The following is a 143223-nucleotide window of genomic DNA, read 5'->3' on the forward strand; positions in this document are numbered from 1 at the left end:
CTAACTGATACATGTGGATCACATCGAATGACTATGATCCAAGGAATCTAGGGGGGAATTGTGATTGTATGGCCTATGGTTGAATAGTGAAGTGGGCTGTTCTGGCGCCATCATGAGGCCGATTGTGTGCGTGCATGTTTTCATGCTGATCGCTCCAGCAGTGCCGGAGATTGTATCATTGTCTCCGCCAAGCCGAAAGGCATGGCGAGAGAGTATGTTTTACCCCCTGTCCGTCCGTCCGTGTGTCCTTCCGTGTGTCCGTGTGTGTGTCTGTCCGTCCGTGAACAGCTAATTTCACGGCACCGTTGGCTTGATCGCAGCGAAACTGTGCACACACACTCCCTGGATGCCAATTCAAAACCTCTGCCCCAATTTTTTCACATGGGCCTATTATAGCGCCAGCAGGAGGCCGCTTTTTGCAAAACACATTTCTTCACAGTACTCCTACAGATTTTCTCGCAAATCGGTACACAGTATCTCTATAGTCATTAAACGAAACAGGTCTTTCAGATTTTTCATATTCCATCCTGATTGGCTAAAAATGGCTTCCAACGTTTGCAGGACTGCTCCGTTTTGAACAAAATGCCTCATATTATGAACACAGCATGCAATTTCCGTGAAACTTTGCACACACATTCCCACTAGGCCGAGGAAGAAATGCCACTTGACATTTTTCTAATCAGCCTCATGGTGGCGCTATAACAGGCCGATTCGTGTTTTTACCTACTAAAACTGCACCGATCTGTGTAAAACTTGGTATGCGCACTTCCTAAAGGTCAAGGAAAAACCTTTGCCCTGCATTTTTCACATCTGCCTTTTATAGGGCCACCAGGAGGCCGACTTGTGTAAAACATATTTATTTATATTACTCCTTCCAATTTTATCTAAATTTCACGCAAAACGGTACACATGATCTCTATAGTCATGTGATCAAGCCAGATCTGTTTCATTTTTCATATTCCATCCTGACTGGCTAAGATTCACATCTAAAGTTTGCAGTAGTGGCTTGTTTTGAACAAAATGCCGCAAATCATGAACGCAGCGTCCGATTGCAGTCAAACTTTGCACGCACATTCACACTATGTTGAGGAACAAATACCACCCTTTTACCATTGGCCTGTTATAGCGCCACCAGCAGGTCTAATTTAGCAAAACACATTTTTTGAACAAAATGCCTCAAATCATGAATGCAGTGTCCTATTGCCATGCAAGGCCTAAGAAGAAATGCCACCCTTTTAACATTGGCCTATTATAGCGCCACCAGGAGGCCACAATAATCTACCTGACCTGGCGGAGACCTGTGCTCCAAGGAGCACTTTTTCTAGTTTACGTAATGTGTGTGTGTGTGTGTGTGTGTGTGTGTGTGTGTGTGTGTGTGTGTGTGTGTGTGTGTGTGTGTGTGTGTGTGTGTATGTGTGTGTGTGTGTGTGTGTGTGTGTTTGTGTTTGTGTGTGTGTGTGTGTGTGTGTGTGTGTGTGTGTGTGTGTGTGTGTGAATCTCCTGTACCAATGGTCTGTGTATTTAACCAGTTAAATGCATTCATGTGTCAGCATCTGTTGCAAATCTATTACAAACAGGATGTTTCAAAATACCAGTAAGCTGATAATGTTCACGCCTTTCTGTACTATGTATACATAGGTTGTCGTGATTCTAGCCACATCTGATATGTAACACACTTTGAAGGTTAGAGCGCATGAAAACTACAACGAAGACATAAGGATATCTGTTCAAAAGCAAATTAAGTTTCCATTAAGGACCAGCTGTAAGGTAAATCTGAAAATCTATTCATGCTTATTGTGTACTCTAGTATTGTATTCTATGTTTTTCAATGGAAAAATAATGATTAATGATGATGAATTCTCATTTGTATTTTATTATTTCAGTGTCAAGAACACGATGAAGTTTATTCTGCTGACGATTTTCCTCATTAATTGCTGTGTGACTGTAAGTAGCATAATTCTGGACTTTGCCCTCTCTGAGGTCTCATCTAAATGTTATATGTCAGATTAGTAAAATGGTTGATTTCAGCTAAACAAGAATCCAATAGCCCTTTGGTTTTGTTGCAGAATTCTGCTCTACGTGTACGCAGAAGTCATTCCAGCAGTGATGAGGTGAAAATTACAAATACTAACAATCAAAACAAACGCTGTAAGTATAGACACAATGGAAAGATGTGTAAAAGTGTAACTTTTTTCTCTTGCCACAGAGCACAGGTTTCTACCGTCCCTTCTGGCCCTACTGGCCTCACTTTCCACAACCAGCACCACCACCACGACCAGTTCCGCCACCAGTAAACCCACCTGTTCCTGTTCCTGTTCCTACTCCAGCCCCGCCACAACCCACAGCTGCCCCCGTCACAGCTGCCCCCGTCACAGCTGCCCCCGCCACACCTGCCCCCGCCACACCTGCCCCTGCCACAGCTGCCCCCGTCACCGAGCCAAGAGGAGACAGCTTGAAACTGGAAAAGAAATGAGGATACACTGCTAGCCAATCAGCATCTCTGCTCCAACACTTGAGTATTCAATGAAAGTATTATTGTGTGTTTGACTGCATTCTATTAGTTTATAAACCAAATGGATGTTATATAGGTTAGATTTTTTTCATTTTGGACTGACCTTTGTTGAATTTTAACCAGGCTTTTATTTTTTATTTTTTTATGCCTGCTCTCTTTGTGCAAATCAGGGATCCAGTCCAAATTGTATTTTGTTTATGATTACTGATTTTATGTTGATCCTTTTCATTTTCATTTAATCATATAATGTGATATATTATTTATTTCATAAATTCCGGCTGCCTGTAGTACCTGTAGTACAAGTACTGTACAGATAAAAGTGGAACATTTGATGGATATCTAAAAACTGATGTCAAGCAATGAGACATTTATATCTTTTGTAAAAATTACAAATGTGTGCCCAGTCCTTGAAATGTATTAATAAATCAGTAACTGACTAAGAGCAAGTTTTATGTTAATGTCTTATTACATTTTGTCTCTGCTATAAAAAACACGTACAAGAGAATACTACTTGGATAGTAAAGTTGTTTTTGGGATGGGTATGTCCATATGAAACCATATAGGAACAGATAAGTGGATTTACCAGACTTAGAGGATTATCTCTAGAAATTAACCGTCCATAAAATGTACTGATTTAATAAAAATGGTGATCTCTCAATTTCTCTCTCTATCTTTCTCTGTCTTTCAATTCAATCCAGTTCAAAAGACTCGGCATGTTGGCATGAGTCAGACCATTTAGAGTTACACTGCTGCAGTCTTACAGTGTTGCCAACATTTGACAGTGAGTGCTCCTTTTTCTTTTTTGTACACACATATTATCAAAACAAATATCAGAAATAGCAAGTGAAACTCATGTTAAAGATGCGAGACATTGAATGAAGAGATGCCCAGACTTTTTCAAAATATGAGAGCGTGTCTCCAAAAGCTTGTAATATCACTGAGACAAATTTTTGTGGTAGGTTTCTTTTTTGTTCCAATGCATGAGAAGCAACTTTTATGAGACCGTAACATAGGAAATACTGCTGGGGTTTGGTTAACTGTATAAGGGCATGGTCACACCGCACTTTGATTCTACCTATGAGGGTGGATTCTGCCAATGCTTTTCAATGGGAATGACGTGGTTTGATGGTCCTGTGCATCTTTCTGTGTGTCACACATACCTTGCGTTTATGCGTTCTATACGCCTTGAGACAGACGCTGCTTTTCCCCCTCTGTCCAATCGGGTGAGTCGAAGGCGGACCGTCCCAAGACTCAGGAAGCGACATGATGCTCGGGCTACGGGGAGGGTCCTGAAAGTGAGTGACAGGTGTGTCACTGGTTATTGGGACAGAATGTGCTGCAAGCTACTCCGTTTTTTAGAATGTGCTGGCTGCAAAAAACTGTCGGCGCACACAACTTGAGTTTATCAGCCGGCACTCATAGTTTGGTGTGACGTGCCCTTATATCAGTATTTTTAAGCTTTATTTAACGAGGACAGACAGGCATCATTGACAATAAAATACATTTTCTATGGAGACCCGACAGGCAGTACAGGCAGTACTTAAAAACACAGTCAAAACTACAACACACAGGAGACAAAATAAAAATAAATCACATTTCAAAAGAGATTTCTACATTAGGGTACAGGGTTTGTCCATGGGCCCTTCCTTTTTCTCTCTACACTGAATCTCTTAGCTTAAAATGTCAGATCTAGAAACAGATCTACAAGTGTCAGGTATCACTGTGCAGTGAGATCGTCCTATTTTCTGCAAATATTTGCCTATTTTCACAGAATGTTCGCCTTTTATGCCCAGAATAGGGACGCTATAGGATTCAAGTAGTTAAAGAATCTGCCTCTAAATCTTTCATTTTGGATATAAAAGCATTTAGCTAAATTAATTTGTTTAGTTTCAAGTCATTCTGCAATATATTTCATGTCGAGGGTGCAGAACACACAAAACCCATTTTGACAAATTCTGGATTGGCATTTGGGACAAAGATGTCCTGAGGGCACAAAGTGTAATTGTCTGAAACTTTTCTGCATGTTAAAACACAAATAAATGTATGATATTTCACCTATATAAATTATAGTGTATAAAATGGAACTTCAGTCACATATGCTCATGTACATCATCAACTCGACATCAGTAGTTTCTGACGACATGGGGGATCCCCGCATCTCCATATTTTGACGGTCGGTCATGTGGTATAGCGCATTGGGAACTTTGAGAACTGATGCAATGGGTTCTGTTCTGACAACAAATGCAACAGGTACTGCATAAACAGGTGGGGCATGTATTCCCAACTAGCTTCGTTCCTGAGGGAAAAAGTTGGGAATACATGCCCCACCCGGCGTCTAGTAGCAGTCAACAGTCAAAACTTTAGACATTTCAATAGAGAGTGATGCACAATGTTGCTTCCTGTCAAGTGCAAAATTATTATTATTTACCATCCTTCAGTGCATGATGGTCTAAAACCTGACTGAGATGTTGATAAAATGTCATTGGAGTATCACAAGACCTTCAAGAACTTTAGCCAGGACTGACAAATTGGATATTGGCCTATACTGTATATGGATGTTTAAAATAGCCTTCTCACCCACTTTTACTGAACAGGAAGGCAGGTTTCCGTATTCTTTTTTAAATAGAGTGATAACATGCATGAGCAGCGTCCAGTCACCTGTGGTGTTTTTATTTTTCAGCCGGAAAAAAAAGCCTGGGTACCGAGGCTGTATACCTGTGCTGTGATACATGCTTTTGCTTGAGTGCATGCTGGTAATAAGCTGGGCATCATTATTGGTATACAATGTGTAATATCATGAGCATGTGCTCGCACACACACATCTACAGTATATGCTGTTTGTACAGCTTACATGCTCTGGACAGACAGCCGCAACTGTCTTGAATTGTTTTGAGATGACGGTGATACTCTTTTGCATCTTTGCAGTGCACACCCATATTATGTCAATGTAGATGGAGATTTTACAGCAATATTTCCACACTATTTTCTTTATTCAGACTTCTTAATTCTTCTTAATTGCTCTCTGTTACTCCATGAGACTTAATAAGCTATTGAAACCTGTATTTGTTTTGCAAGGTCACAGTTCCACCCAGACAACTCACTATATAACACTTTACATTGCAAAATATATGAACCCTATTCATTAGCCCTGTGATTGGCTGAAAGAGACTACACTATTGTATATATATCGTATGGAAAATGTGTCTTGCATTAACGACTATATCACAACAAGGACTCATTCAGAAACAGAGTTATACCACACCATTCAAGAAGGTATGATCACCCTTAAAATTACCAGTCATGAGAGAATCATTGCTTTTATTCATTAGAGTACTTTAATGTTTTATTGGTATTAATGAATGTATATCGTTGTTCTCAGATGGGAGCTTTTGGAGTGAAGGAGACTGTTGCCCTTGCTGCCGTACTGGCACTTCTCTCCAGCTGCTTGGTAGGACTTGTCCAATGCAATCAGACATTGCAATAAGGACATTTTGGAATTCATAACACAATGGTATTGTATTTATTTAACAACATCTTTGCTTTGCTTTTAAAGGCTGCTCCACACCCTGATCATGTTATCCAGAAGCGTTCAAGCAGTGAAGAGGTCAGTGTTTGGACTGTATGCATACAGAGGATCTTTGCACCACATGCAAAAGTTACTGTATACATTTATTGTTGTATTATATGTTGTTCTTGCTTTCCTTCTGTAGGGTTACGGTAACTACCTGCAAATGCTCTATCTCTGGAGTTTGTACCAGCGACTGTATCCAGCACCAGCCCCTGCCCCTGCCCCTGCACCAGCCCCTGCCCCTACACCACCGCCTACCGCAGCACCAGCCGCGGCAACTACCCCAGCACCAGCCGCGGCAACTACCCCAGCACCAGCCGCGGCAACTACCCCAGCACCAGCCGCGGCAACTACCCCAGCACCATCCGCGGCAACTACCCCAGCACCAGCCGCGGCAACTACCCCAGCACCAGCCGCAGCGCCTACCCCAGCACCAGCCCCGGCAACTACCCCAGCACCAGCCGCAGCAACTACCCCTGCAGCCAAATAATGTGTATAACATGATTTAATATCAGTATCAACTAATGAATATCAGTAAATATGTACAATTTAGAACATTTAAGCATACACTTTGTTGTCTGTCAGTTTGTTGGTATACTATACAGTACGATACATCCTCTTGTTGATAAAAGTGTAGAACATGGTAATAAAATGCAGTGTTAGCATAAAATTAGATAGGGTTACAATGATTTGTAGGTTTTTGAGGCTGCTGATCCAATTCTCCGGACCCATGATTCCAATTTTCGTTGATAGCAATAAATACACCAGTAAGTCACAAGACACATGACTGGTCATAGCATGCAACCATACACCAATGCTCTTAATGCTTTTTAACTCCTGCCTGTGGCTGAAAATGGATTAAAAAGCTACGTTGATACTTATCTGTCTGTTTTGCAAGGCCAGACTTACAGAAATACAATAACACATAAAATAATAAATGTGATTGGCCAAAAGACACTATATAAATGCTCTACATAATTGTGGACAAAACAAGACTTGCATTTTTTGAGTATACCACAACTCTGAATAGAAGGATTTTGCAAACAGATCAGAATACTACTTTAAAGAAGGTAAACTATAGAGACATTATTTTATCCTATATCATAATTTTCAGCGTTATTGCATTTTCAGGATCAGACTCCAGAGTGTTTATTGTTTATTATTAATTATGATCACATACAAGGAATCTCACTTGATGCATTAAAGTTACGTACAGCAAGATAAGAGAAAAGGTATATCAAATAAGAGAGAGCATAATATATTAGATATTGCACATAAAATTGCTGTCTAATATTAATAGATATAATACATGTACATATAGATATTTCACCTGAAATTGTGTCATTCTCCTTTTTAGATGCAGTCATTTGGAGTGAAGATTATTGCTCTTGTTGGCTTCCTCATACTTCTCTCCAGCTGTGTGGTAAGACTTACGGGACATCATAACAAGGACATTTGGAACTCTAAATATGTATTTACTGAGTTATTGAACACGCTTTTTGCTTGCTTTTAAAGGCTGATCGTGGCCATGGTCATATCATTGAGAAGCATTTGGGCCATGAGGTCAGTATTGTCTAATACTCTCTCTCTCTCTCTCTCTCTCTCTCTCTCTCTCTCTCTCTCTCTCTCTCTCTCTCTCTGTCGTCTGATATTGGTTATGACAAATTTATCCCACGTTGATACAATATGTTCACATGCTATACTGTACATACATACAGAAGTTTGAGAACCACTGTTCTAATGGATGTGTGCAGCGGATGATCGTATCACATTGTAACATTCTCTGCATGCTTTTAAAGGCTGATCGTGACCATGGTCATGTCATTGAGAAGCGTTCCGGTTACAAGGTCAGTATTTTCAAATGATTGTGTGCAGTCTGGTTATTGGTTTAAATATTTTGAAAGCTGCATCTTTTTTTTGTAGTCTGCTGTTACAAACGTGTGGCCTTTTCTTTTTTCTTCTAGCGCTACTATAGCTACCTACGAATGCTTTACTCCCTCCCATATCTCCAGGCGTGGGCCCCACCTCCTCCAGGACGATAAAGGAAACACAGCGTTATAAATGTACTTAATGCTAATAATAGGAGTCTCTCATATGAGTTTCTTTATCTGAATATAATAAAAAATTATGTGAAATGCATTTTGTTGTCTGTGTTTATTTTTGACATACTGACTTCTGACTATTCAAAGTTGGTATATTTCCTGAAGTTGAACGTTAGAAAGTGCTCAAAACTAAAATGCACCTTTTATTTCATTATAGATTGTGCAGCAATAACTATGGCCGCAGCTATTTCACAGACTTGTTCATGATCAACATTAAGACGTGTCTTGTACTGTAATGTATGCTTTTAATGCTTGTGGGCATTTGATGCAGGTGTTTGCACCCACATAATTCAAGTATAAGTTTGAGCAACATATCCACAACTATTTTTAAATGTTATCAGTCACATAAAGATATCACAACTGGTCATGGTATGCAACCCAACCATACACCAATGCTCTTAATACTGTTAAATGGTCATCTCTGTGGCTAAACATGGATTAATAAGTGTCTCTGAATCTTGTTTTGCAAAACCACAGCACTTAGACAATAAGCTATATACTGTACAATAGCAGACACAATTTCAAAATAATTAAACTTGATTTATAATATGAATTGTGATTGGCTGAAAGGCAATATATATGCTGGTCTTAATATTGGACATTGATGACTATACCCCAGACTGAAATCAAGGACTTAAGGGAGAGTTATACTGCGACGGTCAAGAAGGTATGGGTTTGGCTATAAATAATATATTTTTCATTACAAACTATCTTTTCGAGAGTTATTGCATTTTCTTTGATGATGTTTATTGTAAATTCAGATGCAGTCATCTGGAGTGAAGATGCTTGCTCTTGTTATCTTCCTCATACTTTTGTCCAGCTGTGTGGTAAGCCTTTTCCAATGTTCCAGACATCACAACAATGACATGTAGGCTACATGAACTGTAACTACAGTACTGACTTTCTTTTCTTAAACAATCTTTCTGCTGCTTTTAAAGGCTGATCGTGACACTGGTCCTGTCATTGTGAAGCGTTCAAGTTCAAGCGAGGTCAGTATTTACGGATGATTCACATTAACTCATTAAGTTATGAGCCTCATCTTTGCTGGAGTTCGCTGTCACAATCCCATCTTATTTTCTCTCCTCAGCAATCATTCCTTCGCCTGCTCATGTACAGTCGATTTTTTCCTCCGCCTCCTGCTCCACCACCTCCTGCACCACCTCCTGCACCACCTCCACCTCCTCCACCTCACCCCCCACCCCCACCACCACCACCACCACCTCCTGGTGGACGATAGAGGAGGAGCACAATGAAGTAATGACTTGTAAAACAATACTTGACTGTTTAACATCTGTGAATGTAATAAAGAGCATGTCAGATGCATTTAGATGTCTCTGTCTATTATTCATATGTGCTCTTGAAGGAACCCTGTTCATTTTACTCTGGGAGTTTTTTTTTATTGGTATTCATAAATATTTTTCATATTAAATGAACACTGAGGATTGTATTGTGTTGTTGCTAGTTCAATAGTACACAGTACATCCAAAACAAGATTATTGTCAACCGATTGCTTATTGGAGTGCCTGCATGTAATCCTGTACTTCTGAAAGTTTGTCTGTTTTGAAAATAAGCTTGTTAAAATGTTACATTGTTTTGTCATTACTTAAATGCTATAAAACTATAGCTCTATTGACTCATAACCGATTGCTGTGCCAGCCAGTCTATCTACAGTGCTGTAGTGTAGTATTTGTCAAGCCCACATACTGCAAAATCATTTTGTGAAGCTGTTAATGCTCAACACTGCAACCTGTAAAACTAGGTTCGTCATAGTCATATCTATCTTAACCTGCCAAATATTTTGCTACAGTACTTTCAAATGGTTTCTAAAATCAAAGTAGGACCTCTTACGGTACCTCATCTCTTGTGATCTATCATGTCATTGACATTTATTGTTCTACTTGAACAAGTAGAATCTCTACTTGTTATAACACATCTAGATTGTTGTTTTGTTGTTGTGGATTATTGCTGGTGCTTTTTGTATTAACAGAGCAAAAATATGGAATGTGAATTTAACTCTGAAAGTGTAAAAATTTAACTCAACTATAATTATTGACAGAATAGTCAAATTTCAGAGTAAAATTAATGTTGCTTTGAAATATTGTCTACCGACCCTTCACTACACTACATCAACAAAATAAATGAGACTTTAAATATAAGAGGAAGAATATTTTTTGATTGTCGTAGATACAAGTACTATCAAAGTACACAGGATGCTTACTTATAACTTGAAGGTGTTTGGAGGAATTATGAAAATATTGCTTTGCCAGGGGAAGTTAGGATTAAGTTAAGTGATACTGGAACAATACTGTTTATTCAGCTCCCACTGGTAGAATTTCCTCTCCAAATTCTACCCTGCAATTAACAAACACAAGTATATTGTGCGGTCTGTGTGTGTGTGTGTGTGTGTGTGTGTGTGTGTGTGTGTGTGTGTGCGTGCGTGCGTGCGTGCGTGCGTGCGTGCGTGCGTGTGTGTGTGTGTGTGTGTGTGCGTGCGTGTGTGTCTGTGTGTGTAAATCTCCTGTAACAAATGGTCTGTGTTAGTCATTTGTCAACATTCACACAACACACAGCATTCATACATGTGTCAGAATCTGTTGCAAATCTACTGGGATTACGATCAGGATATGTTTCAAAATACCACCATTAAACAGGATAACGTTCACACCTATCTGGATTATGTACACAGAGGTTGTCGTGAGTCTACCCACATCCGAGATGAAGTAACACACTTTGAAGAGCATGGAAACTACAATGAAGACATTCGGTAGCTGTTCAAAAGCAAATGGAGTTTTCATTAAGGATCAGCTGCAAGGTAAAGTACTGAAATGTTATTCATGCCCATACTGTGTTCTATGATTCTATTATGGTTACAGTTTTAATTGGAAGATTATGGTAATTTTAATCTAAAATTATTTGAATTTATTTTTCAGTTTCAAGAACATGAAGACGTTTATTCTGCTGCTGTTTTTTTTTATTGATTGCCATGTGACTGTAAGTAGCATAATTATTGACTTAGCTCTCTCTGAGATCTCATCTACATATGTTTACATGTGATTTCAGATAAAACAGAAAGCAATCAGCCCTTTGTTTTTATTGCAGAATTCTGGTCGACATGTGCGTAGCAGTAGTAGTTCTGACAGTGATGAGGTAAAACATTATAATAATAACAATAACACAAAACAAAAAGACAACAAAAACATCAAAAAATACACTGTATTTGTCAAGAAACTATAGTCAGAAATAGCAGAACGTTTAACTTTTTCTCTTGTCACAGAGATTGTACATCTACCCGATATTTCCTTTCCCCTACTGGCCTCCTGGTTTTTGGCCACAGCCAGCACCACGACCACTACCACCACCTATACCACGACCACTACCACCACCTATACCACGACCTGTTCCACCACCAGTACCACCACCCGTACCACCACCAGTACCTGTTCCACCTCCAGTCACTCCAGCCCCGCGGCCACCACCCACAGTTGCCCCCGTCACAGAGAGGAGAGGAGATAACTGAATAATCAAGTCAAACAGCAACTCAGCTCCAACACTTGGGTATTCAATGAAAATATATGTACAATGTAAATGGTGTGTTTGACTGCACTGAGTGGGTGTTATCTAGGTGTCAAGTTTCACTTTTCGCATGTTGGACTAAAATTTTTACCAGTGTTCTTTTTGTATAACTGCTCTCATAGCGCAAGTCAGGGATCGAAATTGTCTTGTGTTTGTGATGATTTATTGTGTTGATCTCGTTTTCCCCCCTTAATTTTCTTTCTCGTTGATTATAATGTGATGTATTATTTATTATCTGATATAAAATCCAAAGAATGTACAACATGATACTGCAAAGAAGTAATAAACATTGAGTCAGAACTTAATTATAGGTTTAACCTGTCCTCTGTTAGTCTAGTGAGGGCGGTGGTGACACCTGTGGGAATGTGCTGACGACACCCCAGGATAATATCCACCCAGTGGGCTTGCACACCACTATCACTGGATGAACACAGATTAGGAAAAGGATCAGTGCTGATCCCATAATACCTGGGTTTATGGTTCACCAGCAACCCTTGCTGTATTGCACAGTTACCCTGACTCAGCTGCCAGACATCTATCCCTAGCTCTGGGAGACAGGAGGAGACTCTTCTGAGTTGACTTGTGATAGAACATTAATTCCACTGTCTTAATATGCCAATATCAAACAATGATGTTGTCATGTGCCGATATCAAACCACTCAACTGGTTACAACCAGCTGATATTAAAGAATGTATTGTTTTCTAATTTGTGGTGTCATTGTTACTTTGGAAATGCTTGTTTATAAATTAAAACTCAAAAGTAAAACACCCCCTCTAAATCCCTCATGTGCACTTTTGAAAAACATGTTGCTATTTAGAGAGCTGGAATTGATGATCACCATATCGTATAGAACAAGGACCCTCCACTAATCATATTTGTTTATTTTATTTTCCTTTTTTTAAATACTTTCTTTTTTGTATCATATCCAGTATTATTATTGTTCTGTTGCTGTTAGCACAGTTTTGTCTTGACCTTACCACACTAGCATTTCGCTGCTTTTGTACCTGTAGTTGTGACAAATAAACCCTCTTGATTCATGAGATTCTCATAAAAATCGCAGCAGTCTGAATTACCTCTGACATATTAGCCAACAGTGCCACCACCCAATGAGCAATCTTGATTGATGGGATACAGCACCAGCTGTAAATATGTATCTAGCTTACGTCTGCCACCTAGTGCATTGGTATATAATTTCTGCATGATCAAGTTAAACACACATAAGGCGGGTGTGACCCAACCCAGCAATAGTACTGCTAGGTGACAAGGTCATCACTTTGCCCTAACCTGTGCATCTGGGTTGGAACTTCAAACCCTCAGACATTTAAGCCTGATTTATAGGGGTGTGCGCCGGTGTCTGGCACTGAAAATAACTGATCTACAAACTCACAACACGTCGCAGCACAACACGTGAGCTTGTAGATCTGCTGTTTCCCGTACACGATACAGCGCGCATCAAACTATAAATCATGCCTTACACTGCACGTCTGACATTGTGCAAGTGTGGGCATGTGTGTGTGTCGACCTGTTCCCTCTCACACATATCCACATGCATAAGCACGCACCTTTTAAGTCAAATTAAAGGCCTCATTTTTGAAAGATGTCACACATTCCCTATAATTGAAATGGGTTTGTTGTTGACTGCTTTGTGCAGTGCACACATTTAATTATCTTCATGGCTAAATCCTATCAGATTAAGCAAGGCAACCAAATCCACTGCTCTTATCTGATATCTTATCACTTTGTTGTCTACTACAGTACCTTCCTTCATAAAAGACACAGTTCCTGTTCTATATTTGTTCAAAACTGCCACTGACTCTTCTCAGATGGAGAAGCCTCCAAATCTACTTCTCTTTAGGTTTGTGCTTTTTTCTTGCATTTTTGATGATTTCTTTTTTGCTGGTTCACTGTGCAGCGCACACATTTGGGTTCACCATAATTACAGTAGTGAGACAATGACACATCAGCCACAGGTGATGTATTCTCGATAATAGGAAAACCACTAGCCCAGGCCTTTCTAGACATTACTCCATTACCAAAGGAAAACAGACAATTTAGGGTAATCAGTGGATTGTCTATGAACCAAATGACATGACTTTGTCTATGTCAAGCAGATGAGTCTAATTTGACGTGTTTTGCTGTTGCGTGATTGGTTGCTTTAGTCCATGTGCAGTTCATAAGGCACTGTCCACTTGCACACTGTTTCATTTGATTGAAGTGTTTCCAGGGTCTATGTTTTGAAGTCTTGACATTCACATTGTTCTAACAAATTCAAAACATTTCAATTTCGAGAAGGTTTCGGAGATGATTGTGACAGTCATATTGACATGTCTTGCTATGACAGTGTCTACAATACCGGTATGTAGCCATATTTATTCTCTAAACCAGTATTCAATATGTTTTTCTTTGTTTCTTAACCTCATACATGTGTGATTTAAAAATGTGTGCACCGTAAAATCCAAAGAATTAATTTAATGTGAGAGTGAGAGTGTGAAAATGGGCCTATAAGGGTCTTCCGGGTCCATTTTGCTGTTTGGATACTACTGTGATCTACTTGAATAACACCTACATGGGTCAATTTATGTCAGGTAACTCCAGATACAGGTCTTACACAGCAAACACACATCCCAGCTCAAAACCTTCCACTTGTGGAGGCCTCAAGCCAGAAACCTGCACCCCAAATCCTGGTCCAGATTCAGCCTAATGTGCAGCAACTCCAGCCTGGAGTAATTCAACAGCAGGGTCCTCAAGGTGGACCACAATACCTGCTACCGATGCCACACCAACCCTGGGTTCCCCAACACGGAGTTCAGCTGATGATGCCCTACCAACCAAACATCCAGGGACCTCAACATGCAAACATGCCAACACAGCAGCAGCTGCAGCAGCAGCAGCAGCAGCAGCAGCAGCAGCAGCAGCAACTGCAGCTGCAGCAACAACAGCAGCAGCAGCAGCAGCAACAGCAACAGCAGCATCCTCTGGTATGAGATAGGCCGATAATAATCATATCATAATTTAATACTAATAATAAGAATAATCAGCATCATCAATCAACAATCATAATTAACAATTGTCTTCCACTTTTTAAATAATATACTTAATATAAGTTGTAATTCTCATTATTACCATTTGTATAAGAATAAGAAGGAACTTATTTTGTGATATACATCTTTTTTCCCCACAGATGTATTCTCCTTATGGATATTACCCTGTGTTCTCACCACCACAAGGGAATCAGTTGGTGAGAAACGATTGACAGCTTTTTTATGGTCTAATAAAAAGCTGCATGCAGTAAAACAGATCGTTAAGTAAATAATACTGAAACATGTAAAAGTGGTTTTCACCTAAGGGCGCGCTCCCACCACACTTTTATTTTACCTCTGGAAGCGCGCCCTAAAGCCTCAAGTGAACCTAATAAACTGTGAGAGCTTGCCTGAGGGCCTCTCTAATTTTTTCTATAGTTTTCTTTTGTCCATTTAGAATGTGCTGGCAGCATTTAACAAACAGAAATGATCTGTTTGCTAACTCTTGGCAGGGCTTTCATAACAGTTGCTTATTTGTTGGGACGGGGGACTTTTGACATCAAAACTGTTCCAAGTACTTTGTTTACATCAGATATGCTTTGATTTATGACTCTGAGATCGAGACTCACAGATCGTTTATAACAAGTTGTCTGGAAAATGATTTAGTGCCACATATACAACATATGAAGTAATTTACTTCCATGCCCTGAATTTTCTCATGTTGCAAAGAGGAACATTCAAGAATTAAAAGAACATGCTAGGAAATGTTTAGTTTAGTTTAGTTTAGTTTAGTTTAGTTTAGTTTAGTTTAGTTTAGTTTAGTTTAGTTTAGTTTAGTTTTATTTGATATGGTTAAATTTCAAAAGAGAAAATAAAACAAAAATGTGTTTCTCTTCAGTACAACCCATATGGATTCCCAATGATTTTCCAGTCACCCCAAGTCCCCCAAAGTCCACCAAGTCAACCAGCAGTCAGTCCAGTGGCACCTGCAGAAACACCCTCAGGACCGGGTGGACCGGGTGCTGCAGCAAACACACATCAACCACAACAGGTATGTTTAGGTTTATAAACCTCACCCTGCCACTACTGCTCATCAAGTGAAGAGAAAATATAGTCTACTGGTCCGAATGATCTTTGGCTAAATAATCGTCAACATCATTACATTACAAATGTACATTACAAAATAATTACATTGTATTCATGTCTATTTTTCATCCACAGAATCATCATCAAATCTTATACATGTTTCAGCAACCAATGGTAAATACAACGTCAGTATATTATCATATGTAGTAAGTAAGTAAGTAAGTAAGAAACTTGTTACAGTATGTCCACTTTACTTTTCAGGAATTTGAAAAAATAAAAGAAAAAATAAACTTTGTTCCAATGGATCCATTGTAGTTATTACGTAGTCACAAGCTCTTGTTAATACTTTTAATTGGTTAAATATTCATAAATCCCACAGACAGATCACTTTCAACCATCCCTATCCAGGGCATATCATTTTACAGTAGGTCAAAATATGTCAACAATAAAATGTTCATATGTTTTATTTTGTAAATAAGCTATTTTCACTACTATTGCCCAACAATATGACAATAAGTCATATGATAGTGCTGCCTGATAGTGATGACAGCAACAGCTGCCCAACAGTGACGATACATACAATTATTTAAGTTATAATTCAAGTTACAATTTATAATTTAGGCCTTTAGCAGACACTCTTTTCCAGAGTGTCTTATAAAAGTAGAAGCTACAGTATATATTATAAAACAACCAAATGGAAAGTGGCTATACACTAGGTGGATAATTTTTTACTCTCTGAGTTAGATTAACAGCAGATTTTACACTGCAGTGCACAAACATGCTATAGCAACTGATTTGAAGACATCTAGCAAGCTGTTTATCTATTTCTGCTATTTCTGGCTGAAGATGTTTCTTTTGTTTTTGTCAATTAGACTTCGCAATTTGGCGGTCTCAGCTCAGAGGAACTTGAGGTAACACACCCAAGATCTTTATCTACTGTGTTGTTGAAACAATGAACTCACTGAACTGAATAAACTCAACGACCAGCACTTGAATGAACTCATGTACCTCTCCGTTACAGGTGGCAGCTAGATTGAGCCAGATGGGCATGTTTTTGCCAAGTGCACCGGTGAATGTGCCTGTAAATGCTGCCAACCTACCCAACTCAGGACGGCCTAGCTTAAGTCTACCCGCAGCAGGCCTGCTGCCCTCTATGGGTGGCACCTCCCAGCCAGCACAACCAATCCCAGGAATGCTCCCAGATGGTAATGCAGCCCCTGTTGGCCTGGAAAGCTCTGGGCAGAACCCAGCCTCTATCCCAGCTTCAGTCCAACCCAACCACCAAGCAAATGGTCGTAGCACCTTATTTGAAGCCACTCCTCCTCCACTCACCAACTCCCTCCCTAGGACAACAAGCACAGCCATGGAGATAAACGATATCTATCATCCCTGAAAAGATGCCCCAAAACTTTATGAAAAGGGCTTGTCCAAATACTGAAAATCAGGGGTGGGCAACCTTTTAAGGCACATGGTCACTTAACTGTTTTCCAAGGCTGGCGTGATCGCGCAGTGCCAGACAGTGAAAACCACTATTGCTTTTATGTCTAATTATAAGCTTCTAATTAGAATAATATAAGCATAGAAGTCAATAATGTTATAATAAAACCTAACAAATAATGATTCAATGGTTTTAGATGAATAATATAGGTAAGATAAGTTCTGACTATCGGGGGAGAGCAGTTTTATGCAAACTATAATGCTTGTTTTTGATCAACTCAATTGATCACCTCAATATCCCAATGTGATCACCTGTAGTGTAGATCAAGGTGGTTGCCCAAATCTGCTGTAAATGAACTGTTTTAAAGGATACAGAAACACTAATGATACTGTATTTGTCTTCTATTAGGTAACCATTTTGTTTAGCTACCATCACAATGTATTTAACAAAATGATTTATAATAATGAAATAGTGAATAAAGTTGTGATTGAACTATGACCTTGTGTAATAATTTGTCTCTCCATTACATTATTTTCACATTACTGTATAATGTATAATTCTCTACTCTATGGTTTTGCCTAAGGGTTTTCATATCAGTTAGTACTCTACCTATAATATATTCAGTTTCTGTATCACCCTCACCATCTCCCGGTCCCACTGAACGAGAAGCAAAAGGTGTCAATACAGAGTGTGTAGGGCAGGCCCTATATCATTTTCATGGCAGTTACTGCTAGCTTCAGTCATTTGGCTTTCCTTGCTTTTCCTCTTGTGTGTATGCGGTTGAAGTCTGGTTGGCTTTTGTTGTTCCTGTGAAATCTCCCTATGTGCTTTCCCAGTGTAGTGAACCCTTCAGATGAGTGTCAACCAGTTAATGCAGGGGTTCCCAAACATTTCCATGCCAAGGACCCACAAATAGCCATAGCCTCTAGCTGCCCCCCCCCCTCCCCCATGGCAAATGCACCATGTCCTGTCTCTCTCTCCCCCTTTGACACAGATAAAATATAAATGAAATAAAAAGGTGAATGAGTGTTCAAAATGATTTTACTGTATAGTCAGGCAGTCAGCTCTTAACAGGCCACTTGCATGGTTATTAAAATAGAAACATTTACAACTGTAGGGTTAGGGTTCTGTGTGAAGTTTAAGCCTCTTCTTCACAATATTTCACATTTTCATGTTTTGGAAAAATCCTACTACTCCAGACTCCATTCATAACTGTGGTGCAGTCAGGTTTGAAACCAATCATTTATCTTTCTCTCTCTATACTATTCATCACATATGCATATAGCCACGAGTGATATCATTACCTCTTTAGATTTTTTAAAGGGATACCAGACAAGAGGCAGGATGGGAAGACCAACCATAATTCATGTACAGTACATCTCAAGCCAAATGCATCTGTTGAGATTCCTCAGGGAGATATGAAGTAGCTGCTACAGCATGCTCTGAGTGATAAAAGACAGTTGCTTGGCTGATCACCAATACCTGTCAAAAGTTTAATGGACCTTTGTTTTGGAGGCAAATAAAAAGGAGCTGCTCTCTCCCCAGTCACCATTCTGCAACGATCTTTGTCAGTACTTGCACGGTGCTAGAAAAAAGGTAATGTATGATCAATGAAATCAATATTTTAATGTTTTTAGGGAAACTTTTAGATATTTCATAATTTTTTTGTTTGTTTTATTTTGATAATATAATATAATGTTTTATTAGGATTGAAAATATTTTTTGTGTTATTGGTGAGGTCATTTGTACTACATTATATTTAACTCATAACTCTGTTTGACAGATTCATTCAAAATGAAAGTCTTCCTGCTGTTCACCTGTGTCCTCGGGACTGCCTTCTGTGCTCCTGTAAGGAAATTTTATTATTTTCTAATACACTTCTGAATTATTATTAGTTTTTTATTTAGTTTCTAAATACCAACCTCAGACATTTAGTTTCAGCACTACTTAAATACTGTAATAATGTATTATTAATTACAATTGAGGCATTTAGCAGATGCTCTTATCCAGAGCGACTTACAAAAAAAAAAAAGAAAAAAAGTACTACACTAAATTGTATTTCATTTCATTTTCCCTTGCAGCAAAATTACATGGAGTTTGACTTCTATCATGCCTCAGCTCAGGTAAGAGAAGCACCTGAGACCTCAAGATGAACACATTTTAAACCAGTGGTTCTCAAAGTGGAGTCTGGTGACCCCCAGGGGTCCTTGAAGGAGTTCCAGGCGGCCCCCAGCAAAATGAGTTAATAATATACAGTAGCATCGAAATAATTTAAACCACTTTAACCCTACTGTACATACATTGGCATCGCAACGAGTTGTGAGCTTGTAGTTTCAATAAATAAATAAAATATATATTTTTGAAACATTATAACAACACAAATCTTGTATGGGGGTCCCTGGCACAAAATAATTTCAGATGGGGGTGTTTGGCTTGATAGATGTCAATTTGGGGGTCCTTGACATGAAAGAATATTGAGAACCGCTGTTTTAAACCACAATTACAGCCTAACAAAGGGGACAACATTCCTCAATAGTTCTTAATTGTATGGTATAAACTGCAAAATCCTGACTTAAATGAACACTCAGGAATGTGCTATGTATATTCATTTATTATGGCGTTCACATTTCATTGACAAGTAAGTAACAGTTGCACAAGATGGAAATTTCTCAGTGGATTCATACTTTCATAAAAACAAAATGTCTATATACTGTATGCATTATGAATTAATTGTATGAACGTGTTCTTTAAAGGCTGTTCAGGCTGCCCCAGCTGGAGTGCCAGTTAGAAATCTGGAATTGGTAAGGGTCACATTTTGCAGATTTCCTTTGGATAGGAAATCTAGTTTTAAAACCACTCTTTTACTTTATCATCGTAACAAGTTATTGACTGTCAAATTGCGTTTGTGTTGTGTTTCTTTATTATAGATCCTCCCAGTCGATGCCCTGGGACGGCCTGTTGTAGGAGCTGTGAGTTGTGAAATGATTCTGTTCTAGCCAGCTGTTCTGGTTATATTGCATGCAATGCAATGTATGTGTATATGACACATGGTGGTTTACTAAATCCATGGTAAACTACAGTATAAAGTATGAAACCTGACATGCATAAATGAAGTATATGTATTAGTATGGTAGTTAAAAAACATTTGGGCTTGAGTGTCTGTCTGTCTGTGAGCGTCTGTGCGTTTGCTTGCATGTAGTCATGCACATGTGTGTTCATCAACAGACCAGCGGCTTTGTCAAGCAGAAAATTTACCAGGGACCGGGAAAAGAGAGCCTTGAAATTGTGAGTGACACCAGCTTTCCATTCATCAGATTGGAGTCACAACACCATTAATTACGGTACATCAACAGTGTGAGCTCATTGTCTATTTTCCAAATCTTTCACATTTTCCAAAGCTCCATCCCTTCGGTTTCGCCCCGCCTGCACCAGTTGTTCCTGCTGCCCCCCTTGTCCCTGTTGCTGTTGTGCCCGTCGTCCCTGCTGCCCCTGTCGTAGCAGTTGCAGTTGCCCCGGTAAGACTGACTGTTGCATTGTGGATTCTTTGGATACGTTTTCCTTTTCCAATGAATAACTTAGGCTTTTTTGCTGTATAAATATCAGCATGTAGGCCTATTGAAAGGTATACAGTATGTATAAGTACCATATGATTATGAATGGTATAGGATCAAGTATGTTTATGATTATGAATGGTATAGGATCAAGTATGTTTATGATTATGAATGGTATAGGATCAAGTATGATTATGATTATGAATGGTGTAGGATCAAGTATGTTTATGATTATGAATGGTATAGGATCAAGTATGATTATGATTATGAATGGTGTAGGATCAAGTATGATTATGATTATGAATGGTATAGGATCAAGTAAGTGCAACAGATCCATTTCCAACAATGAGAAAGGAGGGAGTCGTCGTACACTTTGAGGTTTGGATTTGTAACAGATAACCATGTGAAATGTGCGAAATTGTTATTATTACTGGTTGAAACCCATACTTATTTCAGGCTCGCAAGCGCAAGACTGATGATGATGATGAAGAAGAAGAAGAGTAAAAATGTGAGTAAGCACAGCCTATTTGCACACTCACCCCCCCCCCCCTCACACATGCACACTCTAAAGTGACTTACAGCAAATGTCAACTTTTAGATAATATCTTTAAAATATCCTTCCAATTGTTTCTCAACACATTTATTGAACTTGTTTTGTGTGTGTGTGTGTGTGTGTGTGTGTGTGTGTGTGTGTGTGTGTGTGTGTGTGTGTGTGTGTGTGTGTGTGTGTGTGTGTGTGTGTGTGTGTGTGTGTGTGGGGGGGGGGGGGAGGGGGGTTAAGACCGATGTTTTACTGATCATTGTGCTATTTCTCCTCCTATTCAGATGCCCAATGCCACAGCTTGACCATACACGTGAAAGATGTCCCGCCATCGCATGCCTTTATCTACCCAAAGTAACATTTGGTGCAAACTATGATGCCCTTTTTCAATACAGCTTTTGAAGATGTTTTTTTTTCTTTTGCTACTGTATTCTGTCAAATCTGTTAGCAAGGTGCTTGATAATAAAAATGATCAACTCATCTGTTGTATTTAATTTGTATTTTACTGTACATGAATACGTTTCAGTGGCATTGAGGAAACAGCCCCAACCCACCACGAGTGTCTCTGTACAAAATAATGTAAAGAAACATTCTGTTTCCACCGGATTAGTCAAATTTAGCAGAATATTGAGATTTTGCTAGTACTTTAGGATCACTATCATCCATTTGTTCTAGATAGCAATAGTCAAATAAGTTAACATATTGGGTAAAATATATACATATGTAATCTTATTACAAATTCATTACCAATATACGGTTAATATAACTTTTTGTACTGTAATCATTACTGCAATTTCATTACATGTAATCTGTAACTGTCTATCCTTGCAATTTGAGCACTTCACTGTAAATACTCATTTCATAAGCTTTATTGTGTATGCCAAACACACAGGCAGACCAACACAGTCATTGAATGGCTTCATGAAGATCTTAATTCACTTTTTAACTGCTAAGGTTTTGCATTCATTTACCATGAACCTGTCGACACACCTAATTATTCTGATATATTTTCCTCATACTACTGTAATAGACATACTACTAATACTCAGGTGAATGAATGACATGTTTGTTCTGCTCCACTAGGTGGTGGTAGTAGGCTGTCATGTTTTCTAAGGATTGCGTTGCCATCCAGGAAAAGACAAAACAACTAAAATTGGGCCAGATACTATTCTTTCTGGTTAATGTGTCAAAATACCACAGTGGTGCAGCCACAGTACAATAAATATCCATGGTATAAATACAGTATGCCACAATTTCCGGAATAAGGAGTAAATTATGCTGAGGCGTTCACCCTACTAGACAGTATAATCAACCAAAGGCTGCTATTACACAAAATGTGGATTTGACCACTGGTCATTTACTAAAGCACAAGACTAGACACCCATAACTAGTCATTGGGTAACGTCACAACCATTTGTTCTGATTGGCTCTGAGATGAACGGACAACCTTTAAAAGCCAGAATATCTCAGTGGAGAATATGAAGGACTGACTTTCATCCCCATCTGTACCCTCATCCTCACTACTTTTATTGCAGAAGGTGAGATATCAACAACTTCAAAATAAGTAAATGACATTGTATGCCGTTATGAAGGGAAATAATATCCATGCATTTGGTTTTTATTGCTTTACATTTTTTTTATATATATATTTTCATGTAACTGATTGTGAATTCTATCTGCAGCTCTTGCAGAATTCAGTAAAAATGAAACTTGCCATCTTGTGCCTTTGTCTGGCCAGCACAGCCTCTGCTGCACCAGTAAGTTAAAGAGATAGACATTCACTTTCATGAATTTGCCTCAATAGAGGCGGGAAATGTAATGTAAATTAACCACATTGTCTTTGGGCAAATATTTCTCCCTCCACCATAGTTCCTACATTACCTACCTCATTTTGGTGGCCCCAGACAAGGACCACCCACACAGGTAATGCACATTCTGTTCAGCGTTTTATTCTTTCTGTACTCCAATCTTCATTCATGTAGGTAATTTTGCGACTTACGTGAATAATGCAGAAAGATTGCTCTGTTGAATACATTTCTTTGTGATGCTTGCATATGATACTTTTTGCAGTCTATAATTTATGGCTTCATTTCCTCTCAGGTTAATAATGGTGCCTATATGCCTCAAACATCACCTGGAATGGCTCCCATCAGCATGGAAATAGTATGTTTCTCACCTGTTTCTCTGTCATATACCCAGTTCGTTATTGACTCTAAGGACTGGAAATGGGATAATATCTCATATATGTTTACACTTTCAGAGTGAACCCCTCAAACCCAGGCATCCCTATTCTGGGAATTTTATAATAGGTGAACGAACATCTGGTTAAAATAGGCGGACATTTGGCAAAAATAGAAGATCTACAAGCTCATCAACATGTCACATGTGAGCGTGTAGATTGGCTATTTTAGCTATTGATGTGATATAGATGTACTATTGATGTAGTAGATGGGGTTTAAGTGGTTAAATTATCGCTCCAGATGTTGCTGTGCACATGATTGATGTGTTTCATATTGTTCTTGAAGAGGCAGTAAATAAAATCTTTCATTGATCTGTAGCAGTGTATGATGCTGTCACACATGTCACGATCTCAATTATTTGCTCTTTTAAAGGTGTTCCCACGCAGATTTGGTGGAGGCCCCTCAATCCCTGGACAGGTTAACATGGCATAAAAGATCTCCCTGAACACACATGACTTTGACAAATGAGAATTTAAAAGCTTCCCCTAATTACTCCCCCCATTCATTCATTTTCAACTTGTGTCATCTTTCTTTCTTTCTGTAGTCCTTTCCCTCTCAGGCATTCATCAAGTACTCCATACCCCAGGCACCAGGAAGACAGAGTGTGGAAATTGTAAGTGTTGGTTTACCCCCTGAGATTACAGAGATTACAGGCATTATTGTACCTGAAAAGCACAATTTCTTTCAATTATTGCTCAAGGATACGTGATATGCCCAATTTAGAACCTGTTGAATCATGATTTATCACTGACTGCGCACATGGACTTCACAAAATTATACTTCTGCAAATGTCTGTTATTGACTAAATGTATATCAACTACTATAATGTCTTAGTTTTGCATAGATCATATCAGTTCACTGCTTCAAATTAGAAATTCCTCTGTGGTGAATGTATCTGAGGAAACATGTTTTACTCAGTTTTCCTGCCTTTCATTTATGCACTCCTATCCTTTCTTTTTTCAAGTACTACCCCTATGACTTCAACAAGCATCAGGTAAACGTTTCACCTGAGCAGATAAAAATATTCACTCACTTCTGCAGTGTCTTAGATACCATGTTCAAGCTATTGACTTTTTTTTTCAGATCATACCAAACCTCCCACCAATGCCACAGCTTCCAAATGTAAGACACAACCCTCTCCAGATTCATACAGTATGTGACTCCTTTGAACCTTAGAATTAGAAGTGTTTCATTCACATATCTGTAATTGTGTTTTTACAGATCTTCCCATTTGAATATCCTCAACAAACTGTACCTCAGCAAACCCCTAATGTGAGTAAAGACATGGTTTAATTTGAGGCCAGAGGTGAGATTAGATTATTGCACTACGTGTTTTAAGTGCTCTCTTCTGAACCCACTGTCTTTGTTTTTCCAGGTTGCTACTTTTGCTGATGCTAATCCACCTCAGTCCCAGGCTCCTTTACAACCAGTTCCACAGGACCAGCCTGTGCAGGCAAGCCAGGTAAGCATCCAGTCCTATTCATTTAAATGTATGTGTTCTTCTAACTATACATTGTCATACAGACAGCAATCATACTGTGTTTCACCCAAAAATCCCAGTTACAGTGAATAATACACTGTATGAAAGTATGCAAATTGTCCTTTTCTTTTAAGATTAGCTCTTCAGTGTAATGCCTTTTTGTTAATAGTATATTTCTTTGAAATATTTGTCTCTGCAGGCTCCAGCCAACCAATAAAACATGGACACACAGGATGCAAGACTATTCCACCAAGGTTAACATTTTGACAACTGCAATGAAATAAATGCTGTTTATTCACAGGCAGATTGAGATGGTTTTATATTTATTTTTGCCTGTATGCAGGCAATTGTTAAATCTATGCTAGCAAAGGCTCAAACAAGTACCCTGCATCTGTAGACTGCCACTGAGATTAATCTGCATTATAAACCATTACAAGATCACATAGCATGAAGCTTTTGTCTGAAGAAGCCCAAATAATTGCCAGCTTCCTCCATTAGTCTCAATAGATGAAAGCAAACCCGCTGCGGACCTTTTGACTCCTTTATGTCATAGATAAATGCAGCACTGTATAATGTACATTATATCAGAAAGAAAGAACCTCTGCATACTTTGTCCATTTTGAATGTCTCTCTCAAATGTACTTTTCTTAGAGAATTAAAATCTACGTTTTCAAGCAACATTTCAGCCTTTATTTTCATATTGTCTATCATTGATACATAAATTAACCAGATGTCCTTTGATGAAATGAGCGCATAATTGACACTTGCTCAAGGAAAGCTTCCACGCTGTGAGATGTGACATTGTAGCAGATACCGTAGGGTACCTCAAACAGACTGCTGGTTTAATCATTCTTCTCCTCATCCTCTGCCCTGAGGGTTGGGGCCAGTAACAACAGATCTTTCCATCTGCACTCTCACACTTGTCTCTCAAAAGATAGACTGATAGACAGGCGCCATCTTTAAAACTATTTATGACTGTCTCCCCTTCACAGGCTCTCTTGCCTTGAGCTTTGTATCACATACATTTCTCACTTCTATTACCTGCAGGTAGTAGCAGTTGTCAGCACAGGTTTGAAAAGGCCTAATTTCACTTGTCATGTGCTATGATGGTCATAGTCCTGCACACATGCAGGCAAACGTGTGCGTGTGTCATTAAATCATTTGTTTTTTAATGACAATGGCGTGTGTGTGCGTGTCTGTGTGTCTGTGTGTCTGTGTGTGTGTGTGTGTGTGTGTGTGTGTGTGTGTGTGTGTGTGTGTGTGTGTGTGTGTGTGTGTGTGTGTGTGTGGGGGGGGGGGGGGGGGGGGGGGGTAGTCAGTGGAATTTCTGTAAACCTCACAAGTTTCAAGAAGGGGAAAGAGTACTCATTGCTCTGTGTGTTTGTTCAGTAACAGGGGTCTCCATGTCTCTCCAGGTCTTTATTAAACAGACAATGCCTTTTCAGGACGGTATACAGTACCAATTTGTCCAATCATCAATTCAAACTTTATTTCAGACCCAGGGAGATCCATATCACAATTATACAACACAACACAATAAAGTAACAGAATACATACAAAAAAACATTGGCGCACAAACATGTGTGCCAATGGTTCCATAGAGGAGAACCTGACAGAACTGCGTGTAGGGTCCGTTATGACATGGGTTCCCAAACTTTTCAGCCCGCGACCCCAAAATAATGCGGCCATTGACTCGCGACCCACCTAACACTGGAGGTAACTTATGCACATAAACTTGCACCTTCGGTGCGCATTTGTAATGTGTTAAAATGGTAAAATGAACTATTTGTAATCATTTTGAGATGTATTTCATCCATTCTGTTGAATAAAAATGTTATGACCCAAAATAATTTCGCGACCCCACCGTTAGTGTCCCGCGACCCCAAGTGGGGTCACGGCCCCAACTTTGGGAACCCCTGCGTTATGACAGCGATTATGTCATTTACTGACTCACATAAACCTGTACATAAGGTTACGTAGCACAGAAGAGCAAGTGGGTACCCCAACACGAACAAACATCTGGCTTGCACTGGTCCTTCTTGGAGGTCTCAGCAGGAGCCTCATGCAGTCAATATAGGCCACTGTGAGTCGTCTGATGCTGCCTTGCCTGTAGCGACACCAAAGGTGGACAGTATACAGTGGTGTACATCTAATGAGAGATCTTCACAGGTACCGAGCACATGCTAAATTTACGACACAGTATGTTCGCTTGGGCATACAGCTTCTGCCGCTGTCTATAGATGTCCTTGTCATCTGAAAGGTCTTTGGAGATAATATGGCCCAAATAGGTAATCTCACTGCACACACTAAGGGCAGTGCCAGCCAGATAGAAGTCAGGAAAGGTGGATTGTCTGTCTTCTGTCTCCTACTTCGGACAATCATCATCTTACTCTTTATAGCATTGTATTTTATATTAAAATCAAAACCATGTCAGCATATCCTCAGTAGCATATCGTAGTCTTGCACGCACACGCACACGCACACGCACACGCACACGCACACGCACACGCACACGCACACGCACACACCCACACACACACATATACGTATATTCCTCAATCAAAATGTTTGCCACGGACAAATTGAGTGGTGAATAATATTACCAGAAACACATACATTTTTAGATCTAACCCTAAATGTATGCTAGTCCAGTAGACAGGATGGAGAACACATGCTGCGTTTTTAAAAAGGGAGCCCTTTGTACTGCGTAGATGGAGCAATTTGTAACCCGTGTTTCAAAAATTGTTTTAAAAGTAAAATGTGTTATTATTATTTCCATAGCCATCTCTGTACTTTTGTACTTCGCCTTCTTCTTTCTAAATTGAACTGATAGCTTTGAACTTTTCAAAGCATTAAAGACATCAGAGACAGTGAAAATAATTGTCATATTGACATCATCCTTTGATGGGTGTACTGTCTGGCACCCTAGGCAAGCGGATCTCAAAGTGGGGTCTGGGGACCCCCAGGGGTCTTTGAGGGGGTTCCAGGGGGTCCCTCGCCAGAAAAACTGCTTAATAGCATCAGAATCTGTTTAACCACTTTAAACATTTTTTATGCATCAGCAGACAACAATGGACAGCAGGCATCTTGTCTTGATCAGAGTGCCTGTTGTGAATATGAACAGTCTGGATAATCCAATATCATGATGATGAGAGACTTTTGTATTCTGATTTGATTCGAGTAACGAGGTGTCCTATGATAAGGTAGTAGAGTAAAATAATATTTTCTTATTTTAAATGTATTGAAGTAAAAGTGAAAGTTGTGATGAATGGGCTATAAACTCAAGTATAGAAGTATTGCAACAAGTACTTGTACTTTGTTACTTTACACCACTATCTCTGCATTCATCAAATCAGTGTCCTACCTATTCTGAAGAAAACCTAGAGATGGGCCCGCAGACATGGCCAAGTCTTGCCACTGACACCTTTGTCCGTGTATGGACCCCTGGGCCAGAAGTTAGGGCCAAACCTCACCTAACCCGAGGCTTCTCCACTATGGCATTGGGGAATTGATCATGTGTCTGCCATCCCTTACACGTACACCTTGACTGTCGAGGTGTAGGTCCCTACACCCCACACTGTGAGGAAGAACTGTCTGGAGGGCTTTTTTCCAACCCCCTCACCTAAGCCACCTAGTGTGCAATTGTGTTCTGTAGAGAATTGTTTGAACCCTCAACCCTTTTCTCTCTCCTCCTCCCTACGGTCTAACTGTGGCTCATACCAGCCTCAGCCTGTGCTGGTGTGCAAGGGTATTTTATGTGTTATAGTAGGCTTTTTCAACAATGTAGATTGTAATTAATAAACAGCTTAATTTAAAAGTAATTTCAATTTGATCTGTGACTTTGGCTGATCCTAATGTTTTAATCCAGTTTAAAATAAATATTGGTCATCTTGACCTTTCTTTACAATTACAAACCTGTGTTGTCATTCAGATTGGTTACCTTAGAACTTTTAATGGATTCCTTGGGTGAAACTCCCAAGGTGGCGTAGTATTGCAAACAATTAATTTGATTCTGCTATTCAGCTCTACAGTGTCAAAATGTCATTCAGTATAACTGTCTGGGCAGAAATCAGAAAAAAAATATTTTCAAATTGTATGTTAAATAAATGAACACCCATGGCATAATTGTGCCAGTGTTTACAACAACAAAAGGTTATTATGATATATTCTATCTAAAAGTATTTAAAAACTTGAATAACTTTTGTCCGGAATTTGTACTTTTGTCAATCAGTGCAACACAGGTAAAAAAAAAGCCATTTTAAAGCATATTACATTATGTTAACCATGTGACTGTGTCATAACAAAGGACCTACTGAAGTCCTTCTATCAATGTGTTGATTGATTAACACGTTGAGATTGGTTAAATCTCGATTAAATAAACGTATTTCATAGTTTCTTACTCTAAGAGCAAATTCCATACAAGAGCCTTTGGAATCCTGGAAGTTAGATATATGTAAGCCTACTCCATAGATGCATAAGAAAAATCTACATTAGTGTTGTAAACAACCTAGTCTCCTTAATCTTTTCCCTTCCAGAAGGTCAATTTTTCTCTAAAGTATGCTCAGTCCTGATAAACTGCCTCATCTAGGAAAGAAGATGAACAATGACATCCCTCTTCATTTATCCAAGACCGTGCACAAAAGCAATCTAGTGAGGTGCATATGGCAACATAGAACCATACATCAGCAATTCAAGCTAAAGCCTGACTTATACTCTGTCATATGACGGTGTCGCTGGCTGACACAAGCACATCTACAAGCAGTGGTGGTAAAAGTACTAAATCTTTTTACTTAAATAAAGGTATCAATACTGCAATGTAGAAATACTCTGTTACAATTAAAAGTCCAAATTTACTTGAGTAAAAGTACAAAAGTATTAGCGTCAAAATATACTTAAGTACTAAAAGTAAAAGTACTCATTAGGATGCGGTCGGTCATAGCATTTCACATGTTTCCAAATAAAAAAATAGCCTTGGCTGAAGTGGTTAATATGTTTTACCAGTTTATGTAGTAACTTGTAACTAAAGTTTTCAAATACTTGTAGAGGAGTAAAAGTACAATATTTGCCTCTGAGGTGCAGTGGAGTAGAAGTCAAAGTATTGACAATTGGATATACTGCAGTAAAGTAAAAAATACTTCATCGTACAGTACATGTACTTAGTTACTTTCCACCACTGTCTAAAGCTCACAAATGAACTTGTAGATCAGCTCTTGCTAAGTGCTACAGTCATCTTTAGCATAATCTCATTTTTAATGCCTACACAGACATACAGTCATCACTGTCAGCAGATGAAGGAGCATAATGAAATGACCATGGCTCATGTTGTCATTATGTTGGATTATGGTCTTTTCTTAACTAAACAATGAATCAAGAATCCATGCAGGATTCTTCAACTAACAACTTTATTATAGGCCTAGTGTTAAAGTGCACGCATGCACATTTCATTCCACAAATAAAACGCATGTCTAGGCCCTTAAACAACGTATCACAATGGACTCCCAGCACTTCCAACAAAGATAATGCACTGGGAGCAAGTTAATCATGCAAAAAGACGTGCATGATTGGGGGAAAAAATGGTTCATGAATAGGAGCGAAGATCAGAGATTGATAAACAGACAGGCAGATACTTGCTTTTTGTGGTTGTTTTTTCGTGGTTGTAAGTTGAACTTTTGGCCCCAATTCCACTCTCCCCATTAAAGTATTGTAGAGATATGAACAAAGGAAGGGAGGGAGAGAGAAATTGAGAGAGAGAGTGAGACAGACAGACAGAGAGACAGAGTTAATTTACAAATGATCAGTGTTACCGCACCTTATGTCTATCCTCATGTACACACCTGCTACTATTTATGCTATACGTATACTGTATATGAAGCATATATTACTCTTAAATAATAAATGTACGAGTACACCACCTTGATGATGTTATAGCAAGGAAAATAATGAAGAATTTCTATAAATTGGGTTCCCCAAAAAACACAGATAAGACAATGAGACTTAGACGTTGAGTTTCCCCCAAACACATATAGAACACAGAAGTTTGAACATATACACTGGAATAAAATCTTATTGTATTAACTAATTAAAATCACACCTTGCATTCAACAGTTCATAAGAACCACAGTTTGCTACAGCCACAAGGTAATCAAACAGTTCTTTACGATAAATCCCTACAGGTAACCAGACCAGCAAAAATAAACCAAAACAGAGTCAGCAGGCCAGTATTGGGGGGAACAAACACAAGACAAAACATGAATTAATACAAACAATAATAATAAGAAATAGCTCAAAATAAAATCAAACAGCAACAGTGGTGATATCTAAAAGGAGATTACAAACATTTAGTACACTATACAACCAAATAAAGTATATCTCAACAAGTTGTGTTTGCGTATACCTTCAGTTCTCTGTATGTTCTCATACCCTCTCACACTTGGCATATGAAATCAGTAAGGCATGTCAACCTGAGTGATCACAACAGATAAAGCCATAATATAAATATAAGGAACATTATTACAGCATCCATACAAAACGTTACTCACCCTGGCACAAGAATACATTAACACACAGCAACAGACCCAGGTCGCAAGAGCCAGGGCCAGCAACCACCAAACAGCTTATGTTTGGTAGGCTAGATATCAGCAGAGGATATCAGGGCATCTTAAAGGAGCTACACCATGAATTTAAAAAAAAATAATAATATTTAATATCATATTGTTTATGTCCCTCAAACGTTTTTCAAAAGGTTTGAGCCTAAATCAAGCCTCAGATACTCATTCCAACTAACTTCTCTCTGGCTTATAAAGCACTTTCACATGCAATACCACATTGTCCTGTTTGGCACGGGCCGCTATTGAGCCAGTTTGTATGCATGTTATGTCCTGGTTCTGTGTGGAAAAAGTAAAAAAAAAAAATAAGATTTAAAAAAAAAAACTTTCTTTTTTTTTTTGATTTTTTTTTTTTTGGTTAGAACTAAAAAACGGGAGGAATTGTTCCCAGACGTGACGTAGGCAGGGGGAACAAATCTGACGGACTGTTTTCAGACCAATTTACATAAAAAACACAGATAGCCTATGAAAGCCTGCATGCTCCAAATTTGTTGGAACAGAAGAGAGGTGGGGGAGACCAAAAACACACAAAAATGAAGAAAAAGTTAAAATTCATGGTGTAGACCCTTTAATAGTCACACTGATTGCGAATGAGGAAGTGGAAGTGCAGCCATTCTACGGTGGCCCCTGAGGCTCAACTCTGACTGGCTACATGTTCATTATTTTTGCTGCATGTGTCCTTTTCCTGTGATAAACCGGACCTGCCTTAGCCTGGTTTGAGGGGCGGTGGAACTCCCTTTCTTACTTTTTAACTAATGTTGCCATTTTCATCTTTCAAAATGAATTCAAATTAACGTTAAAGGCATTGTAGGGAACATTAAGCCTAAATTTAAAAAATATGTATATATATATTTTTTGCATTTTCTCCCCTCTATCAGCCACTATATAATGATGCTGGGGTGTTTTCCTTCATTGAAACACAGTCCTCTGTCTGAAATCCGTATTTTCCCTTCTGTTTATGTTCATGTTGTTTATGTCCGGGTCGTAAATTAACGCACGCATGTGCGTGTCCGTGCGCGTCCGTGCCCGTATCAACTTTTTACTTTCGGTTTTAAAACGCTCTCAAACTTCTTTTTTGAGGCACATAATTTACTTTTAAAAAATCGTTTGGATAGAATTTAGTTGTTTAGCTTCATATATGTGGTCAATTTATCATGAAAGAGCCTATTTAAAAATATAAATTCAGAGAACCGTAGGGTCGGGCATTTCCGCGAATTGTATCCGCATAAGGCAACCTATTTTGGGCATGACTCATTTAAAAAGTCCACCCTGCGTCACCCCCTGGTGGTCGGGGAAAAGAACTGCTGGAGGGGCGGTGTTTGACAACAGTTTTTTTCTTTGATTATGTCTGAACTCCCTACAATGCCTTTAAAGGAGAGAGCCAGACAAAATACATTGTATCTGCCTATAATCAGTCACCAACATACCTGATGCAGTTGACTTTTTTCATAGAAGCCCCTGTTCTCCATTCCGAATCTGCAGGCCCCTCCCACAGCTAGAATGGAGCCTGGAGCATATCGCTAATTCGGCTATTTGTCTGGCTCTCTCCTTTAATTCATCACATGAATAAATAGGATTATTACCTGTTTTGTTACACGTAGATGCATGTTGAATACTATAAGAGTACCAAACAAGCTGTAACCATTGCATTTTGCAATGACTTTCTACACCATTGCTCAGACGCTCTGACAGCCCGGCTTTTCACACAGTGTGAGAATGGTGTGGTCAAATTTGTGGTTTAGCACAGTGACTTGCAACACCTACAGTAGGTATTTAAAAAGGGAGTGACAAGTGATTATCTGCTGGCAGCCTCACAACATCAAGAGAAAAAGGGTGAGCAAATAGCACTGTGCCGTCAACCTGTCAGTCAAAGTCTTCTTATAAATGCTTAAGGACATGCCCATCCTTATCATGAAAGGGGCTTCTCATTGGGTCAGTCATCTCAATGCATTCCATTAACTTTACTGTACTAGAGGAAGCATGAAGCTGTGAGATGCAGCGCTCACCAGTCCACATTTGCATAAAATACACTTGAACTCAACTTTATGCAAATTAATCAATCCACCTGGCTCACGAAACTCATAACATAACATAACATAACTGTCATGGCATGGTAGACGAAATATATATCTAGATTCACTACAGTACTACACTGCCCTTTTCACACCATTTACATTTTCGGCTGAGAAGGTTTATGACAAGCCTGCTAGGTTTTTCCTGCCTGAAAACATGATGACGAAACGAAGGACCACTCAACTTGCATGTTCTATTCAGGTGGTAATAAATAAATGAATAAAAAAATAGAGAATGACCCATGAACCAGAGTTCGGCACGTACCAATGTAGGCCCCTACCACAGGTAGTATAGTGAGATAAAACCTGTGCTTTTTGTAAACATGAAGTCTGTGCTTTCGGTATATTCATTGCACTTAGAAGGTGATGTGCCAACAATGTCAAAAGGATTTTAATCCAATGGAATTACTTTAACAATCATTATTATTATACGTTATTGTCTCCGCCAGGCCGAAGGCATGGCGAGAGAGTATGTTTTACCTCTTGTTGGAACATTATTTATTGTCACTCATTTACTCATGTTAGTACAGTAAATGAGGACTAGACTCATAACTATATGATAACTATAGTTCCCTTTTCCAGAAGGTGGAATATACCCATTTCCTGTTAACAAATACTTAACGAGACAAATCCTTGTATTTGTTTGAATGTATATATATATATATATATATATATATATATATATATATATATATATATATATATATATTAAATTAATATACAGTATAGACTTTGGCCTCTACATTTACAAAAGAATTAGGGCACAGGACATAATATTACTTTTAATGAGATGAAACAAATATACTGTAAAGACTAAGACATTTTGTGATAAGACTATAGAGCGTGCCAAAAATCCTGAAGGGGGCGTCAACAAGTGTCTTTTGGTAGCGGCGGACATCTTTGAGGGGTAAAAACCAGATTGACTTAACATTGCCCCCCCTCAAGTATGTCTGCAGCTACTATGCCACGCCCCCCGTGGTGACGAGTCGTTGGCACGCTCTATAGGGCATATAGCAACAGTTCAGGTGGTGCACACACATCCAATAATTGTGACGGGTGCTGGACAAAAAGTGGCACATGTGGTGGAGAGACAAGTCTTACTTAAACGCTCCCAAAAATGTATAAGCGGCAGACAGCACATATAGGACATCATTACTCTACGCAAGGGCGCCGATATTTATAAACACATGCGGGTGCCCAACATGCCATACATGCACGCGCGCGCAGCGCGCGTGCATGTGGGGCCCGTTCGCGCATGCGCGAAGCGCGTGCGCGAAAAATTTTGCGGGTTTGGGTCGGATAATTAACTTTTTTGGGGGGGTTTTGTAACTTTATTTCGGTTAATTCGGTTTATTCAGTACACAAAATGTACTCTGAACTGAGTATGTTTAAACTCCCCCGCCCCCCCACCCGCGGCCGAAAGAAAAGGCATTATTTTTCTTTGGGTACTTTATTAACAGTTTGCCAATAGTACAGTGGTACTGGTATGATTTTACAACAATGAATGTCAACTCAGACTCACTCATGACTTTACCGACCACGACCACCATCAGCAGCGGAGCTGGCTGTGCTATCCTCCGCTTCCTCCTCCTCCTCCTCCTCACTCTGACTGTGCTGTTCGCCTCGGCGGGTTTGAAGAAATTTAGTTTCTGCTGGGTGAATCTCTTCTTTGCTGAAGGTGCTGGTGGCTTCATCTTGCTATTAGTGCAGTAAAGGCAAGCCTCTCTCTTAGTTTGTGAACTTTGTGTTAATTTACCTGCTAGGTGAAGACTGTCTAGAGCCGGCAAAACGTAAACAAATGGGAGCGCGCTGCAAGTACGAGCGGCTGCGCGTTGACTGCGAGTATGAGCGCGTGCACCCCCCCCTCCTCATACTCGCGCGCGGCGCCCCCCCCACCAATGAGTGGATCTCCGAGTTAGACAGCTAGTAGCTACTGTAATGGTTATGGTACTGTAAATCCGGGCACCCACCACTACTGATTTTGAAAAAATAAAATAAAAAAAAAATAAAAATATATTTTTTTTTTTTTTTTTTTTTTTTTGGGACCAGCACCCAGTGGGTGCTCCTCATTTCAGGTGGGTGCTTCAGCCCCGAAGCACCCACGGTATCGGCGCCCTTGACTCTACGTTTGAACTCATGTTGTGCATATTTACCACTTATCTTATTTTTTATGTGGAAAATAGAAATTATAATTGTACACTATTCTATGTACAGTAATACATATTAATTGTGTTGTATTGTTCTATAAATAGTGCAGAAATATGTGTATATAGTTTTAGATTTTATAATGAAGAAAATGCTGAAACGTGAATGGCTCATTGCTGCTCTGGCTACAGCAAACCTCTTCTCCTCCGCAGATGAAGGTGATAATGATAACTGTGATAACTGTGTAATGAAAATTATTTTCCTGATGCTATAAGTTGAGGTTCGGAACACTAAACGAGTGAGTGATTTTATGATGTTGTGATGGTAGATGGTATTCTGTACCCCCCCCCCCCCCCCCCCCCCCCCCCCCGTTTTTACAGACGAAAGCAAAATGAAGATTGGTGCCCAAGATAATGGGAAAATTACAAGTTTTCCATAACTAATAATGAAGTTCCTGTCTTATCTGTTTTGGGTTGTGTTAACTCAGCATACCAAAAGGCAAATGCACAAACCAAAGAATGTCTCACTCATTATCTGATTTGGAACGACAGTACCAACATAGCAAACCACCAATACTCAAAATCACCAAGGGGCATTAAACCAAGCAAGCTCAAACAAACGAAACCCAGACAAGACACAGCAGTGTCTGTGTGTAGTGTCTCTTAACATTGGAAGAAAAGCATTGTCAAGTATGCATAGAACCTGGTTGTCATCATAGTCTTAATTAAAATGTGAAGCTATGAAATAAATGGGCTCCCAATGTTTTGTCAGACCTACTGACTTTCTCTTTCCATCTTGTTCAACCTTTTCTTTCTGTTATCTCTCTCTCTCCCTCTCTCTCCCCCCCCCCCCCCCCCCCCCCCCCCCCCCCTCTCTCTCTCTCTCTCTCTCTCTCTCTCTCTCCCTTAATTGTTTTGGAGAGTGATGCTGTTATCTGGCCTTCAAGTCAATGTGATGTCAGGTGATATCGTCTCAGTTCCCAGAGTTTTGGTTTAGTGCAATTAAGGAGGTATGTTTGCTAAGCATATTTGGACAGTGTGTAATTAAACATAAGTGAGACATGAAACCTACATGTCTTGCTGCTGCATCAGTTTTGAAATGGAAGGAGATTTCTTCAAGCATCAAAGGTCTGCATGTTTGCTGGATGTGATTGGCTGTCAGTGGTTGTTAAGGGCTATAAATGGCATCCATCTCAGAAGAAGTACAGTAGATGACTTTCATTTCCTCTGAAGGACACACCTTGAGCTGCTCTTTGCTGGAAAAAGGGTGAGATGAAACATTTCATTCATTCATTCGTTCGTTCCAAAATGTCATTTTGTAACAGATACAAATTCATACATTATGTTAGAAATGTAGAACCTGTGTAATTATAGTGTATCTGTGCATGTATTATCCTGGCATGTTGTTAAACCAACCAGTAGTTTTCGATCATTTATTTCTGTGGACCATTTTGCATGAAATGTGCTGATTACATTTTGTGCCTAATGTGGGTGCCTAATAGGAGAGAACCCGCTGTTTACAGTAGCAACATACCTCAAAACACATTGTGCTCAGCAAATTAGGAGCCTACCAAAGGGGGGGGGGGGGGCTGTTGTGGTTGTATGGGCATAAAGAAAGCAGTACACTTGGATACTAAGGCTTAAAAAATATAGAGATGATGTTTTTTTGCGGACTCCCTGGACACATTTCAAAGACCTCCAGGACAACCAGTTTGAGAATCCCAGGTTTATGTTGTATTTAACCTCTCTCTCTCTCTCTCTCTCTCTCTCTCTCTCTCTCTCTCTCTCTCTCTCTCTCTCTCTCTCTCTCTCTCTCCTCTTCTCTTGACCATTGTCCTGCAGGATAATCATGATGAAGCCAGTGGTGTTTTTGATGTGCCTGCTGAGCACAACTCTGGCTGCCCCTGTAAGTCTACATTATGTTTTATCTTTTAAATACCACAATGTTGTCCCAAGACTGTTTTTAAAGTTATTTTAAGATATGCAACATTAATGGCATTGCCTCTTAATTACTTTCCCCACTTGGTTTTTGCAGGCCCCAGAGAGTGGAAGCAATGAGGTAAGTGCATGGAGTTTTGTTTTGCCATGCTTTACTACCCTATGGCATGTTATATCATGTTTTAGTCATGTCATCAAGTGCATGATATGTTCGTGTGAAAGAGACGAAGATTAGCTTAATTACATGTCTGGAGTTAATGTTGTCTGGTATTTCTCCAGCAGATTGCAGCACATGCTAATGAAGCCCTGAGGTGGATGGAGTTGTACAGACTGTATCAGCAGCAGCAGGTCAATGAGCGGTTTTCAATAATATACATGCATGGTGAACAGAAGTGGCATATAACAACATTGTCTGACTACTAAGTACAAACAATGTAATGATAATATAGCACAGACATTTGTATGTAACACATATTCTGGGATCATATTTGGTTGTAATTTATTCAGGGAGCAGCTGGCAACCCTTTCCTCCCTGCAGCTGCAGCTGGCGCAGTGGTGAGTTTCTGTTTCCCTCCCTTGTTAAAACGCTGATTAACACAAATGGTCCAAAAGGAATCAAATCTAGTAGATCATTTAAACGGAATATGGTAATTACCTCTGTGAATCTATTATTCATTCACTGGCTGTTATTTGTCCCCAGGGTGCACCAGCCGCTTCACCAATGGTAAATATTAAAATATTATTATAAATACTACTATTTGCAATATATTATCATATTTACCAGTCCAGTCATATTATCATATTTAAAATATGTGAGAATGATAAACAGGTAAACAACAAGTTTCCACATAAAGATATCCTTCAATGCTCTTGGGTTAAAGTATGTATTTTGCATATAGGTAAACCTCCCCCCTCCTCCTCCTCCTCCACCTATGCCTGCTGGAGATGGATCTGATGAAGAGGCGGTGGTGAGTTGCATTTCATTATTTCCGTTACAATCCCTTCAGCTATTAACAACTGTTAGCCCCTACTAGCCTACTGGACAAGGAAAGCAGAAACATGCATGAGAAGTTGCTATGCTGTGAACATGAACAAATCCCTTGTAAGTAAATACTGAGCAGCACAGTAGCAGGTAGAGATCAGGGTTGTCCTTATGAAAAAAAAATACCATACAAAATGTAGTCTACTGTACAGCCTTTGAAGATTGGATTGAAATCATCATTTATAGACAGCCATATAGATTACTGGATATCATGCATGGCAGTAACATCCACTCTGACTCATCCTCGTTATGTTTTTTGTACAACAGCCTGGATTCTATGGTAACCTCGCACCTGCTGCCCCCCTAAACTCTGACGAGGTCGGTGAGGATGCCGCAGGAGCGGAGGCTGAGGCCGAGGCCGAGGCTGAGGCCGAACCAGCTGCAGTCGAAGAAGCAGAGGCAGCAGCTGACCCAGCAGCTGACCCAGCAGCTGAACCCGCAGCTGAACCCGCAGCTGACCCTGAGGCTGCTGTTGAGCCTGCTGTAGCTGAGGTCTCGGTCGATGTGGCTGCTGTCGATGTGGCCGCTGCTGATGTGGCCCCTGCTGATGTGGCCCCAGAGGTCTCCGTTGATGTCGCTGTCCCTGCTGCTGCTGACATCCCAGCTGCACCAGTGGCCGTTGAGATCGACGCCACCATTGTGGATGTGGCCGCAGAGGCTGCTGCTCCATAGTGGTTGACACCATGGTCATTTCAACCTGGTCTGATTGTTCCTCCCTCCAGAAGTCTTATAGCAACAGATGGAAACAGCAGTAAGTGTTCAGGACAAATGGATGGAAAGGACAGATATGTTGTTTTTTGAACAGGGACTGGAATGTTTCAATTGCTTTAATACAATGAAATGGTTTCTGTGATACTCTTCGAGAGAATAAACCAGTAACTGCTTTGTGCAATCAAAATGTTTTTTTTTCTCTGTATACGCTTTTCTATCTTTAATAAAAAAAATGAATAAAAATAAAGCCTGTCATAAAGCTTCCTTTCTTTGATTGATCATAAATCCATGTCATCTACATTAAGAATTAAAAATATGTATATTTGGGGAAGAATTAATGATAATGATAATCATTCTCCAATACCTAGACAAGATAGTTAAGGCTAATCTATGCTTCAGCAAAACAAATATTGTACAATCACCTATTTTCAACTGGAAACGTGTAGACACGAGTCGCACAACTCTTTTTCATCAAAGCATAGATGTGCCTATACACCACAGTATACTGTGCTATATTATTCAGTTCAAACAAAGGCAATGGCCCATTCTCTGCTGTACAAAGTCGAATCACAGCCAATAGGGAGAGCCACTGATCCAATGGATGTCAAGAGTACCTTGCTACTGTGTATACTGTACAGTATAGGACTCACCACTAAAGACTGACACTGGTTCAGATTTCTTTTCATTCTCTAGATGATTAGTTATTCTAGGAAACATGTCCGCTCGATCTCAGATCAGTAGTGAAAGTGGTATCGCCCAGCTGGTTATCTCTAATAGGATCAGAAGTGGATGATACAGAGTGCTGAGTGAGCAGGATGGTACTGGGGGGGGTAGCAGTAAAGCTGGGTTGCAAGTCTACTAAATCTTTTACTGTCCTACAAATGCCCAGGAGGTATATCTTATTTATGCTTATGCTAAAACAGTAATAGTGAAGAAAAATAAACGAATAATTATTCATAGGAACGGGTCAACCATAAGTTAATTCATTTTGTGGTGGCATTTTGAGATAGCTCATTAGCAATTAAATACAAATTCATTCGTTTTTACGCATTACTAGGTCTGCTATCATTTAAAATACATTAAACCTTTACTGAATGATTAATCAGTGAAACAGGCACGCACCTAATGTACAGTATGTACTGTTGCCCATTATGAGTGAGTAGACCTACTGTATAAGGAGGATGAGTGACACTCTCTCCCTCTTTCAATGTTCTCTAATCCACAAATCCTTTTCAGGGTCACCAAGGCTCTGTATTGCTACCAACAATAGGCTCAATGCGTCCATTTTACTTCATGTAGCGGCATTTTAATACAATTTTAGAATTAGAATAAGATATTTGAACATGGAAAATAGACACATGTAGTCATAGCCAAATATCCAGGCTTCCGAAGGCTTAATGAATAAGGATTATTATGGACTGTGCGTTAAATTAACCTGGGGTGACGGTAAGTTTGATTAGATAAGCCTGAATGCATTCTGCTTCACTGGTTCACTATTAGAGAAATGTTCATGCTTATTGATTGTATTAATTAAAAAAATGACACATACTGTACAGTATGTGTACATTTCATGCTCTCATAACACCGTCTGAGGTACATTTTGTACTATACTTATGTTGCTATATTGTTTGATAGGCTATTCTGCTGTTCTGCTGCCATGGCGTCTGCAAGGCGCCTTCCTCGCCTTACTGTCCCACCACGAATTGCACCACAATTGGCCCCAGACACTGAAGACATGTGAGCAATGATTTATTGACCTAGGCCAGTGGTTCCCAAATGGTGTGTCGAGGCACACTGGTGTGCCCTGAGACCAGGTGTGCCAATTGGGATTTTGTGACAATTTATTGACACATTATTGCAATATATATATATAATTATCCATATTTCTTTTTACTAATCAGTACTTTGTGTGCACTTACTTCCCAAAACGGACAAACATTCTATAGCACCATAATTTCAAACACTTTCAGTCTGGCATTCCTGTTTTTGGGCATGTCACCATAGGAGAAATGTATTCATTTTATTTTGTGATCACAAGCGATCATGAGCTTTTAGAATGGCTATTTTTGTTATAAATACAGCTGTGCCTTGAGATTTAGAAATGTCCATTTGTGTGCCTTGGTCACAAAAAGTTTGAAAACCACTGAGCTAGGCAACCTGCTAGATTCTATGTAACAATGTAATAGAAGGAACAGAATGTACCAAATAATGATCCTAAAGTGTATGCATTGTGTTTGTTTCAGAAATCAACCTGTCCTTTATCCTGTCCACTGTTTCAATGTGAACAACAGTAATAATAATGAAGAGTAAGTACAACTAGAAACTAGAAAAAATATGTTTTTTTATGAAATATTACATTCCCCGTCAGATATGAACGACCATTACACACTACACATTAAATGAACCTGAAATCTTTTCTCTTTCTAGTGAGAAAAAGGAAGAAGAAATAAAGGAGAATAAAGATGAGGAGGAAAAAGGGTAATTTAAAATGTTATGTTAAAGATCATTAAACAAATAAATAATATGTGTATGCATTAAGGCTTCTCCATTTAGATGTATTGATATATGTGTTTCAGGGAGGAGAAGGATAAAGAAGAGACGGAAAAGGTAGAAGAAGGAGAAAAGGAGGAGGAAGCAGAAAGGGAAAAGGGGGAGGAAGAAGAAAAGGACGACAAAGAAAAAAGGGAGAAGGAGGAGGAAGAAGAAAAGGAAAAGGAGGAGAGAGAACAAAAGGAAAAGGAGGAGAAAGAGAAAAAAGAAAAGGAGGAGAAAGAGAAAAAAGAAAAGGAGGAGAAAGAGAAGAATAAGTAAGTTATACATGCAACTTTATAATTTAATTTGTTATTTTATTGTTTCCACTATTGTCAGATGACTTTTTGGTGCAGACATTTTCGGTACTGAATGCATGCATATAAACGTCTGTCTCTTCCTACAGGCCAAAAGAATTATTTGTCATACACCCAGATGGGGGTTTGTACTACAACTGGCTGTTCTGCATTACATGTCCAGTCATGTACAACTGGATCATGATCGTTGCCAGGTGACCAAATGATAATCATTCTTCATTCTCTCTTTGTTGCCCTCTCTTTACATCCAACCCAACTAATGTTTTGGTCAGTACACTACTACTAATCTCCTTCAAAAAACAACCTGTTGACAGTCATCCTCCTCATCCTTTTTAGCCTAGGGCTCTAAAAATATGGACAGTCTGTCCGTTTGTTCATTGGTCCACCACTTTGAACCCAAATAACTTAACTACTTACTTACTTACTACTCTTAAACTACTGTCTGGATAAGCATGGAATTTGCGGTGCACCTTCATGCTCTCAAGAGGATGAACCCTAGTGATTGCGTTGACCTAAATAGGCCAAAATGTAATGGGTAGATTGCCATGAAGCTTGCTGAGCGCATTCATACTCTAAATAAAAAATAATCCTAAACATTGAGTGAACCATGACCGTTTGTAGGGCCACCCACAGTCCAAAGTACCACCTTTGAACAAAGTATCTATGATAGTCTTATTTGGCAGATTGAAGGATGAAACTTTCTTACTTTGGTAACCCCATGGCCTTTCGTTTAGAGCCACTCACTAGCCAAAAAGTTCCTGTTGGGTGTAAGGAGCAGCACAGCCTCTCTAAGGGCTGTTAGTCAGGCTTATTTTTGTTTCTTTTCAAATAGTTTTGGTAACTGGTCGAATGCCCCCGGATAATATTTCAATCTATTGCTTGGCAGGACAGAACAATTGGGCCCCATTCAGAAGCGATATAAGAACCCATTTTCTCTTATATTTGTTCTTAACCAGCATTTTTGTCTCCGCCAGGCCGATAGGCATGGCGAGAGAGTATGTTTTACCCTCCGTCCGTCCGTCCGTGTGTGTGTGTGCGTGTGTGTGTGTGTGTGTCCGTCCGTCCTTCTGTCTGCGACCAGCTAATCTCCGCCACCATTGGCCCGGTCGCTGTGAAACTGCACACACACATTCCCTGGATGCCACAGCAGAACCTCTGCCCCACATTTTTCAGATCAGCCTGTTATAGCGCCACCATGAGGCCGACTTTTGCAAAACACATTTTTTAATGTTACTCCTACAGATTTTCTCCAAATAACACACAAATCTGTACACAGTATCTCTATAGCCATGTGATCAACACGGATCTGTCCGATTTTCCATATTCCATCCTGATTGGCTAAGATTGGCTTCCAAAGTTAGCAGGATTGGTTCATTTTGAACAAAATGCCTCAAATCATGAACGCAGCATGCACTTTCCGTGCAATTTTCCACGTACATTCCCACTTGGCCCAGGAAGAAATGTCACTTGAAAACTTTCAAATCAGCCTCATGGTGGCGCTATAACAGGCCGATTCACGTTTTTAGCTATAACTGCACCGATCTGCGTGCAACTTTGCATGCACACTCCTTAGAGGCCAAGGAAAACCCTCTGCCGTGCATTTTTCACATATGCCGTTTAGAGCGCCACCAGGAGGCTGAGTTTTGAAAAACACATTTTTTTCTCTTACTCCTTCAGATTCTGTTCAAATATCACGCAAATCGGTACACAGTCTCTCTATAGTCATGTGATCAAGATGGATGTGTCTGATACTTCATATTCTATCCTACTTGGCTAACTTTGGCTTCTAAAGTTTGCAGGATAGGTCCGTTTTGAACAAAATTCCTCAAATCATGAACGCAGTGTGCGATTTCTGTGAAATTGTGCACACACATTCCCACTAGGCCGAGGAAGAAATGCCACCCTTTTCACATTGGCCTGTTATAGCGCCACCAGCTGGTCTGATTTAGCAAACCACATTTTTGGAACAAAATGCCTCAACTCATGAATGCAGTGTCCGATTGCCGTGCAAGGCCTAAAAAGAAATGTTACCCTTTTCACATTGGCCTATTATAGCGCCACCAGGAGGCCATAATAATCTAGCTGACCTGGCGGAGACTTGTGCTCCGAGGAGCACTTTTTCTAGTTTCTTATTGTGTTCTTACCTGGGATTCAGCAAAGTTTTCTTATTTTTGCTTTTCTCTTATGTAAGAACACATTTTAAGAGTGGTCAAGAGCACTCTTACTGAGATACAAGAAAACACAGTCATTTAGTCTGTCCAATGCTAGAAAACATACATTTTAAATTTGAGAAAAATAGAATAAAATGTAATGTGTTTGTCAATGTGTTTTACATTATGTTGTATTGCTTCCATCTTTGATGTTGTACAGTAGAAGTATCTGAGCTTGGCACCAAATACACATCTATTACCTACATATAATCTTAAGTCAAGTCAAGGGAAATTGTCCTTCGAATAATGTGTGCTGTATGATGGGCATCAGGCCTACACTAGAAAATATGAAATACCTGTATTTGTATCAAATTAGAAAATGCACTAATTTCTTGCCCATGTGTCTTCTATTTTAAACGCTGACATGCAGGGCCACTTTTGAGGAGCTTCAGCATGACTACATCATTTACTGGGTGATTTTGGACTACTGTGCAGACCTCATGTACATAGCTGACATGGTCTTCAGGACCAGAACAGGTGAAATTAATTTTTGTTCATTTATATTTATCGTGGGCCGCAAATATAATAATCTCTGGAAATAATAGAATAACAGCTTTTTAATTTCAATCTGTCTGTTATAAATCTCTCCACACAGGCTACCTGTTGCAAGGTCTATTAGTGAATGATAAGAAGATGTTACAGGACCGCTACGTGAATAGCACCCAGTTCATTTTGGATGCTGTGTCCATGTTGCCTACTGACATCTTCTATATTGTCGTTGGCCTTGACTACCCTGAGATACGCATGAACAAGCTATTGAGGGTTGGCCGCATGTTTGAGTTCTTCAAAAAGACAGAGACTAAAACGAACTACCCAAATCTCTTCCGCATTGGCAACCTGATCCTGTATATCATCATTATCATCCATTGGAATGCCTGTTGGTATTTCTCCTTCTCCAAGTGGGTCGGTTTTGGTGCAGATGATTGGGTATACCCTGCACTAGATGACCCTGAAGAGCCTGCGTTTGGAACTCTAATGAGGAAGTATTCTTTCTGCCTTTACTGGTCCACAATGACCCTAACAACTGTCGGAGAGATGCCACCTCCAAAAAGGGACATAGAGTTCCTATTTCATTCTACGGATTTCCTGATTGGGGTTCTGGTCTTTGCCACCATTGTGGGAAACATTGCCACAATGATTTCTAACATGAATGCTGCCCAGGCACAGTTTCAGTCTCGCATTGACAACATCAAGCAATACATGCATGTAAGTATATTTTCTCCGCTAAAATTGTGAGGTTGGGCTTGGGGGTCATATTTTCTAATTATATTCTGAAAGTTATGTTTCCTTTCCATTGTAGGTGAGGGGAGTAAGTTTGGAAATTGAAGATCGTGTTATCAATTATTATGGCTATCTATGGAATACCGGAAAATCCCAGGATGAGAAGGAGGTGCTGAGGTATCTGCCAGACAAGCTAAAGGCTGAAATTGCTATCCAAGTGCACATGGACACTCTGAAGAAGGTTCGTATTTTCGCTGAATGTGAAGAAGGCCTGCTGATTATTCTGGTGCTAAAGCTTCGACCACAGGTTTTCAGCCCCGGTGACTACATCTGTAAGAAGGGCGACATTGGCCGTGAGATGTACATCATCAAAGATGGCAAACTTGCAGTTGTTGCTGAAGATGGGGTTACACAGTTTATTGTCCTGGGCAGTGGCAGCTACTTCGGTGATCTTAGCATCCTTGGCATCAAAGGCAGCAAAGCGGGCAACCGGAGGACAGCCAATATCCGTAGTGTTGGATACTCTGACCTCTTCTGTCTGTCCAAGGATGACCTGATGGAATCCCTTACAGAGTACCCGGATGCCAAAGCTATGCTGGAGGAAAAAGGCCGGGAGATCCTGCTGAAGGATAATCTCATAGAACTGGACCCGTCTAAAATCATACCAGAGACCACAGAATTGTTGGCAAAAGTGAACTCCCTGTACAGCAACGTGGAATTGCTGCAGTCCAAGTTAAAAAGGATCCTGGGAAAGAACAAGAACGCACGGCGGACCCTCAAAGGGCGTATTGCAGAGCTAGAGCACCTGACAGGAGAGGAGGTGGAAGATGACGATGATGATGATGAAGAAGAGAAAAAGGTAGTGCAGGTAGTCGTAGAGGAGAAAGAGGAAGAGAAAAAAGAGGAGGAAGAGAAAAAAGAGGAAGAGGCAAAGGAGGAGGAGGAGGGGGAGGAGGCAAAAGATGGGGAAATAATTAAGGAGGGGGAGAAAGAAGAGGAAGAGGAAAAGGAGGGGGAGAAAGAAGAGGAAGAGGAAAAGGAGGAGGAGAAAAAAGACACATAAGTTAAAGAGGCAGACAAAAATAGATTTTCTATCTAGCTTGGACTTGCTAGTATATACAGAAATGAATGACAACAGCAAAAGACCTGTTAAAATAATCACTAGACTCTTGCTGAAATATTAAGTCCTCTCATTAAATATCTCTTTAATTGCACATTTTCAAGAATGGAATTTCAATATAATGTCTGTATTCAGATAAACGTTTGACATGTAGGCTACGACATTTATATTAGTTGTGCTGCAAAGTGATTGTGTAATGAGGGTGTCTGTGTGTACAGTATGTACAGTATGTTACTCTGTCTGCAATGACTCAATAACACTGCATCATCAAATTACAACACAAAGCCATGAAAGAAATCTTATTTTAGATCTAAATCAACATCTGATGCATGGTGTAATTTGGCAGTCAAAGGTCAAGATTAGCGATGAGCCACACATCTCTATATACACCTCTAGGTATCCCTTGTTTCATTCATTGGAACTGACATTTCCTTATAATACTTTATACATTATTTATAATAATCTCTGGTTTGTAACCTACATCATGATCATTTTCATGTTGGCAGCATACATTCATTTCAACATGGCAAGGAAGTAAATAGCAAGGAATTGCAGATGAGTACATGAAGGTGTTAAACCATAAATATTTGTCATGTAAGAGAAAAATCACTGGGACTACTCCCTTTGATCAATAGAAGATGGACAAAGGTGAACAAAACTATAGACAGTAACATTAAAGAAGTATTGTCATGAATAATACCTGACATGTTGTAATCACCAGTCTTATTTCAGGTCCAGCCAACAGTGTGATATGTCTGTCTATATGTAAAATATTGTGTCACATGGTGTGTTAATGAGCCCTGAAATAATCTTTCTTTGCTCGTATGTAATACTCTTTCCACTTTCCATTAGTTATTTCCATCTCTAATTAAATGTTTTTTGATTATGGACACCGTTTTATAGGTTTGTGCACTGACACATATTAATTACATTGGTCCAGCATTTGGCTATATGAATAAAAGGTATTTGGTCTTTGTGTGGTAAATCCCTTTAGGGTTAGGGTTAGGTGTGTGTGTGTGTGTGTGTGTGTGTGTGTGTGTGTGTGTGTGTGTGTGTGTGTGTGTGTGTGTGTGTGTGTGTGTGTGTGTGTGTGTGTGTGTGTGTGTGTGTGTGTGTGTGTGTGTGTGTGTGTGGCAATGGTTCCCAATTTGTCTTTATTTCAAGGAAAAGGACCCCCAGTTAGGTATGCACCCCCATAACTCTCTGAGTTACAGACCAGGGTTCATTTGGTTCCTAAATATAAATCACTTTGCTGGGCCTCACCTGTGATGCTATCAGTCTTTTTATGTGCAAAGTCAGAATTCAGAGGGAATAAGACGGATGGAAACTCCTATCTCTCAGTTCTAGTTACGGGCTTGAGAGCAGTGGAGCATGTGATACCGTTTGTCTCTCAACACTGATGTCTCATAGAGACTCAGTGTTTATGCACCAATCAAGCTGCTGATGTCCTATAATAGAGTGTGCAAAGCAGCCAGTTTGAAACATGGTTTCAAGATTGAGGCAGAGCTGTATTGATTTTTTTGTTCATTGGCGAGGTACTTTTGTTTAAGAGTGGATTTGAGATCCTATACGTCCTAGACCTAGAGTATTGCATTTAATGGCATGATTTGTGTGACAGAATTTTAAATAATAATAATAGCAATAATAATAATAATAATAACAATAAATTAATAAATACATAAATAAATACAATTCTTTTGAAAAATAAATTGTATTTATTTTTAATGTAATTTGAATAATTTGGGAAATCTGTCCAAAATATGGATGCCACGGTTAACGTGGTTAATGTTAACAGATGGTGAAAACATGGTGAGGACATGCTGTGAACATTACATTTCTAATAGACAACTGCAGAGGGCTGAATACGCTATATACGTAATTCATTGTTCATCAAATGTATCACTTGAACTCAACCAAAACACAAGAGTGGATGTCATAAACTCTTATTTTTAATGTCATAATTGATTTAGTCTAAAACTGTGTGTCACACCGTGTGACTCTTAAGAAAAAGAAACATTCCACCACACTGACACCCCTACACCGGCTAGATGTTGGAAGCAATCTCTATAGGGCTTAGGGCACGACTGCACCATGACAGTAAGTCCTTTAGCTAATTCAGTGCAACATTATCATATGGACTGGGTAAATTGCAACCTATAGAAGAGATTTCCCATGGGAGAATTGTCACTGTGGGATTGACCACAAGGGTTTCTCAATATAAATGGTAAATAAGTAAATGGTGCATTTATATAGCGCCTTTTATCCAAGCCGCTTTACAATGTGCATTACATTCACAAACACATTCACTCACCGATGGCGGAGGAAACCATGCAGGGCACCAACCTGCTCATCTGAGGAAATTAGAGGTTCAGAGTCTTGCACAGGGACACTTCCGCACGAGCTCTGGGGGAGCCGGCGGAACAAACTGATCCTCATCATAGCTTGACACGTAGGCTATACTATAACTTAGAAATCCCGCAACTCATTGAGTTTTCCCAGTACGCCCTATAACTCTATGAGTACGCCAAGGACAGCACAGAGTGCCCTTACCCGATAATAAATGAGACATAGATAAAAAAGGAGACAAGAGTGATGAGGTCACAGGTTCTTGTGCTGATACAGAAATACAGAAACATGAAATGCACATATACCAACTTGGTTTGCAATAAAGCAATATACAAAAACTGATGAACTCTATCTATCAGCCTCTGTTTTGTTTTATTTGTTCTCTTCCTTTAATATTGTTATTGTCTCCGCCAGGCCGAAAGGCATGGCGAGAGAGTATGTTCATGTGATCAAGACATATCTGTTTATTTTTCGTATTCCATCCTGATTGGCTAAGATTGACATCTTAAGTTTGCAGGAGTGGCCCGTTTTGAACAAAATGCGCAAATCATGAACGCAGTGTCTGATTGCAGTGAAACTTTGCCCCTACATTCGCAGTCGCACTATGTTGAGGAACAAATGTCACCCTTTTAACATTGCCCTCTTATAGTGCCACCAGGAGGCCAATTTTTGCAACACTTTTCTTTTTTATATTAGGCCTACTCCTGCAAATTTTGTCCAAACATCATGCAAATCGATACACATTATCTCTATAGTCAAGTGATCAAGATGGTTCCGTCCGATTTTTCATATTCCATCCTGATTGGCGAATTCCGAACATTGCTGGCCCACAATAACCTACCTGACCTGGCGGAGACCTGTGCTCCGAGGAGCACTTTTTCTAGTTTGTTTTGTTTTTGTTAAGCGTCTTTGAGTAGGAAGGGCTATATAAGTCTGATGTATTATTATTATTAATATTATTATTACATGTATTGCTATTACTATTATTATTATTATCATCATCATCATCATCATCATCATCATCATCAAGAAATTCAGAAAACATTCTGCTTCTCAACATTATTGTGTTAATATCCCATATTAAAATTTGCTAATTGGCTTTGACTACCCTAGATATGCATGAACAAACTATTGAGGGTTGGCCACATGTTTGAGTTCTTCAAAAAGACAGACTAAAACGAATTACCCAAATATCTAGTAAATATCTTCCGCATTGGCAACCTGATCCTGTATATCATCATTATCATCCATTGGAATGCCTGTTGGTATTTCGCTTTCTCCAAGTACATTGGTTTTGGTGCAGATGATTGGGTATACCCTGCACTGGATGACCCTGAAGAGCCTGCGTTTGGAACTCTAATGAGGAAGTATTCTTTCTGCCTTTATTGGTCCACAATGAATGACCCCAACAACTGACAGAGAGATGCCACCTTAAAAAAAGGACATAGAGTTCCTCTTTCATTCTACGGATTTCCTGATTGGGGTTCTGGTCTTTGCTACCATTGTGGGAAAGACCACTAGACAGCTGGCGGACCATTGCCCTGTCACTATGACTCCGACATAACCTGTCCCCATTCATTTTTCTCATGTCTGAGCAAGGTAGGCAATGGATTTTTGTTTTTGCTTTAGAACTGTTTGTTTAGACCATTGTGTTTATTTGGAATGGTCCTGTGTACTTCAGGCGCCCTCCTCTTTATGCATCAGTGTTGAGGATCAAATGCCAATAGGCTGTTTTTAGGCCAGATATTAGGGCCAACCAGTAACTTGAGGTATGGGCTGTAATGTTGCCTTTGTAACTATGTAGGCTACTATGTGTGGTGGTTCTAACTCTGCTCTGCCGCGCACAAACTGTTTTTCGGATCTGTTCGATTTTTCATATTCCATTCTGAAAGGCTATCTAGATTCACATCTAAAGTTTGGAGGAGTGGCCCGTTTTGAACAAAATGACACAAATCATAAACGCAGCGTCTGATTGATTCAAGAGTGCACTCTTAAGGGGAATGGTCAGTTGTAATGTCAATTAACTACAGTATAGACCAATTATTTGTTTACTAACATTGAGACTGGACGCATAGGTGATTGTTTCACGCAATCAATTCACAACCTGTTGTTTCGGGGTGCGCTGGTTTCTGCACACCCCAACCCCCTCTTGTGTGTTGAGGCGCGTCCTAGCGAGACCTGATAGAATGGGTTTCATTGCGCGCATACTGGTTGCACACATACTGGTTCCTATCAGTGTGACGTCGTCTGTTAACGGGTCTATAGGCTACTGTCAGTCATAACACATGAGAGAGACTTAACATACATTAGCCACCAGTATCATCATCTATTCGTGCACGTACTGAAACCATATGACCTTAAAATCCTTGTCACCTGTTGAATAGGTGTCTACAGTAGATGCATACCAAATCATAGTAATGACCCAAGGCAGATTAATTCTACACAGGAAATCATAATTATTCCTGTCATATGCCCCCCTTCCCTCCTCTCTCTCGCCAAATTAACCTCCAGATAAGCGAGGTCAAACTGTTCTTGCATTTACCAGTGCCAGATGCAGAAAGTCTGCTTGTGTGACACTAGCATCAAATTGTCAGATATGCCTAATTACTTGCAATCAAGACTGAGTTGAGGTGTTGCATTGCCTTGTAGCATTAAGATAAGATTGTATCCCAAAGGGACACTAGATGGCGTAATATGCATATACTGCCCATTTTGTTTAAAGGATATTGTCCATAGAAATCGAAGTAAAGCACTAGCACACTTGTTCTGTAGCCTAATGTATGCATACTGCTTTTTATTACAGATGACCAGGTGTGGCTTGCATTAATGTTCTGTGATGTTTCAGGAAAGTGTCTCATGAGAGAGGTGATTAGCTACATTAGGAAACTGAAAGGAAACCCTCTGATGCTGAAAGCGCAAGAAAGGAGAAAATGTATTGAGGATTTAGTCAATCTGAATTCTTGAGTATCAAGATTGTTTATCAAGTATAATGGAGTAGAACATTTTGTTTTGAAATATATTGGGGGCATGTCTTAACTCAAGTTAAAAAAAAAGCCTACAGATACTTCAGTTAAAGGTTTGTTCAGTAAAAGGAGTCTCCCATGTCTCTCCAGCTCCTTATTAAACAGAAAAAGCATTTTCAGTGCTCTCTCCTGATTGGCTTAAATGTTGTCACCTACAGTACCTGAAAATGTACTATATTCTGTTTACAAAAGAGCTGGAGAGACCCTTGTGACCGAACAAACGCTCAATGATTACTATCAAAATATTGTACTTTAACCTTTTTAACAAAAACAAAAAAACAAAAAAAGTAGGCTACAGTAAGCACAGTACAGTAACAATGTAATTGTGTTTTGTTAGTCTGCCTGCTGCTATAACAGCTGCTTGTCTACTGTTGTTTGTTTTGGCCACAAACTGTACTGTTATAAAGTTTGATGTGGCACATATATAGTATACTTGGCAGTGGTTTCTTTGTGAAATCACAATGTGCAGCGATACGATGCGTTGTGAGCTTGAACATTTGCTATTTTAGCAAATGTTCAAAAACAATTGGGATGCTAGGGTGCATGTGGTTAATAAAAATGCTTATAGCAGCACTTGAACTGCCCACCTGCTGGATTAATTTAACAGTTAATGCATATTAGGGGCTATAGCACCTATTATGACAGGTTCCTGTCATAATGGATGATGCATAGTTTTATAATGTTTTTTGCTCTGGATCAATCTTCCAAATACTGAGTGCAAGGCTAAAGACAAACAGAGCTATCCACAACCCCATCACACTTTTAATACTGCAAAGGTCAAACACATGAATACAATCCAACAGGAAATGTGATGTGATGAATGTGATGGTGAGAAAAGGAGATAATGAGATGTGACTATAATAAAATGGTTTGGGGTGAAAAAAAAATACAATGTCATTTTGAATAAAGGAATCTCATTCGTTTTGTAGCCTAATTGCAGCGCTCAGAATTCACACACAGGTTCCTCGTGAAAAGTAGCAAATCTTTATTGATGGCCATGACAGTTGACAAGTATAGTAACATTGGTGGCCATTGCGAACATCACTTATTTCGTTCACAGCTACTGTTGCAGCCGATGCATTCTAGTCTTTTCAAAAGCTTTACACTAATAATGGACATTTAAGGTTTATTGTCTCCTCCAGGCCGAAACGCATATTGTTTTACCCCCTGTCCGTCCGTCCGTGTGTCCGTCCGTGTGTCCTGTCCGTGTGCGACCAGCAAATCTCCGGCACCGTTGGCCCAGTCGCTGCGAAACTGTGCACACACACTCCCTCGATGCCAATTCAGAACCTCTGCCCCAACTTTTTCACATGGGCCTGTTATAGCGCCACCAGGAGGCCGATTTGTGCAAAACCCATTTTTTTTATATTACTCCTACAGATTTTATCCAAACGTCATGCAAATCGGCATGATTTGGCATGTCATGATGGAATGTAGGACTTAAAAGGTATGTAAATGTCTCTGCTAACAGGGTTTACTGTGAGGCAATCAGGGCCATGCAGCTGAAAGAGGCTTTTAAGCTTCACACTCCATCGTACAATGGTGTTGCTCTGTGTCGCTTGTAGATCTGCTCTTGTCCGTAAGCGACACATGTCCTATTCTGGAGTATAACAGGCTTTGTTCATGGTGAATAGTTCAATGTCTGGAGGGGGACCACAGTCTCTCAGATTTGACGGTAGTCTGACAGAAAAGGAAAACCTTACAGCCAGTAGGGTACCACCACAGTAGGGTTACCACCAATATACTGTACATCACATTTTTTATTCTTGTGAGTCCCCCAGAGCCACCCTACAATTGTGATTCATACAAGACTGTGTAGACTATATAGATACCTGTATAAAATACATATCGGCCTACATAATTTGGTCTTTGACATAATGTAGTTTTATGTAACAGACAATGTCAGTATTTATATTTCTGTTTTCACTTGTATACATCAATTTGATGACAGATGGCAAGGCTGCTGGACTTAGCCCCGCAGGCCCTTTTGTCTTTGGTAATTATTGATATTATCGGAGTTGAGAGGAACTGGGTGGGTGAGCAATGCACTGTGGCACTATGCCAAAATAGATACATACTATATGATTGCTTGAGACAAAACTCATGAGTTAAATACTGGGCAAAAATGTTCGATGTTGATTGATTGATTGAATTCTTTACTAGCAGTAAAAAAAAAAAACTTGCTAAAAGGATGAGACCAAAAGCCCTGGGCGTGTTTCCATTGTGGTCCCTTGTACTCAATTCATCATCATGACAGACAATTCATTACAAATCAACAACACTAAAAGCAATAGCAGAAATATTTGAGCACTAAAATACTAATCACCAAATTCCAGAGAGAGAAACCTTGCCTGAATGGGTTTGTAAATGCACCTTTTATGCAAGACATAGACCAGGGGTAGGCAACCTTAGGCACGGGTGCCAACATTGGCACAGGGGAGGGTAACCACTGGCACACTGGCATAAGTGTGAGAGAGAGGATTAGTTTTGTTTATATAAAAATCTGTATGCAAGTTACATACTGGGGAGGGGGTCTGGTAGATAGGTGTGGGGTTAATGTTCAGAGTCTAATGATCATTAAAATGTCCTGATCATTTCAAAATAAAAATAAAATAAATGATGTGCTGTATACTGTATGGACAATCAAAATCTGTTGGAAATATTTTATTTCGATGTGGTGTTAAAATCAAACATATTGTTTATGGCACACTGACTATCTAGAAAATAAAAAGAAGGCACTTCATGTCAACAAGGTCAGCAACCTTGTTGACATGAATTGCCTTCTTTTTACCCCTGCTGTAGACATTCTGAGCATGTCATAATAGGTAAACATTGAGAGAAAATAAGCGAACATTCACAGAAAATGGAACATCTGCAAGTTCACACATTGTGAGCCTTTTGGCAAAGAGATTTAGAGGGAGAGGGGCTAGGATAGACGCTGGGGGACCCTGGCCAACAAAGTATATAGGGTTAGATGTGGTTAAGCCAAATGTAGCCAATTGGCTAGCTGGCTTAGTTCAAAAGAGGATGTGATGAGACAGAGCTGGACTAAATTAGCTTTGGTTATGAAGTCCTATCTGGTGTTGACATTTCAAATCACATATGTAGATTATTGTGGGATCGCTAAAGCGATCAGTGATCACACTAATGTTATTGCCACTCTTTATTATATACTATACCATATTCTGCCCGTTTTTTGGACCCTAACTAGTCCTTCATACTTTTAGCTACAAACTCCGTTCCATTTTTGAAATAATTTGTACTTTTAGAGATATTTCACTTTTTACTGCAAAAAAAATCCCATTCATTTCAATGGGGAAATTCATACTTTTAGCTTGAAACTCCGTTCCAACTCTATAACGTTCAGCCTACTTAGGACATATTGGCTACCTTTTGAATTTTTGAAATAATTTGTACTTTTAGAGATATTTCACTTTTTACTGCTAAATAAATCCCATTAATTTCAATGGGGAAATCCTATTTAGCTACAGTGGAGCCTAGCAACTGCTTATCAGACCCTAGCAACACCATATTAGACCATAGCAACCACCTATCATACCCTAGCAACTACCGATTAGACCCTAGCAACCACCATTTTACCCTAGCAACCACCTGTTTTACCACAGTAACCGCATTTTAGACCATATAGACGGCATATTAGACCTTAGCAACCCCCTATTGGACCCCAGCAACCACTTATTAGACCCTAGCAACCACCTGTTTTACCCTAGCAACCACCTGTTTTACCCTAGCAACCACCAATTAGACCCTAGCAACCACCTATTAGAACCTAGCAACGGCTATCAGACCCTAGCAACCACAGTTCTACCCTAAAAAAAATACATTTTACACTATTCAACACCGACAAACCTTTAGAACCGTAGACCTTTAAAACCTTTAGAACCTTTCAAACCTTTAGAACCTTTCAAACCTTTAGAACCTTTCAAACCTTTCAAACCTTTAGAACCTTTCAAACCTTTCAAACCTTTAACACTACTAACACTATCAATACTCAATACCATCAACATTCTTAGCGATCCCACACTGTTTCTTCAGGAACAGTACTTTCTAGTTATGATTATTATTATGATTATGTCAAGCCATTGGGGCCTATTTCCTTGGAAGGAGCGAATTGTACAAAATGCTTAGGCAGTTAATGGTGCTTAGGCAGTAGATTATTATACTGTATAGAAAATGCTATTGAAGATTAACAAATGTATTATTTTAACTTATACCCTATTCACTGACTAGTGTCACCTAATGATCTATTCTTGGTCCACTCTTTTTTACCCTTTGCCGAAAATATCTGATCTAGCCTCACAATGGGTGATCTTGTGTTCTAGTTCTAGTAGAACACAAGATTCAGATCGCTGAATGTTCACTTATGTATTAGGACATGCCCAGAATAAGGATGATGGGGTTCATGTGGTTAAACTCACAACCCACTACTTTACTTCGATCTACTCCAGGTTATGTCATTAACACCTGAAAGGGAACTCAGGAGCACTAATACATGCCACCTTTCTCTCTGGCTGGGGCATGGTATGACAATGTTTCTGGGTTTTGTGAAAAGGCTTAGGGGGCTTTCAGCTCACCTGGTAAGAGTGTATATAGGCTACCACATAAATAATAGTCCTTCCTTTAGCTGGCCCAGGTTAAAACCGACCTGATGCTCTTTATTGCATGTCATTCCCCCTCTTTATCCAACCTTTCCTGTCCTGTTTTCTGTCTCTATCAATAATAAATAGAAATGCAGATTTTTTTGGGGGGGGAAGGGATTGCATCTGTAACTGTCAGTGACACTTGGTCATTTTAACTTCAATTATTTATTTATTTGAAGTTATTTGTTTTTGTTGTTTATTTGATTACCTTTTATTTTGACACTTTCTGTCACTTTATTTTGTAACATCCTGTTGCTGCCCCTGAGCCCTTATATCTGAGGCCTGCTAGCTTAACAGAGCAGCTCAGTCATACATTGAAAGCCAGAGTGAGAGGTGGAGAGACAGACAGCATGTGTTTGTTTGAGGAGCAGCAAGGTATGAAATGTTTGTTTGTTGTATGCAACATTCACTCAAATGATTAAGTCATGTTAAAAGGTCTTCAGTTTGAGTGAAACGGTTTGTTGTCCACAGTTTCTGCTGTCGCATGCTGTGCCTGTTTGTTTGGTAAACCCAGTTGAAGTCTAAAGTTCCAAGGTGGCTTGCAACCTAGCACCCCCGGTTAGCGGAGTGAGGTACAGCATTGTTTATTTGTTTGGGTTTGTTTGATTTAGTGAGTTTAGTACTGTCTTTGGTTATGGTGCTTTTGCTTTGTTCTTTTGTTTGCTTTGGGTTTTGTTTGTTTGCAGTTTAAATGAATTAACTATTGAATCACTGCATTATAATTGAACGTTTTATTGTTGAATTGAATAAGTTGAGCTGAATTTAATTGGAAAGTGATTGGTTGAAATGCACAGATTTTATTGTTTGATGTGAAACTATGAAATGATGAATTATTGTATTTGTAGTAATATTTATTGTATTTATTCTCCATTTTATAGTTTTCACGGTGTTCGACAATGCTTCTACAAGTGAAGTGCGAAGTGATAATAAAAACACCCGTTGAGACCATCCATCTTCGTCATTATTCATAAACCGAGGGCAGCTACAGCATCATTACATCATTACGGTACAACCAGAGTAGACAGGTTGTATGGAGAATCTTTGGACAGTGAACACATTGAAAAGTAGTGTGGTATGGCAAACTTAATGTTACAGCCCCCCCCCCCCCTAAAACATAATCATCAGGTATTATGGTTATACTAAGAGGAAGATTTTTTTCAGAAAAGTGTACAGAAAGTGTTAAAATTATGTTTTTATGTGAGCACGCCTCCAGTTCATTAAGTATACCTGGTTCTCACCTTAGCACCTCCTCCACCACCTTAGCACCACCCACCTGTCCTAGTCCCTCCTCCTCCTCCTCATGCCCACACCTGTTGTGTTATGATTATGAGGGGGAGGGTATAATCTTACTGTGTCATTAAAGTGCTGTTTTTCTATTGGCGCGTTTGACCCTCAAGGTTTCAGCCTCCAGGAAGAAACTCAAAATAGTCAGAGAAGACATAAAACACCATAAAAACACCACCAGGGGGCTTAATGAAGTTCTATCAACCTCATAGACACATGAAAAAGTGCAAAACCATGGCACCACCTCTTTAATACATTGCAATGTGTGTGCATTACCCAACCAGCTATAATGCTGGAAAGTGGTTAATTTCTTGTGTTGTTTGCATCACCAGTCATGAATCAAAGGTTGTGATTTTAAGTGTGGAGGTTTCTCTGCCCCACATACTGTATGCTTTATGAGTCTTTTGTGAGATAAATGAAGCTCTGTGTTGTAATGTCATTTACATATACAGATAAGTTGACAGTCAGCTGGAAAATGATAAGTAATGGCAAGTAGTAGGATGAGATGTAAAGCTGCATCTTAATGGTGGCAGACCATGCCAGCATAGTTTCAGAAAAGAAACATTAGTTCTGTGTGCGTGTGTGTGTGCATGCGTGTACGTTTTGTGTGTGTGTGACACTCTATAGGGATGTCCCAATCAAATCACCCAAAAGTTAAAATGTAGTTGTATACAACGTAGGTTCAGGAGTGGAGACCACCTTCTGCTTATCACAGCCACTCCCCGTCCTCTATCGCTTCCCTGTCTACCACACTACCTTCACTCATTAGCCACTCCCCATTCATAATCACCCCTATCCACTACACCTGCCTCCACTCGCCCCAGCCAATCCCTGTTGCAATCACCACAGTATAAATACACCTGCGATCTCTCAACTCCTGTTTGTTCTGCTCCACAACAGACCAAACATGGGTCGTGAGTACTGCGCTTGTAGATCGGCTCTTTCTGCCTTTCATCGCTTTCAAGATCGTCCTCCTCCACCCCAACCTCCTCCTTCCCCCTCGATTCTCGCTCTTCTCCCTTCTGTCTCTACTTCTCTAGGAATCCAGGGGGGACAGTGACGGAGCCTAGACGACCGACCGCTCCCCGAGTAGAGCAACGATGGCGGTCAGCTCCCGAGACACTCCCCAACTTGCACTCTGCGTCACCCCACCTTGGGTTCCTCATCCAGTTCCACGTCAATCTCATTTCGTTTCAATAAATCGTTAAACTTAAGCAGAGGCATGGTCTCTTACTAGTGAAATATGTAATTTTCAAGTCCAGAATGCTCGCTCAGCAGCCGTACATGCTGTGATTTCAAGACAGTGCTATATTAGACTATTTTTGTTTTGATGCATGTGATGGCGAATGCTGCATGGCAGTCTCTGTCAAAGGAGCTAAAGACTGATTTAAGACAGATCGGACTGAGTTGATTGTGTAAGCCTAATTTGGGTGGTTTGCGGTATAGGTTGTCATGTTGATGCATGTAAATTGATGTTAATCTAAAGTCGACTTGTGCTGGCACGTCGCTTGTAGGTATAGTTTAGATTGGGGCGTCATGTAAGCCAAAATTCTGAGGTGGCACAATTAGAGCATCCTCCTCCATTTGATTGCTCAAGGACACTTCGACACTAACTCCAGGGGAGCGCCCAAGTGTTGGAGACTGTGTGGTAGCCAGGATGCTAATCACTGGCTCATATTCTGGGACTGCCCGGTAATAAGACATTTCTGGTCAGAGATACACAAGACACTGGAAGTTATATTCAAAGTGAAAATACCTTTTTAGTTTGATATTTTCTTTCTAGGGAAAACTAATTTTCATACAGGGCACTTCAATGATAATTGATATTGGCATCTAAAAATAACTTGCATTTACATTTTTTTAAAAACATCCTCAGGCATTGGTTGCTCACTGACCCTCTTACAATACAGAATTGGGCAGATAGTTAATGAAATTTACATAGAGGAACTTTTTCACTTTGCCTACAAATATTACTAGTCAAACTGGGTTGCATATAAGTCAGACAAGGTTTTGCTTTAGGGAGATGGTATATAAATGGATTTATTGTTTGTATAGAGTATTCAGCTCTGGATTGTGTTTGTTTTACTTTTTCCATCATGTGATTGTCTTTCCTTCAATATACCCAGCTTTAGAGTTAGTGGAAAGCCTCTTAACTATAAGGATTTTTTTTTTTGTATTGTGATCTTATGGTTTGGATTGTCTTCTGGTACACTAGGGTGCATTATTGTGTATTCATTGTACATCCCTGCTCTGCTCTCAGATGTAGTTATTTTTTCTTCATTTTTTTCTTCTTTTGTCTGTCCTAAAGGAGGCATGCGTGTGCGTGTGCGTGTGCGTGTGCGTGTGCGTGTGTGTGTGTGCGTGCGTGCGTGCGTGCGAGAGAGCGCAAACGCAAGCTGAGCGAAAAGGAGAAAAAAGGAGAATAATTTGGGAAGGGTTTTTGTTGTTGTTGTTTATGAGCATTCTGTAAATAATGAGGTGATACAGTACACACACACACACACACACAGTCATGAACCGGTGAGCTCCTGTCACATAAGCTCCTGAGACATAAGGAATCACTTGCTCCTGCTTTGAGAATGTTCTACATTTACAACCAGTAAACGTTCACATTTAAAATATAAAGTAGGCTACTGACTTCACGACCACAAATGTAACAAGTTAAAGCGCCTGGGTCTAAGTATTGTCCGTATTGTTCAATAAAAAAGTATTTTAATCCGATCGTTGGCCACGTGCCCCTATTGGTTAGGAGAAGTATTGCACTTTGATACATTATACAAAAGAAAAAAGAAAAAAAAGAAAATACTTTTTATTGAACAATAGGAAAGATACGGGTACTTAGACCCGAGCGCTTTAACTTGTTACATCTGTGGCCGTGGGGTCAGCACTTTATATTTCAAATCTAACGTTTATGTAGATGTAACGGTTCTAAATGTAAAACATTCTCAAACCAGGAACAAGTGGTTCCATGACGCTTGTGACAGACGAGCGTCATTTGAACCATAGCTATGCCTATTAGGTGCGTTCTTCACACACTTGCGCTTGGTCTTGGGTTATGTTGTCACTGTATAGGCATTGGAAGGAATGTAGTGCAGAGTGTGAACTCTCAAAGGCGTACTGCATGATTGTTATGATATCGCAGGCTACCAATTCCGCCCATTTGTTTTTCACCGAGTTCAAAAGCAACAGTCGGAAGAATCGATCACTCACACCACTTGTGGCACGACTTGTGCGTCATAACGGCGGGTGCGCGTTCAGCTCTGCCTGTTGCTGCTGGAGGAGAAGCTGCGCTTCACCGCATTCAACAGGCATTGAAGTATCCGACTTGCTGCACAGAGAAAGAGAATTAAACATTTCTTCCACCGTTTCATCTGGTTGGGAAATAGCTCTTTGTGATCTGGGAAAATAGCCTATTTTGTACAGCGTCGTTAGGACTGACTGCCTGGTGATGTTGGTGTTGCGCACAATGGTGCCTCATATTGGAAACCACTCTTCTACATTTACAACAGGCTAATTCCCCTGTCTCCAAACACGCTGTATTATTAATACTAATTAATCATGGATAACAATAGCTTAATACTAAAGGCAGTCCCGCAAAACGGGTCGAACTTCACTGCGAATTACACCAACCAGTTCGTCCAGCCGCCGTGGCGCATTGCTCTGTGGTCCGTCGCCTACAGCTTCGTTCTGGCGGTGGCCGTCTTCGGAAACTTGATAGTGATGTGGATTATTCTGGCACACAAACGCATGCGGACGGTGACTAACTACTTCCTTCTGAATTTGGCTTTCTCTGACGCGTCCATGGCCGCGTTTAATACTTTGATAAACTTTATCTACGCTGCCCACGGGGAGTGGTACTTCGGCGAAGCCTACTGCAAATTCCACAATTTCTTCCCAGTGACGTCGGTATTCGCGAGTATCTATTCCATGACAGCCATAGCTGTTGACAGGTAAGATCTCGAGGTTGTTGGAATGCCAAAAACGAAATGTCTGAATGATATCAATATATCGGTGGTTTTCAACCCTTTTCATATCAAGGTCCATCATTTATTCGGCATTTGAGCCACGGACCACCATTTGATGAGATGTAACCTCGCAGACCCAAAACCTAAATATTTTTGTTATTGTTGGATCATATTTTGTCCACAATTCTGTATTGATGTGGATTGATGAGGAGAGATAATAGGCAAACGTTGATCAAAATAACAATTTTTAATGACTTTAATTAAGTAGCATTACTTAATTAATGGTTAACAATAATGTAACTCTTGAGAGCTAAAATGAAACCAAATGGACCCGTTATTTTACACTCAACAGTTAAAGATCTATAAGGGTCCATTTGGTTACCAACTCTACATCATTTAGCTGGGGACCTCCCTTCAAGGACCACTGGTGGTCCCAGGACCCCGGACCACTAGTTGAGAACCACTGAACAGATTGATTGATTGATGATTAACTGTTTCCCCCTCTCCTTCTCTCTCTACTCTCTGTCCCTCTCTTCAGAATGGGCAACAGGCTAAGGCTACAGTTTGATAATGTATTCTGAATATTTATGACCAGAAAAAAACTCCAATACAACATGTCCTTAAAGATGCAGACTGTGTCTCTATACAGTAAATATAATAAGATGTACATATATGCTGGCTATAACCAGAATGGATAGAAAATAATGTATTCATGAAAACTATATATTTCAGGCATGCTTTTGGTTTGAGAAAGGATAGGGGCCTATACAAAGTTATACAAGGCAGCTGTTGGGCAATTAAAGTCATTTGACAAATGTTCTCATGGCCACTGCGCACATTAAGGCAGTAATAATTTATTTATAGCTTCCCCGCGGGTATCACCAAAGAAGTAGCCTACATTCATTCTCTTGATGGAAGCCATTGTAGGTGCTTATAGGACCAAATGGTATTGTGCAACTAATTCACAATAGTTCACCAGAATAATGGCACAGTGTGTGAGTGTTGATATCCCTGCTGTTCATGTATCCAGTACAGTAGGGGGCCTATACATTCATTTCATTACTCATTGAACCCCTTTATTATTGATTGAGGTGGTTATGTTGTTACATTGGTATGATGCAGTTACACTACAGGGTGTCTAACATCTCATGACACTCACCACATGCCTATCCAGCCAATGTGATTCTACACTATCCTCCTCAAGGGATACATCAAATGTCTCAAAGGTCTGCATTGCCTCCCTTTGTGCCACAATCTCTCTGTCACCCTCTTTCTCACGTGACAGTGTGTGTAGCTATATACTAGAGGCTATGCGGACCTCACACCTACGTTGCACCGCCCACCAGACCGATATGATGCCGTATCAGGGCCCGCAGGGGACACATGTTGCAAATCTGTGTTGTTTCACGATGGTTTAAGTTGTGTGAACTTGTGTCTGACATCAGTGCACATTGTGTTAGACATGCCCCCTTCCTATAAACCGATCATTGTATCTTCAAAGTCCATTTTAACCATGTTAGATTCATTAAAAACCCTGTTTCTGGTGACTGATATTGTCGTTCTAATGCTTGAGCACTTTTTTCATAATATGAAAAATAAATATTTAGAAAATATATATTTAACAATATATATATATATTTTTTTTTTCTTTTCTTTTTTACATTGTAAGGACGTATAAGGGTAGCCTGGTAAACCCCTCCCTCCGGATATCTCAATTCCATTTAAATGCAAATGATATTTCCGGAAGGGGGGGTTTACCAGGCTAGTATAAGGGGCCCCCCATGCGCAAATTGGTGTTGTTAGGTAACGGTTTCTGTATGTGTCTGTGCATGTTGTCCACCCACCGATCACCGGGGTTCACTCCATACTATATGGAGAACCTTGATGTCATCAATATGACATAATAGAACTGACATAGTCTGGCCTGGACTCCATACTTGGGCATGGCTAACACAGAACTCCATATGGGCATAAAAGGGACACAGTGCGCCTCAACATCGGCCGGCGTTGTTATGCAACGGTTTCTGTTATGTTTGTGACGTCCTCAGTCCACCGACCGACCGACGCAACCCTCTAGTGCAAATCTGCGTTGTTAGGCAAAGGTTCTGTTTGTGTCTTACATCAGTGCATATGTTGTCCACCGGCCGGCCCATCCACCCACCCACCCATTAGGCAATTTTGATATAGAGAGACACTCAATTATGTATGCATAAAGGGAGCAGAGCAGCGTGTCACCTCAGGCCCTGCTCAGTTTTGCTCTGTGGATGCAACCAGTTCCTTCTATCTGTATCTTTGGTCTGGAGTGTCCATTCGAATTAATCAGCTCTGTGTTGATACAGAGAACAGTGGTTTGCCCTATATGCTGAAGATGTAACCTCCAGTCTTGTGGGGGTGTGCCCATCTGTGATATCAGCCCTCCTTTTTATGTACTTCCAGTACGTATAGCCACAAGCAGTGAAGCAAATCACTGCAGCAAGCAGGTTGGGTGATAAGTGTCTGGCAACATTAGGTTTATCATAGCACTGGCGCAGTTCTAATGATTGCTGTCGGTCGGTCCAACACTTTACTCCCAAACAAGATGTCTCAAAAACTACTGGCTGGGTAGCCAAGCATTTTCTGTGGGTACCATGCCATTACTTGTTCCAAAGTACCATTGGTCCATTGCCGCACCTTACCCCTAACCTCACGCTAAGCTAACATTTGTCGGACGTCGGAATATTTTTACGTTTGTTTGAACATTTTGTTTAACGGACATCGGAATAATGGCCCGTGGGACAAATGGGCTGAACTCTACTCATTTGGATAAGCCCATGGCCTTTTCTCTAGCACTACCATTAGATTAGGCCAAAATACCATGGTCCCTGAGGGAAGAACCCCAAATATTTGAGTGACCCCAATTCCCCCTTTCCTCTTCAGGCTAAAATATCTATTTATCTCGTAATATAATAGGCATATTGCACGATGAAACCTACTGATTTTGGTGACATAGCCATTTACTAGCAACATTTGTGTAAGGAGCAGCACAGCAGAGGTTTTAGACTCTAGTCTTTGTTCATGTGGCTGGGTATATCTGTCCATTACTCCCAGCTATTCTTCCACTGTGGCTGCAGACATTAACATGGATTGTTGCATCAATGTTGTCAGTTAGGAGACATGGAGCACACAACATTGATATGTCATCAGTGGTCACTAACAATTGTAGGTGGTCAACCTTAAAGTAATACTAGGTAACTTTTTCAACAAAACTAAAGTTAAATTGTATATATTTTGTGAGAGGCATATGTTTCACAACACCCACTCCATGAATTTCACCCCCGAAAGCCTTTTCTATTATATTTTCTATTGAAAGGGGCTAGTACTGTGAGTGTGATGTGGCCTGCCCTGGTCGCTTCTTTTGGGTTTGTTTTCGTAGACCTGCAGGCTGCTTGTTTCTCTTGCAATATCTGGTAACACTGGTGAATGGCTAGGCAGAGTATGCAGGCACATGTAGCAGATGGGGGAGATGGGACATGGAGCACAAGGAAGAGCAAAACTACATGTTCAAATATGGATTATACATGTTTAATGGCAGCACCGATCAACACATGTGTCCACAGGACCCTAGTGCAGTTATGAGTATCATTGAAATCTCTCTGCAACACTCTCTGCGATTTTGACGAGTCACAATCTAGGAGTGCAGATTTCCAAAATACATTTCGGATGAATGCGCTTCAGAAGTTGCGAATTACGGCATTTTGAAGTTAAACCGGACCTTCCCGACTGGCGTCGAAAGGAGTATGGACCGGTCAGAGTTTGTCAGAGTTTAGCGCGAATAATAAAGTTTGACTGTGATCCTGACGTTTTCTTGAGTTATATTAATAATAGAGAAACAATACACAACCAAAGCAGTGCACTGACGGCCTTTGAAACATAGCTGCGTAGTCAACTTAACGGAAAGATTTCAAACAACGCAACTTAACGTCAACAATTGTCGCATGAATATGACATCAGCGACGCATCCTTGGTATCTTATAAACAGCTTTGGGTGTGCGTATGCCATCGAGTGCATGGTGTCACATAACAGTGACGTCACCCACTAATCCTTGGTATCTTTATCCTAGTCCAATCGCCATGGGTGGAGCGGAACTCCGCAACTAAGGCCAACCCCCTCACGTGACCTTGCATAAGTGACGTGATTGATTAAGAAATTGATTACAAAATGTTGTCTACTCGGTCTGTGTCTCAGAGGAGAACTGTGGACAGTCAGAAACCCGCCTACCAGTGATGCAGAGATGCTCGTAGGCCTGCGTCCTGCGTCGCTGACGCACCATATTGCGAAAGGACGCATTCATGACAACTCTAGTGCGTCCATGGGACGCAGCTCCGATTAGCTCCGATAATATATAATATTTGTCAGCTGTGATCTACATGTACTCTCTCGGTTAGGCACCGTTGGTGGAGAAGTATAACTCTCCGGTTAGACACCGTTGTACTGGAGAAGTATAACTCGGTTAAACAGCGTTGTGTGGCAGAAGCAGCAGCACAGCCCCTCGCTGTTAGTCTACGCTACACACACACAGAGAGAGAGAGAGAGACGGCATGAGGACCTGCTCTTAAACGTGTTAAAACGTCTTGGATAGACCACTGTCTGGAATAATAACTGATCATCATACATACAGGTCTACTACTAATCTTTGTTGCTGTTGTCATCTTAAATTGACCAGCCAAAGTAAAATCCCCGATTTTAGAGTGTTCTCCCACTTGCTTGGAGATCAGAGTGATGGTGGATTAACGCATGTTGCCAATCAGCTGTGTAACATTAGCAGGTTAACGATGGCTCGTTGATCCTATGCATTTGACCCTGATTTGACCACAAAGGCAAACAGAAGCACTAATTAATGGCAGCTGTAAGTAACCGGTTGTCTATCGTCTGTGTCTTGTGTATGTTTAATAGGCAACTGGATGTTTTCTGTAGCTTAGAGATATCATAACAATTAATTCCCTGAAGAGGGTAGACCCTCTCCCTCATGCTAAACTTAAAGTGACTTATAAGGTTCCACTTCTCCTCAAAAAGACAACTTTATTTTCCTTTCTCAATGACAAGCCTAATAGTATTATTGCATGTTGACTATGTGCAATAACTGCAAGCCAATGTTCATAGGCATTGTCAGTATTTGTCTTCATTATTTCTTGAATTCCTATTTCTTTATTTGCCAATACTTCCACTGTAAGCCAGTGTTTTCAGTCTACACAATAAATAGTAAAAATAAATTCTACATTCATAAATAATACAAAATAAAATAATAATGATTAAAAGGTTCTATGATTAAATGTATTCTATTGGTCAAAGGTATGTTAAATCCACCTGTTGCCCACTACTAGTATTTCTTACCATAAGGTGTGCTAATACTACAGAATCATATACATTTGAAAAAATATATTTATGATTTTTTAATATATGTATATATATCGGTATCGGTCTTGAAAAGCAGGAACGGGTCGCACTGATCTAGATCTGCTATTTTCACAATATGTATCTGTGGAACTGAATCAAACTAAATTAAGTGCCTCAACTCCTAATTCCTCAGGGTGGGGGGTCCCCAGTTAAAATATGATTATTTTGGGGGGTCGCTGCCTGAAAAGGTTGAGATCCACTGCATCAGGATATAATGTACACAGTCACACACGCATAGAAGATATGGAGATTGGAGATCAAAGAAAACGATAGGGGGGGGACGTGTAATTGGGGACCCATAAAATGTCCCTGGGACCCATCTAAAAGACCACCCTTGCATCCCAGGACCCATTACATTGAAAACCTAGCAACATCACTGGTGATGGGGAATCCCATCACTGGTAGGTGATGGGGAATCCAAGCTAATAGAAATGGCAGACTTTCTATTCCTGGAAAGTTTACATGCTATAATGGAAGCCATTGTTCTTGCGGTAATACAAAAACATGAAATCTTGTTGGAGAAAAAAAACCTACCCAATGATGATGTCACTAGTGGGCGGGTTTCTGCCCTGTAGAAAAACAAATGGTACCCTATTATAATGAGAATTAGGGAGGACCAATTATCTAAAGATAGGTTGAAAATAAGTGAAGTGGTCCTTTAATTCAAAAGTACCAGAAGGACTTTGGCGTGCCAGAGTCTTCTTTATTTGACTGGACTGAGTGTGCTTGTTTTTGTTTCTACTATAGTCTCTCTTGACAGTGTGTAAGGCATGAAAGAATCCCAAGAGCAAAGACATGCTGCGAATTACAATAAGTCTTCTGACTGCTGCTGTGTTGTCCCTGCAGAGCCCAAACCCATTATGTTGATGGACACAGTAAAGTCCTTAGTATGCTTTGATATGTATGAGTCATTGTGGAAGAGAATGGTGTGTGTATAAAACATAATTAGTGTAATTATGTTTTAAATTAGCTTAAACAGCTAATTAGCTTAAACAGGGACCCGAATGATTCAGGGCGGAACAGATCTGGACAGGGGCTCTGGCAGGAACATACCTGATATACCAGGCTAAAATACTCATTCTCGGTCGTGAAGCTCGGCGACTGCAAGACTACCTGTCCACACACATTCTATCTACTTTTTCCTTGAATGCATTGGTGATTTTGTAGTATTTTAAAGGTACAATGTGCATGTACTGCTGTTGTATCCTACTGGACCACCTTAGCCTGGCATGGCCGGACTAATATCACTGCGTAGATATTAGTCTGGAATCTCTGTGTGGAACCTGCATTTCCGAGGGGCAAATTAAAAAAATGCGTCTGGTGATAAACCCGCCCCATATTTACATACTGGGCTCTGATTGGTCCATCACAACTTCGGAGGGAGAGAACTAAAATCTCTATTGAGAGGGGCCAGACCTAATCTGCCAAGGGCAATTTCAGAATCAGAATCAGAATCAGGTTTATTGTCACATCACAGGTTTACAAGGTAAAAAAGTGGGTGAAATTCGTTTTTGTACATCATTCCCATCGCAACGTTAGTTCCATAGAAAGAAGAGTGGGGATAGAGAAGAAGAAGAGGGGAGGGGGGCAAGTGGGAAGGAGATCGAACAAGAGAACAATAGAAGGCCAAACAAGTTATCTACATATTTACAAAGTACCTGAGATAAAGACACAAACTAAGGTGCCTGAGCATAGCAGCAATGTATGTATACTGTGCATGATATACTTATAGACGTTAAGGTGCTTAGAGAGGGAAAAAAAGCGCAATAAAAAAGAAAAAAAAAGACAAAGTTTTTGCATTATACATGGGATTAAGGTGCAAAAGGTCAACGCGTGTCCACCTGAGGGTGGGACTGACCCTGGTATAATCCGCAAGTAGCTCCATGAGGGAGAGCAACAATTGTTTTTGCAATGGCAGATTTGTCTGGAACCAGGCTAGGACCACCTGACAGTGAGGAGCCCCCACCGCCCCAGCTCGTAGGAGTATGTGCAATGACAAATATAACCCTCCCCGCCTGGCTTCACTCCCCCGAACACGGATCAATTATCTTCGTATAGACGCTCAACAAAGCTGTATGCACCACGGTGGACCCCACCCTAGCGCCTCGGAACACGTTTTTGTCCTCAGTGGGTTGAGCAATTGATCTGAACTTGCACACGGGCATGTGATCATTACCATGTGCAGACACTTGCAAACGATAATCTTCACTTTTCCCAAATTCAAGCTATTTATTGGTGTTTTTGTACTCTGTGTAACTCTACGGCCGCAGTTTTGCCGTTACTGCGCATGTGCGGCCATGTACACATGCATGCGCAGCCTGCACGGCCACAGCGCTACCGGCCACGTGTGCAATGGACACCTGAAGCGCTCTGTTTTGTTGTCTGTTCAGTAAACCACCAGCCACGGACAGGAGGACATCAGTTTCAATCACAGCGACATCTCTGTTAACCTTTTATACTACTTTAAGGCACCCCTCTACCTCAAATGATCATCACTCACCTTTTGGACACGCAATGACAAGCTTGAGCGCAGCTTCGTCGCGGTTACGGTCCCCTAGGCTATGGGATGTACTCTGTTGTCATGGTCCCAACCAGTGGGAAGTCCCCGGGTAGACTTATCTACGGGCTGTCAGCTCTTGGGGTTTACAGCGTCAGCCTGTTGTTCACCCAATGATACAACGGGGCAGAGCGTTGGCGTGTGTGAGAAAGCACTTTTTTTTTTTTTTTCACGTTGAGAAATGAGGCTGCAGGACAAAAACTCTCTCTCTCTATGTGAATGAGAGCCAACGTGGAGCTCAGCCGTGTGTGTTTAACTGAGCTAGGCAGAGTAGAGATCGAGTCACAGGAACACGCGGCTGTCTGTCGTCTTATTAGCACAAATAGCTTAGCTCCGAAAAGCATTCGCTGGGGGTCCGTGGCATAGCCGAGGGAAGTAAGGGTGCTGAGGGTGCCGCAGCACCCCCTAGGGATCAGGGTTGAAAATGTTTTGTATGGGAATTATAAATGACCATTTTACTGTAAGTCAACACATTAAAACCTTTTTGTATTATGTGTCTGTTGTTGTTGGTTTAATATGGTTTGTTTAGGGATGATTTAGTGTAATATGAATAATGTAATCATTTAACCCAGTGCATGTCGCTGGATCAGGTGCATTACCTGTTTACATCAGCATTGGCAAGTTGGTAACTCGGCTCCAAAGTTGGTGCTCATGGCACGCGAGCGCAAATGTGCTCAATTCCATCAGTTAATCATCAGTTATCTGAGCGGACCTTTTCTGATTTGCGTCGCCTGAAAACTACTTCACTGACACACGATCACCTGTCCCTGATGCATGTCCACAGTGACATGCTGAACTTATTGGACATACTGTTACATGACAATGAGCGCTTTCATCCCCAGACCACAAGGCCATGCTTGGTTTATTATGATTGAACAACTAGCTCCGCAGCACCTCAAGGTACAGTAATAGTTAATGATGCTGCCGTTGAGCAGATAAATATTCGTCTATAGTCGTCCTAATCACACTGATTTTTAGAACTGTGACTTGTTATGTCTATTTGAAAATTTGGATCATTGTGCGCAAAGGTGCAATAAATTGTTTGCCATAATGTATCCTAAATCCTTTGGCTTTGTTGTGGTGTTATCATATTATCATAACACTCTTGGCTTCATGCCACGATTTTGAAACCCTTTTTCACCCATCGCCAATTGTCTAAGTAATCCTGGGCGCTACACTACCCCTGCTAGCCTAGGGAGCCCAGAGCCGAGCTCATGCCTCCTTCAATGCATGAGAGCCAACTAGCCTTCTTATCACCTGACAGGGGGAGTTTCCCCGATAGGACGTAGCGCGTGGAAGGAACACGTTATTCCAACCAGTTCCTTTCCCTTCCATCAGGCGCCCCGGCTATCAAGGGGGAGGCGGTATAGCGACCAGGATTACTGGATGTTTTTGTGAGGGTACCTACCCTAGGAGAGTGGAGACACAGGGAGAACATGCAAACTCCACACAGAAAGGCCCTTTCTTTAAAACTAAAAGTTTTAAAGAAGCTCAGACAGCAGCAACTGGTCTCTGCTGCTTTTGATAGATTTTTCTACTCACATGGGTGATTTAAGAACAGTGCTGTCCACGGTGCCTGTGTGCAGTAATTTATTTAGGGAGTGCAGTGATCCCCCCCAATACAAAAACATATACCTCCTACTACAAGAACCCTAACTTGGGCACGGTGGCGCTGTCGCCTCACAGCTAGAAGGTCCTGAGTTTGATTCCCGCCGGGGACGCTGTGGGTGCTGGGGGCGTGTCTTCTCCTCCGCGTCATCAGCGCCCATACCCTAGGTGGGGTTGGCAAAAGGGCCTACTCTGTGTGGAGTTTGCATGTTCTCCCCGTGTCTCTCAGGGTAGGGTAGTTAATATCCTCACAAAAACATGTAGTAATCCTGGTCGCTATAACGCCTCCCCCATGACAGCCGGGGCGCCTCCTGCCTAGGGCACCAAATTGCTCCGGCCGGCACAATGAATTTCAGGAGAGGTGATTCTTACATTACTAAATATTCCTGTGTTAATCTTGTACTCAAACTGTTCATCTGTAAAATGCTTTTCCTCTGAAGTGAATCTATTGAGTCCTTTCACCCTAAGCTTACAGCCATGTCCACACATTTCAGTGTCGGCCCTATGGGGGGGCATTGGGGGGCAATGCCCCCCCAGATTAGACTTTGTGCCCCCCCAGTTCAGATTGGCCAGATGTTTTTATTTTTTTATTTTTTGTCAAGCAGCGCAGCGCAGCGCAGCGCAGCGCAGCGCAGTATAGCCTGCCTTTTTTTTCTCCCGCTGTGGAGTCTGTGCCTGTGGAGATGCAATGCCGACATTACATTAAAGACATTATAGGCCTAATGCTGTAATTGTATTTGTTGTTGGTGCATATAGGGGCAAGGTAAATGAACCGAATTAACCGAAATAGAGTTACAAAACACCCCAAAAAAGTAAAATATCCATCCAATAACCGAAAAAAATCGCGCGCCGGCGCTTCGCGCCGGCGCGCACGGGTCCCTCACGCACGCGGGGACAGGCAGGTGCCCCCCCTAGAATAATTAATGCCCCCCTGCTTATTACTGTCTGCAGCCGGCACTGACACATTTTGCCACCATATGTCATCTTCAAGGTGAAAAGACTGATGAAAAAACATCCAAAATGTGTGATTAGCACTGTTGACAATCATTTCCTGCCATGACCCTACAGTTTGAAGTTTGAAACATATAAAACAAAGAAAAAAGAAGAAATTAAACACAATAGGAGCTCTGACTATGAGTCAATTGATAATCTATGAAAACCATTGCTCTAGAGCACTTGTTTGGTCTGTATTAATGTTTTAAATGAGTGCTCTCTGTTGTTTAGGTACATGGCCATCATCTACCCTCTGAAGCCCCGTCTGTCAGCGACAGCCACCAAGGTGGTCATTGTATGTATCTGGAGCCTGGCCGTGGTGCTGGCCTTCCCTCTCTGCTACTTCTCCACTGTCCGCATATTACCCCGAAGGACCGTCTGCTTTGTGGCCTGGCCTCAACCTGTGGACAATCCCTTCATGTGAGAGATGTTTTTGATGATAGTTTCATTTAAGATTTCTTGAGCAGCTCCTTCAAATAGAACTGCCCAATGTGCCCATATTGGTTGTAGAATGTAGAATGAGTATATCCATTCGATTACTGTTAATATCCCCATCTTAACCATCTGAACCCCAGCATGCCTATTCTGAGGGGAACCTTCGCCAAAAATAGCCCTGAGCTTGTAAATCGGCAATTTCTGGCAAAGAGATTTGGTCTAGAGAAGACTAGAGGTTTTAAGTGGTTAGAATTCATGTAGTTCAATGTTTTGCCTTATTTGCTCTTATAGGTATCACATCATAGTGACAATGCTGGTCTACGTGCTGCCTTTAGCGGTGATGGCCGTCACCTACACCATTGTGGGGGTGACGCTGTGGGGAGGAGAGATCCCAGGGGACTCATCTGATAATTATCATGGACAGCTTCAAGCCAAAAGGAAGGTAGGCATGTGTCAAAGACAGCCTACTACCATGCAGTTTTGTGATTGTATATCATCTATCTATCTATTGATGTATTGCAGCGTGTAGGGTTTGAGTTGCAATTATACGTTTTCTTTTTATTCTTGCGAAATAGAAGAGGAAAAAAAGACTGAAGAAATTCTGAAAACCAATTTTCACCCACAATGACATGCACAAAATAGATACACCCCCCCCCCAACAAAAAATATATAGTCACTTGTAACTTTTTGTGCAGAAACACCTTAAGTGGTTGACATGGTACTCGTATAAGTGGTGTCACCAGGGCACGAAAGCTTGTTTTCTCACTTGAAGTAAGTGGGCACACCCCTGAGGCTCCTTTTCCCTTCTGCGTTAGTCGTACTTGTTGATTTTCCTCCTGAGCAATTGCTGATGCCTTGAAAAGGATAGGATGTGGGGGTTGGCGAAAGGGCCTATACTCTGTGTGGAGTTTGCATGTTCTCCCCGTGTCTCCTAGGGTAGTTAATACCCTCACAAAAACATGTAGTAATCCTGGTCGCTATAACGCCTCCCCCATGACAGCCTGATGGAGGGGAAGGGAAATGGTTGGAATAACGTGTTCCTTCCACTCGCTACATCCTACCGGGGAAACTGCCCCCTCTCAGGTGACAAGAAGGTCAGTTGGTTCTCATGCATTGAAGGAGGCATGAGCTCGGCCCTGGGCTCCATAGGCTGGTAGGGGAGTGTAGCGCCCAGGATCATGGGATACTTTTTTTAAGAAAAGGATAGGATATATTTTGTGTAGAGGCTACAGTAATTGCTACAGCAATTGCTATACAATAAACATCTTTGTAAGCCTCACTTGAAAAGGAATTCAAATTGCATTTCTATTCTAACAAGTACAGTTCTTATTATGTTTACAATTTTTTTAAAGCAACACCCAAAGCCAAATAATAAAGATTCATGCAAATTCCCTCATTTCTGGCAAATAATTTAAATTAAAGGGGTGTTTCATTCATCCATTCATTCATTCAGGAAGACAAATGATATTGACATTACAAGTGTTACACTGAGCACTCATCTAGGCAACAATGAGTTGAACCTTTCCTATTTGAGTACTCTTCAAAATGTCCTTGATGTCTGCATTAAATAAACAGACAGGCCACATGACAGTCATAATTCACCCCCAAAAAGACTTTTTATCCATCAATTACTCACCATGAAGTAGTGATGTGTGGGTCGAACCGTAGCCTGCGTGACCCGTGTAGCGCCCCGGGGGGTTCAGGTTCAGGCGGGTTCAGGTAAGCTTCAGACGTGTGGTTGGTTGCTTTTCTGTCTGTCTGTCTGTCTGTCTGTCTGTCTGTCTCTCTCTCTCTCTCTCTCTCTCTCTCTCTCTCTCTCTCTCTCTCTTCTCTCTCACTTGCTGTCTCTTGCTCCCTCCTATTCTCCTGTCTCTACTCCTCTTCTGTCTGTCTATGTCCTCCTGGAATCAATTTCACTTGTGTTCAATGTGTTGCTTATTTTAACAAGTTAGGTGTACTGTATCTGCGTCTGCCACTATCCTCTCGCTGTACACAGCCTTTTCAACTTCATCTTTATACATCTATTAAGGATTAGAGTTTAAAGAAAAATGTGTACATCGCAAGATTTTTCTCTCTGCATGAAAACACCTGCTAAGTAGCTCAATTGATTGTAAAGTCTCTCTCTCTCTCTCTCTCTCTCTCTCTCTCTGTCTGGAAAGCAATTGAATGGACTTGCTTGAACCTTTGTTTAGAATTACGTGCATATGTGCTGCCTTGTTGTATAGGGTATATTTTATTGGTACTAGTGGGGACTCGGTAAACACAAATGGTCATTATTTTTTGTTTCTTCAGGCTCCTACCCAGATTGTGGTCCATTGAGTAAATGTGTAAATGTGACCATCACTCTTCCTGTCCCTGCATGCCTGTTTTGCCTGGAACAATGTTTGTCTTCTGTACAAATGTCACACATTGTCCGGCAAGCCAGAAAGTGTTAGGAGGAAAAAAACAGAAAATAAAAGAAACAACAGTGTTTGGCGCCACTGTCAAACATTCTAAAAGCAGCCCCAACGGCTTATGTTGTAACTGTGACCCTGTTATACTGTACATTTCAACTCGGCTGTGAGTGCAGTTTTCACAATAAAGGTCCTTACACACCGGGAGCGTTTATTTTGTGCGATCAATTCGCATCTTATAATACAGTAAATGCACGGAATCTTTGTACGTACGTCTGTAGCTCACGTATCTTGAGAATCGAGAAGATAGGCTGTGGCCAGAGCCTTTTGTACAATTCTCCACACATTCTCCACAGACGTTTACCATTGCACAAGGACTTTTCCAGGTGGGCACAAAAGGGACAGACAGACAGAACGGGTACTCTGACAACGGGTATAACGGGTGTTGCATAACAGGGTGTGGCATGCATCGTTCCAAACTAGCATTGCTCCCGAGTTAATCTGAGTTCCCAGAAGTTTTCGCCAGCTATGGCGAGGAACTTCTGGGCCACAGCCCTGGTATTTGTGGGCGGGATGTACATCACGCTCTGAATCTGAGCGGACACGCCTCTTACCGGTCTGAGAGCTGTGCAACTCGTCTAAAAAGTCCGACGAGAGGCAAACAGCAGTACACAACAATGGCGGCCGAAATTTCTCAAGGGGAAATTGCTTCCCGTCGATCCTATTTAGATGCATCACCCACTGCATGTGGATCCCGCCCCCTTTTCTTCATTGGCTGTTGATTTGAATCACAACGCAGTGGCCGCGCCCCTGCTGTCCAAGCTCCGACGCTAACCCTCCCAGACTACTCCCGAGTAGGCCGCGGTACCCAATGGGCACCGGTCTAGTTAATTTAACCCATTAAAACCGGCTATTAAAAAATAGCAGATATACAAGCTCAGAGCGCGCCACTTTGCGCCGCGCTGCGAGCTTGTACATCTGCTATTTTTGAACATTTTTGAAAAATCTTGAAAGTGTTTGAGAACTACTGATTTAGAAGGCATTTGGAGAATCCGCTTCAGGTCTTAATGGTTTGAACGGCTGTTTGTGTCATGTGTATATATCAACATACGTGAATATTACGTGGTGATAAAGTGATGTTTTTGTTTGTTTATTTGTTTCAAAATGGGGGGTGATTTTTCACAGCATCATAATAAAAACATCAATCTGCATTAAATGAGGCATTTGATGTGAGACATTCACCCACCCACGCATTTTCGGATTGTTTATCCGTCACGTTCCCGGTGACTCCGCTCCTACATTGATCTCACCTATAAATGAAATGAGTTAAAGTATTAGTATTTTAATTAATGCAGTCACCTGAACATAATCAGTTTGTGTCAAACCACTGTTTCATTTATCTTAGCTGGCTGCAATGAAATCAAAAACATTTAAGGTGTGTGAATTATACAAATTGAAACAGTGAATCAACTGTACCATTGATGGACTCACTGATGGGTAACATGTGTGGATTAACAAGCAATGTTCAGTAACATGGTGCTGAACAGATGCCTATTTGCCTTTGTGATATAGAATATTTCTCTGTCTCATTAATAAAGGAACCATTCACATTGATGGAATAGTGAATGACTATTTTCATACAGGCTGAATTTGGGGCCAATGTAAGGGCTAGTATGATATCGTTGCTGTCAGGCAGAAACCTTGTATCTCCATATTTCATTAATCTTTTTGTGTTTTCTTTTCTTTCATAAATTAATGTCCTATTTTATGTCATCACATGACGTGCAAGTAGTGAAAATAACCAATTTACAAGCTCACAATCCATCATTATTCAACAGAATGTGAGCTTATGTATATCAGTTATTTTCACTATCATGTGCAAAACAGGGATGCCAGGTTGATGTGTGTTTAATCAATGAAAATGATTAACAAGAGCTTGTGAATAATAACTACAGTGGATCCATTGGAACAAAGGTTCTTTTTTACATTTCCAGAAAAGTAATGGTTTTGGACATACAAGGTTTCCGTGTCATAGATAGACATGAGTGTGTGGCTCTCTAGTGCTAGTGTAAAGGGTCTCCAATCGTCTTTGTTCAACTTAAGATTCAACAATCAATAGTTTTTAGTTACAAAGTAGTTACAAAATCTCCACAATCAGGCTCTCTTTTCCTGTCTGTCTATTCTAGTGGTTCTCAAACTTTTCAAGGACCCCCAAAATTCAAAACATTCTTGATGAAGGTTCAGAGGGACTGAAATGTCAATGCTTGAATCAAATTTATTTAACCAGTAAAATCACATTGAGACCATAGTCTCTTTTACGAGTGTGCACTGGCCAAGAGAAGAGGCAAATATATGTTACAAAGCTCTGCCAGTAACAACAAATACATGACATGACAAAGACAAACAAATAACATCCGTAATACCAAGAAAAACCTACTACCAGGGAGGCTCAGAGAGAATCTAAATAGCTAACCATTAACACTGCCCTGCCAAGGTAAAGTGCAGTAACTACGTTTTTGGACACACCGACTTATTTGTGTATGCCAAAGGTCAAATTAGCCTTTGTGATTTTGGGGGATAAACAATTGCCTCAAGAACAGATGTAAAATTAGTGTAATATCACTTATATGCCGATATCTCATTTGGCTGACCAGTTGAATCACTTTTAAACCCATTTTTCAGTGATTTTTCTTTTCGTAGTTACTGCACTTTACCTTGGCAGGGCAATAAAAAACTAATAAGAACAATATATCATGAAACTACTAAGCTAATATAAACTAAGATCACAGCGTTTGCTACTCGTCAAAGCAGGAGCAATGGCTGGAGAGTGTGTGCCCATGGCAATCCTCTTAAAAGTCACTAGGGGGATCAAAGAAGCCAATGTAGGTCATTCCACGACCAGGGCCCAAAAAATGCAAGGCTTTTTTTCCCTGCCTCAGATTTGGTATTGGGTACGACGTAGCGCATCCAAGCATTTGATCTGAGGTTAAGCGAATTTTGGACTAGTTCAAATTTTGAACAAATATAAGAAGGGAGATTACCAAGAATGGCTTTGTAGATAAAAGTGTACCAATGTAGCAACCTGCGAGATTCTAAGGAGGACCACCCTACTAAGGAGTACAGAATACAATGGTGTGTCATGTAGGTAGAGCTGGTAATAAACCTCAATGCAGCATGAAAAAGGGGATCAAGTCTGCCCAATGTTGAGGAACAGGCGAATCGGTACACAACATCGCCATAATCAAGTTGCGACATAAAAAGTCTAGTGACCAGCCTTTTCCTTGAGGCAGAAGAAAAACAGGACTTAATTTGATAGAAGCAGCTCAGTGTGAACTTTAACTTCTTTGCCAAGGCATCAATGTGGTGATTGAAGTTTAGCTTGTTATCCAACCAAATCCCAAGGTACTTGTAAAGCGCCACCCATTCGATGGTTACTCCAATACTCCATCCAAAGTGGTGATGTTTGGGGGGCTAATGACAGTACTATTTGGAGCAAATAGCATGGCCTTGGTTTTTTGTCCGTTTAGTAGCAATTTGCTGTTCACCAATTCATGCTGCAGAGAGACAAAATCTGAGGCCAAGTTTGACACGGGAGGCATGCGTTAATCCGACAGACCTTTTCTCCGACTATGTGGCATCCGCGTGCGGTTAGGGTTAGGGTGCGGGTTTGGTTCGGGTTTAGTATTGGAAACGTCGGAGCGCTGCGCTGTCGGAGGAATGCGCTGTCGGACTAACGTACTGCACCCGTTTGACACTGCCACGTCAAGTGAAGGGGCACAAGAATACAGAACTGTGTCATCAGCATACATGTGATACTTACAATGCTTAGATTGACTGCAAATATGATTGACATACAACAGAAAAAGCAATGGACCAAGAATGGAACCTTGAGGGACTCCCTTCTCAAGGGTGATGGAATCGGAAACAGTATCGCCAAATTTAACACACTGTGTGCGGCCAACTAAATAGTTTTTGAACCAGCCTAGCACATTGTGACAGAAACCAGCATTAGAAAGGACCTTGAGCAATACATGAGGATCCACGGTGTGAAAGGCCTTGCTCAAGTCAATGAATAAGGCAGCACAAAAAGATTTTTTACCCAAGGCTGCCCTGATGTCATCAATAACATTAAGGCACGCCGTTACAGTACTATGTTTTGCTCTAAAACCTGACTGCATGGGATTTAAGATCGAGTGCGAATCAAGAAAACCTTTTACCTGTTTTGATACTTGACCTTCTAGGATCTTTGTCAAGGCAGAGAGGTTAGAGATAGGTCTATAATTGTTTACGTCACAAGGGTCACCAGCCTTGAGAAGAGGGGAAACATTTGCTTGTTTCCACGCTTCAGGTAAACTTTGAGTGGATAGAGAGATGTTGAACAAATCAGTAACAGGTTGAGCAATGACAGCCGATGATAATTTTAAGAAGAAAGTGTCAAGGCCATCTTGGCCAGCAGACTTTTTAGGGTCTAGGGTGGACAGGGCATGCACAACATCCGAAACCAGGATGGGAGAGAAGTCAAAATTAAATCTGAAACAACAGATGAACATTTTTCTCATCAAAAATGTGTCCCGCCCTTTTAAAATGCAAGTTAAAAGCATTAGACATACATTTTTTGTCGGAAATGAAGGAATCACCAACCCGAATCTTAGGCGGTGGGCCTGCTGCTCCTTTCTGTTGAAGGGTTTTAACTACTCTCCAGAATTTACAATGATTACTGGAGGTGTCAGTAGTGAGAGATAAATAATGTTCCGATCTCAACTTCCTGGTGAGGACCGTACATTTATTTCTCAATACACGAAATAGAAGCCAATCGTGAGCCGATTTTGACTTTCTTGCAAGTGACCATTGCCTATTTCTTTCATGTATCAGATCAGCCAGGTTCCTTGAAAACCAGGGACTTGCTCGGTTCTTAATTCTGATTTTTTTGAGAGGTGCATGTTTATTCATCAGATGGAGAAACTGTTCGTGAAAGAACCGAAAGGCCTCATCCATTGATGGGATTAAGGACATGCGAAACCAGTCAACGGCAGCCAAATCATGAAGGAAGGCTTGTTCCGAGAAGTGTTTAAAGCAGCGCCTGATAACAGCAGATAATGGTCAAAGGAGAGTTAGCCACCACTATCTGGACGGCTAAAAATTCAAACTGCCTAGGTATGGTTACAGAATGTAGAACAGACCCAGCTGTGCGCTGTGTAGCGCCCAGGATTACCAGACAATTGGGGTGTCACTGGGTGAAAAATGGGTTACAAAATCGTGGGATAAAACAAAAATAATAATTCAATAAAATAATTTAAAAAAAGAATAACAAAAAAAGTGAGTAGGCTATACGCAATATGGGCAACATGGCTGACCCCTTATGCACCATACACATTACATTACATTTACATAGCGATTCTTTTATAATTTAGAAATGTAAAATATATTATCCAAATTCAAATTATATTATCCTAATGGGCTATAAAGGTGAACAAAAACGACAGGTGAAGATGTGATGTGAATCAATGTAGAGTAGGCATCTCCTCTGGAGATACCTCAGTCAGATGGATGGATAAGGGACAGACATGGTCTGGAGCCAGGCTAGGACAGACAGCCAGCACATATATTTTAAATCCTCGCCCCATAATAATAGTTTACAGTATAGCCTATTCTAGGCTGCTAGATGTGAGGGCCAGGCCAGGCAATGTGAGGGCTGCGTAGCGGCCTGAACCTCTAGTCTATTCAAAAACCCTTAAGCCCATTTGGACAATGACACATTGTGAGCGTGTAGATCTGCTATTTCCTATGCACGACACAATGTGCGATAAAAATCAGGCATTATGTGTCGATGCATACAGAAATGTAATATATTAGTCCAACTACACATTGATTTGTCCAAATTGTAGACAATCATAGTCTGTCTAGTGATTAGAGCACTAGACAGTGAGGAAGTGAGCCATTGATTCCCTATTCCTGCAGGAGATCACATTTGTATGTGTGTGTACATGCGTGCGTGTGTGTGTGTGTGTGTCTAATTGTATTTCTATACTTGTTAGGGCCACTGAATATAATATATAAGACAACTCACATTTTATTCTCATCCAATTGAAAGATGCTCTGTATTAACCCGCAAACAAGTGTACTGTACTTCTCCCTCCCACTCAAATTATTTACTGTCTCCCTTATTAAATCAAAGACTGGGTTCCATCCTCTCGATGCACTGATGTTAGCATTATATTCCAATGTCTTGGTGCTACTGATTTCAGTTTCAACCGTATACTAATGAGTAGTCATTTACTGGATTAATGAACAAACATAAATCTCCTGATGTGGGCATGCCACAGGACTAGTCTGTTACAAACTAACGCAATATCCATTGTACACATTAAAATGCTCATTAGCATTTGATATTCATTAAACTTCCATTTTCAGCTCCAAATACTGTATGCACTGAAATAATGTTTTACCGCTTGCCTATTATCTACTTCTGTCTGAAGAATAGGCGTAGGCGTAATACTAGATAGTGGAAATCGTGAACAGTAAACGATTTTATGGATTTCATTAGTTTCAGATTTGTTATCTAGTTTTATGGACTATGTTCCTTCGAACAAACCAAAATAATCATTTAAAAGCTACACATCAAGCAAACACATTTTTTGCCTTGAGATACTGAAAATGTGTTAACACAATCTTTAATGCAAGGTAATGCAAGGGAATATATACCAAACATGGTGTGTACACAGTAAAATCCTCCATTGTTATTATCAATGTTATTATTAAATGGATCTATTTGTATAACTCAGAGTGTGCAAATGTGACCAAAACCTTACAGGTAAATTTGGTTACATTTTGTGCCCTACCCAGGGCCCTGAGAGTGTACAGCACAAAGCGACGCTAATGGGTGCTCTTAAAATGGGAAAAAATGCTCCCTGCACAAAGAGCCATGAACTTCAGGTAAAAAACACCACTAGTAGGCTGATGTAGCCTACTGTATCCCTGTCTTGAAGTTCAAGTGGGGCCCACAGGAGGTGCCAGGGCGGCCAACTGAAAAGTAGAGGAAAATGAAATACTACTGATAATACTACTACTAATGATAATGATAATGATAATAAGATTAATAAATGCATAATTATTTTTTAAGCAGTTTTGCAATAGGTCACAGCCAGAAGCTATGGTTATTTGCCTGTCCTTGGCATTGAAAGGTTTGGGAACCCTGACTCTAGATTGCTCTTCAGGGATGGTGTAGCTACTTTTATTCCAGCTACTGTAAGCTCTTCAGATGTAATAATCTGCTGTAATGTCACTAGCTGACAACCCATAGGGTGACCATACAGCAGCATTTCCCTCTCTTGCCTTTCACAGGTTTCAGATGATTCTTCTGATCCATGGCAATGAAGGCAGAGCATTATTCCTGTTAATCATTTTACATTGTAGTTGCTATCTTTTCAAACCCTATACAGTCTGTCCATGTTTGCCTTTATTCCAAAATAGCAATATTTCATTTTTATTATAGATTTCCTTTGGACAAATGTGAGTAGCGTATTCCTATTCATTTTTTAGATTAAATGTTGATTGATTCCATCCATCTGATTAGACACACTCGGAAAACTGCAGTCACATTTGATCAGTTGATTTAAAAGATAGCAGGATGAAACCATGCATAATAGGTTGCAGTGTTCCCATGACGTAGGTTATTATGTTTAATTTAAGGTGCAGTCTGTCTAGGAAATTGGGACAAGGGAATCCTAATTTAAACATATTGTAGACTAGAGTAGTTGAGATGTGCAACGTAAGCTATGCCATGGCAAAGGATTTGATGTGATATTGGCAAGCCGGTTCTAACAGTTAGATTTGGTTTCGGTGTAGAGATCATTATCATTATTGATTTTTAATAAAATGTTTAGAATTGACATTACATTCACTACAAACACAATCCGTCCTTTTTTCCCTCTACAACAAATCACTAGTCGCAAACAGCAAATCTATAGGCTCACACCGCAAGAATGTAGATCTGCTATTTCCGCTATATGACTTGCCCAGAATAGGGACACTATAGGTTTCATTTGTTTAAAAATGTGTTAAAAACTCAGGGAGTTTGAACTTGCTCTGCCTCCACTCGTCTGCATTTGGTTCAATTTGGTCCCTACTTGCCTTGCACTTAGTGTAATGGGATTAGCCTGTATTTATCTGAATAAAAACACATACACCTGGGAAATTATCATAGCAAAGTATCTGAATCACTATTTGCCTTCCAAATATTCTGCTATTTCGTGACAGGTATTAGAAGCCTACTGTAGGCCTATTGTTAACAGGCTGGTGTTGAAACCTGCAAGGCATCTCTGCCTGACGCACCTCCGCCGGTACCTAAACTTGTCTGGGAGCTGGCAGATTTTTATATTTCTATAATTGTGCCTACGTAGGTAACATATCAAGGCTGGTATTGCGGCCGCATGATGTGAACACTTAACAAATGTACGTATTAGCAGTAAATGTTACTTATTAGCAGTAAATATGTTACTTAACTTAATCTATGCAAGTCGTAGTGTGGTCATTAAATAATATATTTACGTGTTGCAGTCGAGACCAGGCTGTCTGCTGTGGTCTGCTACACTCCACTCACTTCTCCAGTCCTCTGCTGTTACCCCTGGTGTATAAAGAAAGAATCATTTAGGAGAGGGCTTACATTGCTTTGACAGTGTTCTTGTGCCTGACACGTGATGTACATTAACAGCTGTGAAATAATTTTGCCAACCAATTATGCCACCACTCCTGGGTGAAATGACACTTTCAAAAGGGATACTGTATCATCAACCTCTGACATGCTTTGACATAATGTGTCTCTGAGATTTCGTCTCCCCGCTATAATTGCCGTCAGGTTGTTTTCTAGGCACTCAGAGAGGGATTGAGGTGACCTCCTCAGACATCATTTATTCAAAACTGGCCATGGTACGTTGCAAGCATATTGCAGATATAAAACATGAATCACAAGCACATTGGGTTTCTGACCACACACAATGTTAACTCTGCGGTGATGTCCGGCTATATAGTCAGGAAGTCTTGTAGAATTGCAGAAACAAACTTTGGCCATGCAGAGACTGCCAAAACAAATTCTGGCCATGCAGAGCATTTGTTGCATTTCGATCTTATTTATCTGCAAAAGCCAGGAAAAAATTAGACTTTGTTTGGAGTATGCTTCAGCCTTAAGAATACATTTAATAATCATATATTATTATGTCTACACTCACGAATCACGAATAAGATGTCTTATTCAATGCCACTACTTTCCTTGAATATGTTGTTTCTGCCTCTGGTGTTGTGGTGATCTTAGTTTTATAGCAATTATGGGACATACAATTGGCAAAAAAAGAAATATAAGAGAGCTCCTTTTGAAGTCTGCCTGTGTGTAAATGTCTTTTTGTCTCCGCCAGGCCGAAAGGCATGGCGAGAGAGTATGTTTTCCACCCCGTCCGTCCGTCCGTGTGTGTGTCCGTCCGTGTGTGTGTCCGTGTGTCCGTCCGTCTGTGACCAGTAATCTCCGGCACCGTTGTCTTGATCGTAGCGAAACTGTGCACACACACTCCCTGGATGCCAATTCAGAACCTTTGCCCCAAATTTTTCTCATGGGCCTTTCATAGCGCCACCAGGAGGCCGATTTGTGCAAAACATATTTTTTGACAGCACTCCTACAGATTTTGTCCAAAAATCACGCAAATCGGTATACAGTATCTCTATAATCATTCAACGAAACGGGTCTTTCAGATTTCTCATATTCCATCCTGATTGGCTAAAAATGTCTTCCAAAGTTTGCAGGAGTGCTCCGTTTTGAACAAAATGCCTCAAATCATGATTACAGCATGCAATATCCGTGAAATTTTGCACACACATTCCCATTAGGCCGAGGAAGAACTACCATTTGAAAATGTTCAAATCAGCCTCATGGTGGCGCTATAACAGGCCGGTTCGTGTTTTTACCTATAATTGCACCGATCTGTGTAAAACTTTGTATGCACACTCCCTAGAGGTCAAGGAAAAACCTTTGCCCTGCATTTTTCACATCTTCCTTTTATAGCGCCACCAGCAGGCCGACTTATGTAAAACACATTATTTTATACTACTCCTTCCAATGTTATCCAAATTTGACGCAAATCGGTACACATGATCTCTATAGTCATGTGATCACGACGGATGTGTTTGATTTTTCATATGCCATACTGATTGGCTAAGATTAACATCTAAAGTTTGCATTATTGGCTTGTTTTGAACAAAATTCCGCAAATCATGAACGCACCGTTCAAACTTTGCACGCACATTCACACTATGTTGAGGAACAAATGCCACCCTTTTAACATTGGCCTGTTATAGCGCCACCAACAGGTCTAATTTAGCGAAACATGTTTTTAACAAAATGCCTCAAATCATGAATGCAGTCAGTGTCCGATCGTCGTGCAAGGCCTAAGAAAAAATGGCAACCTTTTCACGTTGGCCTATTATAGCGCCACCAGGAGGCCACAATAGCCTACCTGACCTGGCGGAGACCTGTGCTCCGAGGAGCACTTTTTCTAGTTTTTTATGTTTCTTTTCAATCTGAGGTTCAATGAGCTTATGCAGGGAAACCCTTTCACCGACTTGTTTGCTTTGTTTCTGTTTTTCATTTTTGTACAGACTTGATTGTGCCTATGCACATGTAGTGTATGTCTACTGCACAACACACACTCAAACATTAAAGATTTGTATTTGTTACATCTTATGAGTACACAAGAGTTCCTCAACATTGTAGCAGCAATCACAACAGTAACATACAAAATAAATAATTGAGAATAGCAATTAGTAAGATAAAGAAATAGCTACATGTACATTATTCATAGCACCCTTTGAGCTACTTCCTATTACATATGCTGTCAGAATATGTAATACATCATTTAACTAGTGAGTGTGTGTGTGTGTGTGTGTGTGTGTGTGTGTGTGTGTGTGTGTGTGTGTGTGTGTGTGTGTGTGTGTGTGTGTGTGTGTGTGTGTGTGTGTGTGTGTGTGTGTGCGTGCGTGCGTGTCGCACAACTGCATTTCCTGTTCAAGTGTGATTTGTTCTATTTATAAAATGTCTTATGGTGTGTTAATTGTTACATGTGATATTTAGCCATTTACTGTAGCAGGTGCTCTTATCTAGATTGACTTACTGTACATAAGCTCCATCAGTATTTGTCAAAGTGCCATTGTTGTCTCCGCTAGGCCGATGGCATCCGTCCGTCCGTCCATCCGTCTGTCTGTCTGTCCGTGCGACTGTGAACAGCTAATCTCCGGCACCGTTGGCCCGATCGAGTAAAACTGTGCACACAGTCCAGTGTTCATTTTGACAGCAAATTCTGATTTAGTCTTAAGGCCTTTGCAAACAGGATGCGATTAGTCAATCAGTTTTTACCGCATGCGGAAAGACGCACGCATCGAACTGCGTTCGATTGGAAAAAAAACACATCGCTGCATCGCATCGCCGCATGGCAAATTCGGAGCCGGTGTGCATGAGGTCATAGAGAACCATGTGTTCATTCAAAAAATGATATTGTCCGTTTTTTCCGTGCGAAAAATCGCACCCTGTCTGCAAAGGCCTTTAGTCTTTTGAATAACACACCATTTACTTCTAGTCCTATTTTAGCCTTCTGAAATTGTTTAGTCTTAGTCTAGTCTTAGTGGACTAAATATCAAAATCTTAGTCTTTTAGTCTTAGTGAACAAAATTAACACTTGCTCACAAACTCCCTGCGTGCCAGAGCCGAATCAGCCTGTTATAGCGCCACCAGGAGGGCGATTTTGCAAAACAATTATTTTGATATTACTCCTAGAGATTATTTCCAAACATCACGCAAATCGGTACACATTATCTCTATGGTCATGTGATCAAGACGGATCTGTCCAATTTTTCATATTCCATCAATTCCAAATATTGCTGGCCCACAATAACCTACCTGACCTGTGCTCCGAGGAGCACTTTTTCTAGTTGTCTCCGCCAGGCCGAAAGGCATGGCGAGAGAGTATGTTTTCCACCCCGTCCGTCCGTCCGTGTGTCCGTGTGTCCGTCCGTGTGTGTGTCCGTGTGTCCGTCCGTCTGTGACCAGCTAATCTCCGGCACCGTTGTCTTGATCGTAGCGAAACTGTGCACACACACTCCCTGGATGCCAATTCAGAACCTTTGCCCCAATTTTTTCTCATGGGCCTTTCATAGCGCCACCAGGAGGCCGATTTGTGCAAAACATATTTTTTGACAGCACTCCTACAGATTTTGTCCAAAAACCACGCAAATCGGTACACAGTATCTCTGTAGTCATTCAACGAAACGGGTCTTTCAGATTTCTCATATTCCATCCTGATTGGCTAAAAATGTCTTCCAAAGTTTGCAGGAGCGCTCCGTTTTGAACAAAATGCCTCAAATCATGAACACAGCATGCAATATCCGTGACATTTTGCATACACATTCCCATTAGGCCGAGGAAGAACTACCATTTGAACATTTTCAAATCAGCCTCATGGTGGCGCTATAACAGGCCGGTTCGTGTTTTTACCTATAATTGCACCGATCTGTGTAAAACTTTGTATGCACACTCCCTATAGGTCAAGGAAAAAACTTTGCCCTGCATTTTTCACATCTTCCTTTTATAGCGCCACCAGCAGGCCGACTTATGTAAAACACATTATTTTATACTACTCCTTCCAATGTTATCCAAATTTGACGCAAATCGGTACACATGACCTCTATAGTCATGTGATCACGACGGATGTTTGATTTTTCATATGCCATACTGATTGGCTAAGATTAACATCTAAAGTTTGCATTATTGGCTTGTTTTGAACAAAATTCCGCAAATCATGAACGCACCGTCCAATTGCGCTCAAACTTTGCACGCACATTCACACTATGTTGAGGAACAAATGCCACCCTTTTAACATTGGCCTGTTATAGCGCCACCAACAGGTCTAATTTAGCGAAACATGTTTTTAACAAAATGCCTCAAATCATGAATGCAGTCAGTGTCCGATCGTCGTGCAAGGCCTAAGAAGAAATGGCAACCTTTTCACGTTGGCCTATTATAGCGCCACCAGGAGGCCACAATAGCCTACCTGACCTGGCGGAGACCTGTGCTCCGAGGAGCACTTTTTCTAGTTGCTTATGCTTTTACTTAAAGCAGATGCGCGAGCACGCAGATGAGCAAGCGCGCAGATGCGCGAGCACACATGTACAGCACACACACACACACACACACACACACACACACACACACACACACACACACACACACACACACACACACACACACACACACACACACACACACAATATTCCCTCTCAAGAATGTTCTCAAAGAAAACCTGACATGAATCGTAAACTATGCGAAAGTTTCTCTTTGTTCTGTAACCCCCCACTGTTCTTTCATTCCTTGCCAGACCATTGCTTACATCAATATTCATAGGTAGACCATTGCATTAGCAATATCTTAAACCCATACCCATCTCTTCTTCCCTTCCTTGCCTTTTACCCGGATGACAGATAAGATGACAGCACCTATTGTATATATAGCTTTGTGAGCCAGATATCACTGGCAGGTATATCATATATATATTTAGTCCTATGTGTGAAACACATCTGGCCACCCTGATAGGAGGCTACACTGTCAAATCTGTACTCGTCATTTAACTCAGGGAGTGTACTAATGGAACCGAATGGACCCATAATACTCAGGATTTTGCAGTGAAGCAGTGAGGCGGGCCCAAAGAACAAAAGTAACGTTCCAGTCCAAACAGCTCTGCAGGATGTTCCATTTGGCAGCTTCAGTTAATGACACAAGCAAATGACACCGCAGTGAAATTATAAACAACAGTGTCAGTTATGGATCATCATCTGTAATACCTTGTTGTTAGTTGTGCCAGTACAGCCATTACTGTACATTTGCAATAGAAGAGACACAAGGCTAGACAGATTTTTTTTTTTTTTGCTGACATCAACAGTGAAAATCTCTGTCCAAATAGACTAATGTGCACCTTACCTACAATTGCAATTTAGGTATTTAGCAGACACTCTTATCCCGGGTGACTTAAAAGTGCAAAATCAATGTAAATGGTTTGAACCCTGGTCAACAAACGGGAGGGTAAATAGTCAAATACGTAGAGTGCAAAGTAAACAATTTAGTGCTTCAAAGAAGGTAGGATACCAGGTAAATATCAAACTTAGCAACTGTCTAAACAACATACTATTTAAATAACATTCTTAGCATTTGTGGTCAGACATTCCATTTATGTTATATAGATGTTGTTGGGTTTACCTGGGGAGAGGTTGGATTGGTTTGCCTTATGCACAACTGGAATTCATGTCTCACTTCAATATATCCTTTCAATGGTCAAAATATTGGATGAAGCGTCTCACTCTCGCTCGTTCGCTCGTTCGCTCACTCACTCACTCACTCACTCACTCACTCACTCACTCACTCACTCACTCACTCACAGACACACACACTTTCAGTTAGAAAGGTACAGTAATAATCACACTCAAACTTGATTACTGACACCTAATTAATGACCGTTTCACTATGTTGCTGGATACGCTGAAGCAGCCGATGGCCTGCTGCCACATTCATTAAACCCTGTAGGTAGTTGACATGAAGACAGCAGGGTTTTCTCATAGGCGTCTTCCCATACTGTGAAGCAATAGTGAGTATGCACATGCGTCACTTTTCCACCGGGACACACCCACCTCATCTAGACTAAGTGGCAAAACATTGAGCAGCATGGAGCGTTGGCGTTTGGAAGTGCTTGTTGGAAATCACTCAACAGTCCTGTGTACCACCTGTTTCTATTATTGTAGCCAATAATTGAAAATACACTTGATATCCTGGTTATGGTTAAAATAAGAAAATAAATCGGAATATTTGGGAATAATTTCACAGTTTCCCAATCTGTATATACTGTAGATCAGCTAATATGTCTCTGGTGGGTGTTAAAACAGACTCCTACAGTAAATGTTTCATAAACCAGGCTCATGTAAAATATATGTTGTATATACACAATGTGAAATGTATAGCTTGCATACAGTTGTATGGCAGACCAAATATGGATGCTTGTTGCAACCAAAACACAAGAACACTAAGTGAATGTCATTCTATCTTTACAACACAGTATTTATTTAATTGACTTGTATTTTAATGTCTGCTTGGCCAGCATGAAGAACTGACACATACTCATGTCAGCCAGTGTGCTTATTCAAAGTACTCATTATATAAAGAAGTTATCTAGCCAGCAAGGACTACAGAAGTCTTACGCAGATCTCAACATTATGTCAGCTACTTAGCTACTTGGTGTCATGTCAAACACAACTGTTGTCACGTTACTACACCAGAAACAAATTCTCTGACTGATTGTTATTTTCACTTAAAATATTGTTTTTTCTGGACATTTAACCACTAAAGAAAATATCTCAAATAGCCAATCTATGAGCTCACAATGCATTGTGAGCATTCTGAGCTTGCAGATATGCTATTAATTCATTCATTCATTCATTAATAATAATAATAATCTTACAATAAATGCACAGAATCTCTGTAGTACGTCTGTTCTGATTCAGGTGGCATGCTGAACTTTTTAAAAACAAGTACATTCCTGCTCTTTTAAGCAGTTAATTACTGCCCACCATCTTGCCCATTTCTCAAACTCTTTATAGTGGAGGTCGCCATAGATGGCATCACTAGCGGTGAGGTCCCTGTATAGAGGTCAATCAGCCAGGGTCCTCTGAGAGTGTGGACAGGACCAGAGTAAGTGGTTAACAGTTTTGTCCATATTACAGTTCACTCTGGGACATTTACTGCTTCTGGAGCATCTCCTCCCATGCAGAAAGGCCCTGGGGGAGAGGCAGTTGTGTACTGAACTCCAGGCCACATCTTTATGCACATTTAACAGGTATTGGGAGTTTACATTTTTCCAGACTTGGACACACTGGTTTTCGCAGGGACGTGCACAGATAGACTCTAGGTGGCCCTAGAGCACCGGCCCTTTGCCCTCTTGACCAGAAGTGCCCTTTTGAAAAGAAAAAAAAAAAACGTTTTTTTTTAGTTTACAGCAGGGGTCTTCAACAGGGGGTCCGGGACCCCTAGGGGGTCCTCAGAGTTACTACAGGGGGTCCGCCAAATCTTTATGTGATATGATTTTTCTTTTTACCGTAACCACTCGAAACCTAGCATCCCTTTTCTGAGGAGAACTTTAGCCAAAAATAGCAGATCTACAAGCCCACAACGCCTCGCGCTGCGAGGCGTTGTGGGCTTGTAGATCGGCTATTTTTGGCAAAGAGGTATAGGTGTAGAGGGAAAAAAAGAGCAGACCAAGTAAACAAAAAAAAGTGTAATTTACCTGAGCACCTGCCCCTCAAAATGTCTGTGCACGCCACTGGGTTTTCGATTAAAACTCCTACTGGCACTAGCCTAGTCGTCTGTGGTGACAGGCTCTTCTCAACAATACTCCTGTTCACCACATGTCTCGGCATGTGGTGTGTCTAGGGGGAGTCTTTTCCCAAATCTGCTTGAGATTGTTTGTCCCACCCAAAACCTGGGACTTAAACAATCTTGAGATTAAAACAATCGCTGTTAAAACAAGGTTTCCAGCTCAGTACCTCATTCTGACACTGCTTTCCCCCCTTTTCAGTAGGCCGATACATCATTTCCCCTTTTGTCTCTCTCTTGTTGCGAACCCCATAAAAGCTGGAACATTGCTCTAGCCCTGCGCCATCCCTCCTTTTCACATGTCCAAACCAACTCAACCTCGATTCCCCCCCCCCCTGCTCAGTGCTCCCGCTGACAGCCTGTTAATGGCTACAGTGCAGAGAGGCTCCCTCTCTCCCAGCACTGATTGGCGGTACTCAACTTGCTCTCTGCAGTCTATTAAACACTCTATCCATGCTACTCGTTGCAGGCATGTAGCTCACACAGGGATAGGCCTAACATGAAGAGATAGAAGAAACATTTTTGCTGCCCTTACAGAGCGAGTAATGTAGCAGTTTTTTTTCCAATTAAGAAGAGCATGGTAAAGCTGTGTAATCCACTCAGTTGTTAATATAATTTCTAGAGTTACAAAATTCACTTAACAATGTAATCTCTCTCTCTCTCTCTCTCTCTCTCTCTCTCTCTCTCTCTCTCTCTCTCTCTCTCTCTCTCTCTCTCTCTCTCTCGCACAAACACACACACACACACACACACACACACACACACACACACACACACACACACACTCATCATCTAATAGCTTAGATGATGAACAAAACAATTGTAGCTCAATAAACAAATTTAAAAAGATGTACAGATCTAACATAATAGATAGATATAGAACATTGGAATGATATGACATATATTTTATATATATTATATGCCATAATATTATTTTACTATGACATAGAATATACTTGACTAATATTATATATTTTAGAAAATCCAAATGATTTGTTGTTGTGATTTTGTTGTTTATATTGTTTTGTTGTTTCTTTGCCTTTGTGTGTTTGCTTGTTTTGTTTTTCTCGTTTGCTTATTTGTTAGTTCTTTTTGGTGTTTTGTTATATTTTCTTACCTATGATAGTTATTCAAAGGTTAAACGGCTCACAATAAGCTAAGGTTTCAGCCTACACTCTTTTGGTCTATGTTTCCAATGATAACAAATTAAGGCTTTGTATTAACTTTCTTTTAATGACCAAAATAAAACTACTACTACTACTAGCTGCCAGCATAGCTAGAAATGAAAGAAAACAAATCTGGATGCATTCTACCGGGACCGGAATATCCAAACTGCACTCTATAATTGCTCAGACTAAAGCAAAGAAATGTCTGGTGTCTGGAAGCAGCAAGTGAAAAAGAAAAGATCAAAATTGCATGCTGGCTACCCATGTAAATATACCATTTTGGCTATTTAAAAAAAACTCTAATAATAAAAAGCTAATTTGTGTGTTTTAGGTTGTTTTAAAGGGATTATTTTATGAAGTATTGAGTCATACTATTGCGATTCATTGACATTGACTGAATATTCCTTATTATCCTTATCCTTATTCCGTTATTGGTCATCACTTCAATAAAAAAGACTGAGTTCACATGTGAAAAAGGTTGTGTAGCCATTTACTAGAGGTCCAGGCCGTGTAGAGTTTGGGGCGCTACGTGGCCCTCACACCTACGTCGCACCGCCGATCTGACCAATATGTCTGAGTCATAGTTTGGGGGGCTTTGTCAGAGTACCCGTTGTACCCGTCTGTGTCCCTTTTATGCCAATATATGAGATCTCTGTATGTGTCAGTCCTTGTCCCTTGTCCATAATGGATCCCCCTTTTGTACCCATATATGATTTGTTTGCGCTTGATGCCATGACGACACATTGAGGTTAGACAACACACTCCATATTTGGGCGTAGCTGCATTGGGGACTCCTTATATGGTTATGGCTGAGTCTTAGTGACATGAGTGTGATGACGTGGTCCGCCGGCCCGGTCCTCCCTTAAGCCAATTTTAATATTTATATATGTATATATTTATATATTTTATAATTTATAAATTAGTGGGGACAGACAGTATTTGGAATCGAATTGTTCTATTTTTAAATGGTTCATTGGGGCTCCTTAAACAACAATTGCATAGTTTTTTTCACCAGCTTACATACCCAATTTCTTGTAGCCTACAACTGTATACTAATAATGAATTCAAGTCAACAATTAATAAACAAAAATGTGTAAAGTGATATAGGCTACTGTAGTTATAGCAGTGACTGAGACAACAAAGCCAAGTGACAGCTGTGCATGTGAATGTGCGTGAGCGTGTCGACAACTGTTCATGGCCCTCATCAAGTCTCCTTTGGCACAATGTGAGTACCCACACCCCGAAATGAGTTTCACGCCCCTTATAGCAATGATTACTATCAGAATTGTGCTCCAGGGTGGAACAGAATGTATTAGCGGAACAAAGCCTGACCAACGTGCATCACAGCAGCCACTTCTCTTTCTCATACCTTGTAGGAGAAAATCCATTGTTATATGATTTCAATTTTCAATTTAGGCATTTAGCAGACGCTCTTAATCCAGACAGATTTACACCAAGCAGGTAAATGCGAGGTAATACATCAAATGCATAGAAGTAGTGATCTAGGATCATAGGTAAACCAAGAACCTATCATCAGTCTAAACAGTATAATATCCAAAAATGTATAATTGAAATTATACACACTTTAGGATGCCAGGTCTACAAATGAACCTGGCATCTGTCTACATAATGCTATCTAAATGACATTTTAGCCTTTGCCTTTGAGACCACCTGGGTGCCTATCAAGTTTTAAAGGTGATCACTGTTACGGGGCCTAGATCGATGAGATAGGCCATCACTGTTGTGATGACTGTAATGTTGGCACAGGATTTAAAATACATGCTGAATGCCAGTACTGTGTCTGTCTTTATTTGAGCGTTAATAGCATGCTGAAACATGGTGACAGAAGTGGGGCTTAAAATGCGTTTGTTGTTTTTAATTAGTCAGCCAGCCAGTTGAGTATTAGTATGTTACAGGCGAAAAAGGATACTAGCCTGAGTGCTGCTGCATCTATACAACACTCGCTACCTTGCATGGCTAGCTCCCCACCACCGGCTCAGATGAGCTTCACTGTAGAATGGAGCAACAATTGGGATGTATTTCGAGAAGAATATGAAGATTACGCACTGGTCTACAGGACAGGTCAAAGAACGTTCAAGGGGCAACTCTGAGAAGTGTTGGGAGGTGAATGTCGGCACATCTACCGACACAATCTGAATCTCACAGCGCGGGAGGAAGACGATCCCGCATCTATTATGAATGCTTTGGAGAAATATTTTAAGGCTGCAAAAGAAATGATCTACGAAAGGTCTTCAAGAGGACGGGGAGTCTATAGACAATTTTGTTACCAGACAAAGAGAGAAAGCAGTCACATGTGACTATGGGGAACTGAGAGATGAAATGATTCATGAAAAGATTGAACTGGGCGTTGCAAACGAGGGCACTAGACACAGGCTGTTTAGGGAGAAAGATCTCAAACTAATCTCTGCTATAGAAATGTGCCGTGCAGCTGAACAGGCTGTTCATGAGGTTCAGACCAAACCAATGGAAACAGAGCAATTCATCCACAGTCACAGACTCAGACAGTACTGTACATGCCGATATTGTGGCAATGCACATGCAAGAGGCAGAGAACGCTGTCCGGCCTATGGAAAGCAATGTAAATCATGTGGAACTAGAAAAAGTGCTCCTCGGAGCACAGGTCTCCGCCAGGTCAGGTACGTTATTCTGGCCTCCTGGTGGCGCTATAATAGGCCAATGTGAGAATGGTGCCATTTATTCTTAGGTCTTTCAGGGCAATCAGACACAGCATGCATGATTTCAGGCATTTTGTTCCAAAAATGTGTTTTGCTAAATTAGACCTGCTGGTGGCGCTATAACAGGCCAATGTAAAAAAGGTGGCATTTCTTCCTCGGCCTAGTGGGAATGTGCGTGTGAAATTTCACGGAAATCGCAAGCTGCCTTCATGGTTTGAGGCAGTTTGTTCAAAACGGACCAATCCTGCAAACTTTGGATGGCAACCTTAACCAATGAGGATGGAATATGGGAAATCGGACAGATCAGGGTTGATCACATGACTATAGAGATACTGTGTACCGATTTGCATGACGTTTGGTTAAACACTGTAGGAGTAATGTGAAACAATGGGTTTTGCACAAATCGGCCTCCTGGTGGCGCTATAACAGGCCCATGTAAGAAATTTGAGGCAGAGGTTCTGAATTGGCATCCAGGGAGTGTGTGTACACAGTTTCGCAGCGACCGGGCCAACAGTGCCGAAGATTTGGTGGTAACACGCGGACAGGACGGACGGACCGACGGACGGACGGACACACGGACGGACGGACGGACGGACGGAGGGTAAATACTCTCTCGCCTCGGAGACAACAAATAATCACTTTGCAAAAGTTTTTATGAAGAGCAAAAAAAGATACAATGAAAAGAAGCTGCACTGTGTGGAAGATTCAGCTGAGGATTCAGAGTGCGTACAGTGTTGAAGATAAATACACGTACATGCATGAGACAAATGGGCCAGTAAAAGATAGGGGGAAAAATGGTTTATCACATTACGGATGCACGGCAAGGCACAGAGGTGTCAATTGGACTGCCACTTGTGATGTTATGAGCTATGAGAACAAAATGAGGCTGGCACCAAAAGCACCACTACGTCCCGAGCGATGCTAAGCTGAGGCCGTATTCGGGTGAGTCATTGTGCTCTATGGAACTGTTTGACATGACTGTGTAGTTATCGGGCAGAAGTACAAGCTGTCGTTCGAGATTGTGAATACTAATCGCCATCCTCTCCTGTCGGGAGAAACCTCTGAACGCCTATAGGGCTCATGCATTTCACCATATTACACCATACGGAACACGCGCAGTGTGGAGCTCTAACCAGAGAGCAACCGGGGTGCAATGCTCATGGGACGGCCTTGGACGCCGTGCAGGAACCTATTTTACCAGGAGCACGTGCAGGCACACGCATAGATTTAAAACTACTTTAAATTCACACCTCAACAAAGTTTACAAAGGCTCCCGACTCACGCCAGATAAATTAACATAGAAATGAGCCTAGATGCATATCAATTGTCCATTGTGTGACCTGTTGTAGGTGTTAAGCGACGTGAGCGTCACGTCATAAAATACAATGCAACCACATACCAAATCAGCATTGCAACACTGAGAGCAACGGATCAACAAATATGAGGATGTGTTCAAGGCTCCTGTGGAAGCTGTGCTTTGCGGTTCAGACTTTGTTATTAATTTTAAGCCCCAAAGGGGCGGGCCTACGCAGGACTCTTGGCGCTGATTGGATTAAGACATTCAGTAGGTGGTTTGAATACACCACTTTTGGTATAACACCATACAGTGGCTAGTCACTGCTTTTAGAGTTACACAGTGGTAGAATCATCATTTTCTCTTTTTCCCATTGTTTAAAATCTCCTCTCGACGGGTAGCGTGCGACGTGTGTGTGTGTGTGTGTGTGTGTGTGTGTGTGTGTGTGTGTGTGTGTGTGTGTGTGTGTGTGTGTGTGTGTGTGTGTGTGTGTGTGTGTGTGTGTGTGTGTGTGTGTGTGTGTGTGTGTGTGTGCAGTGTATTCTTTACAATAATGGATCTTATGTTGAATCACTGATCTCTTAAATGTTACTTAGTACTTATAAGTACAGGCGGCCAGACTCTTTTCTTTTATAATTTTCACATGTCAATCTTATTTTTTATTGTTACAGTAATATTTGTATCTCTCTGTATCTGTGTTTCATGCCTAGTGGTGCTACTATGACAACTGAATTTCCCCCTGGATCAATAAAGGTCTATCAATCTGTCTTTGTTCAGGTGCGGAATGAAATGTGTAGACATTGCAACATGGATTGTATCACAAAGTTATGTGTGTATGTGCCAGGAAAACACCCTGGATATTCAAAAAAGGTCCAGTGCAAACAGTGCAAGTTATTATCATTCTCTGCATGACATTTGAGTTTGAAAGCAGCTCACAACCTTTGACATGTCCTCTCCCTTCTCTCCCATCCTTCTCCATGCTCTAAATGGCCAAGCAGAAATGCCATTCAAATTGTTTAAATGTTAAAGTTTGCTATTGTAAAGAAACAGTTGGCAAACAGTGACCCTTGTTTTTTGTGCAAGTGATGTCACCACCACACGTATTGAGATGATGGCTGTTGATTCATTGTCTCCGCCAGGCCGAAAGGCATGGCGAGAGAGTATGTTTTACCCTCCGTCCGTCCGTCCGTCCGTGTGTGTGTGTGTGTGTGTGTGTGTCCTGTCTGTGTGTTAACAGCTAATCTCCGGCACCGTTGGCCCGGTCGCTGCGAAACTGTGCACACCCACTCCCTGGATGCCAATTCAGAACCTCTGCCCCACATTTTTCACATGGGCCTGTTATAGCGCCACCAGGAGGCCGATTTGTGCAAAACCCATTTTTTCTCATTACACCTACAGCTTTTAACCAAACGTCATGCAAATCGGTACACAGTATCTCTATAGTCATGTGATCAACCCGGATCTGTCCGATTTCCCATATTGCATCCTCATTGGCTAAGGTTGGCTTCCAAAGTTTGCAGGATTGGTCCGTTTTGAACAAACTGCCTCCAATCATGAACGCAGCTTGCCATTTCCATAAAATTGCACACGCACATTCCCACTAGGCCGAGGAAGAAATGCCACTTCAACATTTTCAAATCAGCCTCATGGTGGCGCTATAACTGGCCGATTTGCATTTTTAACTATAACTGCACCGATCTGCGTGAAACTTTGCACGCACACTCCCTAGAGGCCAAGGAAAAACATTGGACTGCATTTTTCACATCTGCTTTTTACAGCGCCACCAGGAGGCCGATTTATGTAAAATACATTTTTGGAGATTATTCCTTCAGATTATGTCCAAAAAACACGCAAATTGGTACACTGCATCTCCATAGTCATGTGATTCTGATGGATCTGTCCGATATTTCATATTCCATCCTATTTGGCTTACAGTGGCCTCCAAAGTTTGCAGGATTGGTCAGTTTTAAACAAAATGCCTCAAAACATGAATGCAGTGTGCAATTTCCGTGAAAGTTTGCATGCAGATTCCCACTAGGCCGAGGAAGAAATGCGCCCCTTTTCACATTCACATTGGCCTTTATAGCGCCACCAGCAGGTCTAATTTAGCAAAACACATTTTTGGAACAAAATGCCTCAAATCATGAATGCAGTGTCATCCCATTGAAAGGCCTAAGAAGAAATGCCACCCTTTCCACATTGGCCTATTATAGCGCCACCAGGAGGCCACAATAACCTACCTGACCTGGCGGAGACCTGTGCTCCGAGGAGCACTTTTTCTAGTTTGTTATGAAACTTTTCTTAAGTCCAAAATGTAATTGTCTAGTAGTGCACCAGTCTGAATACCTTAAGCTCTAGAATCAGAATCAGTTTTATTTGTCACATCCATAGTCAAAGAAAGAAAAATATGTACGAAGGGAGCCGCAACATCACCCATTGGTTTCTACAGACCCGTTTTGAAGACACTATTTCAACTAATTCAAATCCTGAACCTAGACATTTTTGGTCCCGAAAAACAACCGGAATGAATGCTATTGAGTGGAAGGGCAGCGAGGGTGGGTCTTCACTTAGTAGAACCAGTAGAAGCACCAGAAGCATACGCATACTTTATCATTGATTTTGAATTGGGGGAGCACAAATTACACATCACAGTTTTACAGATGTAAAGCAGTGGGTGAAATTCTCTTCTGTTTTTGTGCGCGCTCCATGATTTTGTAGTATTCCGTGAGAAGGGAGAGGTCTTGTCATTTGGTCAATAATAACAAGATTAACTGAAGTAGGCTGTATTGCATTATACTGTATTTTACATTTATCATGTCTCTATTTGAAGTGCAAGAACCGCCAGGTAGGCTACAGCTCAAAATCACTCTGAATAAAGGAATAAAACAGTAGGAAAGTATATTCGTTGTTTAATTACAAAACAAAAAACAACAACAACTTCTGGCTGCGTATAGTCTGAATATACAGACTCTATGAATTTTTTATTTTAAAGAAACTCTCAAAAAGACTGAAGTGGTTGGAATTCAATATGTAGAAAGATGGACCTTTTTGATCACTGTGGGGGAATTCAGGTATAGTGAGATGAATAAAGTCCATACTCCGGACTTGTTTTAAAAAAAAAAAAATTACAGAGCAAGGACAAAAGCCTGTTCACGTGACAGGCTGGACTGATTAGATGTATTACTGGTACATCCAAACTCAAGCTGAGGCATACTTTCACTTTGTAGAGATCAGATTGAGTAGCATTTTATAAATGTGGTTTGTTATGTTTGCTCCATTGCTAGAGAAACGACGGCACCCTCTGACGTCTGTGCTCAGTATACAGGAAGAGCAAATGCTTTTAATTTGAGCCCTGGAGTTGATTTGGGGACAATCCGGTTCTTTTCCTTTTTCCTCCACTGAAATGCCTTGAACACTCACTGAGATAATTGGAATGGTAGTGTGATAATGATACAGGGGTGTTGTGAGGATGCTAATGCGGTGCCATGTCATTATTCCGACAACCCATTATTCCGACATCCCGTTGGTCTGACTGGCCCCATTAGCTAACCCTCCCTATACCTAACACTAACCTCACACTAGTCTGGGAGGCATCGGCTCGAGCTTGGACAGCAGGGGCGCCGCGCGCGGCCACTGCGTTTTGATTCAAATCAACAGCCAATGAAGAAAAGGGGGCGGGATCCATATTCAGTGGGTGTTGCATGTAGGAGTGACGGGAAGCAATTTCCCCTCGAGAAATTGCGGCCGCCATTGTTGTGTACTGCTGTTTGCCTCTCGTCGGACCTTTTAGACGAGTTGCACAGCTCTCGGACCGGTAAGAGGCGTGTCCGCTCAGATTCTGAGCGTAAGTTACATCCCGCCCACAAATACCAGGGCTCTTGCCCAGAAGTTCCTCGCCCCTCCCGTCTGTATGCGAGAGCTGGCGAAAACTTCTGGGAACTCAGATTAACCTCACACTAACCCTGCTTATGCTGCGTCTTCTCAGCATTGTGGATGATTTTGACAGACTTGTACTGACTTTCTTGTCAAGGTGCCATCTTTAAGATTGAAGTCTGGCTACCTTTTGTAAATTGAGATAACAAAGACAAGAGACAGTGTGTAGGCAGCAGATTGAATGCTGCCCTCAGAAGGCATTCCAATGACTATAAGTCACATCTGCGTGTAGGCATCACAGGTACTACTTTAAACCTGACAGCTTTTCTGTGCAGTAGGGGCATTTTCATCAACTGAGGCCACTCTTACCTGCGGGGGGTCCCTATGTCTCCATTTTGAGCTTAATCATCTCTTTACTGAACATGTTGCCCTTAGAATCAATCATTGTCAAACATGATATTGATTTTCAGTTTCGCTGACGGAATCCCGTTACCTGTCTTTAAAAGCAAAAAGCAATGACTATAGCCATTGCTGGGCTGCTTAAAGGACACATTTTCTTAATCTTAATGAAAGTAAGATAGAAATAACTAGAAAAATGTGCTCCTCTGAGCAAAGGTCTCTGCCAGGGCAGGTAGCTTAATGTGGACCAGCAATGTTTCACGGCAATTGGACGCTGTGTTCATGATTTGAGGCATTTTGTTCAAAACGGGCGACTCCTGCTAACTTTGGAAGCCAATATTAGCTAATCAGGATGGAATATGATCCGTCTTGATCACATGATTATAGAGATAATGTGTGTTAGGACAAAGTCTGTGGGAATATTATACAAAATAAATTGCAAAAATTGTCCTCCTGGTGGCGCTATAACGGGCCGATGTGAAGGATTTGGGTCAGAGGTTCTGCTCTGGCCTCCAATGAGTGTGCTTGCACAGTTTCATGCCGATCAGTCCAACTTTTCCGGAGATTACATACAGACAGAAAGGCAGACGCACGCACGCACGCACGCACGTACGGACAGGGGCGAAAACATAGTCTCTGCCGCCTTCGTTCTGGCGGAGACAATCATATTTGGACATGATAGGACATGATGCCCATGCCCCTGTATGTTGGCATTGATCAGTCGTTCCTTAGGCACCTGTAGCTTGTTCAAAATTCCGGTGCTGCCCGCCTCCTTACTGGAAAAAAGTTGTGACCACATAACTCCAATTTTGGCCTCATGGCTCTGGCTACATGTCCGTTTTAGAACATAGATGAACCTGATATTGGGATTGCTAGACAGCATTTATTTTGTATTTTGTTTTTTATTTCTTGGAATGGCTGTACTGTTGTTTTATGCTGTATGCTGCTTTGTACCACTGAAGTTACATTTTGTACCATATTGAAAAACAAATAAACATTTGAATTACAAAAAAAGAATTGATTTTAAGCTTTTAATGTTTGTTGAAGCTCTAAACGGGGCGGGCTGCACTGTTCCTTGCTTCATTTCTTCATGGTTACACCCCATCCAGAGCTCGAAGGTTGGCTGACCAGCTGCTGCTGGTTGTCCAACATCCAGGCTAAAAAACAGACGTGCCTGCCCCCAGGCTCTGGAACAGCTACCCAGTCTATAGATATGTTTTGGCTCTTTACCAAAGACCATTGTTCTTTTTGTTCTCCACTTATATGTATTGTTTTTCTCGTTCGTAATTTATTTGATCACTTTGTCTATTAATCAGTACATCACTTTGGTCAACCATGACCATTTAAAATGCACACTATAAATAAAGTTTGAGTTGAGAGTTGAACTGAGTTCAGATAAAGCTGATTTGTTATCTTATATCTCTCACAGGTGGTAAAGATGATGATCATCGTAGTGGTGACGTTTGCACTCTGCTGGCTACCTTATCACATCTACTTCATAGTGACAGGCCTCAACAAACAACTTAACAAGTGGAAGTACATCCAGCAGGTTTACCTGTCAATTATGTGGCTGGCCATGAGCTCCACCATGTACAACCCCATCATCTACTGCTGCCTCAATGGCAGGTGAGTTACTGTGTTATCAATAACTTTAAAACCGAAGAGTTACAGTATATTGAAGAATGAGTGGTTGGATGATAGTTAGAAATTGGGAATTATGCAGATATTTACCAAATTTACCAACTGAGCACATCCTATCCTATGTTAAAATTGGCTACTGGGAGGACCGGCCGGCCGGCGGACCACGGCCACGTCACTCTGACTCAGACATCACCATAAACAAACCTGATACGCCCATATGTAGGCATGTCACTATGATTCAAACATAACCATAAACAAACCTGATATGCCCATATATAGGCATATATAGAGATCCGGTTATCCAGAGCCACAGATCCGACCGCTATACCCATATATGGTCATGTGCATATATGGGACTCACTCGAGTCCGCATCGGCAAGGACCCGAGCCCACCGTTGAGTCTTTCGGATAAGCGGTTGTACAGAACAGCCGATTCCAACCGAAATGTCCATATATGGGCATATATGGATATTCAGTTGTCCAGAACCGCCGAAAAAAAGAAACAAAGGACTGGATGGCTGTTCTTTTATTCATATTTCTAGAGTTCATCATATAGGTGGACGTGAAAATGATCCATGGCATCATTTTCAGTGGAACAAATCTCAATATAATTGATTCTTTGTCCATCACGCCTTCAAGTGTCCTCAGCTGTTTGTTGTCAGTGCATTGAGAAGTTGATCTGAAGCATTTATCTCTATAGTCTTAAGTAGGGTGCTCTCATTTTGAATCCAGCCCAGACCTAGACACAGACAAACACTTGACAAACTATTAGCAATCATTACAGCTTAAAACCTTGAGGGGATCATGAAACTCTGTGCTATAGTTGATTTCTGCCTCACATCAATTTGAAGGACTATACTGCAGCTACCACAGTATAATAAAAAAAAAGTGAATATAATATCAGTGGATAGGACAAACAATACAATTCTTAAACAGAATCACCATGCCTATTTAACTACATCATTCCCTTCCCTCCTTCCACAACCTCCACCCCATCCATCTTTCTGTTTGCTGTTCCCCTCCATCTAACTGTCCTCCTATATGTCACGTTGACACCAGGTTCCGGGCAGGCTTCAAGCGAGTGTTCCGTTGGTGTCCATTCATCAAGGTGTCTAACTACGATGAGCTGGAACTCCGCACTACACGGCTGCACCCTGCGCGCCAGAGCAGCATGTACACGCTGTCACGAATGGAAACCAGCATGGTGGTCGTTTATGACCCAGCTGAGGGTGAGGGCGGCGGCGGTGGTGGTGGCGGCAGTGGCACAAAGCCAACATCTGCGACTGCTAGGAAGAAAAGCTACATGACATTTCGCCATACAGATCAGATCAGCCCTTGTAATGGGGGCAGTGTTAAAACACAGAGTGGATAGCATAAACATTGAAACACCTCAGGCTACGGAGTTTTCCTACGGGGCATATCCACAGGCATGCATGCAAAGAATTTTATTTACATGCACTATACACAGCATGGAGAGTGCATACAAACAATGCAGTGCGTACTATACATGCCCATTTTACTGCTACTTTATAGAAAAATCATCAGTTTCAATTGAATTCTTAGAGCCCAAAAAATTACACTTACAGGGCCATTTGGGTCAATTATTACAGTCAGTGTTAAATCAACTTTTTACTGTGATAGATTGGAGACAGAAGCAATGTATCCAATCCGGAAAGTGGTTATTTGAACACATGAAACAAGCAACAACAAAATAGATGGTGTGATATATGTTATATTGAGGTATATTGATTATATTAAAGGTGTTACCATTACAAGGCAACAGCCTTGATATATTCTATTCTTTATGTGTGTATTGGGGGGGGGGGGGGGGGGGATTGCAGGCTGAGTGATGATTTATTTATTATTTCTTTGCTTGGGTTTATTATTCCCAAAGGCGAGGGATTATGTTTCACTCTGTCCCTCTGTCCGTCTGTCCGTCTGCAAACAGCTAATCTCAGGCACTGGACCGATTGGCATGAAACTTTGAACACATCCACCACCCCACATTTTTCAAATCGGCCACATGGTAGTGCTACAACAGGCAGATAATTTTTTTGCTACTACTCCTTGTCCAAAACTCATGCAAATCGGTACACCATATCTCTGTAGGCATAGGATCAAGATGTATCTGTTACATTTTCCAATTCCTTTCCGATTCAAATTTCAAATTTGCGGCAGGGGCCGGTTTTGCCCCAAAAAGCCACAAATCATGAAACCATCTGCTGAATCACATATTTAGGGGCCTCTAAACAACGCAGAGCTAAAAGAGATTTTTAGAGAGAAACAGAAGAGTGCTGCTCTTCTGCTCAGATGTATAGCACCAAAGCATGATGACATTACCTTCTGTTTATAACACAATACAGATTACTTTAAACAACCTTATCCTAATTGCACTCAATGAATAGAGATTAGGATTGAATAAATTGATATCAATTGATATGTAATCCCTTAGTGTACGTATTATCTGTGAATCTTATGTAATAACCACAATGCACTGAGTCTTATACCCTGGAGGCGTTTCCGCAACCACTGAGAGATTGCCAATGGAATAGCTTTTGATTGAACTAAGCTTGGTGATGAGCATGGATTTTGCTCTGAAAGCATTAGTTTGTATTTTTCCTTACATAACTGTTACATGACATGTTTCCTATTAGTTGCATGGCAAAGAGCCAGAAGCAACAGTTTATATATACAGAATGTCAATAACAGGCAGTTTGCCAATACATTATATTTTATGTGAATTAGCTACTGGCTGGCAGTATGTCTTTCTATTGTATATTTTCAAATAATCACTATAATGAGCTGCTACAATGAAGAGCTAAAAGATGTGTCATATTAACATACGGTACAGCAGGCATTTGCCTTTATTGCCTTCTTTATCTTAATACATGCCCTTTAAGAATGTTCAAACCAGGGTCTCTGTAATCAAACGGCATTGGCCTAATGCCATTGTGAGCAGCTCTATACCCTGAGCTTTTTCAACAATATAGGAACCAGCCTATGCCATGTTCAGTTTACACATGACAAGAGGCAGCATACTCTGTTGAGTATGTTTATATGAACCACAAACAGCACCATGGCCCTCTTAGCTCGCCACCCAGTGACAACACACAGACTTGAGCTTGAGCTGAAGGGTTGTTTCGTCGTCGTTGAGGGTCCACTGTGAGTTCCACAAGCAGCCAAGATAACTCAGAGCTTTAGGCAGCTAATAAAGGTGGTCTTGGGCCCCCCACATGGGACATGTTTTTTTCGTAGCTGGGGTTCAAGTGCAATTGATGTTTTCCACCTGTGATGCTTATCTTGCTTTTAAAGATAACGCTAAAATAGCATTTTGTAACTGTGCTTTGCTTACTTGCTTTGTGTGTCACAGTGGATGGTATACTGGGTTTATGACGACTGCGAAACCATTGTTTCCCATGGGGATTCTGAGTCAGTTTTTCATCAAGAAGGTTAAACGAAATGTGAAATAAAGCATTAACCATTCAAACTGATCCTTGCGTTCTGACCCAATGATTCTGAAATGTATCACTGACCCTGTTAATAAACCAACAGAATGTTCTAAGACTTCATGAAAGTATACATTCAAGAATGTAAAAGAAAACAAAATAAATAAAACTACACGTTGTACTTTTCTGTGTTGTCATGTCAAGCCTTATATTTAAAAATGTAATTAACTGGTCTAGGAGATTTTGCTGGCTTTGTAATAATGTTAGGTAATGTATGTGTATGTTAAGATATGAGCGATATAGCTATTTTTGTGTTTAAAAGTATGTCAGTGTATTCTATGAATGTACAGTATAAATGACAGTGCCTCACTTTTTGTGAACTGGTGAATCTATGCTTTCATTTTTGTTGATTGTTTGTGTGTGTTTTAATCTTCTGTGACTTAATAAGTCATATTTCTGTTGGTAAGACATCCTAAAGCGTAATGAGTCTGACTTTAGGCTTGAGTCAATATTGGTGTACTGTACATGTATTGCATACTGTTAATGTAAGAGCCTGTCTTTAGTTGTATTGTGTGTTTTGACATGACCAATAAAGTATAATGAATGATATTTCAATATGTGGTGAACGATGATTCACATAACATAGCCTCATGTGCTTATGATCATTGCAGCTTCACTACAGCAGTGGTTCTCAACCTGTGGTAGGGACCCCCAACCCCCAACCCCCAAGCTCTACAAGCTCACAACGCCTCGCAATCTGCTATTTTCAATATTTATCTGTGGAACTGAGTCAAACTAAATGTAAGGCCTCAACAACTACAATTCCAAGTGCTTGTCAGGGTGGGGGGGTCCCCAGTTCAAATATGATTATTGTGGGGGGTGGCGGCCTGAAAAGGTTGATTTTCTTTTGTTTTTGTCGCATTCCTAAACCAATAATTTGATGACCGATTACCCAGTCATCAAATTATTGGTTTAGGACTGTGACAAAAACAGAAACATATTCATGAATTCAAGGCTTCATGGGGTATGTAATTGATAGAAAATAAGTATTTTTTTGGGGTGAACTACTCCTTTAAGGTTATTTCTTTAATAGAACGTTATTTCTCTTCTTTTTTTTTGTTGAAGGAAGTGATCTCACACACCTTTATATCGAGCTGTATGATATACTGTAACAACCCACCTCAATGTACTAATCAAATGAACCAATGAATCAGTCAACAGGTCAAGCAAAGATACATAATAGAAAATGTAGAAAATAGCAGCCAAAATAACCTAGAAGTAGGCTACAATACACAAATATTAATGGGATAACGAATTTGCCCATAGACTATAGATTAAAAACTTTATGGTGTATATGAATAGAAAGAAATTGTTGTAGGCAATCATCTGTGATGTAGTAGCCGGCACAGTCTATTAATGTGCTGAAAGTTAAACAAAAATAGTCAGTCAAAAAAACGAAACAAAAAAAAACTGTCCACATGTTGAGATGAAAAATTGAAAAAAATCTTAATTTAAGACATCTGTGTGTCAAACAGTGCTCAAGAAACATGAGTAGCTTATACTGTATACAAAAATAAAAATAACAAACAATCAGCTAGGCTAATCAGTCATAAGATTGTCAAAACTATGACTATGACACGACTATTTACATACAAAAGAATCAGGGCAGTCAAAAGATTTTAATTATACTAAGTACAGTGCTCAATTCCATATTTTCATTCAAACCATTGAGGTTGGTGCATTTTCCTGAAACATTAGGCCTAATCAATTAGCAGAAATATTTACTCAAATGTAAAGATAAGCCGAAATCACTAGAAATTGTATACTGCTTCAAGAAATTAAGGGAACAAAGTGTTCCCTTAATTGTTTAATAGTAAGTAAGTAAGTAAGTAAGTAAGTAAGTAAGTAGGCTAAGTAAGTAAGTAGGCTAAGTAAGTAAGTAAGTAAGTAAGTAAGTAAGTAAGTAAGTAAGTAAGTAAGTAAGTAAGTAAGTAAGTAAGTAAGTAAATAAGTAACTTACTTACTTACTTCTACAATGAAAGATGTAATTATAGTGTTGAAAATGTGGTTAAGACACAAATGCACATCACATTGTCCTTTTGGCTTTCAGTTAGTCTTGACCTGTAATGCTGAAATGCATAGAAATAGTAATCTAATAATAAACCAATAATCTAATAATAATTAATACATATGTAAACCATGAACCTATCATCAGTCTACATTTAAACTATACACACTACTATAGGATGCCAGGTCAACAATGACCTGGCATCTGTCTACATAACATGCTATCTAAGTTACAATTTAGCCTTTGCATAATCCTGCAAGGTCGTCGAGGCTAGGGGGAAGTGCTACGGGCTGAGATGAAGTCTGAAGAGGTGAGTCTTCAAATTATGGCAGAAGATTGGGAGTGAGTCTGCAGTTCTAATTGCAATGGTGAATTCATTCCATAGTTGGGGAGCCAGAAGGGAGAAGAGTTTTTTTGCTACTACTCCTACAGATTTTGTCCACAATTCACACAAATCTGTACACATTATCTATGGGGTCATGTGATAAAGATTTATCACTTTTTTGTGCAGATAAAAACTAAGAAAAATAGACACACAATCCACACACTGGATCATATTCCCTTAGTTCTTTTATTTGATTACCACCAAGGTGACAATCAACTAAACGCAATATGGACATCCATTGTGTGGACTATACTTTTGTTCTTCTGTCCAGCATCTGGGATTTTGTCTTTTGGATATGTGTGTGCTTGTAAAATAAATAAATAAATAGGCTAAATAAATACATAATAGATATAATACTGAATACACACAAGGTTTAAACATGTGTTCTTTTTTTTTACACAACAGTAGGTTCTACTAGGGGTTGTGCTAAGAATTAAGTGTTCTTTCACTCTTCAGTCAAGCATGGAAGCCCACCACTAAATAAGGCAATTGGTATGTGTGTGTACTATGCATGGTTTTGGAGTGCAGTCTGCTGGTCTGTGTCAGTACACTTGTCAGTTTATTCATGTTTAGAACAGCCGCTTACCCACCACAGTGGTGGATCTGTTTATTTCCTTGACACTGTTGCCAACGCAATACACACAGTATGTGTGAGGTAGTTAAACAATATTATTACGTCTGCCCTCCTCAAAGGAATGTCATAATATTCATTCGTAATTATGTTTTATGGGAACACTATTCAGTGGCACTATACAAGTGGTCGCCTTCCCCATGTCTCCTACTCTCCCAGGGAGGCTACTGCTATTGAGAATGAAAAACACCCATCATCACCTATTGTGGAACATTATTCATAACAGGGGTTCTCAAAGTGGGGTTTGGGGACCCCCAGGGGTCCTTAAAAGGGTTCCAAGGGCGTCCCCAGCTAAAAATAGTTGGTAGGCTACAGCATAGTTTAACCACTATAAAACTACATTCAGTGGCTTTTATGATGATTATGGGACTGACCTTTATCTGCTTGACCCAGTAGGCTGTACATGCATTGAATCACTCTCATCTGCGTAAGCACATACTGATACCCTTGATAACATGACCATCAACTACTCTATCAGATAGACTGATGTCTGTGCACAATGATACAAGAGGCTATTTTCAAATACTGTACTCTTGAAAAGTCTACTGGCACCGACTCGTCAAATGGGGGCTGTCGTGGAATTGTTGATCACACAATAATTGATGAGGCAAGAGCAGTCGGAGACAATATTCTAGGTAGTGACGTTAAAGGTTATACTTTGATGTACATGATATCATGGGGAGAAGTACGTCTGTGTCAGACACACAGTCTGACACAAATCGGTGGTAAGGCAGTTCTGCCAACGAGCACAGGGATCAGATCATAGTTATACTCGCTGCTACAAGGACAAGCTGAACCATAACAAGACAGGCTGTACCAATCAGGGCTAAATTCTTCCTCAGGGTCCGCAACCAAATACAAATAATAGATTTGTGGGTTCATCATGACATGAAAAGGTTTGTTCATTAGTTTCTCATTTGAAAGCGCTGACTGTGAGGTCAGTGCGGGTGGCTGTGATCCATAATGTATGGCTGCCTCTGCAAGGCTATTTTTACTTCTTCTTTTATTCTGAAGGGATTTTGAATGCTGTGAAGCGCACATAATGTATTTTCATGGAAGCAGTCGATGCTTTTGGAAAGCATCAACAGAGCTTTTCTGACAAACTTTTCTGCCAAACTGAAAATGAGAAATGAGGCACAGGGGAGGGTAACCACTGGCACACTGGCATGTGTGAGAGAGAGGATTACTTTTTTTTATATAAAGATCTGTATGCAAGTTACATACTGCACATACAGTAATTCTACATTCATACAAACACTGAACTCTGACTGGGGAGGGGGTTTGGTAGATAGGTGTGGGGTTAATGTCTAATGATCATTCAAATGTGCTGATAATTTCAAAATAAAAATTAAATAAAGGTTATTAAGTACAATATATGGACAATCAAAATCTGTTGGAAATATTGTATTTTGATGTAGTGTCATAATCACACATATTGATATGGCACACTGACTATCAAGAAAATAAAAAAGATGGCACTTCATGTCAAAAAGGTTGATGACCCCTGCTCTATAGGAAAGATGATAACATCCTTCAAATGATTCCTAAGAATGTGAGCACAACACATCAGTTTAAATTGATGTCAAGCTGCAAAGGAGTCCTTGCATGATCATCAGACAAAGATAATGTATTCTGTGTTTGCTGCGGTTGGCATTCATCTTGAGACCCTTCCATGTTTTCGTATTTGCATATCTTAAAAATGTCTCCCTCCATATCTTGTAATGTAAGCATCGTGGTGAAGTAAAAAGGTTGGTCGGAACCATGGTGTTGCTATCTACAGTAATCTGCTATCTTTTCAGTTAAAATATAAGGTTTTATGTATAGTGAACTTATATAGAGCACACGTGCCTGTGTGCAAGCGCATGCACGAACGCATGCACGCACGCACACGCGCACACACACACACACACACACACACACACACACACACACACACACACACACACACACACACACACACACACACACACACACACACGCGCGCAATTTCATGGTAGCAAAAGTGCCTACAGGAGAGCCTTTTAACTGCATTTATATATGGTTGTATTACGGCAGTGTGTGCTGCTGAGTGAGACCAGATAAGAGCTTCCCCGCAGGGATCTCTGGTTCACTACCCCTGTTGGATGTCGAGAGGGCTTTGAGTATAGCAGGTCATGGTGGAGGCCATGGACACACTGAACGGGAGGCTGAGTGGTTAAGGTCTGGCTCTGCAAGGTAAAGACAGAGGAGTGCATGAAGCCCACAGTAAGCTCAGTGGTGGAAAGTAACTAAGTACATTTACTTAAGTACTGTACTTAAGTACAATTTTGAGGTATTTGTACTTTACTTGAGTATTTCCAATTTCCAATACTTTTACTTCTACTCCACTACATCTCAGAGGCAAATATTGTACTTTTACTCCACTGCAATTATTTAAAAACTAGTTGCTAGTTACTTTTCAGATATAAATTATTATATTATGAAACATACATTAACCACTTCAGCCCTATTTCATACATACAGTAGGCTATTTGAAAATAGCCGATCTACAAGCTCACAACGCGTCGCATCGCGACGCGTTGTGAGCTTGTAGATCTGCTATTTTCAAATATTTAGTACTTTTACTTTTGGTACTTTAAGTAAATTTTGATGCCAATACTTTTGTACTTTTACTCAAGTACATTTATAATTCTGGACTTTTACTTGTAACAGAGTATTTTTATATTGCAGTATTGGTACTTTTACTTAAGTAAAACATTTGAGTACTTTTTCCACCACTGAGTAAGCTGAACCGAGGTGTTCTAATACAGTGGCTCTCATTTTTACCTTTTCATGTCAAGGAGCGGCGGCGGACCCCAATCTGAAAATGTTTGGTGCCAGGGACTGGCAATACAAGATTTGTTTAAAATGTTTAAAAAATATTCCAAATACGTTAAACATTTTCAAGATAGTCTGAAAATAGCAGATATACAAGCTCACAACGTGCCGCATCGTGGCGTGTTGTGAACGTTTAGTCTATTTTCAAATAGTCAATGTATGTAGGGCAAAGACTGTAAAACAATATGGACGAAGGCAGCCGTGATGTCACCCGATTGGTTTCTCTACAGACCCGTTTTGAAGCCTCTAGTTCAGAGAAAAATGGCCACGACTGCAACCGGAAACGGTGTGCACACCAAGGCACGTTCCTCACTCGTGCTCATCACGGTTTGCACAGGAAGTGTATTGAAAAGTACATTTTCTTCAGGTAAACACTATGCTTCCTGTTTTGGAAGTACCGACATATGACTGGACATGACACTAGAGATTATACTGTGAGCATTGTTTTGGAGTTTATACAGATTTTATTACTATAGTTTTGCTGTCTTGGCTGCCTATTTACTTCAATTCAGTAAGTATTTTCTTAGTTTTTGGATTCTTCATTCACTGTAAAGTATGTTATACAAACCTTGTATTCAAGCCATCACGGGGTGAACAAATGATTTGAGAGAGTAAAAAAAAGAGTAAACTACTCCTTTAAATGGAAAATGACTTACTTTACTTGTAGCCTTTAGTGTATTTCTTTTTTTTAATCTTTATTAAGAAAATGAGATATGGGTAAAATCAGTTGTTGATACTGTTTGCATTCTTTATCAAATGTTGCCCTCTTACTCTGACTCAGTTTCTATTATCTTGCACACAGAGCCTTTATCAAAGCATTTTACAATATGCACTACATTCACCCTTTCACACACACATCCGTGCACTGATGGTGGAGGCAACAATCCAAGGTACCACTCTCATTGGGAGCAGTTAGGGGTTAAGTGTTTTACTCAAGAGAACTGGGAACCGGTTCCGAAATGGACACTCTACCTCCTAAAACACAGTTGTCCCCTGCTCCACAATTTACATGGATTAATTACCTATCAACCAAAATGTTTTTATCATTTCTCAAACACCCACCATTGTGTTCATTACATTTGAAGGCTTGGAAGAATGTTGTCATCGAGCCGTCAAATCTAATGACAGAATGTTATCACATGCTAAATGGGGTGGAAAGGTAAAAAAAAACAGTTGAGCTGTTGTGAAATGCAGTATGCAGAACTGTGTGTGTGTATGCACATGCAAATGTGTGTACATGAGTGAGTGTGCATGTGGAGACTGTGTGCACAGGGGATGACATTTAGATTTCACTGCAAGGGGAGAATGAGGCACTTCCCAATAAGGACTTGCCCTTTCTTTTAAATAAAAGAAGGGAAAATAATCATTAGAGAGCACTGGGAGTTGAAATGAGTGAATTGGTACTGCTTATCTGAAATGTTTTTGGTCAAAGGTTTAAAGCTCTATATTCTGATACTCAATCGTGGCTAGAAGTGTTTGCTCATATTCAGTAACAGAGTCTCCCTGTCTCTCCAGCTCTTTAATACACAGGAAATACATCAGGTAGGTGACAACATTTCAGCCAATCAGGAGAGAGTAGACCCATTTATCAGCTTAATTTTCATAGTGTTCCAGTTCCAATTTTGTCTGCTCATTTCTTTGTGTCATCACTTCCAATTCAACTGGAAGTGATGTATCCTGACTGAGTTCTCAATCCTGATTGGATAAAATTTGTATCCCGATCTGAAAATGCATTTTCTGTTTAATAAAAGAGCTGGAAAGATGGAGCATGGAGACTCCAATCCTGTTACTGAACAAACACGCTATAGCAATGAGTACAATCAGAATATAGAGCTATTTAACACTTATTTTAACCAAAGAAAATCCCTTACCCTATACCGTTAACATAGTTTTTAGTTTAGTTTAGTCATGTTTATTTCGAATATGTTAAAAAAACATAATTTTTTTTTTTTGCACTGTCGAAATCACAACAATGTGATGAATATCAGATTAAAATATAGCAAAAAAGAAAAAAAAAGGGAAAAAAAAAGATAGAGAAAGTAATCAAAACATATCCGAAACATAAAATTCTAAATTATTTTGAAAATAGATATTCTACAAGCTCAGAACAAGTTCTGAGCTTGTAGATCTGCACTTTTTAATTGTTTAGATTTTCTTTCCGCCTGTAATGACATGCCCAAAATAGGGACGCCAGGTTGAAAGTGGTTAAGACTCAGTTACCAAAAGGGAAATCCATCAGCGATCTAGGTCAAATACCATCATTGCCAATATCATGTATTATGGGGAAATAATTTATTGTTGTCATTGGTTTTTAAGTGTATTTCCCAAATATTCTGTCATCCAAGCAGGTATAAATGCTAACATTTTGTGCCAACAAATCATTCTAGATGGACAAGACTCTATAATTCTAGTGTGTATTTTGTAGTGTGTCTGCAATGGGTCCACCTTAACATTGGCAATTGATGAACCCAGATAATGCTAACCCTAACCCTAACCCTAACCCTATGCCTTACTTACCCTATAAGTAATTCAGCAGGGGTTCAGAATCTCTCTATTATGCATCATGGCAGACAGTGAATGCTGTTGTTCACATCTCCTGTACCGATCTCTGAATTCAATCACTGCACTGACGCTTCAGTGGAATGTGGAATATATTCTCAGTGGTGTGTGCATTGACCTCCAGATCATCTCTCTCTCACACACCCACACACCCACGCACGCACGCACGCACGCACGCACGCACGCACGCACGCACGCACGCAAGCACGCACGCACGCACGCACACACACACACACACACACACACACACACACACACACACACACACACACACACACACACACACACACACACACACACACACACACACACACACACACACACACACACACACACACACACACAAACAGGAAGATCAGGGATTCTTGGCGTGTGAGAACTTTGCAATGCCTTTGGGTGTAATTGTATTATTCAGATGACAAGTGAACTTGAGCAGTAAGTAAACACCTGATCTCATGACTCAGAAACAATATTAACTTGTAACTATTAGCTGCAACACTGAAAGTGAACTCTCTCTCTCTCTCTCTCTCTCTCTCTCTCTCTCTCTCTCTCTCTCTCTCTCTCTCTCTCTCTCTCTCTCTCTCTCTCTCTCTCTCTCTCTCTCTCTCTCTCTCTCTCTCTCTCTCTCTCTCTCTCTCTCTCTCTCTCTCTCTGTAGACTCCTGTGGAAGATTTAGCAAGAGGCAACCATGTTCTTTACGATCCAATTATTCCTCAACAGAGTAGAAGCCCACCAGACCCCAAGAATGAACTGTAAGTGATTAAGGCGGGATGCATGGTTCAGCTACCTCAGTGGAATGAGATAGGCTGACTGCTCAGGGCCTGTGAAAATCTCACAGAAAACCTTTTTCAGCGTGAACATAATAGGCACCCGTTTCACACTTTTAACAGACACAAATATTTCATTAAAGGTATGTTATGGTATGATATCACACAAGTTTTCATGACCAAAAATATAAAATTGATCAACTGCCGTATACTTAGGGCTTTTATGCTGGCTCGTCGATCAGGGCAGCTAAATTTCCCACAAACTTCCTGCTTAAAGGGAAAGTTCACCCAAACAATGCCTTTATTTCTATCTTTTATTCACCCCATGATGTGTTGAATACAAGGAGAATTGTTGTTTGTATATTGGAGAGGCTTATTGTCAGTATCAGCCGAGAACGAGGGAGTCAATCCCTGTTTCAATTCGCAAGTGTTTGGAGATGGATTGCTGAGGGGGAGCGCAGCACCTACCATCAGCTCCGGATACTCATGCACGACTTGCCGCACCCAAGCTGTGCTACTCATATGCTGAGTTGGTGGTGCCCAGGATCAAACCCATGACCTTGTGGTCCAAAGGCGAGTGCTCTCGGACACAATACATTTTGTTTGTATAACATTTCTTTACAGTGAATGAAGAACCCCAGAAATACTTGAAACAGAGTGAGAGATTAACAACTGCAATTCTATATAAAAGTGTTTATTATAAACGCCAAAACAACGGTATCATGGTATCTAGACAACGAGGGCACAAGGCGTGTGCGTCGGGGGGAAGATACTGAAATGGGCCATGTGCCTTCTCCCTGGCCTTCAGCGACAGCTGATGTAGCACTGTCTTTCCCTTACTGGTGCTAATGTTTGTTTGCTTGTGCTCACTTCATTGTATGCTAGTGTCTGTTTATATTGCATTGTTTGCTTTTTGTTTTTTTTCTACCTGTACAGCACTTTGGTTGACCTGGTCATGTTAAATGTGCTATATAAATAAACTTTGATTTGATTTGATTTGTGCTGGGTCTAATGCGTCATTGAATCACAGCACTTTGTGCCGGCCGGATGGAAGATAGGGCCCTATGACTTCATGTCATATAAATGCCTAAAGTTATGGATGTTAAGTCACTGCCTCATAAGCGTGAAGATTTTAAAAATGTGTTTTGTTGCTGTTGTTGTTTTAACGAAACTATGCTTTTGCAAAACTCTCCATCCATTCCACCACGCATTCTATGTTTGTGCAGCATGGTTTGAGCATATTTAATGCTTGATAATCTTTTGCCAAGTGACACCATACTGTATCAATCAGATATGATGTACTGTAGTATTGTAGCATAATACTTCTGTTCTGTCCTGGCCACAAGTCATGTTCCATGATTTGGCAGCACAAATTAATGTTTTCTTTTCAGATTTGATCATTTCAAAAACATTAAACACAACTCCATATTTTATTTTCATACGAGTTCAAAAGGTGAACAAGTCATTTTTCATATACAAATTACACTGCATATATAGCTTACCTATTTTGTGGGCAAAAAAATCTTTTTCATTTACATACCTTATGTCACATACCAAGATGTTCATTCTGTCAGAAGAATTTTGCCAAAGAATGATCAAAGACCTCCTTGGCTTTTCATCCTGGTTAATGCTTTGTCCCAGAAAAAAACATAAGAGATGACAGAGCGAAGCCAAGTGAATGCCAATAGGGCATCACAGTTGCGGCCACTTCCGGGTTCCACTGCAAAATACTTAATGCATTTTTCCCATTGACTGAAGTGGGCGGGAATTACGATGCCCTATACTAGACTATACTGGATTTTGCGACAAGTTTTTTGTATGACAAATGAAGTGTTTAAAATCCAGGGAAACTAGAGGTTACGAATGTAACCCCGGTTTTAGTAGGTTTGGAGTTTACTACTCACTATGGGATATCAGCGCCCCCAGGCGATGTACAGAGCAACACACACGCTCCCGATGCCAATTCACTGATTGGCTTAGGGTATGTCACGAGTCCGGAAGACCCGGGAGTACAAAAGCTCCACGTGACATAGGCTCTTCCTCTTAACATTCACCTCTCTGCATGCCAAATGCGCACAGAAAGGGGTGTCTGGTGAGTAGTAAACTCCAAACCTACTAAAACCGGGGTTACATTCGTAACCTCTAGTTTTACCACGGTTTTCCGTTTACTACTCACTATGGGATTCATAAACCCCCCTTGAGGTAATGAGCCACACAACCCTGACAGGCCCGCACGCCCCTCAGCCCCTAGGTCCCGCCCACACGGACGTGACCTACGGCCCCACGGGCGCCCCCAACCCACCGGGCTGGGGCGCGGGATAGATAATAAAGACTAGGCCCTGACAGGCTCCAGAGTCCGCCTATTTACTAACAGGCAGACACAGGCCTGCCTCATAACTCAATATGAGGAACAGGGCCCCATCTCCTGGGAGCCAGCCCAGCTGGTCTCATGGAAACCCCAGAGGAAGTCGAGAGATAGGGAGAAAAGCCCCAAGCCTACTCCCTTCCCTTCACTGGCCTGGAGGCATCTGCTACACCTAGGACCGCGCGCGCCAAGGACGCCGCCGCCACGTCCAGGCTGTAAAAGGCCGCAAAAGTCGAAGGAGACGACCAATTTGCCGCTGCACAGATCTCCTGGATCGAAGCCCCCTTGCAGAGAGCCCAGGACGTAGCCATGCCTCTAGTAGAGTGGGCCCTCAGACCCCCCGGGACTGGGGCCCCACTGCTGACATAAGCTAGCTTAACGGCATCTCGGATCCATCTAGAAAGCGTCGTCTTAGTGACCGCCTTCCTCTGAACCCCCACGCCAAAAGAGACAAAGAGTTGCGTCGATGAACGATTGGCCGCTGTCCTCTGACAATAGAGCTTCAGGGCTCTCACTGGACAGAGACAATGCAACCGCTTATCCTCCGCCGAAACGAAGGGAGGCGGATGAAAAGCCACCAACTCAACCGGGTCTGGGGCCACCACCCCGGTCTTTGTAACGAACGTCAGGTTGGGTTTAAGCAAAACCCTTCTGTCGTTGTTCAGGAACTTCATGCACTCCGGACTCACCGAGAGCGCGTGCATGTCGCTGACCCGTTTAGCCGTAGACAGGGCCACCAAGAGGACCGTTTTGAGACTGACGATCCTCAAATCAGCAGACTCAAAAAGCTCGAACGGGGGACGGCACAGTGCATCCAGCACCACCGTCAGATCCCAGACTGGGAACAGTGGCCTGTTAACCGGTCTAGCTCTCCTGGCGCCGCAACCGGAGCACTAATGGATGCTGGCCCACCGTCTTGCCATCGAACGCCTCGTGGCAAGCCGAATGGCCGATAAATACACCTTTACTGCTGAGAAGGATAAATCCCGGGCTAACCTTTTTTGTAGAAAGTGAGAATGCTACACACCGAGGCCTGGAAAGCCATCACCACCGGTGACTGCTCCAGACACCAAGATGCGAACATATTCCATCTAACATCATAAGCATTCCTCGTGGACACGGCCCTCGCGCCCTGAATGGTAGCCACCACGTCAGCGGGGGGGCCACACGAGCTTAAAATTGCCCTCTTCACGGGCCAACCCACAGGTCTAGGTCCTGAGGGCGTCCGTGGGACACCTCGTCCCCTCCCTGCCGCAGCAGGTCCACGAGGACAGGGAGGGCCAGAGGCACGTCTTAAAGGAGCGGAGTTATCTCCGATCTCCACGTGCCCCACGCTGGGACCACCAGCAACACCGACAAACCCAGGAGTCTGATCCTCTCCAACGTAGGAAGGATCAACTCCATTGGCGGGAAGGCATAAAGCAGTTCGCTCGGCCAACTGTGTGCCAAGGCGTCCATGCCCATGGAGCGGTCCCCCGCCTTCACTGAGAAAAAACGAGAACACTTCGCGTTCTCTTCGGAAGCAAACAAATCGATCTGGGGGCGGCCGAACCTACACCAGATTTGGTCCGCCACTTTCGGATCGAAAACCACTCTCCGTAACGGAGACCGCCTCTGGACAGCAGGTCCGCTCCGCGGTTCTGGAGGCCCGGCACATGAGACGCCTGTATGGATGCGAGTCGTGAGTCGCACCATAGCGTCATCTGCGCGCTAGACTGTCCAACACGAAATCACAGCTCCTATACTGACCCCCTGGGACAGAAAGGTTGCTCGTGACCATGGTCTGAGTGCCTCCATGCACCATGGAGACACCGTCACTGAGCGACGACCTGAGGTGGGCGGGATCCGAAGAGCCCTCAGCCACCTCTGAGCAGGTCCCATGTAGAGCCTGCCTTAGCGGATTAAGTGAGTGGCCGAAGCCAGAAGACCCACCGCTTAAATGCATTGTTTGTAAGTAACTTGACGCCCCTGGCGGAAAGACCTCACAAAGCCAAAACGCTGTCTATCCTCTCCTTGGATAGGCGTGCCCTGAGCGTGTTCGAGTCCAGCGAGATCCCCAAGAAGGTGGCCCGCTGGGACGGAACCAGAACGCTCATCTGGGCGTTGATTGTGAAACCCAGTGACGTCAGGTGGGAGATGGCCACGGTCGTGTGCCGCGCCACCTCCCACTCCGAGCCCGTGGCTATTAACCAGACGTCGATGTAGGTCGACAGACGGATTCCCTGTCTCCGTAGTGGAGCAATGGCCGCATTGGTACACTTTACGAACACCCGCGGGCTCAACGACATACCAAAAGGGAGAACCATGTACTCGTACACTTCCCCTTTGTAGCCGAAGTGCAGGAAATTTCTGTGTGGAGGCCAGATTGGAACGTGGAGGCAAGCAACCTAGAGGTCGATGCCCGTCCACCAGTGCCCCTGACGTACCGTTCGCAACGGCTTCACGGTCGTCAACATTGAAAAGGAACCCATAAGGCACTTGTTGAGGCCCTTCAGATTCAGAGAGGGCCGTACGCCCCCCCCCCCTTTTCTTCTCATCAGAAAAAAGTTTTGAACAGAAAACCCCAGTTGGTTCTGATTCGTAGATATTTCTCTGATGACGCCCTTGCTCAGGAGAGAGGCCTCCTCTCTCAGAGTCAAGGCTGCTTCTATCTTCCGTTTGAGAGAGAAACACTCGTCAGACATAGGAAGTAACACAAGGCATATGGAAAACACACCAGTGCAACCACAATGTGTTGTTGTTGTTGTTCAGGGGAGCTGATCAGTACAACCACAGTGTGTTACTGCTGTACTGAGCTTAACCAGTAAAAAACACAGTGCAACGCTGATGTACTGGGAAAGTAAACAGATTCGGATTGCAACCCTCCCAAAAGCTGCTCACCGAGCGAGCGAGTCGGGAGGGGGCGCCGCTGTTATCAGTCCCGTGGACAACGTGCCCGTTTCCACTGGGACCGATGACGTCGCCACGCGGTCCAGTGGACTCGTACTGTGGCGTCCGCTAGTGTCTACCATGCTGTGAAACAGGCCTGACAGGCACAACGGCTCATAGGAGGTCATCGACCCGGGGACCCCCTGGGACCCCTAGCGTCGTGACCTCCTGACCGGGACTGAATAATGTGCTTGTGTATTTTAGGACATCGTTAATGGAACAAAATAAAGCACAGAGACAGTATAAACAACATAAACAGTTTCAACATACTCTTATGAAAAACCCCTTATGTGTGTCTCAAAGCACAATGTGCTCATAGGAGGTCATCGACCCGGGGACCCCCTGGGACCCCTAGCGTCGTGACCTCCTGGCCGGGGCCGGATAATGTGCTTGTGTATTTTAGGACATTTTTAATGGACCAAAATAAAGCACATAGACAGTGAAAGCAACATAAACAGTTTTAACATACTCTTATGAAAAACCCTTTATGTGTGTCTCAAAGCCCAATGGGCTCATAGGAGGCCATCGACCCGGGGACCCCCTGGGACCCCCAGCGTTGTGACCTCCTGACCGAGGCTGGATAATATGCTTGTGTATTTTAGGACATTTTTAATGAAACAAAATAAAGCACAGAGACAGTGTAATCAACATAAACAGTTTTACATACTCTTATGAAAACAATTTATGTGTGACTCAAAGCACCCGATGAACCGGAGCCTCCATCGTGGTAGTGCAGACAAAGGGCTAACTAGCTTAGCTTGTAAGCTCATCCTAGCCTAGTCTAGCCTAGCTACAGGTCGCTTTAAGCCTTTAGCTGCTACCTGAAGCTGTTTGGCTAACCAAGAGCCATGGCCACCGCAGCGTTGTTTTTAGGGGGGGGCTGGCTAAGCGCTGCACCAAAACAACACTGCTCTTTAACTGTGTCGATGTTAGTGAGGCTAGTTAGCCGCTACGTGAAACAACAGCAGCCAGACTGGAGGCTATGCTAACCTAGCAGGTACCACAGTAGGTGACGGCTAACTCACCAGGAATGAGGAGACGTTGACATCCGTTTCCATGGAAACAGGTGACGTCGACACCTAATCCACCGTTAGGGACAGTGAAGAGAAGTAGCGCTGGTCCTGACGGTAAACGCGTGGGGGTCACGTGACTGAGTACGGAAGCATCCCACGCTGCTCCCTTGGTGTTTACAAAGTCCGTCGCCATCTTATCTAGGCCCCTTGGCCTGGCTGGAGGAGGCGACGGAGCCGCCTTCCCTGAAGGAAGCGCTCTGTCGCCCCCCAGAGGCTGGCTTGACACGGTACTCAACAGATTGTAAACACAGCGGGTCACTGGGTCCGACCCTTGACCCGGCGGCCATTCGTGAACCCTCCGTCCCACAGTGACGCTCTGGCGCCCCCTAGTGGACAGAGGGTACAAAACCGGCGTGGCCGGGCTACCTAGTTTAGCTTTAGCTTAGCCTAGCTTAGCTTATTCTAGCTACAGGTAGCACTTAGCTTTCAGCTGACCAGCTCGTAAGGTTTACATTACCTGCATTTTATTCAAGCATGTCTACAATGTATCCCAGCAGCGTTTGGAAAGTCGCCAAGGGACAGTCCAAGCGCTTTGGGCTTATAAGGGGAGGTTATCAACACGGGGACCACCTAGTGATCCCAATGAGTCGATGCCCCCGACCGGCGTGGCCGGGCTACCTAGTTTAGCTTTAGCTTAGCCTAGTTTAGCCTTTAGCTTAGCCTAGCTTAGCTTATTCTAGCTACAGGTAGCACTTAGCTTTCAGCTGACCAGCTCGTAAGGTTTACATTACCTGCATTTTATTCAAGCATGTCTACAATGTATCCCAGCAGCGTTTGGAAAGTCGCCAAGGGACAGTCCAAGCGCTTTGGGCTTATAAGGGGGGGTTATCAACACGGGGACCACCTAGTGATCCCAATGAGTCGATGCCCCCCGACAGTGAAGTATCCCATTAGTGTCTATCATGCTGTCAAGTCAGGCCTGACAGGCACAATGGGCTTATTAGAGGAGGCCATCAACGCCCGGGGACCCCCTGGGACCCCTAGCGTCGTGACCTCCTGACCGGGGCTGGATATTGTGCTTGTGTATTTTGGGAATTTTTAATGGAACAAAATAAAGCACAGAGACAGTGGAAACAGCATAAACAGTTCAACATACTCTTATGAAAACGTTTTATGTGTCTCAAAGCACCCGATGAATCTTTTCGCGGTTGCTCTTCATCCAGGAGCCCTCACGCTGGATGTCGGCGTATAGTCTCGTCCTTCGTGGTACAGACGCCGGCCAGAGGAGGCTAACGAGCTGGTGTTGTCCTAGCGAGCAAGCTAAGCTAGAACAGCGCTGCTAACAACCTGTTGCTTAGTGAGGCTAGCCATCGTTGAAACCAGCCGCCACAGGATCGAGGATCTCTTCCTCGGTTGAGGCCTCACCGTTGTCTCGTCTAGTCCAGCCGACCAGGGTCCTAGCCCTGACAAGCCGAGCGTTGAGTTGAGGAACGGTGAACATCGCGCAGTTCGGGCACGCATCTGGCTCGCCCGGGTGGGTCCCGGCGCAGAACGCGTGATCGACCCCCCAGCAGTGGATGCAGACGCGGTGGGGGTCGTCTGCGGCGACGAGGAGGTCGCTTTCCGCGAACCTGCCACTCCACGGTGGTTCCATCTTGGTCCTCGGTCTGGGAAAACAACAGGCTAAAGGCCTAGCTAGTAGCCTAGCTCCTAGCGTTAGCCTAGCAACTCGGTTAGCTTACATAGCCGCTAACCGGCGTTTTTTCAAAACAGACCAAGAATGAATGAAAACACTTAGAAGATAATTCAGGAAAATTTTTATATAAGTCTCGGGAGATGACTTATAAGTAGCAAGATTTTTCCCGTGGGGAATACTCCTTATTCCCGCTTTGGGTTACGTTGAAAAAATCTTTATACTTAACTGTTGTGTGTGATAGCTGTCTGCGCATTCGCATGCAGAGTGGTGAAAAGAGGAAGAGCCTATGTCACGTGGAGCTTTTGTACTCCCGGGTCTTCCGGACTCGTGACATACCCTAAGCCAATCAGTGAATTGGCATCGGGAGCGTGTGTGTTGCTCTGTACATCGCCTGGGGGCGCTGATATCCCATAGTGAGTAGTAAACGGAAAACCGTGGTAAAACCTTGTTTCTTCCCTGTTGTGCAGTATAGCAGTATGACTGCTGATCAAAATACATGGCTATCATAGGCTTTCATGTAGCAATTGAGGACCCTCTTTTTACATATTGCTGCCTGACATACCAACATGTTACAGTATATGCACTTGGAGCATGTACAGTAATAAATAATACAATATGGTAAATAAAGGTTTCTTTGGTCTATAATTCATGATTTCTCAACCTTTGTCACATGTACCAGCAGGCTTGGTTTGACAGCACCAGATGTTACTTCATACATACAGACCTGTGATACCTGTGAAATAGATGTTTGGCTAGAGGTATACACTGAAGCATAATCCCCATACTGTATTTCAGGGAAGACATCCATATTGTCTGAAACTGTCAATCTTTTTTGGTATTTGAGCACAACTGCTTTCACCTGTATATCCAATCTTTATGTGTCAAACATCATAGAGATAAATGATATTGGATGGATAGACCACTCAATCAGTTTCAACCAGTTTCTTGCCAAATGACTGAAAAACTGACAAGACATATAGCCCTGCACTTTCTTGAACTGCCTGCATGGACTCTTTCCCAGACCCCATAGGGACCAATTAGAAAAAGACAACATCCAAGTGTTGTGGCACTATAGTGCAGGGGTAAAACAATCCGCTGTCTTGGTCGGACGCTCCAAAGAACACAATGGGCCATGTTCGAGGGTGGGAAGCTGGCAGATTAAGGTGATCTTGGTCGCTGCACTAGCGACTCGTAGGTTGGTCTTAGTGCCTGTTTGTTAAGCAATGAGAGAAAGTGGGTTGGATAACGTATTCCTCTGCACACGCTACGTGCTCATCTACACCTTCCCACAAGACCAATGTTGGTGTATGTGCATAGATGTGTGTTTATGTAATGAATGTAATTAGTGTACATTAGTGACTGGGGGGGTGCAGGGGGGACAACTTGTGGGCTGTCAGGCACAGGAACAATTCTGCATATACCATGTATGAATTTGAGAGGCAGAGCGCACCTGAGCAAGGACAAAGAGAATAGCCATATCAATTGACAGGAGGGGAATTGCAGGGGAATCTTCAAAGGCTGCGGTAGTGGAATTCTGTCTTTTGATATAGAATCAGAATCAAAGCTTTTCATCTTATATTATATTTCTCAGTGTTGTGAAGCACCTTGAGCTACATCCTATGAAATGTACTCTACAATGTTACATTATTACAGCAAAAATAAATAATAATAATAAAATAAAAAAATAAAAACAGTGATTTAGCAGAGAGAGCTTACTGGAATATCAGAGAAAGTCGTACACCGTTCCTTTAAAAACCTATACCTCACGGTAAGGCAAGATGACAGTCACAAGACAGTCGCCTTGCCACCCCATGAAACCTCTGTGGTTATTATTTTGAAATGACCTGACCTGAGCAGCAATAGCCAAACACCCTCAAGGCAGATGTCAGAATAGGTTCTCTTAACAACAGACACCCTATAAAGAAAATGGAACTTATTAAATAGTGCTATTTGTACCATAAGCTTTCCATGTTATTCCTATGGCCAGCCTGCATGAGCTTCCACTCTGGTCTCGGGGGGGGGGGGGGGGGGGGGGGGGGGGGATTTGTTGAATTCACAAGATGCACAAGGCCATACAGAGAAAAACACATTTTTCTATATTTAGTCTCATATCATGGAAAAGCTCAGTGTTCCAGGATAATATCAGGAGATAGGTGGACGGTTCAGAACTGATATTGTGCAAATTAGTTTCACAGGCTATAGAGGCTTGCTATAGGTTATAGCCTTCGTAAAACATACACACATTTGACTGCTCAAGTCACTATAACATAAATTAGACACGATCATACAATAAGCCTATGTGCAACACATGATAAGCAGACATTACACCCTTAAGTCCTCCAAGCAATGCATTATCTAGTCCTTTTCATTCACCTTCAGGGAAAAAGTGTACTAATTAACTACTGGTGGATGAACCCTTCTGTCGATACTGCTAGCTGCAGATAAGATATGCAGTCATCAAGGGAATTCCTGTGAGCAATGTCCTGATGTGATCAAAATCAAATCAAGACGTAATTATGTCTCAGCAATCGCTCAGCGCAAATTAATGTGACAATAAGTATGTGTTATAATTGAATGATGGAAAGAAACACAGAGGGACTGTCACAATTTCCAGTAGTATGTGCTAAAGCTACTTTAAAGTGGTCATCCACTCCATTGCTTTGTAGATATTGCACCTCAAATATTGACTGACATATATTCTATGCAGCTTTTACACCTTCTCTGCTAATAACATTGACTTGTTCACCTTGTTGTCACTGCACAATGGATATGCACTTGGTTGTAAAGAAAAAACAAAGAAAATTAATGAAAGATACAACTCTTGTAATCATTATGTTGATATTGATCAAGTTGAGCTACTTAAGTATTTTTGTTTAAAAAAACATTAATTGTTTATTATTACAGGGACAGCGTGATTTAAAAAAGGCACCAGAGTTATATAACATCTGTTGTTACTGGGCAGGGAGACAAAATCAAATACAAAATAAACGCTACAAAAAAACAGCACAATACTTTACAGTCCAATGTGAGATGAAATAATAAATGTGTCAAATACAGTGAACATAAAGCAAACATTGGTGGTGGCACATTTTTAGCTGCCTTTAGCTCAGAAGTCTATAGGCTACACTGCAACACTTCCTGAGTAAGGGATGTAATTCTTCTTCCCTACTTACCAAGAAGGCAAATTGACCAATGGCCGTCTTTCTGAACTGTCACCCCTAAATTAGCTACATTGCCTAAGTAAAATTATGATTTGTAAACTGATTGAGTTCAGTCAAATAGTCTATGTAGCGATAACCTATAGGCTACTACTGGTTTATTTGACTTCAGAAATTAATATGCCATTAGACAAATACGTAGGGTTAGAAAAATAACTATTGTTTGTCATTCCTGAAAATAAGTATATTCATGTCTCTACATTTTCTTTTGAAGGGAGTCCATAAATGGTGTTCCAGTCTACTGTAAGACCTGGCTTTAGGCCATCAAATCCAATCAACTATTTTCAGCAAAAGCTTTCCCCACAATAACAGAAAACATGAAAGACACTATAGAGCACTGAGGGATTCCGCTCAATGGGGTTTAAGTGGTTAAATCCAACATGTGTTTAAAATGTTATGGCAAATGTATTTGCTTATGTAGTTGGAACAATTTAAATAGATCTGTTAAAGGTCTTGACAAGCTGTTTTGAATCAAATGAAACATGGCCTTAAGGCAGAGAGTGCTTTCTTCTGACTCAGTCAATAAGTCATTAAAGACTGGCTCCATCCATTCATTACACTCACTTCAAATGCAGAACCAGTGCTAATGCATTGTCAATTGTATATCTAGCAGGTAAAATGAAATATGTTTGGTTTGTTGTCAGCACAAATTAACTATAACTACAAATTATTATTATATTACCAGTTTGCATATAGGGAACTGATCAACACAGACTATTTGATTACGGTCTGGCATAGGCTGCAGCACACAGCTGGGTTCTGGATTCAAATATGTGTTAACAATCAAGAAAGAATGATGTAGTGTTATCCAGGGCCAATAGCAGAAGCCTACCATGGTTCAATTGGACAACAATAAATCACATTCACATGACTCTTGATTGCTTCTTGGGTGTGTGTGATAGATAGCTCCCATTTCACTCTCATGTGTCAATCTAGTTAATGATGATGATCTCATGCAGAGTATGATCCATTTCAAGATATGATTATTAATCTTCTTGAATGTCTCCTATAACCCCAGCACAAAATACAAAATTAATTGGATGGCATGCAGGCTTGTGACATCAAGCATGGAGAAGCCTACCCCAGAGAGAACGACTTTCATTGTAATTAAGGATTATAGGACACACATTTTATTAAATCAATCCATATCCTCCACTTCTATTTGTAAATTTGCCACTTCCGACCATATATATTTCCTTTTGAATATAAAGGTTGCAAAAGTACATGCAGTTGGAAATGTTGTTGGGTAGTATGGATCTCAAAGCTGCACTGAATTTTATTTTATTTTTCAACTTTTATTAACATTAAGAAAAATGTCAGTTCTATATGGGCCAGACCACCATCAAATATGACAAAACATGGGTGCATAGTACCAGTTAAGTTACCAATCTGTTGTAATGAATGATTACTCAAAGGAATAGCATCTGACATTCTGAATGAATCTGCGCTCCTCCACAGCGCACACCAACGACGTCTAGCGGCAAAGACTATATTGCAGGTTCATTGTAAAACTATGGGAGAGACACTTCCTGGTCAGGAACCAATAGAATGTTCAGAAACGAGCATGTGATGACATACATATTTATTGTTTTGGACTTTCTACAACCACTCGTGACAGAAGTGAAGGTAAGTAGGACATCTATGAGTCAATATGAGTAGGTATTTGCTCTTGCAAATTAAGAATGTTTTTTTGCAGAATGGTACAGCTAAGAATAGACAATAATAACTTTCCATGAGGAACAGAGGAAGGCTAAAGCTCATGCTACAAATTCTACCACGAGTTCAAAGGTTTCACAAAGCAGTCACACTGACTAACTTTAATCATAAGCAGGTCCAACCGTCCATGCAGACAGAACTTGCTCTCTAAACATTCGATCTGGTAGCCTCTCAAAAACCGTGGTGGTAAAAGCTACTCATATGTTTTACTTAAATAAAAGTATCAATACTACAATGTAGAATTACTCAGTCTCTTGTCTGTTACAAATAAAAGTATTTGAGTAAAAGTACAAAAGTATTGCCATCAGGTTTCAAATGTATAACATGTATACAAATCGAGCTATTTTCAAACAGACAAAGTTTAAACAGGGCTGAAGTGGTTAATGTATGTTTTGTAATAAATCATCAAAATCTACAAAGTAACTAGTTACTAACGTTTTCTAATACGCAAAAGTACAGTATTTGTCTCTGAGATGTAGTGGAGTAGAAGTAAAAGTATTGAAAATTGGAAATACTCAAGTAAATTAAAGATACCTCAAATGTGTACTTAAGTACAGTATGAGTAAATGTACTTAGTTACTTTACACCATTGATCAAAATCCTATGCTTAGGGTTACAGTCATTCATAAATAATATTTCACACAATGTGATAAAAGTTCAGCAAGACATTTACAGAATACTACAGGGTAATACAGTACATTAAAGCTATAGCTTACTCATAATAACTAAAGCAATGGATGACTAGTTGATTTGCTAATGTGAACAGGAATTCAATTATAATACATCCTGCATTCATTCATGCATCATGAGTCATGCATTAGTTAAAGAACCACTTTGCCCATTGTCAACCTTAGTTCATATAATTGCTCCTCACTAATGCTTATTATAATATGTTTTAAAAAAAATCCTACTTGGTCTGTGTCTCAGAGGAGGGCTGTGTGGACAGTTCAGAAACCCGGCGCCTACCAGTGACATCATCGACGGGAAATCCAAGCTAATAGAAACTGCAGGCTTTCTCCTCCTGGAAAGTTAGCATGTTAACTTATAATAGAAGCAATTGGTCTCGCATTAATACAAACTATAAATGTTTGAAATGACCAAACCGGTCTACCGATGAAGTCACTGGTACTGTAGGTGGGTTTCTGAACTGCCCACAGCCCTCCTCTGAGACACAGTAGACCAAGCAAGCATCATACCATATCGTACCATAATAAGCATTAGTGAGGACCAATATATGAAGATAGGTTGAACATGGGTGAAGTGTAGCCTTGGATCAATGTATTTTATCGATTTTCACATTTGCATATCATAGATATGTAAATGTAAAAATCTATAAAATATATCTATGATAGTCTTGATCCAAGTCGAGGTGAAGTGGTCCTTCAAACTTTACTGAAGTAAGATTTTGTACCCACACTGTATTTAGAAAATCGTCATTCTCTAATTTGATTTTCACGTGATTAAGCATTCAAGTCATCACACATGTATAAATAAATGTATAAAACAAAAATGGTTAAACTGAATCAGATGACAGCATTGGCATTGGCATCGACTGTAAAAAAGAGTAAACAATGAGGTATGTGTGAACTGTTGCATTACTTAGTTTATCCCTTTTTTGTTTAGATCGACATTTGGTATGACATACAAGGAATTTTATTTGAAACAAATTTGTAACAAGATCATGGTCCCATATTATTTATATTCTTTATTTTGTTTGATCACAGAAGCTGTAAAAGGTACACAATGGGCCGTCTGGATGGGAAGGTCATCGTGTTGTCCGCAGCTGCACAAGGGATCGGACGAGCAGCAGCAATAGTAATAAACCTTCATAACTACTTCATACTGTTACATTTCATAACCCAGAGGTTCTCAAAGTAGGATCCGGGGGTTCCAGGGGGTTTTTACTTCAAAAACATCTTGAACAAATGCGAAACATTTTGAATATTAATGCTTTACATTTTAACAACTAAAATATTTATGGGGGTCCCTGTCACACATTTTTTTCAGATGGGGGTCTGCGGCCAAATACAAATCAGTTTGTTGGTCCTTGACATGAAAAAGTTTGAGAACCTACTGTCATAATAACCACTATTTAGTGGATATGTTACCTGTATCTCAGCCATGATTTTGCTGATGCCATTAGCAGGGTAATTGCAATGCTGACTGAAACTAATTCATGATGAATGAACTAATAATGAATGAAACCTACTCAGACTGTTGCTCCAAATGCTGCAGAGGCATAGCAGACAAGCAAGGTTAACCGCAAAAACGTCCATATTTTCAAAATGGAAAAGAGAAATCAGATGTTTGCTCACAACGTGTCGCTTTGCGGCGCGTTGGCGTTGTAGATCTGCTATTTTCACAACAACTTCTTGACCGAAATTTGACTGGGGGTGAGTAGGTATTGGTGCCGGTTCGTATAGACACGTACAAAACTAATCCCTCTCAATAATTACTTATGACTAGGGCTGTCCTTGACAAATCTGTAAAATAGTGTTTTCCGCATACAGTCATTGTAGACCAGCCTTTAGTTTTCAGTTTGGTGACGACCGATTCATCGATTACTCGACTATGGGGGGACAGCCCTACGACTCTCTAAATGTGTTTGTGGTGTGTGCATCGGCACCCTTCCCTCTGCCTGTATTTTCTTATTTTACTTTGGGACTTTTCGGGGCATCCAAATTTGGGAGGTAATATTTGAATGTTGTGTTTATCAACTGCAACCACAAACCAACAAATCCTACACAAAATGTTGCATTTAGAAGTACATTTATTTTCTCCTTCAGCATATGACTTCAGATCCCCGTCAGAGTAGTATTGGATTTAGCTTGGGGTTCGGGTTTCATCTTTACATGGCAGGGCTATCATATTGTTGAATCTCTGTGAAGTGAATAAGAAGTATTTTATCCTTTTATAGAGAGGAAAGCCAAAATGATACATTATAATAACCAGTAGATGTTAGATCGAAGGAGTAGTCGTCATGGCAATGATTTTTTAGGAACACTTTTATTCACAGCGCAGCACACCAAACACCAAACCAACTCCACATGGAGTACTGAAGGCTCCCTGTAATTACTCCTATTAAAGGGTCTAGTCCACAAACACGCATGCAACATAAATGGCTAAATGAATGACACAAAACCATATAAAATATGAAGTACTGAAACACTTTCCCCATAGAAAATGATAGCACAATAATACAGCATTAACTGTAGTGTGTGCACCCCAAGGCATGCTGGGAATTCTCCTCAGCCACTAACCACCGCTATGGTATTATGTCAATTTAAATATTTGTATTAGGAAACACAAATCTGCAGCATGAATGATCTTACAAAATGCAGAGTGTGGTGTTGTGCTGTTGGAACTTTCAGCTGAATCCTCAAAGGTTACTTTGACCAAGGAGAACATATTTCTATAAATTGGTCTTGTTGTCAAGATTGGGTCTTTGTCAAGTCGGTTTCCTTAAAAAAATGTTTTTGTCGGGGCTAATCAAATACATACTACCATCTCAGATCAATAGACTTGGAGCAATTGCATTTTCTGTTGAGAGCTGTGTAGCTATATACCGAAGAGCTTGCTGTGGTGTTTACACTTCAAAAGGTACTTCTGCTGAAAAGGTCTACTCTACTCTATTATGTGGTTAATGATGCACTCACTTTTGGCTTCTGACTGTGGACCGTATTATCGTTTAAAACCCAATGGGGACAATGATTCTATGTCCACAGACCAATGGAAATGGGATCTTCATGTTATGAACTGGATAGGCATGAGTCATTGTCATCGTCAGTCACAGAGTGGTTCATTTTCTTATAGGCAGTGATTCAATTTTGAATGGGAGGCAACCTATCTTTTCCACCCCTTGCCAAATACTCAAGGGTTTTATGTCAGTGTTTAATATAACACTTGACTCATCTTGAATTTAATCCAATGTCTTTGATTCATGGCATCTTTTGGATACATATTGTCAATTATTTATTTGCTTTATCAAATATTAGGCTTGTGTGGCAGTGTATTTTATTTTGAAATGTTGGATCCATTTTGAAACTCATTTTCATTTTCACATGCAGGCATTTGCTAAAGAGGGAGCTCAGGTCACAGCAACAGATATCAATGGAGATAAGCTCAAGGAGTTGGAGGGCATTCCAGGTACTGCTCTCCTGTTTTGGTCTACAGCTGCCATCTACTGGACAACACAGTGCAGTCAGGATGAGCCTATTGATTTTCATCATCAAACTTTCCTTGACATCCATATTATGTTATTATTACGCTATGTACACCTCTGTGGCAAATGAGGATGTATGGTTCATTGGTTACTTTTCTTAATTTCATATTAATAACTGGTGTGGGTCTGATGTGGATCTATTGGATTATGTAGATTGCAAATTGTAAATTGTACCTTTAAAGGATTAAAAAAACGTTTATATAACAAAAAAGGACAATACCATTTGTATATTGTATCGTTTGAGATCACCCACTATTGCATAATGCATAATGTTGGAATTCTTCTTGGGATACTGTAGCTTTGCCAAGTGAGGATGACCAGTATTAAATGTCTCAACTGGCCTTCATTATTACTAAATGTCATGCTCATTGATCACTGAGGTACTTAAGTGGTGCTGGTTTTGAACTCTACTACAATGGCCACTGGACCATAGTCTAAACACTAGATATTGTTAATAATACTTCATAATTCATGCTGTCCTTTACTATGTAAAGTTTAGACAGTGTAGGCTGTTCTATCTGCATGCTAAGCTTGATCATCTAGGTTCAATTGCTTCATATGAGAGGCCTTTGTCTCACTTAATAATACTGCTATAATACTTGATTAAAACCTTAAAAGACATGTTTTGGCTTAATTCATCTTTTCATTTTGGGTAGTACTGATAACCCCTATGTAATAATTGCTTTCATTTGACATGAACTATAGGAATCAAGACCAAAGTGGTGGATGTAACCAACAAGGATCAAGTTGAAGTCCTGGCCAGGGAACATGACCATGTAGATGTGCTGTTCAATGTTGCTGGGTACGTCCCCGTCCCCCCTCCTGCCACTTCATGCAATGCTGCTATATATGATTTCAAATGTATGATCAAATCACCCTATTACTTATACCAGTGTCTCCATGTTGAACACATGTTGTCTACCCATCCCCCACTCCTCCCAAATCCTTATACTTAAGACTTAACCCCAACTTGACCTTATGTCACCAATCACCTTAACTGGGGGCCTCCAAATTGACACCTTCATATTTGTCTTACAGCTAAATGGTGGGGGACACTCAACTTGTTTACGTTGAACAGCCTTCGTTTAAGATGCCCAATCTGTGGCTCACATGCATGTGCTCAGTGTTTAAATATTTGGATATTGATCCATTGATTCAGTATTTCACCAAACAAGTTGAAATAGTAAGCATATCCAGCATACTTTTGCATGCTCTTTTTGCTATGTATGTTACATGTCTTTGTCATTCGCCAAATGATAAATACAATATATTAACAATAAATACTAAGAGGTAGCTCATCCCAAATGTCAAAATTAATGTCATTAGTTTGTCCTCAATTCCTTTAGTATTTTGGACATGTACACTGGATTTTGGGTATAGCACTCCACTGAGAAATCCCACTTTTGATGTGCAACCCCTTTTTCTGCCAAACATTTTTAATGCTTTCAGGTTTGTGCATCATGGCAGCATCTTGGACTGTGATGAAGCTGACTGGGACTTCACCATGAACGTGAACGTCCGCAGCATGTACCTCATGAGCAAGGCTTTCCTGCCAAAGGTGACCTTTGCCATCCCACTACCGCCTGGGAAACTGGGAAATTAACCACATGAACCCTAGCGTCCTTATTCTGGGGTGACGCTTCGGCGGAAACAACCTATCTGTGAGCTCACAACGTGCCGCGTCGTGAGTTTGTAGATCGGCTATTCTCGGTGAAGAGATTTGGTGTTGAGAGAAAAAAGGAGTGGACCACGTATAGAGCCCTGGGTGACCATAGTCAACTAAGTATATAGGGTTTAAGTTAAAGAAAACATATGTCCTCTTTGCTTATCCTATTGAGAGAACAAGAGGTGCTGCAGTAAAAGCGACATATGTTTTTGTTCCCTTGCTTTGTGCTCTGGGATTAGTTGTATTACTTTGAGCCTGTGACACGATGGGGAGTAACTTCCCATCTGCTAATCCAGCTTTAGTCTCAAACTGTCTTGAAGATGAATAATTGCATTTTACCTTAGCCCGTTAATTCAGTTTTTACACATGATCATCATATTCATATTCCTGTATTTTTGAAAGATCTGTGAATATGACACCCTCCTGCATTCTCATTCTAGATGTTGGCAAAGAAGTCAGGAAATATAATTAACATGTCATCTGTTGCATCAAGTATCAAAGGTAAAGGATCTAACTATGAAAATTACTATTTTATTTTGCAATAAAATACTTTTGTGCCTAAAAATGAGCTGAACAAAGTTTGCCCCGTGTTCAGTGTAATCCTCTTATCTCTGATAATTGTTTTCTGTGTGCATGTGTGTGTGTGCGTGTGTATCTGTCTGTGTCTGCCTCTACACATGTTTTCCCTTCCACAGGAGTTGTGAATAGATGTGTCTACAGTACCTCCAAGGCTGCAGTTATCGGTCTCACAAAATCTATAGCTGCAGATTTCATTGAGCAAGGCATTCGTTGTAACTGCATCTGCCCTGGTAAGTATGTTATTGTTTTGAAACACCATGTGAAGAAAACCCCAGTTATTGTCCTTGGTTGGAACTCAGGGTCAGAAGGAAGCGCTGTAGTAGATTACAGTACAGACGTTGCTGAAGACATACTATGTGTATCTAATCTAACTATAATTTGACTAACCTCTGTGGCCATGGTGTCTCGTGTCTCGGTGTGTGCCCGTTTCTCCTCACTGGCTGGAGCACTTGATCTGATTTTGCACACAGCCATTGCCCATTACCATCTGAACTTAACTGCGAAGCCCGTTTCTCAATTTCATCAAATCTCAGCTTTTTATTAGCCATTATGTGTCAAACAATGGGAGATAACGATAATGGGAGATAACGGAGATAACAGGCAGCAAGGTCTGTACTTTCGCCTGCGCCCTTCACCGGGGCTTGGGTGCTCATATCCCCCTACGGGTATGGTCTAGTATATAGTAACAGGAGGAAATCATGTTTGAGTGTACTGTGTATTTTATCAGAAATATAGGTATTGATTTACTTTTAACCACATGAACCATAGCATACCTATTCTGGCGGGCAAACATTCATCGAAAATCGCTGATCTATAAGCTCACAATGTGTTGCGTTGTGACGTGTTGTGAGCTTCTAGGCTTCTGCGAAGACATTTTAGAGGGAATAAAGAAGGGAACCCCCGGGAGACCGCGGTCAATGAAGTACTGTATATAACATTAAGTGGTTAAACATCCGATTTTATAACCAAATGCTCTGAAAGTTAGTGAGGACTTTTCATTTTCACTAATATCATATCAGATGACTCTAAAACTGATTAATCGGTCGGGCCGCTGTTTTGCAGTGTACTTAAAATGTAATAGTAAACAAGTAATTCAAATGTTTTTATTTACCACATTTTGTTTGGACATTTATTTAGTTAATGGTGGTTGTACAACAAAGTATACATTATGGACTTAGCTTATATCCTTTTTAGACTTTGAATGTAAAGGTTGCTTTATGTTTCGTCAGGGACTGTTGACACACCATCACTGAGGGGTAGGATCCAGGCCCAACCCGACCCAGAGCAGGTACTTTTTCATTGTGATTGTATTTTCTACATTTTGTATTTATAGCAGATAATTTAACAGTTGTATGACGAGCAGTTTTTTTGTTTGTCTTCTGTGGCTTAAATACTGTGTGTGTAGGTGCAGGATAAATAAGTAACTATATATACAAGGAGCAATATTTGCACACTGGGGGAAAAAAAGCTCTCATTATTATATAACATATTCATGTTTCAGTCATGTCAGTCAAATGTCCATGGTCCATGTGCATAAGTAAATTAAACATTGGCAGCTTATTTTTCAGTGTGCACATATTTCTCCTTATTGGTTGTAAATATTTAGCAGACACTTTTACTGAAGATGGCTTCCAGGCAGTGGTTTGTTCACTGGCCAAAAAGGCTTGTACAATAAAGAAGCTTACCAGTTGCAGCTGTAATTGTCCAGGATTTTTCTGGTCTGGATCAACCAACCCTTTGATTATTCCCCCCTGTATTGTGTGTTTGGTAACTATGGTCTGCAGGCCTTTAAGGACTTCATGGCAAGACAGAAGACAGGTCGAATGTGCACAGCAGAGGAGGTGGCTTACCTGTGTATCTACCTGGCTTCAGATGAGGTATGTGTTACATACAGTAGTAGGTGACAAAATAATACACTGTATGTTAGGTACACTTTCTGTACGCTAATAATGCCGATGCCCAGATTAATCATGCTATTCTGATTACAGAACTTAATTACAGTTTGACTTTTACAGAACTTAATTACAGTTTGACTTGACAATATTTATGTGAGATTTATGATGAGTTGTTTTCCTCCCTTTAGTCAGCCTATGTGACTGGAACAGAGCACATCATTGATGGAGGATGGAGACTCTGAAGTTCCTGTTGCCAACCTAATGAGACAGTGCTGCTGGGCAACAGACGTCATTTATAAGACTGCACAAAAAACAAACAAATGAATGAATTATGCACCACTGCTTTTGAATTTGTGGTTGGACAATGTCTATATTTAATGTAAGCAAAATTTGTCACAGATAATCTGTGATCCAACATGTGATGTGCTGTCGTCATCATGATGATGGAGGAAGGAGACTCTCGAGGGCCCTGTTGCTGCCCTAATAAAACAATGCTGCCAGGCAACAGATGTCATGACTGCACACACACGATTCATACACTAAAACTGCTGATATGATTGTGTATAGGATATCGTCTACTTTTCAAATTTGTGGGAAAACGTCACACAGATCATCTGTTGTTGTGATCACTCAGATAAGGATGTTGTGCCATCATCGTTATTATTGGTGAAATATGTATGGTATTATTAAACTATGGAATTACAAGTTTCTTGTCATCCAAGACTGGTGCTTTACTGTATGTACTCCCCATCCAGTGATGGAAGAAGTACTCACATGTTTTACTTAGGTAAAAGTATCAATACCCTCTATTGTAGAAATGCTCTGTTAATAGGACGGTATTGGCATCAAAATGTACTTAAAGTACCAAAAGTTAAGGTACTCATTATGCAGCAGGTCCCATTTCACAAGTTTTCAAATGTATAAAAATCCTTTACTGTACTGAAAATTGGAAATACTCCAGTAAAGTAAAAAAAACAACTTATAAGTACAGTACTTGAGTAAATGTACTTAGTTACTTTCCACCACACCGTAGTTGCACTTCCACAAACTGTATGTAGGCTACATGCATGAACGCACGCACACATACAGACGATTGTTCCAACAGTTGTCTGGATGGACTCCCAGACCAGACACTCAGACAGTCTATGGAGGGACAAGGACAGACACGCCTGTCCTTTGAAGGATGCGCGCGGCCCCTGAATGGAACGGGACAGCTTTGAATCACCTCTAATCCCACTCATTCCCACTCGTTTAAACTGCCTGAACAACCGAAGCACCGCCGCTGTACTGTCCCGTGTGTCACGGATCTTAATGAATGTGTGATGACAGTCATTTACGACGAGGGTGAGTTACATTTTAATACAATTAACAGTACGGACATTCCCTTACGTTAGTCATTATGTGTTTTGTTGCTGGGCTGTGGTCCGTATAACTGGGTATTAATGGATAATGGTAATGTGTATTATTAGCCACCTATCCAAGTGTAGTAGTTACCTGTGTCGGGTTTTTCTTTTACAACGTGTTGTCGATGAATGGAACCAGGAAGACAACAAGACGATCCTTTATTTCATGATGGTACAGTATTAGCAAAGAAGTAGAATTCATTGAAGACGTGAATGGACGTTAATGCTAACAGTCAGCATGGCTGGCTGCTAGCTTAGGACAACGGTTAAGTTATTAGCTCGGTAATAAGTGGCATATGGTGGTGCTGTAAAGCATTGATTAGATGTGGGTCCCTTCCTCCACAATGGGATTAGCTAGCGTCTGTTGCTTTGCTGCTAACTGCTGTCAAAACATGACACATGGTCGTTTTAAGTCTATACATTGACTGACTGCTGGCACCCATGTTTATGCCTGCTGCCCGTGTGCCCTCAGCCCGCAGGACAGACATGGCGGCCTGTGTGGCATGATGCCCACTGCCCACTGTGGGCCCAGTGGGCAGTGGGCACCGTGCCATGCCACCAGCCAGACGACCACACGTGAATAAAGAGACCACACGTGAATTGAATTACCCTTGCATTGAATGACCCTTAATTGTTGACAAAAGGAAGCTGTAGTACGAAGTGGTGGAAAGTAACTAAGTACATTTACTCATTAAGTATGTGCTTAAGTACAATTTTGAGGTATTTGTTTTAGGAGAATTTCCAATTTTTTGTACTTTTACTTCTACTCCACTACTACATCTCAGAGGCAAATATTTATTTTCTATCGTATTGATACTTTTCCTTAAGTACAAACTTTTCCACCACTGGTAGCACGCTATTGTAACTTATCCAATAAGGTATATTGAATTCTATTTGCCTTGAAATAATTGGCTACGTGGCTAACTACAAGACCACTATGGCAATGGACAACTCATTTATTTAAAACACATTTTCACATTCACAATCTGCTTTGCACATTCTCTCCTAGTGGGTCAATAACCTTAACCTTGACTGAAATGTTTGCCTTTGGGACATAGGCCTATGTATGTTTTAAGTAAACTACTAGTGCATCACTCACTCTAGGGCATGTTTGCCAGCTGCCAGTTTTATCACCGGCACCTACAGTGTTATTCTTGTTTTATCACCGGCACCTGCAGTGTTATTCTTAATTCTATTTTCCCCACTGATACACAGGTGATATATGAATAGGAGCTTGTGGCCAGAGCCTTTTGTACAACACCGAAGGAACAGCCCATATAGATGGCCAACCACACCCCTTTAGTGGGTTTGCTGTGTTAGAAGCACAAGAGGACCAGAAATACTTGAGCTAAATGCCATGGAGGACACCCAGACCAAACCAGCTACACCTGAGGCCAGTCCTGCACCAAGCCCAGTGCCCAGTCCACTGCCCAGTCCCACTCCCAGTCCGGCAGGGGAAGGAGCTGCTACGACTGCTGCTAGTGCTAACCATGTAGATGTAAGTAGTACCATTGTGCTTATCTGGCAGGATCAATCAAAAGTCTTGAGGGACTTCAATCTGGACTTTGACAAGGGGTGTGCTTCAATAACGTTTATAAAAAAATAAAGAAAATAAAAATGTGTTCCTTGCTAGACATTTAAGTGCATTTTGTGAACATATATCTAACAAAGATATCCGTCCAATATGGGGAGATTCTAGACTTTGAGCCATTGTTTTGACCAAGGCAACAGGATGTCCAGGATACTATACAGTTCATAGGGTATTACGTTTATATCTTAATTCTAGACTTTGAACTATTGCCTTTACCAAGGCTACAGAGAATGTTCAGGATACCACACAGTGCATATACTGTATGGTGTGTTGTAATGTTCATATCTTCATCATATCTTCCAATTGATACGTCTGTATAACTGTGCAATCTGCTGACCAACAGCAGTAGTCTGTGCTCTAACCTTATGTCAACAGGGTAAGTCACTTCATGCGGGTGTGGAAAGCTTCCTAAGGAACCATTCTTATCATTGCTCTGATGTTTTTCCACAAGCAAAGCATTGTTTTGTTATTGTGACATTTTAGATTCTGTAGATGTGTCATGGCAATGCATTATTGATGCATAATTTCATGAGGCTGCTCAGCAACTAGGCTATTGTAGTTGAGTGATGCTAATGACCACGTGCATTTTACTAAATTGTAGTATCTGTTGTTTTATTTATAATGTAAAGATCTTATTGTGGGATATTTAGTGTTCAGCAACACGATGTGCATTTAAAAGTGGTGTAAGCGAGGGCAAATGTGTCTGATTTTAGTAATTGACAAAACATCCATTCTCCTACTCCAGCACCTGAGTCCGAACCAGATCCAGGTGGTGGTCCGTCGCTGCTCTACTCCAAATGTCACTGAGGAGACTACCTACTTCCTTCCTCGCAATGCTGCTATGGCGGATGCAGGCACCAACACAGAACCACCAGTGGTCTGCTGTCCGCTGATCCGCAAGTTTTGCCCATGTCCACCAAGAGGCCTCTTTGCCTCCCTTGTCACCAAAGGTAGGCACAGTGCAGAGGAAGACTATACAATATTGTATCTGAAAATATGATGCTCTGCTACATTAGCATTGTTGTCTTGCCAACTTGTTTCAACTTGTTTCAGAGGTGTTTTTGTTAGGGAGTGTTACTATGGAATAAGTAAGTAAGTAGCCTTGGGAACCAATGGTTCCTAAGCCATGTGGCCCATAGCTCAAGACCCTATCCTGTTACCATAGCATGAGGCAGCTTGATGTACAGTACACCCCCTGGACACCATGCTAGTATGTTGCAGGAACGAATACAAGAACACTCTCCCCAAAACACTCTCACCCCGGGTCAAATCCGGCGACCTCGGAACGGTCGTCAACAGGTATTCCTAAACATAACCTAAAACTATGCCTTAACCTGCCCTTATTCCTAAACTTAACCTCATTAAAACTATGCCTAACCCTGAACGTATTCCTAACCTTAACCACAGTAAAACGAAACAAGAACCGATGGGTGCGAGTGGTCCGCGAAAGAAATGGGGGCGAGTGTGTTTTGGGGGCGAGCATTCCGGTTACCGCAGGAACTTACACCCAATACAGCCTTTGATGCTGAGTGCCAAGTAGGGAGGCATTGGGTACCACTTTTATAGGCTTTGGTATGACTCTGCCGGGGATTGAACCCCGACCTCCTTGTCTGAGCTGGTTACTATGGGATAAGGGCCTGGAATTCTCATGTAAGTGATTTAAGTGGTCATTACTGTGTAACATTTAGCAGTCCTGCAATTTGTTCCCACCTTTCTACAAGCTCTGGATCTTGGAGTTTGGAGTAATACAAGCATGTTAGTGTTATAACTGACAGCCTCCACTTGGCTTTGACTGTCCATGTGATGTATTGTTGGGATGAAATAGTCAGTTCTGTGTTACATTGAACCAATTGCAAGAAGTACAATGTCAAATGGATAATGCTTTCCCTAATCTCTCCCTTCATCTAGTTCTTTTGGCTGGTGTGCTGTTTGGAGTGGTGTGGTCAATCACAGGGAAGGAGTGTCTCCCGAAAGGCAACTTGTTTGGCATCACAATGGTTTTCATCTGTTCAGTCACTGGAGGCAAACTGGTGGGCCTCATACGTTTGCCTAAACTTCCACCCTTTCCCCCACTTCTCGGTAAGGTTCAGATGACTGGCAAGGATATTTACGTGAAGATGTTAGTGTGATATTGTCTTCTTGCAAAAAACAAAAAACAAATCAGTGAGCTCCATATACTGTATTGGCACAAAAGGGGCACACAAATGTATATATGGGCATAAAAGGGACTAGGGACTGACAGATACGGATCGGCGGTAAGACGTAGGTGTGAGGAGGGCTGCCCGAACCTCTAGTTAAACTGAAAACAGCATATCTTCACAATATTTATTAATTTGTTCAAAGTTAGCATTGCGAAAACTTTGTACACGCTAACTGACTACTGATTCATCCTACTGTAGATGAAAGGCCTCTCTGTGATATCAAAAGGGTGTGATAGTATGCTAACAAAGGTGGGAGAAGAGTACTCACTGATTAATCTCTGATTCCATCCATCCATAATGTATATATTAGATTTAATTTATTTTATCAGCCTAAAAGATAATTGTCCTTCTAAATTGGACACGTTACAATAGTTTTTTTGACCAAAAATGTAATATTATTTGAATAACAAGTTATCACCAAATGTGGAAAAGGATGACAAAATACAATTTGTATAATGATAAGAATCTGAATTCATGCCCTGGCCATGCCCAAGTTAAATATTCCCTGTTTACCCAAACTGATAGGGTTCCACCAAGCGCTATTCATTGGATATTTGTAAAAAAAATAAAATAGATTTCAATAGAAGATGGTATGAAGGACTCCTCTTTTTCATTAACATTTTCCATGTTACACTTTGCACTGAGCCCCAGAATAAGCAGCCAACTGCATCACTAAAATGGGAATCAAAGCTGTGCTGGACCTGAAACTTGAACCTCACTTTGCGGTAGTTTTTGGCAAAGACTGCCTAGAACAGCGGTTTTCAATGAGACAGTTGGCCTCC

General features: G+C 41.0%; 11 protein-coding genes and 1 long non-coding RNA gene across 18 annotated transcripts in view; all 12 read left to right on the plus strand.

The window, feature by feature from the left end:
• The first annotated feature begins 1643 nt into the window (after nucleotides 1-1643).
• Nucleotides 1644-2954, plus strand: LOC311052892 (uncharacterized protein). The gene is made up of 4 exons (XM_084068190.1): nucleotides 1644-1767; nucleotides 1884-1944; nucleotides 2067-2111; nucleotides 2207-2954. Exons 2-4 carry the CDS (start codon nucleotides 1897-1899, stop codon nucleotides 2471-2473), a joined length of 360 nt encoding a protein of 119 aa, XP_083924316.1. The 5' UTR covers nucleotides 1644-1767; nucleotides 1884-1896; the 3' UTR covers nucleotides 2474-2954.
• Nucleotides 2955-5695: 2741 nt separating this feature from the next.
• LOC311052844 (uncharacterized protein) lies at nucleotides 5696-8219 on the plus strand. Of its 2 annotated transcripts, none has more exons than XM_084068069.1 (8): nucleotides 5696-5785; nucleotides 5892-5960; nucleotides 6066-6116; nucleotides 6223-7150; nucleotides 7438-7503; nucleotides 7596-7643; nucleotides 7880-7927; nucleotides 8045-8219. In XM_084068069.1, exons 1-4 carry the CDS (start codon nucleotides 5711-5713, stop codon nucleotides 6568-6570), a joined length of 543 nt encoding a protein of 180 aa, XP_083924195.1. In that variant the 5' UTR covers nucleotides 5696-5710; the 3' UTR covers nucleotides 6571-7150; nucleotides 7438-7503; nucleotides 7596-7643; nucleotides 7880-7927; nucleotides 8045-8219. The 2 variants fall into 2 exon arrangements, with proteins under 2 accessions (XP_083924195.1, XP_083924196.1); XM_084068070.1 differs by having other exon boundaries at nucleotides 6223-6573.
• A 567-nt stretch (nucleotides 8220-8786) lies between these two features.
• On the plus strand, nucleotides 8787-9431 carry LOC311054650 (uncharacterized protein; the record flags this gene model as incomplete). Its single annotated transcript, XM_084070654.1, has 4 exons — nucleotides 8787-8849; nucleotides 8944-9009; nucleotides 9121-9171; nucleotides 9270-9431. The coding sequence occupies 4 exons, from the start codon at nucleotides 8787-8789 to the stop codon at nucleotides 9417-9419; spliced, it is 330 nt and encodes a 109-aa protein (XP_083926780.1). The 3' UTR covers nucleotides 9420-9431.
• A 1311-nt stretch (nucleotides 9432-10742) lies between these two features.
• LOC311052921 lies at nucleotides 10743-12060 on the plus strand. The gene is made up of 4 exons (XR_014601574.1): nucleotides 10743-10994; nucleotides 11113-11173; nucleotides 11282-11329; nucleotides 11457-12060. It is a non-coding gene; the product is annotated as an uncharacterized lncRNA (long non-coding RNA).
• Nucleotides 12061-13944: 1884 nt separating this feature from the next.
• On the plus strand, nucleotides 13945-17798 carry ambn (ameloblastin). 2 transcript variants are annotated; one of them, XM_084067843.1, is made up of 8 exons: nucleotides 13945-14111; nucleotides 14342-14623; nucleotides 14657-14734; nucleotides 14938-14994; nucleotides 15675-15827; nucleotides 15998-16036; nucleotides 16735-16773; nucleotides 16884-17798. In XM_084067843.1, exons 1-8 carry the CDS (start codon nucleotides 14058-14060, stop codon nucleotides 17253-17255), a joined length of 1074 nt encoding a protein of 357 aa, XP_083923969.1. In that variant the 5' UTR covers nucleotides 13945-14057; the 3' UTR covers nucleotides 17256-17798. The 2 variants fall into 2 exon arrangements, with proteins under 2 accessions (XP_083923969.1, XP_083923968.1); XM_084067842.1 differs by having other exon boundaries at nucleotides 14342-14734.
• A 1058-nt stretch (nucleotides 17799-18856) lies between these two features.
• scpp7 (secretory calcium-binding phosphoprotein 7) lies at nucleotides 18857-21872 on the plus strand. Its single transcript, XM_084068136.1, has 9 exons — nucleotides 18857-18896; nucleotides 19084-19148; nucleotides 19382-19423; nucleotides 20054-20101; nucleotides 20228-20269; nucleotides 20526-20585; nucleotides 20699-20815; nucleotides 21308-21359; nucleotides 21677-21872. Exons 2-8 carry the CDS (start codon nucleotides 19095-19097, stop codon nucleotides 21353-21355), a joined length of 411 nt encoding a protein of 136 aa, XP_083924262.1. The 5' UTR covers nucleotides 18857-18896; nucleotides 19084-19094; the 3' UTR covers nucleotides 21356-21359; nucleotides 21677-21872.
• A 979-nt stretch (nucleotides 21873-22851) lies between these two features.
• scpp5 (secretory calcium-binding phosphoprotein 5) lies at nucleotides 22852-25790 on the plus strand. The gene is made up of 11 exons (XM_084068089.1): nucleotides 22852-22930; nucleotides 23075-23149; nucleotides 23262-23315; nucleotides 23493-23555; nucleotides 24005-24049; nucleotides 24177-24245; nucleotides 24597-24626; nucleotides 24716-24754; nucleotides 24854-24904; nucleotides 25008-25094; nucleotides 25312-25790. The coding sequence occupies exons 2-11, from the start codon at nucleotides 23096-23098 to the stop codon at nucleotides 25327-25329; spliced, it is 510 nt and encodes a 169-aa protein (XP_083924215.1). The 5' UTR covers nucleotides 22852-22930; nucleotides 23075-23095; the 3' UTR covers nucleotides 25330-25790.
• An 11325-nt stretch (nucleotides 25791-37115) lies between these two features.
• Nucleotides 37116-39871, plus strand: enam (enamelin). Of its 4 annotated transcripts, none has more exons than XM_084067961.1 (8): nucleotides 37116-37200; nucleotides 37776-37839; nucleotides 37969-37992; nucleotides 38151-38219; nucleotides 38376-38426; nucleotides 38572-38595; nucleotides 38771-38839; nucleotides 39181-39871. In XM_084067961.1, the coding sequence occupies exons 1-8, from the start codon at nucleotides 37145-37147 to the stop codon at nucleotides 39583-39585; spliced, it is 762 nt and encodes a 253-aa protein (XP_083924087.1). In that variant the 5' UTR covers nucleotides 37116-37144; the 3' UTR covers nucleotides 39586-39871. The 4 variants fall into 4 exon arrangements, with proteins under 4 accessions (XP_083924087.1, XP_083924088.1, XP_083924089.1 ...); XM_084067962.1 differs by having other exon boundaries at nucleotides 38379-38426; XM_084067963.1 differs by having other exon boundaries at nucleotides 38154-38219.
• Nucleotides 39872-41400: 1529 nt separating this feature from the next.
• On the plus strand, nucleotides 41401-61650 carry cnga1a (cyclic nucleotide gated channel subunit alpha 1a; the record flags this gene model as incomplete). The annotated part of the gene is made up of 9 exons (XM_084070665.1): nucleotides 41401-41438; nucleotides 41868-41930; nucleotides 42052-42102; nucleotides 42201-42431; nucleotides 42560-42664; nucleotides 45051-45157; nucleotides 45276-45886; nucleotides 45981-46769; nucleotides 61594-61650. 9 exons carry the CDS (start codon nucleotides 41401-41403, stop codon nucleotides 61648-61650), a joined length of 2052 nt encoding a protein of 683 aa, XP_083926791.1.
• A 243-nt stretch (nucleotides 61651-61893) lies between these two features.
• Nucleotides 61894-104608, plus strand: tacr3a (tachykinin receptor 3a; the record flags this gene model as incomplete). The annotated part of the gene is made up of 5 exons (XM_084070676.1): nucleotides 61894-62285; nucleotides 73124-73312; nucleotides 73619-73769; nucleotides 103025-103221; nucleotides 104296-104608. The coding sequence occupies 5 exons, from the start codon at nucleotides 61894-61896 to the stop codon at nucleotides 104606-104608; spliced, it is 1242 nt and encodes a 413-aa protein (XP_083926802.1).
• Nucleotides 104609-128714: 24106 nt separating this feature from the next.
• bdh2 (3-hydroxybutyrate dehydrogenase, type 2) lies at nucleotides 128715-137932 on the plus strand. The gene is made up of 10 exons (XM_084068045.1): nucleotides 128715-128794; nucleotides 130609-130699; nucleotides 132952-133030; nucleotides 133812-133908; nucleotides 134556-134664; nucleotides 135213-135273; nucleotides 135468-135581; nucleotides 136581-136639; nucleotides 137136-137228; nucleotides 137435-137932. The coding sequence occupies exons 2-10, from the start codon at nucleotides 130628-130630 to the stop codon at nucleotides 137486-137488; spliced, it is 738 nt and encodes a 245-aa protein (XP_083924171.1). The 5' UTR covers nucleotides 128715-128794; nucleotides 130609-130627; the 3' UTR covers nucleotides 137489-137932.
• A 381-nt stretch (nucleotides 137933-138313) lies between these two features.
• LOC311034209 (sodium/hydrogen exchanger 9B2) overlaps nucleotides 138314-143223 on the plus strand; it is a 16236-nt gene continuing 11326 nt past the window's right edge. For both annotated transcript variants that reach the window (XM_084042010.1, XM_084042011.1), the window contains exons 1-4: nucleotides 138314-138590; nucleotides 139865-140147; nucleotides 140986-141190; nucleotides 142149-142319. In XM_084042010.1, coding sequence (XP_083898136.1) covers nucleotides 140007-140147; nucleotides 140986-141190; nucleotides 142149-142319 — 517 coding nt within the window. In that variant the 5' untranslated portion in view covers nucleotides 138314-138590; nucleotides 139865-140006. The remainder of the gene's footprint in view (nucleotides 138591-139864; nucleotides 140148-140985; nucleotides 141191-142148; nucleotides 142320-143223) is intronic.

This window comes from Gymnoscopelus microlampas (assembly GCF_963454915.1).
Source record: "Gymnoscopelus microlampas genome assembly, chromosome: 2".
In the NCBI taxonomy this organism is placed as follows: domain Eukaryota; kingdom Metazoa; phylum Chordata; class Actinopteri; order Myctophiformes; family Myctophidae; genus Gymnoscopelus; species Gymnoscopelus microlampas.

What these genes read in the sequence shown, in the direction of transcription:
- LOC311052892 (XM_084068190.1), top strand. Translation starts at nt 1,897, where the DNA reads ATGAAGTTTATTCTGCTGACGATTTTCCTCATTAATTGCTGTGTGACT. An exon ending in TCATTAATTGCTGTGTGACT is followed by an intron (nt 1,945 to 2,066) that starts GTAAGTAGCATA and finishes GTTTTGTTGCAG; the next exon opens with AATTCTGCTCTACGTGTACG. An exon ending in GTCATTCCAGCAGTGATGAG is followed by an intron (nt 2,112 to 2,206) that starts GTGAAAATTACA and finishes CTCTTGCCACAG; the next exon opens with AGCACAGGTTTCTACCGTCC.
- LOC311052844 (XM_084068069.1), top strand. Translation starts at nt 5,711, where the DNA reads ATGTGTCTTGCATTAACGACTATATCACAACAAGGACTCATTCAGAAA. An exon ending in ATACCACACCATTCAAGAAG is followed by an intron (nt 5,786 to 5,891) that starts GTATGATCACCC and finishes CGTTGTTCTCAG; the next exon opens with ATGGGAGCTTTTGGAGTGAA. An exon ending in CACTTCTCTCCAGCTGCTTG is followed by an intron (nt 5,961 to 6,065) that starts GTAGGACTTGTC and finishes TTGCTTTTAAAG; the next exon opens with GCTGCTCCACACCCTGATCA.
- ambn (XM_084067842.1), top strand. Translation starts at nt 14,058, where the DNA reads ATGATTGTGACAGTCATATTGACATGTCTTGCTATGACAGTGTCTACA. An exon ending in TGACAGTGTCTACAATACCG is followed by an intron (nt 14,112 to 14,341) that starts GTATGTAGCCAT and finishes AATTTATGTCAG; the next exon opens with GTAACTCCAGATACAGGTCT. An exon ending in TCAGCTCAGAGGAACTTGAG is followed by an intron (nt 16,774 to 16,883) that starts GTAACACACCCA and finishes TCTCCGTTACAG; the next exon opens with GTGGCAGCTAGATTGAGCCA.
- scpp7 (XM_084068136.1), top strand. Translation starts at nt 19,095, where the DNA reads ATGAAAGTCTTCCTGCTGTTCACCTGTGTCCTCGGGACTGCCTTCTGT. An exon ending in TCTATCATGCCTCAGCTCAG is followed by an intron (nt 19,424 to 20,053) that starts GTAAGAGAAGCA and finishes TGTTCTTTAAAG; the next exon opens with GCTGTTCAGGCTGCCCCAGC. An exon ending in CAGTTAGAAATCTGGAATTG is followed by an intron (nt 20,102 to 20,227) that starts GTAAGGGTCACA and finishes TCTTTATTATAG; the next exon opens with ATCCTCCCAGTCGATGCCCT.
- scpp5 (XM_084068089.1), top strand. Translation starts at nt 23,096, where the DNA reads ATGAAACTTGCCATCTTGTGCCTTTGTCTGGCCAGCACAGCCTCTGCT. An exon ending in GCACAGCCTCTGCTGCACCA is followed by an intron (nt 23,150 to 23,261) that starts GTAAGTTAAAGA and finishes CCTCCACCATAG; the next exon opens with TTCCTACATTACCTACCTCA. An exon ending in ATGACTTCAACAAGCATCAG is followed by an intron (nt 24,627 to 24,715) that starts GTAAACGTTTCA and finishes TTTTTTTTTCAG; the next exon opens with ATCATACCAAACCTCCCACC.
- enam (XM_084067961.1), top strand. Translation starts at nt 37,145, where the DNA reads ATGACTTTCATTTCCTCTGAAGGACACACCTTGAGCTGCTCTTTGCTG. An exon ending in TGCTCTTTGCTGGAAAAAGG is followed by an intron (nt 37,201 to 37,775) that starts GTGAGATGAAAC and finishes ATTGTCCTGCAG; the next exon opens with GATAATCATGATGAAGCCAG. An exon ending in GCACAACTCTGGCTGCCCCT is followed by an intron (nt 37,840 to 37,968) that starts GTAAGTCTACAT and finishes TGGTTTTTGCAG; the next exon opens with GCCCCAGAGAGTGGAAGCAA.
- bdh2 (XM_084068045.1), top strand. Translation starts at nt 130,628, where the DNA reads ATGGGCCGTCTGGATGGGAAGGTCATCGTGTTGTCCGCAGCTGCACAA. An exon ending in GGAGTTGGAGGGCATTCCAG is followed by an intron (nt 133,031 to 133,811) that starts GTACTGCTCTCC and finishes CATGAACTATAG; the next exon opens with GAATCAAGACCAAAGTGGTG. An exon ending in TTGTAACTGCATCTGCCCTG is followed by an intron (nt 135,582 to 136,580) that starts GTAAGTATGTTA and finishes ATGTTTCGTCAG; the next exon opens with GGACTGTTGACACACCATCA.